The sequence below is a fragment of the Peromyscus maniculatus genome, chromosome 12 (assembly GCF_049852395.1).
Source record: "Peromyscus maniculatus bairdii isolate BWxNUB_F1_BW_parent chromosome 12, HU_Pman_BW_mat_3.1, whole genome shotgun sequence".
Taxonomy (NCBI): Eukaryota; Metazoa; Chordata; class Mammalia; order Rodentia; family Cricetidae; genus Peromyscus; species Peromyscus maniculatus.
The window spans coordinates 2,774,906-2,919,084 of record NC_134863.1 but is presented as its reverse complement, the minus strand read 5'-3'; the positions used below and the strand labels follow the sequence as shown (position 1 = coordinate 2,919,084).

Genomic DNA, 144,179 nt, shown 5'->3' with positions numbered 1-144,179 from the left:
GAATGGATCATGCAGAGAACACATCATGGCTTAAAGACAAGGAAAAGGATTGGATCACTCAGTCAAGACCCATAATAATTTAAAAAACAACAACAGCAAATTAATAGAACATGGGAGAACTTTGGGACACTATGAAAGATTAAAAAAAAAATCTATGAAGTATGGTCAGAGAAGTATATGCCTGAAACAGAAAAGATCCCAATAAAATCATAAAGAAAAGGCAACTCTTGAGAAGAGAAACTAGTACAGATGCAAGAGACATAGAAAACACCAACAGGAGCAGATCAGAGATACCCACATCCTATTACAGTCATATGACCGAAAGATACTCCCACATCCTATTACAGTCAGATGACCAAAGATACTCCCACATCCTATTACAGTCAGATGACCAAAGATACTCCCACATCCTATTACAGTCAGATGACCGAAAGATACTCCCACATCCTATTACAGTCAGATGACCAAAGATACTCCCACATCCTATTATAGTCAGATGACCAAAGATACTCCCACATCATAGTCAAATGACCAGAGATACTCCACATCCTATTACAGTCAGACGACCAAAGATACTCCCACATCCTATTACAGTCAGGTGACCAAAGATACTCCCACATCATAGTCAAATGACCAAAAGATACCTATCAGTAGCTTGAGGGATCAGCCTCCAGCTACCACCAGGGTATGCAAAAAGAAAAAAAAAATCCATGAAGGCAGTGAGGGCTTAGGAAAAATTCTTATCTGAGAGCTAGACTTTTTCCTATCTGAGGGGGGAAAATAAGGAAACACACACAATTTCTGCTAGTAACCTAAGAAAAAAGGAACAAGCACATGCTTTCCTGATGGTGACCTTCTCTTTTGCTTCAACTTAATCTCTCTTTCTTGGCAATCTCTATTTTCACACAGCTACATTCTTTATGTACATACATCTTTTCACATGGCTGTGCATACATTGCTCTTCTACATCTCTTTTCTACACAGCTTCATCTTCCTTGTCTCCACACAGTTAGAAATCTCCACACAGCCACAGCTAAACATCTCATTTACACAGCTCCCTCACTATAGAGCACTTTACACAGATCCTAGGCACAGCTCCTCTGTGTAGCAGCAGCACTTTCACACAATGCTCTCACACTCACTCACACACACTTACTTCTTCTAGATTATTCACTCACTCTTTCACCCACTCACTCCCTCACACTTCTCACGCTTCTTCATCTCTCACTCAGCACACACACACACACACACACACTTCTCTCATGCTTCTTCATCTCTCACTCAGCACACACACATACTTCTCTCACATAGCTCTACACAGATCACAACCAAACTCTGGACAATTATAAGTTACATTTTCAGGGCCCTACCAATTCTCATAACACAAGATAAGTCACATAGTTTCTCTTAGGCTAGTGATGTCACATTGACCCATACACATAGCTCTAAGTTGATGAGGGATCTCAGACAGTCAACAATTGGCTGAACCTTGAGCCTGAGACTGTGACTACATGCAAAAAGTCAATTACCAATAAAGTTATGTCTAATAAAGTTGCTTCTATCCTGACCTTGAAACAGCAACAAACAACACCTGGGAAATTGACCTCATGTATTTGTCTCCAGGGCAACCAGCCTGCTTTGAATCTGCTCTAAAGTCCAAAATGAGCTGTCTGTGTAAAAAGCTGTCTTTGTGACTGAGAATCCTATGTCAGTCTAAGTAATGTAAAATATAGGCAGAAATCATCTTCCTGACCATTCATGGCTATATGTATACCCAACAAGTATAAAGCACACCATCAAAGGGCTATGGAAAGAACCCCACCGCTGTTCTTATTGGGGAGGCATAGCAGTGGCACCTGAAAAAGTTATGGACAGAAAACAACCAATCATCCACAGTCAATAACCCCACAGCATTGCCCCCGCCCCAGCAGGGAATCATGCATCTGGTGAGTCGACTTGTTAAACACTAGTTGTCCCTGTTGTACAACTAGTACATTCCCACAGATCCCTGCGTACTCCCTCTTTTCTGTTTGATTTAAGAAAAGAAGCACGTAAATCTCTCTTAGGGCAGTAAGTAGTATGAATAATTAAAAGTCTGAAGATGATTGGAAGACTGACAAGCAATTATTGTAATTATTTTGAAATTAATAAGAATCAATAACCTATATTGATATTTAATCAATATTTATAACCAATAATCTATAATCAATAGTCTATAATTATAATCAATAATCAATATTTGTAATTTGTAATCTATATTGATGGCAAACTGGGGACCAGTTAGTATGACATCATGTTGTGAGTGTGTCTAAATATTTTGAATTTGAATATCATAGAAGAATAGTTTTTTCTAGAACATTAACTTTATCTGTTAATCCCGGATCAGTTTCTTTTTGAGTGTCTAAAGGCAATGAAATATTTTTAGATAAAGAGTTTACCAGAATAATGGTGTGTATTTGCTGAATCTAGCCTGTGGCTGAAGCTGACAAGTATCTTAAAACTTTTAATCAAAGCAATTAATAAACCAGTTTGGCTATGAGGGGGCAGTACCAATCTCTCTCAGTACATATATGGTAATATTTCCATAACAGAACAGTTGTTAGAAGTACATATCAAGACTGTATGTCAAAGTATACATGTCAGGATCGTGGACAGAATTTACACAATCAATCATAGAACGTGTTTTAAGGGCAGTCCAGACCCTAGGCTGGAGAGTTCAGTGTAGAAAGGGGTAAGTGACAAAGGGGTGTAGAGATCACTCATGGTTGCTTCCTGCTGACGTGGAGGGAAGCTGGAGTTCCTGAAGGCTGGAATGCAGTGGAAACCTGGAAAGAGCGGGCTGTTTCATTTGTTGTCCAGGCTCTGTGGGGCAATCTGGGGCCTGGAGCATGTAGGCAACTTTGGTCAGTCTGTAATCTTTAATTGATTAGGAATCTGCTGGAACAAATATATATTAATGGCAGAACATGAAGCTAAGGAATTTTAGAGAGGAAACTTTTTTCTTAGGTGTACATTTTGATTTTTAAGTGCAGGGTCCTGGTAGATGAGAAAAGAGAGTTCCAATAAATTCAGAGAGAGAGAGAGAGAGAGAGAGAGAGAGAGAGAGAGAGAGAGAGAGAGAGAGAGAGAGAGAGAGAGAGAGGAGAAGAGAGAGAAGAGAGAGAAGAGAGAGGAGAGAGAGAAGAGAGAGAGAGGAGAGAGAGAGGAGAGAATGTTCCTTTAAGAAATAGGCTGGTAAGGAAACAAACCGTAGCTTGATAGTACTTTTCTCAAGTTTATCTCAGGCTGTAGGTATCCGTGGGTTTAGAGCTCCTGAAGTTTATAAGAACTTTCTGGAAGAAACAAAAATTCCAGACAAATTAGCATTATTATTGTTTGTGGTTATTATAATAGTGGTGGTATTTGTCAGAGCCAGATTGGTAGTTTATAAGGATTTTATTAATTAATGTTAAAACTATCAACCTTTGGAGTCTCAATGTAACAGCAGAATAGCCTGTTCATCCTCAGACCATCATAACTTGATTTTACACATCCCAGTAACTTGCATTTCATGTATTTTAAGTTACTTTCTTTCTTCCTAAAACTTTCTTTTTCTATCCCTAAACCTAAAACCTTTACATCTTAGACCTCACTTTGCCCATACTCAAACCCTCACAACTTAGTTAAACTTTAAACTTCCACATTTTTATATCTCAGACTACTTCCTCAGACCCAAAATAGCTCTTAACCCTCATGACTTACTTAAGCCTTCAAATTTTTACACCTTAAAATCACATCTCAAACCTTCACAACTTACTTAAACCTTCATATTTTTATGTCTTCCTTGTCTTTCTTTTCTAATTCCTCAGGAACTAGTGTCAAGTGTTGAGATAAAAGTGAAAATGCGGGAAGCTTCTTTTTGAATTTCCAGTTGGCATACCGAGGTTTGCTAGTGTGCAGGCAGATAGCCAAGCTGCTTGTTCTCTCTTGCTACTGCAAGCTGAATTCCAAGCAGCAAGCAGTTTTCAAGTTAACTCTTTTCTTTCTGGAAATGTTGTAAGAGACATGTTTTCTCTTCCTGTTTCTGTATACCAGCACTGTTTTAAACTCTGTTTGACTCATTCTGAGGGGAAGAACATAAGGAAACTAAAAAACTATGACTAGAGGATTGTCTCTTCTTATGTACAATCCCCAGGGAAATTGTCATATTCTAGACAACTCTCTCTAAAAAAAAAACTACCTCTCTAAAAAAACTATGATTACTCACCCTTATTTCTCTGACAATCACTAGTTGGACTGCAGCTCCAGATGAGTGAGAGCCTCTTTATGGCGACCATTACAGGATTGTCTCTTATGTACAATCCCCAGGGAAATTGCCGCACTCTGGACAACTCCAGAGAAACCTGCCTCTCTTCCCCCTAGACAGGTTCCTTGATTATTTTCTACAAAAACCTGTATCAGGCACCAGATATAACTGACTTGTACATTCCCATGGCCCCACATCATATTCAGTCAGATGACCAAAAGCCACCCCCCACATCATATTCAGTCAGATGACCAAACAAACATGCAGGACAAAGAAAGGAATACAAAAGCTGCAAGAGAAAGAAGAGGAGTCACGTGTACAGAAAGGCCAATAGCTGATTATTCAGAAATTTTTAAAAGGAAAAAGGCTTAAAAATATGTATTTCAAGTTCTGAAAGACAACAGCTGCTAAGCCTGACTCTATCTGATGTATTGAAGGAAAAAGAAAAAAGTTTCCATGTTAAAAGGAGGCAAATAGAAAAAAACAGAATCTATTTCCAATAAAATGAAATAAGTTCTACATTTTTAAAAAAGGCAAATATAATTTATGACCTTAACCCAATGCACTAAAAGTAACACCTGGGACTGAAGAGGATGAACACCTCTAAAATGCCACTGGAGAAAAATAAACAATTCTAGAAGAGTTATGCAAATAAAACATAAAGCACAAAATAACCAGAACTAATATGTACTATAATAACTGAATATTAATGTTCTATTTCCCCCTATAAAATGTACAGACTAGCAGAATAGATTAGAAAACTCTAGATGCAACTTTTTGCTGCCACTAAGAAACATATCTCACATCAAAGATAGACACCACCTTAAGAAGGGATGGGAAGGGGTGTTCCCAGCAGTGGAGGCAGGAGACAAGCAGCATAGCTGTTCTCATTTCAGACAAAATAGACTTCCAACAAACGCTAGTCAGACATGTGATGGTCACTTCAAGTGAATTAAACATTAAAATCAAAATCTCTGTTTACAATGGAGATGCGAAGTCAGAGTTTTTATACTAATGAAAACTGGCTCAAAATATTTGTAAATAAGAAGGATGCTTGCACACTGAAGGTACAGTAAATGAGCTTGATTGTAGTAAAATATCCTACCAATCTAGGAAGTGGAAAGTACAGACTTAGTGAGATGGATTTTCAAATGAACTAGTTTCTGGAATTAATTGACTTTACTGAGCCAAAGTGAGCATGCATTCTTCATCTATTAATTTAACGCTTTATAATATCTTGTAGCTATAAACAAACAAAAAGGATAAAAAGTATTGTTTTGTATAGTTTTTAGGCAGTTTCTATTTCATTTGGTTTTTAGACAGTGATTTTTGGTTGCTAAATAGAAAATTTAAATATAGTAACAAATTAAGCAAAAGAGTAAATAAATCTTTCCTGACTTTAAAAACAAAACACTAAAGTCTTTGTCTGCATTTTAAAGACTGATAAATAATTTTACTTCCAGAACAGTAGAATTGGGAAACCAGCAAGGCTGACTGAAGCCTCCCTTTGGGAGATAATGTGGAGCCTGCCATGTTGGTCGGCAGAGGTTCCACCAGAATTTTCTGCAATATCGTACTGCTCAAAAAAATAAATGCTGGAAAGATGGCTACCAGCTCTGAGAAGACAGGGCCACAGGGCCGTACTGTCACTCTCAATGGCCTAAGGAATCCTCCTAATGTTGGAGGGACCTCAGCTCATACCAAACTGGGACTCATGGCTTCAACCAGAAGAGATTCAAGACGAACCAGAACAAAGCACAGTTGGGTTTTATTAAAAAGTAATGGAGATAAAATAATGGAGACACACTCAGGAGCATGGGCATGGGTTTCTCAAAAAAGTCACAGAAAGTAAAATATAACCAAATGTAAGTGTGGGCTTCCCAAGCAAGACTTCCAACCAAGTGTCATACATTAACTCTCTATGCCATTTGAAAGTGGTAAGAAGCCTTTTTATTCTTTTCTGTCTTTGTTTTCTAATAAGTGACATATAGGGTGGCTTCAAATATACCTTGAAAGGAATTATAATCTGATAAAGTAAAGTCACAGGCACCCAGTCTACACAAGGGATTTCCCTATAACTGGGTTTTTTAATGTGATTCTTAGAATATTGTAGGTTTACAGGTAGTAAGAGAAAAGGATCTTCACCAGCTGATGTTGCTGGAGTCCTTGCTTCTCTGCTGGCAAAACATTTCAACCAGTCTCTGGAGTCAGAAGCTTGCTTTCCTGCCATGTGACTTTAACGTTCCCTGTCTTTGTGTCCTGCCAGTATCGTGTGTACATGTTGGAATGAGGACTTGGCCCCCGCTTACCAAAGGTGCAAAGAAACACTTTGACATCCTTCAAAATCCCTCAATTTAAAGTTCTGACTTAATTCAGAGTCCACTCAAAAAGATTTTCCAAATTTGATATAAGCTTTCTACAAGGGAGAGGAAATGCAGTTTTTCCTTAGTATGCAAAAAGGAAGTTGAGGTAAACTTACCCCCCAAGGAAAATTGTTAGACTCTGTAGCCCCTGAGTCTGGGAAACCCCTTCCTGCGTGATTGACAGTGTTTGATGCTCTCCTTCATTTGGTTAGGTATGGCATTGCATGAGCCTTTAAGGAAGAGGCAAACAGAATTGTTTAGCAAAGGAAATGCTAAGTGGTTCCCCCAAGACCTTACAAAGATCTTTTGCTTTTCTTTTATTTTTTTTAATTTAATCATAAATAACAAAAGATTTTGGGGTTTTATTTTGTATAACTTCATACATGAGCACTGTATCTACATCACTCCCACTGTTCCTTCCACTATCAAACTATTCCCATGTCCCATACTCTGAAATTCACCATGGGCTCTTCTTTGATACATATGTATATGTAAATATGTGAATATATTAGTGTGTGCAAGCACAAGTGTGCATGAACAAATATACAAACAACCTGAGTCCATTTAGCATTACTCTGTGACACAGGTAAGTATTGTTATTCTCTAGTGTGTATGTTTACCTTGGACATGACACAGGTATTTATTGTCATCCTCTTAGAGTTCAAAGGAGTGTCTTCTTCACATTCTATGTCCAGGGACTCATCTAGGTAGTTCTCATTAGAGAACACTTCCATGGAACTAGTGATTTGGTAGGAGACATGTTGCCTTGGCCATTCATATTTTTTGTTTGTTTGTTTCTGCAATTTGATCTGGACATGTGGACTCCTTTCTTCGGTTACATGCCTGATGTGAGAATCTGCCCTTCCTTAGATTATGCCAGTGCATGAGCTATATGACAAGAGCTAGCCCAGATAAAGGTGGTGGGTAAGCTGTTTACTTGAACCAGGCAAAGATGGCTCCCAAACCATGGGTCTGAGGCTGGGCAATGGTGTAATGATGGCAGCAGGTTGATGGCAAGATGGGAGAGAAAAGCAGCGTCTCACCAGTCAAAGGACACAATGGGCTCCATAGATATGCAATGAGGCTATGGGTGGATATGGCGACTGGTGTGGTGAAGGATGATGGGACAGGAAGAAGAAACTTACTAGGCAAAGTGAACAGACCTGGTTCTCTGCTAGAGCTAAGCTTGTAGGTATGCACGCCTGTCTCATCCCTGCACTGTGGAGTTTTTTTCCACTTAAGATGTGGGCTGTGGGTTTGTAGTGTTATATTGTACTGAGATATGTTCCCTCCAGTCCTAGTCTCTCTAGGACTTTTATCATGAAGACATGTTAAATTTTGTCAAAGGTTTTTTCTGTATCTATTGAACATATGATTTTTGTCTTTAAGTCCATTTACATGATTTACTACATTATTGACCATGTATATTGATCTAAACCTAAATCTCTGGGATGAAGCCACCTAGATCAGGATGGGCAGTCTTTTTGATATATAACTGTATTTTATTTACAAGAGAGAATTTTTACATCTGTATTCATGGAGAATATTGGCCTCTAGTTTTCTCTTTTTTGTGTGTTTATTTACCTGATTTTGATATTGTTTTGCTTTAATAATTTAACAAATTTTGCTCGTAGTTCTTCTTTGAAAGTCTGGTAGAATTCTGCTGTGAATCCATCTGGATCTAGATTCAGGTCATTTTTAGGATTATAACAATAATCATAATGTTTCCTGAGATGTTAGTGGTTTTTAGTTGTCATATGTTCTTAAAATTATAATATTATCTTTGATTTTCTAGTATGTCAAGCATACAGAATCATCTGGTAGGTCCAACTAGACATGATTGTTAATGCCATGGCTTGCTTTCAAAGTGAGTGGGTACCAAAGGTAGACTGCAGTCTGGTCCTGTATTAAGAAGAACTAGAGTCTCTTTAATTATTTCAAAAACATTCCTGTGTGGAATCCAGAGTGACATTAAAACATGCTTTCATTTACAAGTTGTAATTCTTAATGTTCTCTTCACTCTTTTTTTTCTTTGTTTCTCTTTTAGTTCTGAACAAGACAAAGAAGAATGGATCAAGGTAACTCTTTTACTCTCATTTTCATTTTTTGGACCTCTCTGCATAAAAAATGTACACATCAGGGCCTGGAGAAATATCTTGTGGTTAAGGTCATTTGTTACTCTTGCAGAAAATGGATTTAGTTCCCAGGACTTATATGGTGGTTCACAACCATCCCCAACTCCAGTTCCAAAGATGCAATGTGTCTCCTCACCTCCATGGACACCAAGCATACATGTGGCACAAAATACATACATCAGGCAAAACACTCATAGAATAAATTTTAAAAAAGAAAAATACACAGTTAGGATTTTTTTGTTTTTGTTTTTGTTTTTGTTTTGGGGGGGTGGTTTGAGACAGGCTTTCTCTGTGTAGCTTTGCGCCTTTGCTGGAACTCGTAGACCAGGCTGGCCTTGAACTCACAGAGATCTGCCTGACTCTGCATCCCAAGTGCTGGGATTAAAGGCATGCGCAACCACCACCCAGCCATAGTTAGGTTTTTTTTTTTTTTTTTTTTTTTTTTTTAGTTTTTCGAGACAGGGTTTCTCTGTGTAGCTTTGTGCCTTTTCCTGGAACTCACTTGGTAGCCCAGGCTGGCCTCGAACTCACAGAGATCCGCCTGGCTCTGCCTCCCGAGTGCTGGGATTAAAGGCGTGCGCCACCACCGCCCGGCTCATAGTTAGGTTTTTTATTACATACTATAAGCACAAGTTCATTTAACTTTAAAGATGATTCTCATTATAGTTATTTATGTGACAAAGCATATTTATTAATGTGTATACGATATTGTAATGTATGTTTTGATTTAATTTACCTTTTAGGCCCTTCAAGAGACTATTGATGCTTTTCAACAAAGGCATGAAACCTTCAGAAATGCAATTGCAAAGGATAATGACATGCACCTAGAAGTGTCTGTAAGTTCTTAACTTTAAGATCCTCTATCTCTGTATTCTCAAAAACACTGTCTAGTCATTCTGTTAACAAACCCTCTCCCTTGCAATACCAGAATTGGTGATTTAGAGATAATATCATTCTCTCTTAGCTGGATATAGTGGTAAGTGCCTTGAAGTGCTTTGAAAGTTTCACTTCCTTTCCTAGATCTTGAGTATCAGAACATGGTTTGAACAGCATTGGTAACGTGCTATTTAAAAGGTATAGTATTTTTTTCTATTAGAAGTGAACCTGTCTTTCTCATATAGACTGCTGAGCTAGGAAAGAGAGCCCCGAGATGGATACGTGATAATGAAGTGACAATGTGCATGAAGTGCAAGGAGTCCTTCAATGCACTGACAAGAAGACGACATCACTGCCGGGCGTGTGGACATGTGAGTGTGGTACTTGGTCCTTACAGCTGCTGGTGACTATATAGCTGAAATAAAATCATCAGCGTGAAACAAAGAAAGCATTAGCAATCATTCAGTAAGCCTGTTTTGGAGCTATTTATGAGCAAAGTACTGTGCTGTCCCATGAAGAAAAAGAATATGGTGAGCAAAAAATTTCTGGCTTCATGGAGATTACATTGTGAAGAAGAAAATAGATAAGAATTCAAATTAGTATGAGTGGAATAAGAAAGCAACCAGAAAGCTGAATTGGAAAGTATTAGTAATGGAAGATTTCAAACCAGATCTAATTAGACAAAAGAGGGCCTAGCTGAGAGACTGATATTTGCTTAGATGCCTAAAAGGGGAGAACGTCTTCACCCTAGAGGGGAAGCAAGAGGTGCTTTGCACACAAGGAGCTGTACCTACATCTCTGCAGTAGGACAGCCCTGAAGTTGCTAAGGAAAGCCTGTAGCTGGGTACAGGTGCAAGTTCGGGGGAGCGAACTGGGTGGGTTCACCGCTTGGGGCCTGTTAGAATGAGAGATGAGGGCATCTGAGGTCCGTGTTACATTTTTATGACTTGGACAGAATCATCAACTGAAAGTAAAGAGACATGCCCTCTTCCTCACTCACCTACTGCGACTCCTCTTGCCCCTGATGAAAACCTGTAAGAGCAGGACACACAGTTTTGTTCTTTGGGATTGGAGACTCTCTCTTCAGACCCCTGTTGTGCTATACATGGTATTAGAGCTCTCCCTGTGCTCTCCCACTTCAGTCTCTCATGGCTGCCTGTGGCCATGATGTTTTAATTCTTCTAATCAAGCTCTTTGGAAGGGCATCTTCATCTTGGCTTCTTTTCTATGAATCTGCCCTTTCCTATAAGTTATAACACATTGGCAACAAATTTACAAATGACTGAGCTAGATAGATCATGAGATAACAGCTGGGTGTGAGAGATGCGTAGAGCCAATGGCAAGCCTCAAAGGTGCTATGGGCTTTAGAAAACAAGAAAAAAGATTGAAAGGTCCAGGTCTCAATGCTGAAGTCCACAGAAGTGATTGGTGAGCTAACAGGAAATCACCCTCTACTTGAAGGTAAAGAAGAGTTTGATCCTAGAATGATGGTTTCACACTTTAAGAAGCAGAGAGAAAATAAGAGACTTTCTTAGTATATTCTATAAACAGAGCAGTATTCACAGAGGTGAGGCTGAGAAAATAAGCAGACACTGAGGCACGATGGAGTTAATTCTGTTTGTCTCTGAGATGAGAATGGGTAAGCAAACCTAGTACTGTGGTACCAGCTACTTCCTTTGGTGGCATGGCTGCCTGTCAGTCAGCATACTGAGTGTGACAGGTTGCTTGCTGAGGTGGACATGAATTACTTGGCCTTGGAGTAAACACTAGAAGGGAGACTAACAAGGGCTGGAGCTAGAGCTGGAGACCAGGCCAAGAGCAAACCTAAGTGACGTGTATGAAGTATAGGGAAAACATTGGTTTCAGTAGTGGGGAAGGTAAGGAGTACCCAAGGGTAGCTCTCAACGTGAGGCTCTGGTGACCGGATGTGTAAGGAACCATAAGTGACACACGTGACAGGAAAACAGAGGTGTGTCTCACTGCTCTTCCTTCATTCTCCTCAGCTGTGGCTTGTTTGCTCTTATTTATTCTTTGAATAATTTTCATTTCTAAATTGTGTTTTCTTCTCAGTCTACCCGGTAGTTTTTGTTAGTTAACAGTTTACTTTGCTCAAACATTTCTTGTTTTGGAATATGTATTTTAGAACGTGTATTCAGTAATGCCAGTGTCTGAAGAAGCATTGACTAGGAGAAATCACTTGCCAGTGGTTTCCAGTTGTGCTTTCTGGTGTTGTTGTTGGTTTGTTTGCTTTGGGTGCTTCATTTTGGTGTAGCTCTCCTGTGACTGCATGCCAGCATTTGGTTGGTGCTTCATTATGCTTCTTTTGCACATTCTAGAATAATGACTAAGTCTCAGATTCCCCTCTCCTATGTCAGTCAGGCTCCAAGGACTTTCTCCACCTATTAAATGTGCTTTTTCCTTATTAGCATAACATTACAGTTTCAATTCACCGTTTTTTCTCTAATGTATTTATTTACTGAATAGCTCTGTTTCATTTTTTGTACCTTGAAGAGCCATTTTTAATTCAAAAAAACTGAACCATTAAAATTGCATTTGCTTCGTATCCATAATCTAGTTCTACTATGGCAGAAAGCTTCTCAGAGAACTAGCTATGAAGTCTGTCTGGTAGAGAGAAGCAAGAATCAAAGCATGCTTAGTAATGGCATTTATTCCATTTATGACTTTTATATGGTCTATCAGTAGTAGCAGTATAAATGTAACTTTTTTCTGAGTAAGGCATTTATCCAAGAGGTATTTCTGATTGTAACTTAATAATTACATTGTTAACATATAAAAACAAATATGTATTTGTATATATGTAATTATGTAATGCTACATAATTAGAGCATGATTTGGCCAACCACTGAACTGAATTTCATTTGGAATATGTGTGAAATGAAGTTAACAGGGTAGGGGAGAGTAGTGGCTTTGGAGGGGCCCTTAAAAACCAAGTTGAGCATTGCACTCTTTTTCTTAAGATTGAGTAAACGTGTTATGATCTAATGTTATTTGTATGTTAAACACAACAATTTAGATAGATAACTCTTAGTTTATTCTCTTTTATGCTTAAAATTTCTTGCATCTCTTTTCCTGACACTTATATTAAATATATTGAGGCAGATTGTAATCAAAACTACATCAGTGGCAAACATCTATCTCAGAATAAACTATTGATCTTCAAGTTTGCTTAAAATGATTTCCGGTACTGGCATACTTGAACTTTGGTCAACAGATAAAAAGAACTTGCATGTAGATTATCAAATATGATGATATGAGTTGAATATAAAATAGTTGAATTGAGTTTACAGATACATGTATGTCTAGCACAAAACATCCTAAGTAAGTTTGTTATAATTATGAAAAAAAAACTGTGGTATTTATCAAGGTTGAGTAGAAATTGAACCTGAGACTTTGAACACTAAGTCTTTATTCTACCATTGAGCCACACCCTTAGCCCTTGACCATTTTGGGGTATATTTCAACTGCTATGAATCTATTCCATATTTTTTACTTATAAGCTCATGCATTTTTAAATAGATTTTTATCTACTATAAATATGAGGGAAATGTAATTTCCTAAACAAAAAAACAAATTGCTTAAACCTAGAAAACTTCTAGACAATTAAAATAATTTGAAAAGCAGCATTGATTCACTCACATGCATTTGCATTATTGTAATCGACTTATTGACATTCTGCAACTGTTGTGTGTGGTGAGCAAAGTATCCCATAACAATCTCCTGTAGAGTTTATAGGAAATGGACAAGTAGTCATACAAATCTATAGTTAAAAACTATTCAGTGCTGTAAATGAAAGGGAACTTCAGTGGCAGTAACAAGTCAGGCTCTGTTCTAAACACTGAAGGAACTGTCTTCCAGAAGGAGGAAGAAGGGAAACTGAGACTTCCAGGACTGGAGGAGATGGAAGACAAAGGGGCATGGTGCTCTGGGCTGTAGGAGAAGGAAGAGGAAGGGAGCATGTGGTACTCTGGGGATATGAGAGCCAGTGTCGTCAAAGACAGACTGATCACACAGGACACCATAGATTATAATAATGTTTTCTTTAACCAGAAACAAAGGAAAAACTGAAGGGTTTTTGTTTTGTTGTTGTTGTTTTTAAGACAAAGTCTAGCCCTCACTGTCCTAGAATGCTCCTCTATGTAGACAAGGCTGGTCTTGAACTCACAGAGATCCTCCTGCCTCTACCTCTATCTCTTGTGTGCTGGCACTTAAAGCATGCACCACCATACATGGTTTTAGACTGAAGGATTTTTTCAATGTAAGAGGAATGTATCAAACTCTACCTAAAGAGAGCCTTCTAGCCACTATTTGGAAAATAGATTTTCGTAGACTGTTAGGGTGAAGCCTAAGTATGTGGTAAGGACCAGTCAGGCTATAAGAGTCCGAATGTGAGTGTTAGTAACTTGTATCGAAAACAGACTGAAGAAATACCTTTAGAAGTTAAAGTCAGTGGGACACAATATGATGCATCTGTGAAGGTAGGTGAGTAGTCATTGGAAATATTCTAAAGGCTGTTAGATGGCTGTGCTGTTTCCTGTGAGAAGTGGGACTATGAGAGGAGATGGATGGATGGTACATTCATGACAAGGGACCTTTACAGGTCAAAGTGATGTTCAGATTCTGCCACACACATTATTAAAATATGTCATGAGAAAAGGAAGAAACAAAGTGCTAGAGAGACCCACAGAAATCCACAAAGATACCCCCACAATAGACTGCTGGCAATGGTCGAGAGACAGCCGGAACTGACCTACTCTGGTGATGGGATGGCCAAACACCCTAATAGTCATGCCAGAAACCCCATCCAAAGACTGAGGGATCTGGATGCAGAGATCCACGGCTAGGCCCCGGCTGGAGCTCCGGGAGTCTAATTAGCGAGAAAGAGGAGGGTTTATATGAGCAAGAATTGTTGATAAAGCACAGGGACAAATAGCCAAACGAATGGAAACACATGAACTATGAACCAAAGGCTGAGGGGCCCCCATCTGGATCAGGCCCTCTGAATAGGTGAGACAGTTGATTGGCTTGATCTGTTTGGGAGGCATCCAGGCAGTGGTACTGGGTCCTGTGCTCATTGCATGAGTTGGCTGTTTGAAACCTGGAGCTTATGCAGGGATGCTTGGCTTAGTCTGGGAGGAGGGGACTGGACCTGCCTGGACTGAGTCTACCAGGTTGATCTCAGTCCTCAGGGGAGGCTTTGCCCTGGAGGAGGTGGGAATGGAGGGTGGGCTGGGGGGAAGAGGAGGGGGGCAGGAGGCGGGAGAACAAGGGAATCTGTGGCTGATATGTAGAACTGAATGGTATTGTAAAATAAAATAAAAGGAAAAAAAATAACATCAATATTTTAACATATTTTGAAATGTTCTTAGGCTAATAAAATGTAACTTTTATATTTAACTTTATCATGTATGTATGAATATTTCTTAATTGTTTTAAGTATAATTATTCATTTTGAATATTTTTTTATAATTAAAGGTGGTTTGTTGGAAATGTTCTGACTACAAAGCTCAGCTTGAGTATGATGGTGGAAGATTGAACAAAGTCTGTAAAGACTGTTACCAAATAATAAGTGGATTCACAGACAGTGAAGAGAAGAAAAGAAAAGGAATTTTGGAGGTAAACTTAGTCAGTTCTTTGTATTTTTAGATAACACTCTCCTGGTCATAAGGAACACAGACAATGTGCTTATTTATTTTTGTTGCATTAGCACCCAGGCTAACAGTGGGCAAGAGTCATGATTTACTTAGTTTGTTGGCCTTGGACTCCTGCCTAACTATAGAAAGTAAGATGGACAGATGTGTGCATGTCTTCTTAGTGGGAAGCTTTCAGTTTCATCATATATTAATGTTGAAAACCACTGCATGAAAATTTTCAAATTTGGATAAATTACTGTTTTATTACCTAAAACACTACTTCAGCTTGCTGTGTTAAAAGACAAGTTCTTTGTGGTGATTTAATAGCCAGGGGCAACAGTTTCACTGTCAAAGCCCATCTCCAGTAAATGTGACTCATATTTTAGAGTTAATTCAGACTAAAAGTAGCCTGTATCTGAAGTGAGTTTACCATGGAAAGATGTGTTGGCAAAATAAGGATAATTTGTATAATAAGGCCTTGCAGTGGAAGGTCAGGATCACCTAGAGGTAGGATTAAACTTTTTTTCATCCAAAGCCATAAATATACTTAGTTTCTTAATAATGTTGAAAAGTAAGTAATTATGTACTGAGCATTTACAAGAAAATATACAAAAGTCGTTTGTTAGCTGAGAAAGGATCTTAAACTTCATTGTCCATTTGAGGTTAAATTGTAAGCCCACAAGCTACAATTGTAGTTCTAAATTCTCTTAGGATATAGATATTACTGGTATTGCATAAAGATGAGGCTTTCATGGGCAGGAGGAATGGGGAGGTTATTCTTCATTGGATCACAGGACCACAACCTCAAGGCTTTAATAGGAATAACTGACTAGTGTGACAAAGTACAGTGAGCCTGAGACTGTGTTTTTAGAGAAAAGATTTAGGTTGCTTCTATAAAATAAAAAAATCTTTGGCTTTTTAGAAAATCTTATGCTTGGGGAGAAATCATTAATTGGATTAATTCATGTAATCAAACAAAAAATGTCTGGAAGAAGAAAATAAGCATGCCCATGTACACATAGAGCATGTCTGAGCCCTTACCCTACACCAGCTAATATACTATATACTCTAGACCAGTAGTCAAGCTTTTTGTAAGCAGTTCGGAGGAAACATTTTTTATAGGCCAAGAGGCCAAAACAGGGATTTACAGAGGTATTTTAAGGGAGAAAACAAATTTTTATTGACAAAACTTAAGATATTTAACTCCGTATATTTGTAAATTTTTTCCATTTTTTGTATGTTTCTTTTGTGTTTGTGTGTCTGTATGTTCTTGCACGTGTGTAGACACATGTTTTGAGGTATATGTGCACATGTGTGTTCGTGCATATTGTAGGCCCAAGGCTGACATCAGGAATTATCCTCAATTGCTCTTCCACCTTACTCATTGGGGACAGGGCCTCTCAAACAAACCCAGAGCTCACAAGTATGATGTGGCTAGTCTTGCTAACCAGCCTGCTCCTGGGAGTCCCCTGTCTCTGCCTTCCAAGGCTGGAAGCACAGGCAGGTCACCATGTCACCTGCATTTGTGTGGGCCTGGGGCCAGGACTCCTGTCCTCACATTTGCAAGGCAAGCATCACCTGCTGAGCCATCTCCCCAACCCTGTAAGCTTCTTTCTGTGCTTTCAAACTGCTACCCCATTGTTCAGATTTTTTTTAGGAAAGAAAGAAACATTCCAAAATATATTATTTAGTATATGAATTTTTAGAATCTGAATTTACAACCTTTTTGAGGTTGGATGGTATTTCCATCAAGTTGATTATAAACATTCATCTGTTAAATTATTGACTTATCGGACATACAAAGCACAGTGGTAGACTGGAGCTGACTTGCAGATTGTCATTTGGTTGATGCTTCTTAAAATACCTAGGGCCACACCTTGAGTATATCCCAAATCATCACTTATCCATGAAAATCAATAATCATGCACTCTCAGAGTTCTCTATTGCAGCGGTTCTCAGCCTTCCTAATGCTGTGACCCTTTAATACAGTTCCACATGTTGTGATGACCTCCAACCATAAAGTTATTTTTGTTGCTACTTCATAACTGTAATTTTGCTACTGTTATGAATCATAATGAAAATATCTGTGTTTTCCAATGGTCTTAGGTGACCCCTAGGAAAGGGTTCTTCAACCCCCAAGGGCATTAGAACCCACAAATTGAGAACCACTGCTCTAGAGGAACAGAACTAGTAGAATGAATGTCTGTGACACAATATGGAAGAGGCTGAGAGAACCCGATAGCTATACAGTTCACGACCTTGACAGTTCCGGTTTGGCATTGAAGGCCTGGGCAGTTCTTAGAAAGTTGCTGACTTGAGCTCAGGTTGGAAATGAAGAAGATAGATTCCGAAGTCAGCAAAAACGACAACTGCAACCATGGGAGACATGCCTTCACCCACAGGAAGGAGGCAGCGGCACAGCACTCCTTTCCTCTGGTCTCGCAGTGTCTGAGCTGCTTCCCATCTGAGAAGAAGGGTCTTCTCTGTCTGGTCATTCCTGGAAGTGCCCAAGCAGACCTGCCCCGAGGCCTGTGTCTTAGTTAATTAATGCCAGGTCCGCGTGGGTTGACAGTCAAGATTAACTACCACAAGTACCCTCAAAAAGCCAATAGCTTTTCCTTTGTTGTTTTGTTGCTGTTTTGAGACAGTGTCTCACAAAGCCTAAGCTGGCCTTCATTTTAGCTAAGAGTGACCTTGAACCTCTGATCCTTTTCCCTCCACCTCCCAAGTACTGGGATATAAGCATGCAGCACCATGCCTGGTTTGTGTGTTGTAGTTTGAAGAGCTTGAGAAGAAAATGTTACATTTCCCCAATGACTTACTTTTTGTTTTGTTTTGTTTTTTGATGACTTACACTTTTATTGCTAGACCCATATTATATAAGAGGCTACATATGAAAAACTATTTTTAATTTTATAAATAAAACAGTGGGGATTTGTTTGCTTTCTTTTTGGTGGGGCTTAGGGGGCAGCTGTTTGGTTGGTTTTTTTGTTTGTTTGCTTTCTTTGTGCAAGTACCTATGTTATAGTCCTGATTTGAACTCTGACCTTTTATAGAAAGGTTTACTGACTACTATTCTGAGCACGTATTAGATGGCACAAGTAAGGCTCCACAGTACATTTACCTGTATCTGTGCACGCAGTACATTTACCTGTATCTGTGCATGCAGTACATTTACCTGTATATGTGCACGCAGTACATTTACCTGTATATGTGCACGCCCTTATCCCTCTTACATCATTGTGGTCTGTGGACAAAATTGAGTAGCACTACCCTAAGGTTTTTGCATAGGAATAGAAGCAAAACAGTTTACTTCTAATAAAGCATTTTAGTTAAATATTTCTGTTTCCCATTTATCTAGTATTTAATCTATTAGTAAGCAAAGCAGAAAGCTAAGTTGCTTTTCACAGGTTTGTTCTTGTGAGATGCTTCTAGTGAGGACAGAGGATTATCAGTCATAGCTTTTAATTACAACCCTGTAAGGACAGAGGGTTGTTGGTCATATCTTGCCTTTTTACTTTATATTCTTGCCTTATTGGAACATTAGGGCCATAGGTTCAATGTCTTGATTCAGGCTGACTGAGCTCAAATTCGAGCACACCAAATTCTAAATTTGTAATTCTTGGGGAATCTGATAAAAAAAAAAAAAAAACAACTTTGAGCTTTAGAAACAGTGAAAGCACTTAACTTCTCAGTGTTGGTGTGAATAATACACATCTCAAGCAAAAAGAAAGTCTATAGTAAATGATCAGTAAATGTTGAATATTTAAGTACAAAGTCTACTAAGTTATACAGAGAGTTAAAGATGACCTCAATAGGTTTTCATCTTACAATAGAGAAAAACTAGTAAATGCAAATATATCTTTTTGGAAGGCAACTCAAGATGAGATATATAAATATACTGTGCTTTATAAATATTTCCTTAAGGCATGTTTCATCCCTATCTGATTTATTATGTTTATTCTTTCCATTGTGTTTTCTAGATTGAATCTGCAGAAGTATCAGGAAATAGTGAAGTGTGCAGTTTTCTCCAGTACATGGAGAAGTCAAAACCTTGGCAGAAAATATGGTGTGTGATCCCCAAGCAAGACCCCCTTGTGCTGTACATGTATGGCGCTCCTCAGGTAACTATGCCATGCATGTTTGAACGGCATGGCCAGGACAGAGGGAGGCATGTGGACACTGATCCTAGGAAAACAAAAGAGCTCAGCATATCACTGTGTCCCATCAATTTTAAAAATAATGAAAAGTAAAATCAATTTTATTGATTTAAACTGACAGTTCTTTTCATAGTTGCATATTATTCACTTGATAAATCATTAGTCACTTTTCCTCTCTTATTTAGTAGGTGTGAGAAAAGGTAAACTGATTAAGGGACATGGGAGTGAGTAAGCAGGAAATGAAGCAAAGGGAAATAAAGACAGGGAGGAAGCTGTTTGTAATGACAGGAAACGGGAGACGTCCTGTGGTTGGTTTTATTTGTTGATAGTGATAGAGACCTAAGGATGAAGTAGTTTGAAAGGAAGAGGGAGTTTATATAAATTGTGTGCTAATATTAAATTAATACTAAACTCAGTAACAAGTTTTTTGTGAATCGTGTACAGCTAAGCTGGACACCTAGGGTCAACTCAAATGCCAGGTTAGCTTCCAGCACAAGCCAGAGCCTGGTAGATAGATTATTTTCCTTTGAAAGTGAACAACACATAAAGCAATTATATATTCATTCACTTTAGAAACATAAAAAATTAAATTTGTTAGATTTTAGCTTCATCCTACAGCAAGAACTAGTAAATTTCTCTTTTTAGAAAGTCCCTAAAAATGCCAAGGTTTAGATTTTATTCTCCTTTTCTGTTTCTCCTGCCTATAGATAACTTGAATGAATCATTAAAGATAATATCACTATTAATTCTTAGTAATGTGTGCTGGCTTTAAACATTAAGATGCTGTAATTTACCTCCATCTTCCCTCTTCACTAAGTGGAGAAGTGCACAGGCTCTGAATGAGCTCCCCAGGGGAGCTGCTTTCCTAGCTCCCCAGGCTGTCAGCTCTACTGGATTCATTTTATCTCGTCAACTTTATCATTGACCCCATAGACACTAAAATCCACTCTCTGTCCAAAGAGAGTTCCTAGAGTGAGGATCCGGGGACAGTGGTCAGGAGAGAGTTGTGCAGGCAAGGACCACATGTAACTCTGTAGCAGTAGGTCTTATACTCATATGCACAATGTCCTTTGCTTAGGATGTCAAAGCCCAGGCGACCATACCACTCCTGGGCTACATTGTGGATGACATGCCCAAGAGTGCAGATCTGCCACACAGTTTCAAACTGACCCAGTCCAAGTCTGTGCACAGCTTTGCTGCAGACAACGAGGAACTGAAACAGAAATGGCTGAAAATCATCCTTCTAGCTGTCACAGGTGAGACACCAGATGGACCGAGTGAGCATCTAGCCAGCTTGAACAATCTCCCTGGACCCAAGAGAAAGTCAGAATGCTAAACTGCAGCAGCTGCCAGTGTGGAGTCTCAAGTAAGACCAATAGCTCAAGACATCCCCAACTCTCCTTCCTCATCTCTTAGCACTTTATATTGAGAAATATGGTTTCATAAATACATCTTTTGGGGACTTTTTAAATATGTTTGTATACTCTTAGTAAAATCAATGTGCAGAGCTATTCTTCTGTTGAAGTTCTGAAATAATGTGGGAAGTGAAACATTTTTGATAAGCTATTCCTTAACTATGTGTGTTGGCCTTGACGGGGTGGGTAACCATGTCAGTTGATTGTATCACTACCTGGTTATAATGGGCCTTTCATTTAAGAAATCCTTCAATGTCTTGTTCACTTGTAACAGTGTGAAAGATATACCTCCATGTAACCAAAATAGATCTATGATTTTAAAAAAAAAAGTACAGGGACAGTTTAGAGAGTACTGTATGAACTTGTCTAGTCTCATACTACATTCATGGTTTCTGTTCTTGTACAACACAAAGAAATATAGGTTGTTGATGTTCATACTTTTTGACTTAAGATAATACTGGGTTTTGTAGAATTACTCCTAATAATAAAATATCTAAAATATAAATCAATGTACTTGTATATAGTATCGAAATAAGTATGAACATGTGAGCTTCTCTCTTCAGCTTTAGTTTTGTTTTTACTCTGGTTCATTTTTTAAATATAAAACCTATTTTATCTCTGAACTCAGCACTGTTCTAAAGTTAATAAAAATTTTGGGTAATTTATGTTGAACTGATTGGAATCTAAATGTATTCATATTTTTATAGTAAAAAAGCAGTAATTATGTGATGTAGGATATAGTTTGAATTCCAACAGTATTTTTAGAGTGCTATTTTTTTTTGTTCTATACCTATTTAAAACAGTGCCTCTCTTAGAAGGTGCTATTAATACTTATTTAGATAAAAGATGAGGGTTTAGTTAATGTTAACTAAACATTATTATTTTACCTATTCTGATTATTCTCAACTTAAGTGCACTTTGGTCACTGAGATAAAAAATTGTATGGATGATTTTACATTTTACAATAACATAATTGTCTTAGTAATTTAATGTCAGTATATACAAAAACTTTCACTAAAACTTGAACTATATAAGACATTTAACCTTATACAGACCTGGGATATGTGGGAAACATTTGTTTAATGTTTAATGTTTTCCTTTCCATAAGACTATTGTGAATGGTAATAATGAACACTTAAGATAACTGTGTGAGCTTTCCTTTTATCAGCTACAAAAGCTTATACATGTGCCAACTTACTTGGGAAAAGGAGTTATTAGATAGATAGTAGAGGAAATTTATGTTTAATCATGCACTAGAAAAGAGAGCTGAAATCAGTATTGCAGAATCAATGGCAGGTTTCCAGGAGATGCAAAGCATTGAAGAAAGTACAGAATTATTCTCCCTTTTTTATCCCACATGGAATCTCAGATGAACTATGGCTGTCTATTATAAATATAAAGTCTGCTCTTCATTAGTTTGTAACTAAAATGTCATTTTGAATTGACTATTTAACTTTTAATACTTTTCTCAGAGGGTTTTTTCTCACTTTCCCATACTCCAAGCATTACCACTCTTACAGTACTGTTTACTAGGAATCGATAAGAATGTCTCCACTACACACAGTCTTTAAGGGCTACACTTGAGATGTAAGTATGGTTACTCAGAATTTGAGACCACCACATGTTTGTTTATACAGCTCATGCTGCATGAGTAATGTCTCTTGTTTTTCCTACTTCAAAGGAGCAAGGGAACCAACCAGGTTCCCTTCGTCCATGAAATCCCAGACATGATCACTAACATTAAATCATCTACTCAGAGCCGCCAGTGGGAGAAACAAAAAGCCAACTTCTTATTCCCTACTAAATGAGGGCCGGAAAAAAAAGAAAAAAGAAAGAAATTGTACATTGTTTTTCTTTTCTAGTTGTCTGCATTGATGCTGCGTTTGGGTGGGAGAAAGAGACAGGTGTGCAGGGTACCTGTTGACAAAATTAAACAGCAGCTAGACTTGTTACTTTACTTTTCATATCTCAAGAAAAGAGAAGCAGTAAAAATGTAGAATGACTATCAAAATAAAGATAAATATTTTGTAAATATAAATAGAATAATGAATGAGATATTCCACTTAGAAGATTTATGTCAGATTATTTAAAAAAATATATTTGATGAGCAAGAAGACTCATGTTTGCCTACCAGCAAATTCTTGAATAGAAGTAATGTGGATAGATATTCAGTGTTGTTTAACTTAGCTTATTGAAAGAATACTCATACGAAGGATGTTAGCATGCTCTTATTGTTCATTAAATTAGGATGTTAGTGCCAGAAGAGGATCTGTGGCCATCGGGTGCCACCTTTACCGCCCTCCCCACACTCTTAGCCAAGCACAACGAGCATCTGTCCCCATCTCACTCTCAAAAGAATCACTGATGTTTTCAGTAGGGGGATTAAGAAAAGTAATAGAGTAGTAATATTAGTTACTTGCTAAAAACTCAGCTCTGGGGCTAAGGATGAGAAACGGAGTTCAGTCAGATCTCCAGAACCCACACAAAGGCCAGGTGAGCACGGCCCAGCACAGCAGAGGCAGGGACAGGAGACCCTGGTGCAGGTTCGCTAGCAGACAAGCCAAAGCAGTGAGTACAGGTGCAGCAAGTCACCTTGCCTCAGTGAGGTAGAGAGGTACCAAGGGAGTCACCTGACATGAAACTCAGATCTCCACACATATGCATGGATAACGTGCACTTATACACATATTCAAAAATTTAAATAAACTCTAATCCAAGAGGTAATTAGAATAGTTAACCTTTCTGAGATAACTGAGGTTTCACGATAAATTGAACCTGAAAAATATAAGTTACTTTCTTATTCAAATAAATGTTCTATATGGTTCTTAATTTGTTGTTTCCTCTAATTCAATGCTTTCAAAAGTCATCTTCAAGAGAAGTGTCCTTGCAAACTTAAGAAAGTATTTATTTGATAAAACCATTATTCATTTAAAGCATTCCACTTTTGTTGAAAGTCTACCATTTAGTAAAAGTGAGATGTAGTGCATACTTTTATCTTGAGTTTTTTAAAATGGAGTTCAATAATGAAAAATACCACTAGCCACTTTTGTAATAATGGCAAGCAATAAAACTCTCCAGGTATGAGTTTATGCTAAAAGTTGAAGGCCCTAAGCCACAGCATATAGAGAATCAGCTTCCTAGGAGTGACATGGTAATTGAAATTGCTGAGCATGGGGAAAGAAAGGAACAGAAGCCATTGTTCCATGGTTTCAGATACTATCAACTGTGTTTTAGTTTTACCAAGAATATGTACTATCTTCATTGGGTAAACTACACCAATTATTTTTAATTATAAAAATTAACCTTGTAAATGTTTCCTGTGGAATTTTCTAAACAGAGTATTTGTTGCAGTCACAACTGTTTAAAGAAAAAAAAAAAAAAAAAAACACCTGTAAATTCTGCGGTACTTCAGGGTTATTGAAGAGTCATTGATCCTTCTAAAAGCCTTTTCCCAAAAATACTTCTGGGGTTCATGATTCTGTTTTTCCTTCTCCTCCTTGTTGAGATAGAAATGGTTTCTCTCCTTCAATTATTTTCAATTATCATTTGTTTATCTCCAAAGCCTTAAGTTATTCAGAGCTTTTTGTCTGCAATGCATTGTTAATCATGAGCTCTCTGCAGGTGTTGTGATAGCAAATGAGCAGAAATAAGAGCAAATAACTGTCTAGGAAGCACAGGTCTTGTTCCGGCAGTTATCTCTGGTGTTATACAGAGTAGAAAGTAACTTTACTTTCCTACATCACATGATGTTCCTGTTAATAGATCAAAGATAAGCACATGGTATTTATAATCTAAAATCTGAAAAACAAGAAAATCTTTGTATTTTCTTTCTTTAATGTTGTGTTCTTTGAGTATATGAATATATGAACTATGGCTAAAGAGTTCCTCTTGTTAGAATTATGTTGATATCTATAGTGGATCCTATAACTTCTTCATTCTTAGTTTCATTAGAATCAAATTACTTTTTATTTTAATATAACTACTGAGCTATAGGTTCCCTAGATTTTAAAAAAATGAGTATTAGACCACTTGCTCTATCTAAAAGCCCCATCTGTGACTTTATATGTATAAATGTAAAAAATATTACTCTTCAATTCTCACCAAAGGAACAAAATGTTATGTAAATTTTAATTTAAGTGTTTTAACAAAAATTATTCACAGGTATTCAATGTTATAATTCTTCTTTACACATGCCCCTCAATCTTCCCAGGTTACAGGAAGAGACAATGTTGCTTTTGTTGCAGGTGTAGAGAGAGGAATATGGTTAGCAGCAGAAGCAACAGAAATGAATAGATGTGGGTAAGTGGACTGCTGGTCTCCAGGGAAGAGCAACATAGCAAAACACTGAGCTGCGCACGGAAAATCAAGTAGAAGATATCCATGTACTTGTTTGTTGATGGAATCCTTGTACCCAGGCTTTGGCCTTAGCCTCTAAATTATAGATGACACTATCTTATTATTGCTTTCTTTTTTCTTTAAGCTTTTAAAAAATTTTCTGCTGGTTTTGACTCTAAATTCAACTCTCTAAGCTAAGGGCATGGCCAAATGCTGTGTCTTTTATGTACTTCAAGATAAAATAAAGCATGGCTTCTACAAGACAGTTAATTTGTTGGGGGAGCATCCCTGGAAGTTGCAAGAAGGTTTTCCTTTGTCCTGAAATTCATTTTGGTCAATTTAATAAAATATCAAGTCATATTTTAATATATTTTAATAAGCGAATGCTAAATACAAAGTAAAGACATGTTTGGGGACAAGCAGGCCATGGAGCCCATTGCGACACAGAATTGCATTGTGTGTTATGGTTTATGAGAACTCAAATGTATCATAGGTACCATTAGCATATAATCATTCACATATAAAACCAAACTGGTATTTCATCTTTTAAGAGACAATTAACTGTTATTTAAAAATAAGTATTATCTTGATTTTTCTTTTGACATGATGACTGAGTTTGAAAGGGCATATCAGAATATTATAGTTGACGCTAATGTGAAAAAATAAACACCCAATTTTCCAGTGGTATGAATGTAAAATACTTGGACATAGTGTATATATAGTGTAACATCTGTATATTTGATCATAAAGTCAGGTAATTGAAAACATTGTAAAATTAAACCCTTCAATTCTTGTTAAATATGAAACATTTGTATCTTGTAAATAAAGATCCTTAAATTGGTTCTGGAGCCTTGACTGTTATTTCCACTAGGACTATGTGTATTCAGTATTCATGATTTTGATTTTCTGATCAGATAAAAGGTTATTCCAACAGGATATTGATACTTCTAGATTCTACTCATCAAAAATCCTAAGAAACTTTCAAATGTGATGTCACAAGTAAAACTTTTCCAGAGATCACATTTTTTTATAAGTTTATCAGCTTTTTTAGGCCATAAATAATTCACAATTTATTAAACACTATATAAAAGCAATTGGCCTCAGCTAAAGGATTGCTTACAATGAACACAGCCTTGGCTCTTCAGCATTGCTTGTTTGGATTCATGGTTTTTCTGGGTGGAATATGTAGAGAGCACCAGTGTGTGATAATTAAGGGCTTCTCAAACTTTGTTCAAGGCATAGTGTTAAAATGAAGACTGTGACTTAGCAGACCCACAGCACAGTGTTAACTGTCCTCGATCGGCTGCTGCTCCTCAGAAGAATATCAAGAGTAAGAAAGGCTTTGTCAGGGAGAGCTGACTGGAAACCTCTGGTTGTGTCTTTTACTATTGTGACTTCAGAGATCAACTCAACTCTTTCTTTCTTTTTGTTTTTTTTTTTTTTTGTGGTTTTTTGGTTTTTTGAGACAGGGTTTCTCTGGGTAGTTTTGCTCCTTTCCTGGAACCCACTCTGTAGACCAGGCTGGCCTCAAACTCACAGAGATCTACCTGCCTCTGCCTCCGGAGTGCTGGGATTAAAGGCATGCGCCACTACCGCCCAGCATAAACTCTTTCTTGAAGAACAGTGTGCCATAGATGACACAAATGTATTACCTGCTCCATATGAGGCATTGGCTCCTCATTGTTAACATTAGAAATCATTTAGTTAAGGCAAGGCCACAGCGGCCACCTCCGGGCCCCGCGCCGCCTCCGGAGCCCATGGCCTGGACTGCGGCTGCAACTGCAGCAGCTGCCGGGCGCACCGGCGCCGCCTGCTGCTGCTCCTCGGGGCCGCCGCGGCCGCCGCCTCCCAGACGCGCGGCCTGCAGCTCGGGCCTGCGCCCGCGGGGAGACTAGCGGGTCCCGTCCCTGCCCGGCCCTCCGCCGCCGCGGCCGCCGCCGCGTCCTACTTGGCCCTGCGCGCCCCGCTGCTCCCGCGATGCGCTGGGTTACAGCCAGGAGTCCAAAACTACCCACCTGGAAGACCTCCCACCACTGCCCGAATATGAGTTGAGCCCGTCCAAGTTAGGACAGGAGGTGGATGATGTTTATCGCGTTCGCGCTCAGGGACTGCCTTGGTCCTGCACTGTGGAAGATGTTCTTAACTTTTTCTCAGACTGCAGGATCCGCAACAGTGAGAATGGATCCATTTCCTCTTAAATAGTGATGGGAAACGGAGGGGCAATGCCTTAATTGAGATGGAGTTGGAACAGGACGTGCAGAAGGCCTTAGAAAAGCACCGGTCCTGGATCTGATTGAGCAAGTCTGGTTTCTGTAACTTAGTTTTCTGTTGTAGAAGATATATTACAGTTGTGAGATGATGTTCCCATTCAGTGCCGCTCTTCAGAACCTTACTCCCGCTTGTTTTTGCCTATGATTGAGAGCTCTGATATAAAACTTCTCATGGAATAAAATAATGGTGTATTTTTACCAAACACCTGGCTTTTCAATAGAGATTTTTAAAGCCAGAAGGGCCTAGTGGATGTTTTACAATCTCTGAAAGACCACAGATGCCAGCCCAAAACATATACAAAGCAAAACTGTCTATCAGAATCAACAAAGAAGGAAAACCATTTCATAATAAAAAAAACAAATGTAAATTTCTGTCCATCAATCCATCTCTACAGAAGGCACTAATAGGAAGACCTCACTCTGAAGAGAAAGTTAGTTACACTCAAGATGACACAAGGAATATATATATATATATATTCCTCTTGGAATAACTCAACCCAAACAAGTGCAAGATTATATAATTATATTATATTATATATTAAGACACTAAAGAAAATATTAGAAGATGGAAAGATCTCCCATGCTTAGGAGTCAGTAGGATTAATATGGTGAAAATGGTCATCCTACCAAAAGCAATTTACAGATTCAATGCAACCCTCATCAAAATTACAACACAATTCTTTACATAAATTGAAAAAATCTTAATATGAAAACACACATACACAAAAAGTCAGGATAGCTAAAACTATAAAATAACAGCTAGATATATTACTATCCCAGATTTCAAGTTATATTACAGACCAATAATAATTTTTAAAAAAATCATTGTTTTGGCAAAAAGAAAAAAAAGACAAGTTAATTAATGGAAAAGAATTGAAGACCTTCTCCCTCCCCTGCCCCCTCACCAAGAAAACAACTCCCTGAGACACCAATGAAAACTGGAGTCATAAGCCCAGCCTGCACCAATTTGAAACAAGTAAGGCCCCATCTCCGGACTGGGCAGACCAGGTCCCTAGCCTCTAGGCCCAGGGGCACATTCTGTGCCCCTCCACCAAGCCATTGGAGCCCCCAGGAACCAGCAAGCTGCCTCTTACCTTACTCCTTTGCCAAGAAAACAGGTCCCACCCTACACGGATTAGGAATAGCTGCTCCCTGAGACAGAGCCCACTAGTGCCCATTGGACTAAAATCTGCTCTCTGAGACACAGAATCCACCAGCACCAATTGGGCCAACAGCCTGGATTAGACCAAGAGCTCCCATTAGACCAAGAATATCAATTGGACCAAAAGAGGCTCCCTCAGACAAAGACACCACTTGCATGGAGTGAAGGAAGAGATGTGTAGACACCATTGCAAAAATTACAGTCAACAACATAAAGACCAATATGGCACCATAAGAACCTAGTGGTGCTACATCAGCGAAACCTGAACATCCCAGAAGAAACAGAAGAAATTGACCTTTAAAATGACTTAAAGAAGATGATACAGGCCTTTAAAGAGGAAATGAAAATTTCTCTTAAAAAATTCACAGAAAAGACAAAAAACTGGAAGAAATCAATAAATCCTTTAAAGAAAGCCAAGAAAAAGCAATTAAACAGGTAAATGAAATAGTCCAAGATTTGAACAGTGAAATAGAGGCAATAAAGAAAAACAAACTGAGGGGATGCTGGAAATAGAAAATCTGAACAGGAACTGCAGATGCAAACATAACCAACAGAATGCAAGAGATGGAAGAGAGGATCTCTGGTGTTGAAGATACAATAGGGGAAATAGATTCATCTGTCAAAGAAAACACTAAAGCCAAAAAAGTCAACACAAAACGTCCAGGAAATTTGGGACACCATGAAAAGACCAAGAATAATAGGGATAGAAGAAGAATACCAACTCAAAGGCACAGAAAATATATTCAACAAAGTCATAGAAGAAAACTTTCACAACTTAAAGAAGGAAATGCCTATGAAGGTACAAGAAGTTTACAAAACACCAAATAGACTGGATCCAAAAAAATGTCCCCTCTCCACATAATAATCAAACTACTAAACATACAGAATAAACAAATATTAAGAGCTTCAAAGGAAAAAGGCCAAGTAACATATAAAGGCAAAACCATCAGAATAGCACCTGACTTCTCAATGGAGACTCTGAAAATCAGAAGGTCCTGGACAGACCATGGATGACAACCCAGACTATTATATCCAGCAAAACTCTGAACTGTCCTGATGGAGTAAACAGAATATTCCATGATAAAACCAGGTTTAAACAATATCTTTCCACAAATCCAGCCCTACAGAAAGCACTAGAAGGAAAATTCCAACCTAAGGAAGTTAGATACACCCACAAAACACAGGCAATAGATAATCCCACACCAACAAATACCAAAGAAGGGAAACACACAACACTACCAACAAAAAGTAACAGGAATTAACAATCACTGGTCATTAATATCCATTAATATCCATGGTCTCAATTCACCTATAAAAAGACACAGGCTGACATAATGGATACAAAAACAGGATCCATCCTTGTGCTGCATACAAGAAACACACCTCAACTTTAAAGACAGACACTAACTCAGAGTAAAAGGCAGGGGAAAGACTTTGGAATCAAATGGACTTAAGAAGCAGGCTGGTGTAGCTATCCTAGTATCTAATAAAACAGATTTCAAACTAAAATCAATCAAAAGAGATTAGAAAGGACATTACATAATTATCACAGGGAAAATCCACCAAGATGTAATCTCAATTCTGAACATTTATGCTCCAAATACAAGGGCACCCACATTTGTAAAAGAAACATTACTAAAGCTTAAATCACACATCAAACCCCACACACTAGTAGTGGGAGATTTCAACACCCCACTCTCAGCACTGGATAAATCTGCCAGATTGAAAGTTAAGAGAGAAATAAGGGACCGTGCAGAAGTTATGAATCAAATGGACTTAATAGATATCTACAGAATATTTTACCGTAACAAAAAGAATGTACCTTCTTCTCTGCACCCCATGGAACCTTCTCTAAAATTGACCACATGCTCACTCATAAAGCAAATCTCAATAGATACAAAAAAATTAGAATAACCTCCTGTATTCTACCAGACCACCATGGCTTAAAGTTACATTTCAACACCAACAAAAATTACAGAAAACCTACAATCTCATGGAAACTGATAATGCCCAAATGAATCACCAATGGGTCAAGGAAGAAATAAATTAAAGATTTCCTAGAATTCAATGAAAATGAAAGTACATCATATCCAAACTTATGGGACACTATTAAATCAGTGCTAACAGGAAAATTCCTAGCACTAAATGCCCACATAAAGAAGATGAAGAAATCTCACACTAGTGACTTAACAGCACACCTGAAAGCTCTAGAACAAGAAGAAGCAAATTCACCCAGGACAAATCGACACCAGAAAATAACCAAATTGAAGGCTGAAATCAATGAAATAGAAACAAAGAGAACAATACAAAGAATCAATTAAACAAAGAGTTGGTTCTTTGAAAAAATCAACAAGATAGACAAGCCTTTATCCAAATTAACCAAAAAGCAGAGAGAGAGAGCATCCAAATCAACAAAATCAGAAATGAAAAGGGAGGCATAACAACAGACAATGAGGAAATCCAGAGAATCATCACACAAAATATACTCCACAAAATTGGAAAATATTAAAGAAATGGACAATTTTCTAAATAGGTACCACGTACCAAAGTTAAATAAAGATGAGATAAACTATTTAAGTAGACCAATAACCCTTGAAGAAATAGAAACAGACATTAAAAGTCTCCCAACCAAAAAAAGCCCAGGTCCAGATGGTTTCAGTGCAGAATTCTACCAGATTTTCAAAGAATACCTAATTTCAATACTCTTCAAGTTGTTCCACACAATAGAAACAGAAGGAACATTACCAAACTTCTTTTATGAAGCTACAGTTACCCTGATACCCAAACCATACAAAGATGCAACAAAGAAAGAGAACTACAAACCAATCTCCCCCATGAACATTGATGCAAAAATACTCAATAAAATATTGGCAAACCGAATCTAAGCACATATCAAAAAAATTATCCACCATGATCATGTAGGCTTCATCCCAGGGATGCAAGGATGGTTCAACATATGAAAATCTGTCAATGTAATACACCATATAAACAAACTGAAAGAAAAAAAAACACATGATCATCTCATTAGATGCTGAAAAGCCTTTGACAAAATTCAACCCCCCTTCATGATAAAGGTCCTAGAGAGATCAAGAATACAGGGAACATTTCTAAACATAATAAAGGCAATTTATAGCAAGCCAACAGCAAACATCAAAGTAAATGGAGAGAAACTCAAAACAATTCCACTGAAATCAGGAACAAGACAAAGCTGTCCACTCTCCCAATACTTTTTCAATATACTACTTGACATTCTAGATAGAGCAAGACAACAAAAGGATATCAAAGCAATGGAAATTGGAAAGGAAGAAGTTAAACTTTCACTATTTGCAGACAATATGATAGTATACATGAGTGACCCCCAAAATTCTACCAGAGAACTTCTTCAGAAAGGTGGAAGGATACAAGATTAACTCAAAAAAATTAGTAGCCCTTCTATATACAAATGATAAAAGGGCTGAGAAAGAAATCAGAGAAACATCACCCTTTACAATAGCCACAAATAATATAAAATACCTTGGGGTAACTCTAATTAAGCAAGTTAAGGACCTGTATGACAAGAACTTTAAGTCTCTGAAGAAAGAAATTGAAGAAGGTGTCAGAAAATGGAAAGATCTCCCATACTCATGCATAGGTAGGATTAACACACCAAAAATGGCAATCTTACCAAAAGCAATCTATAAATTCAATGCAATACCCATCAAAATCCCAACACAATTTTTCACAGACCTGGAAAGAACAATGTTCAACTTCATATGGAAAAACAGAAAAAACTAGGATAGCTAAAAGAAATCTGTACAACAAAGCCACCTCTGGAGGCATCACCATCACTGACTTCAAGCTCTGCTATAGAGCTACAGTAATATAAACAGCTTGGTACTGACATAAAAACTGACATGTGGACCAATGGAATCGAACTTAAGACCCTGACATTAATCCACACACCTATGAACACCTGATTTTTTTGACAAAGAAGCCAAAAATGTACCATGGAAAAAAGAAAGCATCTTCAACAAATGGTGCTGGCATAACTGGATGTCAACATGTAGAAGGCTACAAATAGATCCATGTCTGTCACCATGGACAAAACAAGTGCAAGTGGATCAAAGACCTCAATATAAATCCAGTTACACTGAACCTGATAGAAAAGAAAGTAGGAAGTAGTCTTGAACGCATTGGCACTGGAGATTATTTCCTAAATATAACACCAATAGCACAGACACTGAGAGCAACAATAAATCAATAGGACTTCTTGAAACTGAGAAGTTTTTGTAGGGCAAAGGACACAGAGAGTAAGACAAAATGACAGCCTACAGAATGAGAAAAGATCTTTACCAACCCCACATCTGACAGAGGACTGATAGCCCGAATATATAAAGAACTCAAGAAACTAGACATCAAATACCTAACATCCCAATTAAGAAATGGGCTATAGAACTAAACAGAGAATTCTCAACAGAAGAATCTCAAAGGGCTGAAAGACATTTAAGAAATTGCTCAACATCCTTAATCATCAGGGAAATGCAAATCAAAACAACTCTGACCATCTTACAACTGTCAGAATGGCTAAGCTCAAAAACACTGAAGACAGCTTATGTTGGACAGGATGTGGAGCAAGGGGAACACTCCTCCACTGTTGGTGGGAGTGCAAACTTGTACAACCACTGTGGAAATCAATATGGCAGTTTCTCAGAAAACTGGGAATCAATCTTCCTCAAGACCTAGCTATACCACTCTTGGGCATACACCCAAGCAATGCTCAATCATACCACAAGGACACATGCTCAACTATGTTCATAGCAGCATTATTCATAATAGCCAGAACCTGGAAACAACCTAGATGCCCCTCAACTGAAGAATGGATTAAGAAAATGTGATACATACATACAGTGGAGTACTACTCAGCTGAGAAAAAACAATGAAAGCATGAAATTTGCAGGCAAATGGTTAGAACTAGAAAATATCATCCTGAGTGAGGTAACCCAGACTCGGGACAAACATAGTATATACTCACTCACAAGTGGATACTAGATATAAAGCAAAGGATAACCAGACTGCAACCCACAGCTCCAGGGAGGCTGGCTAGCAGGGAGAACCTTAGGAAGGATGCATGGATTGCCCAGTGAAGGAGAAATAGATGAGATCTACATGAGCAAACTGGGAGTGAAGTGGGTAATGGAGGGCCAGGGATGGGGGGATGAGAACACTGGGGAACAGGAGGTTTGAGCTGGAACAGGGACAGAGTGGGAGAGCAAGGAAAGAGATACCATGATAAATTGAGACATCATGGGAATAAGGAGAAACAGAGTGCTAGGGAAGTTCCCCAGAATCCCCAAGGATGACCCCATCTTGGACTACTAGCAATAGTCAAGAGGGTGCCTGAACTGGCCTACTCTGGTGATCAGATGGCTGAATACCCTGTCATCATAATGTACTCATCCAGTGACTGATGGAAGCAGATGCAGAGATCCACGGTCCGGTGCCAGGCCGAGCTCCAGGAGTCCAATCGACAAGAGAGAGGAGGTATACTATGAGCAAGGGACATTGAAACCATAATGGGAAAAAGTACAGAGACAACCAGCCAAACTAGTGGAAACGCATGTACTATGGACCAATAGCTGGGGAGCCCCCATGGTACTGGACTAGGCCCTCTGGATAGGCGAGACAGTTGTTTAGCTTAAACTGTTTAGGGGGTCTCCAGGCAGAGGGATCGGAACCCGTCCCTAGTGCATGAGCTGGCTTTTTGGAACCTAGTGCCTATAGTGGGACACTTTACGAAGCTTTGGTGTAGGGAGGAGGGGCTTGGACCTGCCTCAACTGAATGTGCTCGGCTCTGCTGACTCCCCATGGGAGACCTTGCCTTGGAGGAGGTGGGAATGGGGGTGGGTGGGGAGGAAGGGTGGGGGCAGGAGGAGGGAGGACAGGGAAATCTGTGGTTGGTATGTAAAATGAATAGAAAATCTCTTAATAATAATATAAAAAAAGAAAAAGAGAGAGCTCATTTTGACTTTGGTTTGAGTATATCAAACGTACTCCACGCTCAGGAGTCTGTAGCTGAACGAATTCCTAATTTTGTGTGTTTATGTTTTAAACCATTTATACTATGATTAAATGTTTTTATTTGTTTTTGCTTGTTCTATTCTGCCATTTTAGTTTGTTTATTTCAATTTGGGGGCTTTTGGGGGGAGAGAAAAGAACGTAAAATGGGTAAGAAGGAGAGGAGGATCTTGGAGCATCTGGAATGAGGAAATATGTTCAAAATACATTGCATGAAAATTTATTAAGCCAATAAAAATGTACAAAAAGAAAATATGCACAAAGAAATTTTTGTAACACTGTCTATAATGAAAAAAACAGTTATATATCTTATACTAAGAACTGTTTGATTAGTATTACTGTTACAAAAGAATACTGTGAAACTTTAGCATTTGGGGCTTTTGTTTATTGGTATGGAAGATACCTAGTAATAAAAAGGAGTTTCATTAAAGTAAAAAAAAAATAGAAAAATACATATAGTATGGTTCCATGTTTGTGTGAACAAAGAAAAGTGACATATAGACAGTGGCCCCCACCCATTTGGAAAATATAATTAGAGCTGAAGAGCTTTTCATTATATTATTCATTTAAAGATGTTATAGATCTTAGCCAGGCAGTGGTGGTGGCGGCGCGTTTAATCCCAGCACTCGGGAGGCAGAGGCAGGCAGATCTCAGTGAGTTCAAGGCCAGCCTGGTCTACAGAGCGAGATCCAGGAAAGGCACCAAAACTACACAGAGAAACCCTGTCCAAAAAAAAATTGACTCTAAAATTGATTGCTTTCTTAAGGGAGTAACTATGATTAAATGAACTTATGAGTGTGGATGTTACCATTCAGGCACTATGCTGACCTGCACAGGGTCCTCACTTGCAGCCCCTAAGAGCACCCCCTGCATGCATGTGCTTTGCTAACATCTAGGCAGGTACACTGGCCAGCCCAGGGTCTTACAACCGCTAGGTTGCTACGTAGTCCTTGGGTGCATTCGCTATGTCGCTAAGTGGTCTCTGTGTGCATGCCCCTCCCATCCCAACTCAGCCACAGTTCTCTATTTGCAAGAGGTTGCCAGGGTGGACGGACTGGTTAAGGTACATGTTCCCTTCCCATTAAGTGAACTCTCTCAAATAGAAAAAAAAAAAAAAAAAAACAGGGTATGATACGTCTAACTCTACCTCTTTCATTAAAGAATTTCAATATATCACCCAATCCTATAGTCTCACCTTCCATTATATATATATGTATATGTATATGTATATGTACATACATATATACATATATGTATGTGTGTGTGCGTGTGTATATATATGATTCTAACAGCCTACTTCCTGAGGAATGCAGGTGAGTTTGGGGGCAGGCTAGAGCACATGGAAAAGAAATCCACCAGACTAACACAGCACACCTGGGCAGGGCTGAGGTGGTTCCGGACCAGGATTATTGATGGGATTATAATATCCCAGTGGGCATTCTAGCTAGGGATCAGTTTACAACCTGACTCCTGGCTGGTCTCCATGAGGCTGCCCTTAAACCAGTTAACTATGAAAAACTCCAGGAAATCACCCAGGACAAACAGGAAAGTCCGTCTCAGTTCCTAGAACACCTCACAAAGGCCTTCTTACAGTAGACTAATAGACCTAAAAAACCCAGAGGACAGACAACCCCTTATGACCTATTTCTTTTCCCAGATCTTCCCCAACATTAGGAACAAGCTTAAGCGTCTGCAGAGAGGGCCCCTAACCCCACGGGCAGAAGTCTTAGCGTTGGCCTTTAAGGTGCAGCACAGGACAGATGAAGAAGCCAGTAAACAGAAATGTAAATGCTGGTCAAGGCCATCCGACCGGCTTCGGCGACTGCCCAGGCTCCCTTGCCCCCGGGGCTTGAGCACCACTGGGTCCCTGCTTCACACGTGCTCAGGAGGGTCACTGGACCCAGGCTTCACCTCATCCCTGCAAGCCAGCCAGGTGATGTCCAAAGTGCCACCAAAAGGGGCATTGGGCTGTTGACTGCCACCACGCCCCCCGTGGCATGGTGACATCAGACGCAGACCACCTTCCAGGAAATCTTTTAGGCTTGGCTATGGACAACTGAAGGGACCTGGGCTCCCTTGACCTGACCACTGTCATCTCTGACAGGGAGCCCTGGTAGTCATCACGGTATCACAGCAGTCCATCTCCTTCCTCTTGGACACTGGGGAGTTTTAGGGACACACCTCTCCTCTTCTCCCACCTCACCAGACCCCACCACTCAGCTGCATTTTCAGGAGCATTCCTATCACTCATTCATTCATTCATTTTTGGTTGTGCCAACTTGTCCTGCACCATAACTGGCAAGGGATCTTTTAGTCAAAGTGGGAGCTTCTATTTCTTTTGCTCCCCCCATTTGCCTGACACCATAGTCTCCAGCAGCCCCTCTCCTCCTAGGCACCCATCCTACTGGTTCCCACATATCATTTCCTCTCCTAGCCTCCCAGGTGGACCCCCAAGTCTGCGACACCCAGAACTCCCCGTTAACTAGACACCATTCCCCCATCATCATCCAATTACAGGACCCAACCCAGCACATTACCCAAGCCCAGTATCCATTCTCACTCCATAGCCTCAGGAGACTTAAGCCTGTCATCTCTGACCTTCTAGAAAAAGAACTCTTTCACCCCACATCTTCTCCTTTTGACACCCCCATACTTGCAATTTAAAAGTCCAGTGGGAACTACTGCCTGGTTCAAGACCTCTGGCTCATTAACGGTGGCCACCCTCTACCCTGTGGTGTCTCACCCTTACACACTTCTCTCCACTGTCCCCTCAGGAACCTCCCATTTCTCAGTTCTGGATCTTAAGAATGCTTTCTTCTCTATCCCTCAATCAGTCTCAAAATATCTTTGCTTTCACCTGGACTGACCCTGACACCCACCTCTCTACACAGCTCACTTGGACCATCCTACCCCAGAGGTTCCAGGACGGCCCACACTTGTGTGGTCAGGCCCTGGCTTCTGATCTACTCTCTTTGTCTCTCCCCCAAATCTAAACCCATACTCTATGTAGATGACCTTCTCCTCTGCAGTCCATCCCTACAAATTAGCCAAACTAACACCTCTGCTCTTCTAAATTTCTTGTTCAGTTGGGTCCAAAGAGTCTCACCTTCCAAGGTCCAACTGTCCACTCCTCAGGTCACCTATTTGAGACTAATCATTACCCCAACCCACAAAGCCCTTACCTAATCAAGTCTCTTGCAGTCCCCTCTACTTAAGAGGAGATTTTATCATTTCTAGGAATAGCTGGCTTCTGTTCCTGGATCCCCGCTTCTTTCCTCTTTGCCACCCCTTATATGAGGCAGCCCTTGGCCGCCACACTGACCCCTCTTCACTGCCATTACTAAGCCCTTTCAGGAGCTCCAGCAGGCTCTCCTCCAGGCACCAGTGCTTCATCTCCCAGACCTAAGCCATCCCTTCTCCCTCTATGTAACATAAAAAGAGAGATAGGCCCTTGGGGTCCTAGGCCAACAACTTGGGACCTTTCTTTGAACCCATAGCATGTCTGTCAAAAAAACTAGACCTTTCCACCCAGGGATGGGCACCCTGCATACGCACTTTAGCAGATGCTAAGCTCCTCATTCATGAATCAAAAAAACTAAACTTTGGGTCACCCACCACTATCTTCTCCTCCCATAACCTGTCCTGTCTCTTAACTTATAAAGGCTCACAAACTGCACCTCTTTCCCGGGTTCTTTCTCTCCAGGTGGCACTTCTAGAAGATGCCACACTTACTTTCCAATCTTGCCAACCCTCAGTATCTCAAATCTTCCTCAACCAAACACTGACCACTCCCCATCTCAATTCCTGCACTGAAACCCTAGAGGAACTACTGCCCCACCCCTCACACATACAGGAGGGCACATTGCCTCAGGCCGTCTATACCTGGTACACAGATGGCAGTTCCTTTTTACATGAGGGGACCCAAAATGCAGGCTATGGGGTGGTTGAGGCACAGGTACCCCCTGCCCACAACACTAACCAACAGGCTGAACTAACAGTTCTCACCTGTGCCTTCCAGTTGGCACAAGGACAACCCCTAAACGTTTAAACAGACTCCAAATATGCTTTTCATATCCTCCTGTCCCACATTGCCATCTGGAGGGAGCATGGGCTTCTTGCAACAAAAGGAGGATCCATAACTAACTCAGGTCAAATTGTGGCCATGCTGAAAGCCTCCCATCTCCCCAAAGCTATAAGGATTATTCACTGCTGGTCTCATCAAACTGAAAACTCCATCAGCTCTAAGGAAATAACAGAGCGGATGAGGCAGCTAGAGCTGCAGCCCTCCAAGGCCCAGACTCACCTCACTCACCTCAGGGAGTCATTGCACTACAACCCACAACCCCACTGTCACCTCTGACACAAATTCTGTCCTATCTACACCAGCTCTTTCATCCTAATAGCCAAACTCTGTTTCACTTTGTCAAGGACCACCTGCAGCCCACCCCTGAGGACTTACACTTCTTAAGAACTATTCCTTTTGTAAAATCTGTCAAATGTCAGGCCCCAACTCCAAATACCACAGACCTCCTTTTTCTATCCACCAGGCCAGAGGCTCCCTTCCAGGGACTGACTAGCAATTTGACTTTACCGACATGCCCACAGTCAGACAAGTTAAGTACCTCCTGGTCCTAGTGTACACATTCTCAGGCTGGGTGGAGGCATTCCCAACCACTAACAAAAGCGTTCAGACAGTCTCTGAACTCCTTCTGCAGGAGATCATTTCCCAATTTGGAATCCCCACCTCCCTCCAGTCAGACAATGGTCCTGAATTCACTTCCCAGGTTTCCCAAGCCCTATGTAAAACCCTCAGCATTCCTTGGCACTTTCATATCCCATATCACCCCCAGTCCTCAGGAAAGACAGAATGAACTAACCACTCCTTAAAAAAACACTCTTGTTAAAATGTCACAGGAATTTCACCTCAACTGGGTAAAGCTCTTGCTTCTGGCTCTTTCCAGGCTCCAGGCAATCCCCAAGTGACCCCTTTCAATCTCACCATTTGAACTCGTATGAGAGGCCAGTTTTAATCCCTGGCCTCCCATCCAAACCCTCACCTCTCCCTGATCACCTACTCACTCCTTTACTCTATTATCTCTGCTCTCCTCTATGGAACTTTACAGACCACTTCCTACCCCAACCATGTGACAACCCCTGTCCATCCCCAATCAACACCAAGGATCAAGTTCTTCTCTCTCCTCTAAACCAACACCCGTCACCCGTTTCCCCTAAATGGCAGGGTCCCTTCAAGGTAATTCTTGTAACCTCCACAGCCACTAAGCTTGAGGGCCTCCCTCATTGGATTCATTTATCCCACCACAAAACCTTTACTCTTCCACCTCAAGGTAATTTTTCTTCATACACATCAACTCCAAGAGGACCCTGCTCCCTTAAGTTTCACAGGACATTGAGATCAACTGCCTTGTCCCCAGTTCCAGAAGAATGAGGAAACCCAGCAGCCATGCTCCACTCTACTGGATTGGGAGCCCCATATGGAAGTAGATGCGTTCCTCTCTGACCCCTGTCCTCATTCTCCTGTCTACTAATTGCACCCTGCTTCATCAATTTCTTCTCTATATATCTTCAATGATACATTCAAAAGTCCCAAATCAAACAATTAATTAGCTGCTGGTACAGGACTACCAACTGTTAGCCACAGAGCAAGAGGCATAGAGGTTATTAAAAATAGTATAACAGATGTTATGACTTAAATGGACTTAATAGATATCTACAGAACATTCCATCCTAACACAAAAGAATATACCTTCTTCTCAGCACCCCATGGAACCTTCCCAAAAATTGACCACATGCTTGGCCACAAAACAAATCTCAACAGATACAAAAAGATTGGAATAACCTCCTGTATCTTATCAGACCACCATGATTTAAAGGTAGACTTCAACAACAACAAAAATTATAGAAAGCCTACAAACTCATGGAAACTGAATAATGCCCACCTGAAATATCAATGGGTCAAGAAAGAAATAAAGAAAGAAATTAAAGATTTCCAAGCATTCAATGAAAAAGAAAGAACAATATACCCAAACTTATGGGACACTATGAAAGCAGTACTAAGAGGAAAATTCATAGCTCTAAATGCATACATAAAGAAGATGGAGCAATCCCATACCAATGAATTAACAGCACAACTGAAAGCTCTAGAACAAAAAGAAACAAACTCACCCAGGAGAAATAGATGCCAGGAAATAATCAAATTGGGGGCTGAAATCAATGAAATAGAAAACAAGAGAACAATACAAAAAAATCAATGAAACAAAGAGTTGGTTCTTTGAGAAAATCAACAAGATAGACAAACCCCTAACAAAATTAACCAAAAGGCAAAGAGAGAGCACCCAAATTAACAAAATCAGAAATGAAAAGGGAGACATAACAACGGACAATGAGGAAATCCAGAGAATCATCAGATCATAATTCAAAAACCTGTACTCCACAAAAATGGAAAACCAGGAAGAAATGGATAATTTTCTGGACAAATACCACATACCAAAATTAAATCAAGACCAGATAAACCATCTAAATAGACCAATAACCCCTAAAGAAATAGAAACAGTCATCAAAAGTTTCCCAACCAAAAAAAGCCCAGGACCAGATAGTTTCAGTGCAGAATTCTACCAGACTTTCAAAGAACTAACACCAATACTCTTCAAATTGTTCCACACAATAGAAACAGAAGGAACACTACCAAACTCTTTTTATGAGGCTACAATCACCCTGATAACCAAACCACACAAAGATGCAACGAAGAAAGAGAACTACAGACCAATCTCCCTCATGAACATTGATGCAAAAATACTCAATAAAATAATGGCAAACCGAATCCAAGAATACATCAAAACAATCATCCATCACGACCAAGTAGGATTCATCCCAGGGATGCAAGGATGGTTCAACATACGAAAATCTGTCAGTGTAATACACCATATAAACAAACTCAAAGAAAAAAACCACGTGATCATATCATTAGATGCTGAAAAAGCCTTTGACAAAATCCAACACCCCTTCATGATAAAGGTCTTAGAAAGATCAGGAATACAAGGAACATTTCTAAACATAATAAAGGCGATTTATAGCAAGCCAACAGCAAACATCAAATTAAATGGAGAGAAACTCAAAGCGATACCACTAAATTCAGGAATAAGACAAGGCTGTCCACTCTCCCCATATTTATTCAATATAGTACTAGAAGTTCTAGCTAGAGCAATAAGACAACAAAAGGAGATCAAAGGGATACAAATTGGCAAGGAAGAAGCCAAACTTTCACTATTTGCAGATGATATGATAGTATACATAAGTGACCCCAAAAACTCTACCAGGGAACTCCTACAGCTGATAAACTCCTTCAGTAAAGTGGCAGGATAAAGATCAACTCAAAAAATCAGTAGCCCTCCTATACACAAATGATAAAAGGGCTGAGAAAGAAGTCAGAGAAACATCACCCTTTATAATAGCCACAAATAATATAAAATACCTTGGCATAACACTAACTAAACAAGTGAAGGACCTTTTTGATAAGAACTTTAAATCTCTAAAGAAAGAAATTGAAGAAGATATCAGAAAATGGAAGGATCTCCCATGCTCATGGATAGGTAGGATTAACATAGTAAAAATGGCAATCTTACCAAAATCAATCTACAGATTCAATGCAATCCCCATCAAAATCCCAACACAGTTCTTCGCAGACTTGGAAAGGAAAATAGTCAACTTCATATGGAAAAACAAAAGACCCAGGATAGCTAAAAAGAATCCTATACGATAAAACAACCTTAGGAGGCACCATCATCCCTGACCTCAAACTCTACTATAGAGCTATAGTAATAAAAACAGCTTGGTACTGGTATAAAAACCGACATACGGACCAATGGAATTGAATTGAAGACCCTGACATGAATCCACACACATATGAACACCTGGTTTTTGACAAAGCCAAAACTATACAATGGAAAAAAGAAAGTATCTTCAACAAATGGTGCTGGCATAACTGGATCTCAATATGTAAAAGATTACAAATAGATCCATATCTGTCACCATGCACAAAACTCAAGTCCAAGTGGATCAAAGACCTGAACATAAATCCAGTTACACTAAACTTAATAGAAAAGAAAGTAGGAAGCACTCTTGAACGCATTGGCACCGGAGACCATTTCCTGAATATAACACCAACAGCACAGATCCTGAGCACAACAATTAATAAATGGAACCTCTCAAAATTGAGAAGCTTTTGCAGGGCGAAAGACATTGTCAATAAGACAAAAAGACAGCCAACAGAATGGGAAAAGATCTTCACCAACCCCACATCTGACAGAGGATTATCTCCACAGTATATAAAGAACTCAAGAAACTAGACATCAAAATACTGAACAGTCCAATTAAATAATGGGCTAAAGAGCTAAACAGAGAATTCACAAAACAAGAATCACAAATGGCTGAAAGACATTTAAAGAAATGGTCAACATCCTTAATCATCAGAGAAATGCAAATCAAAACGACTCTGAGATACCACCTTACACCTGTCAGAATTGCTACAATCAAAAACACCAATGACAGTCAATCTTGGAGAGGATGTGGAGCAAAGGGAACACTCCTCCACTGTTGGTGGGAATGTAAGCTTGTACAACCACTGTGGAAATCAATATGGCAGTTTCTCAGAAAATTAGGAATCGAACTACCTCAAGACCCAGCCATCCCACTCTTGGGCATATACCCAAGGAATGCTGATTCATACCATAAAGATACATGCTCAACTATGTTCATAGCAGCACTATTTGTGATAGCCAGAACCTGGAAACAACCTAGATGCCCCTCAACTGAAGAATGGATGAAGAAAATGTGGTACATATACACAATGGAGTACTACTCAGCAGAGAAAAGCAATGAAAGCATGAAATTTGCAGGCAAATGGATGGAACTAGAAAAAATCACCCTGAGTGAGGTAACCCAAACCCAGAAAGACAAACATGGTATGTACTCACTCATAAGTGCATTCTAGATATAAAATAAAGAACAGACTACAACCCACAGAACCATGGAGGCTATATATATTGCATGGAGGTCCCTAGGATGACTGTGGCTTATAATAAATTTTAGTTTTACTCAATTACTGAGCAAGCCTCAATGAAACATCTCACTATTAAGATAAGAATACATACTGTATTAAGCTGATAATAGAAAAATAAATTAATTAATTAATTTTAAACAATAAATAAATAAAAATAAAAGAAAAATTTGAAATATTAAACAAACAAACATTTTACTAAAGTGAAAAAAAGGAAGAACTAGGACTCATCATTCCTCTCCACATTCTATGCTTTCCCTTGTTTTATATATTTTAAATTTTTTTATTGGTGGATTCTGCTGGAGTATCCGATGCAGATAAGCACTGGAGGGGTCCTGTTGCAAATCACCCTCTGGAGCAATGGAAGGATCTTTCTACTAGCACGTGGAGGAGACCCGATCTAGTGTTGGTGTGGCCCCGGGGTTTGGTTTATGTCTTTCCTCAGGACAATGAGGCTCCTCTTTGGATTCCTGAGCACTGAATGCGCCCTGTGACTGCTGCTGAAGCCCAACATTACAGAGATCTAATGGGTCTTCATGAACAAATCTACCCTTCTGATGCCAATGGAGATTGAGAGCCCAATAATGCCAGCTTTGGCAAGAATTAATGTAAGCCTAGGAACTGTAGCCATGAGATTGGATTCTCCAGAAGAGCTGCCAGCTAAAGTCATGCTGGGATCAAGAAAAACAGGCCTTGGCAGTTTGTGTTCCTGGAGTTGTATCCATTGCAAGTGGATGTCCACACAATCCAGAAGAGAATTTGACATTGCTGCTGCCGCTGTTGCTGTTATAGCAATGGCGGCCACTGCTGCTACTGTTTCTGGGATTACCATTTCATAATTGCTTACTGCAACTAGCACAGTGGAGACCCTGGCAACAAAAGTAGTTACCACAGTTAGTTAATCTTTCATTCTATTGGGCATGATAAATTTAATTCAGTAGTTATATACATCTCAATTGGCTTTGAAAATTATAAATTTATAAACTCAAGTTCTAGTTGCTTTTGTGATACTATCTTACAAGGACTCCAACGTACAGTACAGCTTGTTAAGGAAGGGAATGGCTCAGTTGCCTTTAGCCTACTGGCTATAGGTTGGTCTTTTCTGTATCAAACACACAGATTGCAAGCCCAGTGCCACTTTGAGATCCTTGGCAGCAATTAACTATGCAGCTCACACACGATTGAGCCTGTATGATAATGAGTATTCAGAGACAGATAATGCCTGGGGGCACTCACCAACCTAAGACAGAGCACCTGTGTGGCCTGGGCAGGTGTCTCCATGACGGGTAAGGTGACCTGCTGATGTCCCATGCAACCCAAGTCAGAAGCTCATTTTTTAATAAAAGGGGAACCTGTAGGTCCCTGGCCCCCGATTTGGGTAACTGTTGCCTTGCTTGCGGACCTTGACCTTGATATCCTCCCTATGCTAATTCCCTGCCAAGTTCCACCCTCCTGAATGCTTAAGGGAAGTTCCATGTCTGTGTAGCCTGCATAATGGGTGTTAACAGCTTAGATGCAAGATTGTAAAACATCAGTAGCGAACTTCTGCCCTCCGGGGTTCTCCCATTGTGCTGTAAGCCTGTATTTAAGACCTCCTCCCTTCTTCAATAAATGACATTCGGCATTATATATATATATATATATATATATATATATATATATATATATATATATATATATATATATATATAATGAATGAATACTGAGAATCTAATCTATGAATACCACAAATGTGATTAATACCATGAGTGTAATTAATGAATATCATGAGTGTAATTTAAAAAATAAAAATTAAAAAACTTGGGTGGTAAGAAACAACAACAGAAATATCTACACTCCCCAGACTCAAAAGAGGACACCCACAGAACAGATTTCAATGTAACATTTTACTATTGCCCTCAGCAATCAACCTGTGTCTCCTGGGTTTCAAGGTGATGCTGTGGTGATGGGAAAGGACCAGGTGCTTTAAGGTTTGTTTATGTTAAGATAGGAAAGCCTAAATGGTGATTAGGAGAAATTGATTTGAGTTTTATAAAAAAGAATGAAGCATGTCCTAGATTCCTCTCCCTCGCTAAGTTACTATTCACAACTTTAACATTAACTGGTGGAATTCTGATAAGCTATTAATCTAGCTTTGGCAGAGTACTAAACACTATACCACAGTCACAAGCTCAGGATTTTAAATTCCCTTTGGTTGCTTTTGAATGTGTCTAAAACTTATCTCTTTTTATAAACTTAAAAATTCTTGTAAGCTCTAGAAGTCGACTTGGATTCACCCTGAACAAGTCAGGTGCACTCCAGGTAAGCACTATCCCACTTTTTCCTGGCCTGGGGACTCCCCTCCACCAACCACTAAGACCTAAAAGAAAAAAATCTTTTTTCCCTAAGCTTAACTTTATCTTCTGCCCTGCCAGCATCTTGCCAGGTCCAAATGGTGCTGGACAATTCCACAGAGCTGGACAGAAGTGAAACAACTAGCTACCCCAGGACATGGCCAGCACTCTAGCTTTCTCCGGTCCCCCAAAGATGACCAATGCCCCCCAGGTCAGCAGGAAGCAGTCTCAAGAACTCAGCACCCTCATTCCACCTCACCTGCTACCACTAACTCCTCACCATTTTATAATAAACAAAAGGGAAGATTGTTAGCATTTAGGCACTATGCTGGCCTGCATAGGGTCCTCACCTGCAGCCACTAAAAGCACCCCCTGCATGAATCCATTCGCTAACATTCAGGCAGATATGCCGGCCAGCCCAGGATCCTATTACTGCTACATCACTACGTAGTATCTATGCACATGTGCTATGTTGCTATGTGTTCTCTGTGTACATACACTAAGTCCCCTTTAAAAGCAAGCTACAACTGTTCCTCTCTCTCTTCCACCACTTCTCCCCAGAAGAGAGAAGGTTCTCTGCACCTTTCTCCTTCCCTTTTCCCAATAAACCTCCCACATGAGTTTGTTGTTTGGTGTAATTTCTTGCCACACAAAATTACAACAGTGGAACCCTAGATAGAATTTATTCTTAAAAATAGGAAGTAACATCAATAGTCACTTGCTATCCTTGTGCACTCAAAGGAATGCATGTCAAGGTGCCATCTGTGGACTAGGAAGTGGCCTCTCCAGCAATCAAGACTTCTGGCAACTTGATCTTGGACTATATGTCTGTAGACCTGGGGAAAAAATAATATATGTTATTAAAGACACCTAGTATGGGCCATCGTGCAATATGAACCAACTAACAGATGTATAGAAAGTTTTGTATTCTTAATCTTTAATATTTGTGGAACCAGGTATACTTTTGAGAATATTTTTATTAGTCATTGACAATTTCATACATGTATATAATGTATCTTGATCATATCCAACTCAACTTTCCACTCCCAAATTAGCTTGACTGCCTTCCCTAAAAATTCTTCCTCCTACCTCAATTTCCTCTTCTTTTAAAATTATTATTATAATTAATTTATTGTTAGTATTTATTTAATATTAAAATAATTTAACAATATTGTTAGAAATAATAATAATAAATAACTCACTTGGGCTGGAAAGACAGATCTGTGGTTAAAAGCACTGGCTGCACTTCCAGAGGACCTAGGTTAATTTTTAGCACTCAAATGGCAGCTCAACCATCTATAACTACAAGCTCAAGGTGTTCAAAACCTTCAAATGGCCTCTGCAGACATCAGGTATGCATGTACTACACAGACATAAATGCAGACAAAACACCCATGTATGTAAATAAAAATTAATAAAATGAAATAATCCACAATGTTGTTAGTGCTACTTACATATATATAGGTGTAACACCTTCCACCAGAATATATGAAACCAACTAGTGTCCAAACCCCTGAAAAAAAAAATCACTCTCCTTTCCCCAGTAGCCATTAATTGCTAGTAGTTCCTCAACTAAGGAAGGAGCCTCGTGAGTTCCTCCCAAGTCCATAGAAGAATGTTGATTGTCTTTATCATGTGCCCTTCACAATTAGGTAACCAAAATTTAATCTCATGAGCATAACAGACATGCCATGCCCAGAAGGCAGCATTTCACAGCATTCCACCCCATCTTCCAGCTCTGATATTCTTCCAACCCCTCCTCCTGGGATATTCTCTGAGCCTTAAAGACAGAGATATAAATGTCACATTTATCTGACAGAGCACACAACATCACTTCTCATCACATTGGCAAGTTATGAGGATCTGCATTACCAGCTGGCCACTGCAATAAGATGTTTCCTTGACCAAGGTTGAGAGCAACACATATCTATGGATATAAACAAATATTTTGGAGACAATTTTAACAAGACTATTTAACAAAACTGTCATAGGTTTTCCCCCCCAGACCCTGTGACCAGCCAACCATGGAATTTTGACCAAATTTATAGTACCTTAAGTCACGAATTCCCACCTGTAGAGCAAGCAGGTTTCCATTGTATTTCTTGATTTCATTCCTTTATTATCCTATGATTTCAAGCATTACTTTGAATAAGAGTGGGAAAGTGGACATTTTTGTCTTGTTCCTGACTTTATTGGAAAACCATTGAGTTTTTCCCCATTTAATATAATGTTGAGGTATAGGTTTGTCATATGTAGCCTTTATCATGTTTGGATATATACATTTTAGCCTGTGTTACTTTAGGACTTTTAGCATGAAGGGATTTCTTTTTGTCAAAAATCCTTTCCTAAGTCAATGAAGATGACTATGTGTTTTCTGTCCTATAATCTATATGATGTATTACATTTCTTCATTTATATACACTAAACCATTCCTGCATCTTTGGAATAAAGCGAGCTTAACAATAGTGGGTGTTGTCATATGATCTTGATTTGGTTTGCAAATATTTTGTTTAGATGATTTTATGGTCATCAGGGAGATTAACCCACACTTTTATTTTTTGTTGCATCTTTGCATGCTTTGATTATCATAGAAAAAAGCTTAGATATGTTCCTTCCCTTTGCTATTTTATATAATACCTTGGAAACATTGGTGTTAGTTATTTTTCTGAAGTCTGGTAAAATCCATCATGAATCCATTTTAGTCTAGACTTTACATTTTAGCTGGAGATATTTTTTTACTGTCTCAATCTAATTTATTGAAATAAATGTTTTAAGGGAAGACATCATTGGTATTGGTGTCCTTCACAATGACTTTCTTTTCTATACTAATTTTGTTCATTTGAGCCCTCTCTGCTTTTTCTGAGATTGGTTAATGCTTTATCATTCTCAGTTTTGATAGATATAGTAGTCTAGGCTGCATCTGTGATCTCTTAAGAGTCTGCAAGACATCTGTCCTTCTGGCTTTTAGAGTCTCCGTAGAGAATTTGGGTATAATTCTAATAAGTCTGCCTTTATACTTGACCTTTTTCCTTTGCAGGTTTTAATATTATTTCTTTATTGCCCCGGCCAGCAGGGCTTCAGCATGGTTCTAGACCACCCTAAGGACGGAATGATAGAGACAGGAGATACAAAGGAAATATACCAAGTCAAGATTCTGATCAAGGTGCAACTTTATTTTTCTCCAGGATGGTTTATATAGTTCCTGCAGGGTGGGGGGAGCAAGAAGCTGTCATCTGCATAAGGTGGGGCAAGCTAACAAGATGTTTGTATAGGATGTTTACATGGTGAAAGGGTCAAGGGCTCTGACTCAATGTCCTGTTGCTAGGCAACCTGACTGTAAAATAATCTAGTTCCCTGTCTTATCAGGGGTCTGTATTTTTCCACCAACTAGAGATTCTATCCTTGTCCCTGACAATTTATGCTGTGTGTTTAGTGTTTTTATTATTATACTGCATGGGAACTTTTTTTTTGGTAGGGGTCCAGTCTACTTGGTGTTCTGTACCTTTATAGACTTGTCTTTCTTTAGGTTGGAGAGTTTTCTTCTGTGATTTTTGTTGAATATATTTTCTGTGCCTTTGACCTGCAATTCTCCTCTTTCTTCTATTCTATTATTCTTAGGTTTGGTCTTCTTTCCATGGTGTCCCAGATTTCTTGGATGTTTTGTGTTAAGAATTCTTTTAGATTTAACATTTTAAATCTTTGACCAATGAATCTATTTCCTTGATCACATCTTCAACAACTAAGATTATGTCTTCCAGCTCTTGTATTCTATTGATAATACTTGCATTTGTATTTTTGTTCTCTTACCTAGATTTTCCATCTCCAGGATTTCCTCGGTTTGTGTTTTTTGTTATTGCTTCTTTTTAAATTTTAAGGTCTTAAAACATTTCCTTCATCTGTGTGGTTTTTTTTGTGTGGGTTTTGTTTTTTTTGTTTTGTTTTGTTTTGTTTTTTTTTTTTGGCTTTCTTGGAATTCTTTAAGGGTTTATTGATTTCTTCCAATTTTTTTGGTTTTTTTCCAAATTTCTTTAATGACGTTTTTCATTTCCTCTTTAAGAGCCTCTATCATATTCATAAAATTATGTTTAAGATTGTTTTCTTGTGCTTCTACTGCATTGGAATGTTCAGTTCTTGCAGTAGTAGGATCACTAGGTTCTGGTGATGTGTTTTTTATTACTGAATGTGTTATTACACTGGGATTCAGGCATCTGGATTTGGGATAGCTATAGATCTAGGTGCTGATTCTTGCATTTGCCTTTGTTGGAAGTGGTTTTTTTTCCCCTTTGTTTCTGTTTCCTCTCTTGTCTTCTGGACTAAGTGGTCAAGGGTTCTAGTGCCTGGCAAGTGTTCAAGTCCAGTAGGGTGACTCCACTGATGTTTGTGGGGCCTCGGGTGCCTAGAATCAGCCTAGCCTCCTATAAAGCTAAAATATTCTGAAGCTGTAGACCAGAATATGGAGCCCAGTGGAGCGAGTGCTATTCTGATTGATGTGGTCTGTACCTGGGCCCATAGAGACTCCTGGAATTGTAGGGAAGGTCTGGCCATGGGAAGGAGGATGAAGTGGGTGACATTAGGTGGCAGAGTGGATCTTAGGGGAACAGAATCCAGTGGGCCGTGGCAATCCAGCTTGCAGGTAGGGCACTCAACTGCTCACTGGCTAGTGGGCACTCAGTAGACTTTTTATATACAAAAGATTGGTGGACTTAGAAATAAACAATACTATGGTGATATTTTGTTTGTGCTTTAACAAATAAATCTTGACTGAATATCAGAGTGCAGAGCTGTCCACTAGAGGCCAGGCAGTGGTGGTACATGTCTTTTATCCCAGAACTTGGGAGGAGGAAACATGAAGTGATATGGCTAGGTGGAGAAAGAAAGTGATAAGGCAGGATGGAGAAAGGAGCTTTGTCCTTTCAGAATGAGGATTCAGTAGAGGTGAGAAGTCTCTTTAGTGGCCAGCTCTTTTACTCATTCAGCATTTACCCAAATATCTGGCTCTGAGTTTTTATTATTGAGACTAATTAGGATTTGTGCTACATCTGGCACCCAACTTTGGGGGCACAAATTCACACACACACACACACACACACACACACACACACACACACACACACACACACAGAGCCACTTGCCTGTGGCTTTGCAGCCAGAAGCACAGGCCAGAGCTACATGTGACCAGAGTCACTACCCCTCAAGTGGGTTGTGGGCTTTCCCTGTGCCCCCTCCTTGGACTACTGCCAAACTAGGTAGCTGCCTTGAACACCAGCTTGGGCTTCTACTGTTCTTCACAGAAACAGTCAGCCTCACATCTTCACCATCATCTGATTCATCATCATCGGCAGATTTGGTGAGACAATTGGGAGTTCTTAAAGGAAAGAATTAGTTAAAAGAGAGTTTTTTTCCCACATTAAAAAATGGGAAACACTATTACAATAAAGATAGTTAGGTCTCTGTATGATAATATGCTGGACAGTTTGAAAATAGAGCAATTAAATGAGAGGATAATTTAGATGGGATTTACATAATGTCAATTATAAATATTATCTGTTTGATCATTTTTGTTTTATCATTTAAAAAGTTGGTTAATATGAATGCCAAGATAAAAGTTTTTAAAAAACTTATTAAAACAGATCATAGAGATATTCAGACCCAGACAGAGGAATTTAAAGGAGAGCCAATCTCAGCAGAAGGTTACAGAGGGACAGCCTAAGGTTTTTAAACAGCCAACCTCAATTTATCTGGTAACCTTACAGGAACTGCCAAGTGACACATATACCCCAGACTATGTAAGAGCTGAATGGACTTCTGTGAAAATGTTAGATTGGAGGAGATTCAAGGAAGCAATAGTCTCATATGGCATGCATTCACCTTTTGTGAAGCAGATGTTAAACTTGTGGTCAACTTGTAATAGAATTATCCCTCAAGACTCGAGAGACTTGGTTACAGGAGTCTTGGAGGCTGGTTCTCAATTATAATGGAGGATCTGGTGCAGAGATGAGGCTAAGATCATTGAACAACTAAGTAGGGCTAGAGGTATGGAAATCTCCCAAGACCAACATCTTGAAGAAGGAGATTATGCTAATGTACAAAGGCAATCACTATATGATGACTACACCATGGCTTTAAGCCTTGCAATAGCTTTGAATATTGGGACAGAATTGAAGAAGTAGGAAAGAACATTGAGTCAATTGCTAAAGTTATGCAGGGCCCCCAAAAAACCTTCACTGACTTTATTACAAAGACTGACTTTAGCAGTAAATAAAATGATACCAAATTCAGAAGCTAGACAAATAATAATTGAATCTTTGGCTTTTGAAAATGCTAATACAAAATGAAAATTGTAACTAGGCTGTTAAAGGCAAAATCAGCACCCTTAGAGGAATGGATCTGAGATACAATCAATATTGAATCTCATAACCATGATGATGCTTGGATAGAAAGCAACTACTAGTTTTAAATATTTTACATTGGATTGGATTTTTGTATATTGTATACAAATTTTGTATATTGATAGTAATTTGAGATTATTTTTGCTAGAACATTATACATACATTTCTAATCTTGTTCAAGGTATTGTACCTATACAGCTCATTTAACAATGTAATGCAAATTGCTAGTCCTTAAAAATTATTATTACCAACTAATTATGACATGAAAGAAATGAAAGTTAGTAGTTATTACAATTAAACTTATAGTCAGATTAGGTATGTTTTCAAGGTCAAACTTTTTTTTAGATAGGTCATTGTCAAACATTTCAGAGATCTATAGAATATGGCATTTAAGATGTTTTAATAACATAGATTTTCTTTTTTATGATGAGACATGTCTGCTTCTGGCAGCACCAATATACTTCAGAGAAGATGATGGGCATCGAAGAAACCCCATATGAACTTTATTTTTTTTGTGGCAAGTTACCCACTAGGCAAGAAAAGGACTTTACCTCAACTGCTGACAGTATGTTGTCCAAAATGGACAAGCAGAACACAAAAGAAAGGACTGTTGAACCTTGCCAAGACAAGGTAGGAAGGTCATTTAGAAAATCCTGCTTCACAGATGAGTCTGTCAGATATGCTAAGCCTGTAGGCTGAGGATGGATGCCCCAACATTGCAAAGAAATCTTGGGTGACTATCCAGGCAGCCAGCTGTTTCTGTCATTTCTCACATTTTTTGGAAGTCACTTATTTGCACTTCCTGCTTACATAGGTATTATTATTTCCTTCTCAGGTCTCTGAGGGAGTTGAAGATTAGATAGTTATAGTTATAGTTTTCCTTGTTAACAAATTCAGAAAAGAAACTCACTACAGAGGTATAAAGTGTATAAGTTTGAAAGACATCAAAAGATAGTTTTCAGTTTGTCATAGAAGGTAGGAAGAAAGTGAATTAGGTACAACATTTTTGACTCACCAAAATAGGATAAATAATGGAGTATTTACTCTGAATCTGTCAAATGTTAATGGACTGGACATTATCAATGTAGTTCTTGACTATATACACAGTATATACTTATTGTATATAATTTTTCTTATATTAGTTATAGCCTTCTTTTATTATTTCAGACAAAAAAGGGTAAATGTGATATATTGTGTACCCTAATAAACTTGCCTGAGGATCAGAGGACAGAGCTAAGCACTAAATTAGACATAGAGGTCAGGCAGTGGTGGCACACACCTTTAATCCTAGCACTTGAGATCTCATACCTTTGCTTGGGAAGCACACAAGCCTTTAATCCCAGGAAGAAAGATGTCAGGGCAGAGAAAAGTATATAAGGCATGAAGAAACAGGAAGTCACTCTCTCTTGAGGCTAAAGATTTCATACAGGTAAGAACTAGTGGCTGGCTGTTTTGCTTCTCTGATATTTCAGCTTTTACCCTGATATCTGGCTCTGGCTTTTTTTTTTTTTTTTATTAAAACACCATCTAAGATTCGAACAACATGGGTGTAGCTGGAGTTTTCCTGCCTTGCCCACAGTCAGGACAAATCTTTGTCACCCGCCAATCCCACAGCCACTCAGACCTAACCAAGTAAACACAGAGACTTATATTGCTTACAAACTGTATGGCCAGGGCAGGCTTCTTGCTAACTGTTCTTATATCTTAAATTAATCCATTTCCATAAATCTATACCTTGCCACGTGGCTCATGGCTTACCGCCATCTTCACATTCTTCTTGTCATGGCGGCGGCTGGCAGTGACTCCTTCTTCCTTCCTGTTCTTTCTTTTCTCCTCTCTGTTAGTCTCGCCTATACTTCCTGCCTGGCCATGGTCAATCAGTGTTTTATTTATTGACCAATCAGAGCAACACATTTGCCATACAGAACATCCCACAGCACATGGGCCCTTTTTTCTTTCCTGGTTTCTGTAGTTACTACAAGAAATCTAGCAACGTATGAAGATTTGAAGCTAGGAGCCTCTGTTGAAAAAGAATATGCAAAATTTGTCTTTCTGGGTCTGAGTTAACTCACTCAATATGATTTTCCCTAGTTTCATCAATTTACCAGAAAATTCATGATTTCATTTTTCTTTACAGCTGAATAGTATTCCATAGTGTACATGTTAGGGTCCTGGAGAAGTCCCACAAAAGACTGTCACCCACACATGTAATAAGCAAGGGTGTTTATTATCTCAGGAAAGCTTCCAGTGTGCAGGGGCTGACCATCCCACATAAAGGCAAAATGGTGATGACCCTGAGAGGAACTTGCAGGCTCCTTTTAAGCACAGCCAAGGGGAGGTCCTAGAACAGTTAAGTCATTTTAGATATGATTGGCCCAAGCAAGTGGCAATCATATTAGTACATTCTAATTGGCCAGGACTAGCAGGGGTTGGCTATGGCTACAGTTTTTCCATTTTGAGGCAGACCTGGACAAATCCCCCTATTTGGTTATCACCTTGAGCTTTCTGACTGTGGCTCAGGCCTGGCCTGGCCTGGTACTCCATGTACCAGACCCCCTTATCCTTCCTGTCAGGGGTGTTGGAGACTGATTGTCCTTTGTTCGTGGGGCTCTTTCAGAAACTGCTTGTTCCGCCTTAGGAAACTGAAATTGAGGCCGAACTCTGACAGAAGACTGAGCAGCCTGTTACGATATCTGCCTGGCCCTCTCGTATGTATCACATTTTCATTACTATTCATTGGTTAAAAGACATTTAGGTTGTTTCCATTTATGAGTTATTGTGAATACAGGAGCAATGAACTTGGCTGACCAAGTATTTGTGAAGTAGAATATCAGATCTTTTAGGTATATGCCATGGAGTTGTACAGCTGGATCATATGGTAGATTTATTTTTAGCTTTTAGAGAGCTCTCCACTCTGATTTCAATAGTGGCTGTACAAGTTGGTAATTCCAACAGTAAAGGGTTCTCCTTTCCCCATGTCCCCTCCAAGGTTTGCTGTCAGTTGTGTTAATCCTTGCTATTCTGACTGGGTAAGTTATTTTAATTAATAATTCCATAATTGTTTGAGCCAATGAACCTTTTTTTTTTTTTTTTTTTTTTTTTTTTTTTTTTTTTTTTTTTTGGTTTTTCGAGACAGGGTTTCTCTGTATAGCTTTGCGCCTTTCCTGGAACTCACTTGGTAGCCCAGGCTGGCCTCGAACTCACAGAGATCCGCCTGCCTCTGCCTCCCGAGTGCTGGGATTAAAGGCGTGCGCCACCACCGCCCGGCGCCAATGAACCTTTTTAAAAGCTATTTCTTAGCCATTTATTTTTTTTTAAATATATTCATTATTTTCAAGTGAGTCATTTTTTTATTCTTTGTTTCTTGAGTTCTTTATATATTCTGAATATTAATCCTCTGTCAGATGTAGAGCTAGCAAAGATTGTTTCCATTCTGTGGGCTTTCTCTTCACGCACTTGACTGTTTCTTTAGCTGTACAGAGCCTTTTAGTTTCATGAAACCCCACTTGTCAGTTGTTGGCCTTAATTCTTGGGCAAATGGAGGCCTATTCAGAAAGCCTTTTCTACATCTATAGCATGTAAGGTACTGCCTATATTTTCCTTAAGCACCTTCAATGTTTCAGGTTTTCTTTTATTTAACATAATTTCTTTATTGATTCTTTGGGAATTTCATATCATGCACCCTAATTTCATTTACTTCTCAGTCCCCCATCCTCCCCTCCCCCTGCAGCACCCATAAAAGAAAATAAAAACAAAACAAGCAAGCAAACAAACAAACAAAAATCTCTTCTCTCCGTCTTTCCTGCCTCTCTAACACCTCTTCGTTTATCCTGGTGGCATTGGGAGCTGCAGTGTGCCACACAGTAGACCCTGAGCTGCAGTGTGCCACACAGTAGACCCTGAGCTGCGGTGTGCTACACAGTACACCCTGAGCTGCGGTGTGCCACACAGTAGACCCTGAGCTGCAGTGTGCCACACAGTACACCCTGAGCTGCAGTGCCACACAGTGCACCCTGAGCTGCGGTGTGCCACACAGTGCACCCTGAGCTGCGGTGTGCCACACAGTGCACCCTGAGCTGCGGTGTGTCACACAGTGCACCCTGAGCTGCAGTTCCACACAGTACACCCTGAGCTGCAGTGTGTCACACAGTAGACCCTGAGCTGCAGTGTGCCACACAGTGCACCCTGAGCTGCAGTGTGTCACACAGTGCACCCTGAGCTGCAGTGTGCCACACAGTAGACCCTGAGCTGCAGTGTGCCATACAGTACACCCTGAGCTGCAGTGTGCCACACAGTAGACCCTGAGCTGCAGTGCGCCACCACAGTGCACCCTGAGCTGCAGTGTGCCACAGAGTGCACCCTGAGCTGCAGTGTCACACAGTAGACCCTGAGCTGCAGTGTGCCACACAGTACACCCTGAGCTGCGGTGTGCCACATAGTGCACCCTGAGCTGCGGTGTGTCACACAGTGCACCCTGAGCTGCAGTTCCACACAGTACACCCTGAGCTGCAGTGTGTCACACAGTAGACCCTGAGCTGCAGTGTGCCACCACAGTGCACCCTGAGCTGCAGTGTGCCACACAGTGCACCCTGAGCTGCAGTGTGTCACACAGTGCACCCTGAGCTGCAGTGTGCCACACAGTAGACCCTGAGCTGCAGTGTGCCACACAGTACACCCTGAGCTGCAGTGTGCCACACAGTAGACCCTGAGCTGCAGTGCGCCACCACAGTGCACCCTGAGCTGCAGTGTGCCACACAGTGCACCCTGAGCTGCAGTGTGCCACACAGTGTACCCTGAGCTGCAGTGTCACACAGTAGACCCTGAGCTGCAGTGTGCCACACAGTACACCCTGAGCTGCGGTGTGCCACACAGTGCACCCTGAGCTGCGGTGTGCCACACAGTGCACCCTGAGCTGTGGTGTGCCACACAGTGCACCCTGAGCTGCGGTGTGTCACACAGTGCACCCTGAGCTGCAGTTCCACACAGTACACCCTGAGCTGCAGTGTGTCACACAGTAGACCCTGAGCTGCAGTGTGCCACCACAGTGCACCCTGAGCTGCAGTGTGCCACACAGTGTACCCTGAGCTGCAGTGTGTCACACAGTGCACCCTGAGCTGCAGTGTGCCACACAGTAGACCCTGAGCTGCAGTGTGCCACACAGTAGACCCTGAGCTACAGTGCGCCACCACAGTGCACCCTGAGCTGCAGTGTGCCACACAGTGCACCCTGGGCTGCAGTGTGCCACACAGTACACCCTGGGCTGCAGTGTGCCACACAGTGCACCCTGAGCTGCAGTGTGTCACACAGTGCACCCTGAGCTGCAGTGTCACACAGTAGACCCTGAGCTGCAGTGCGCCACACAGTGCACCCTGAGCTGCAGTGTGCCACACAGTGTACCCTGAGCTGCAGTGTGCCACACAGTGCACCCTGAGCTGCAGTGTGCCACACAGTGCACCCTGAGCTGCAGTGCCACACAGTACACCCTGAGCTGCAGTGTGCCACACAGTGCACCCTGAGCTGCAGTGCGCCACACAGTACACCCTGAGCTGCAGTGTGCCACACAGTAGACCCTGAGCTGCAGTGCCACACAGTGCACCCTGAGCTGCAGTGCCACACAATGCACCCTGAGCTGCAGTGCCACACAGTGCACCCTGAGCTGCAGTGTGCCACACAGTGCACCCTGAGCTGCAGTGTGCCACACAGTGCACCCTGAGCTGCAGTGCCACACAGTACACCCTGAGCTGCAGTGTGCCACACAGTGCACCCTGAGCTGCAGTGCGCCACACAGTACACCCTGAGCTGCAGTGTGCCACACAGTAGACCCTGAGCTGCAGTGCCACACAGTGCACCCTGAGCTGCAGTGCCACACAGTGCACCCTGAGCTGCGGTGTGCCACACAGTGCACCCTGAGCTGCGGTGTGCCACACAGTACACCCTGAGCTGCGGTGTGCCACACAGTGCACCCTGAGCTGCAGTGTGTCACACAGTGCACCCTGAGCTGCAGTGTGCCACCACAGTGCACCCTGAGCTGCAGTGCGCCACACAGTGCACCCTGAGCTGCAGTGTGTCACACAGTGCACCCTGAGCTGCAGTGTGCCACCACAGTGCACCCTGAGCTGCAGTGTGCCACACAGTGCACCCTGAGCTGCAGTGCCACACAGTAGACCCTGAGCTGCAGTGTCACACAGTACACCCTGAGCTGCAGTGTGTCACACAGTGCACCCTGAGCTGCAGTGTGTCACACAGTAGACCCTGAGCTGCAGTGCCACACAGTGCACCCTGAGCTGCAGTGCCACATAGTAGACCCTGAGCTGCAGTGCGCCACACAGTGCACCCTGAGCTGCGGTGTGTCACACAGTACACCCTGAGCTACGGTGTGTCACACAGTGCACCCTGAGCTGCAGTGCCACACAGTACACCCTGAGCTGCAGTGTGTCACACAGTACACCCTGAGCTGCAGTGTCACACAGTAGACCCTGAGCTGCAGTGCGCCACCACAGTGCACCCTGAGCTGCAGTGTGTCACACAGTGCACCCTGAGCTGCAGTGTGCCACACAGTAGACCCTGAGCTGCAGTGTGCCACACAGTGCTCCCTGAGCTGCAGTGTGCCACACAGTGCACCCTTTTGTCCAATCAGCTTTACTTGCAGATGGTCATTGCAAGGAGTCATTGGTCTGGTTCAAGGCCTCTGGTTTCTGGGACACCATCATCACTGGATCGTCACTGAAAATTCTCTTGGATATTCCACAGTTAACCTGAGTCAGGTCCTCCATGGGGGTGGATGTTAGGGTGAGTGCACCCAAGACCCAGCTGTGGGCCAGGGTGGTGGCTGAGCTGGTCGGCCAGTGTTGTTACCAGTTTTCATCATCTACAGTGGCCGCCCCTTAAGCAACTGCTTTGCTGCAAAGGTTGCAGCCTGAGGGGATTTTGTTCACTCAGGCACTGACTTTCAAAGCTACTGAGGGAACTTACCAAAATCTAAAGAACTCAGGATTCAGTGGTTTAGGTGGAATTCTACTCACTCAGAGAGGCTGAATAGCAAGCAGCTCACCTCCCTTTGCTGGTGTCTTCCAAAAAACTCAGCGTCCTTCTCTCAGCCCCCCACTTAATAAACCCTGGCTTCACGTGGTTCCTCCTTACCACGTCCTGTCAGCTACTTGCTGACTCAGCCTCCTGCTCACAGGTTAATGTTGTTTAATCAAACACATCTTTGAATTGTTAAAAAAGCAGTAGGAAAAAATGCGATACACTTTAAAATAATATTCCCCAGCAGTCCGGGCCACTGAGCTAGCACCCCTATGCCCATGCCATCAGGGTCAGTTCTCCCTTACCCATGGTGAAGGGTGGGGCCATCTCTCCAGAGTGTTGAGGGGGGGGCTCTCCCATGAAGATGATGAAGGCCAGGGCCAGCTCTCTTGCTGTAGTATCCAGTGAGGAGCAGGGCCAGCTTTTCCAGGACCAGTGAAGGGCAGGGCTGGCCAGCATGGACCTCTGACTTTATCATCACACATGTCGCAACTCTGTGGGTTTGGTCCCAGGTTTCAGCACCAAAACATGAGTTTTGCAACTCTAGGAAAAGGTATCCTGACTACTTGGGAGTCAGGCGATGGCTGGAGCTTTGATGAGACAGCAAGCAGCCCTGGAGGGTGAGGCAGCTGACAGCTGGAGGGCAAGGTATCCTGGATGCCACGGGACAGCACTGAAAGCTGGAGGATGGGGTATCTCAGATTCAGAGAGCCACAGAGGACAGCTCTGATGATTGGAGGGCGAGGTATCCCAGACACCTCGAGCAGCTTAGGGCAGCTCTGCCCAGGAGGGGAAGTTTTTCTGACTGCTCAGGAGAGTCAGGCCTGGAACTGCTTCAGCAGGGAAGGGTATCCTGACTGTTCGGGAGAGTCAGGCTATACCTGCTCCTCTCCTGCAGAGTCACTACAGCTGAGCTTTGCTGAGCCCCCACTTAAGGGGGCTTCCTAGCAGAGCTCTGCTTCTCTGGCCTAAGATGCTGCTTCCTTTGCTTCACTCTGCAAAAGGGAAACCCCTGCAGAAATGTAGCAATCTCCTCTGGCTCTGGAACAAATTGTTACTTTTTTAGCTCTCCCTTGCTCTGTCCACTGAGGGACATCTCAGCAAGGATGTTCTGTTCAGCTCCTCCTTGTACTGTCCACTACGGGAAGTCACAGAAAGGATGTTCTGTTCGCCAGTGAATGAAGATCTTCATACCCAAAACTCTTGGGAAGGAGGGGGTCCAGGAGAGTAGCTGCCTCTACCAGGGTGGAGAGAACGGCCCACAACTGAACAGGCAGGGTGATTTATATAGGATGTCTTGGGGACAGAGTCAACCAGTGACTGGTTAGTTTTTTTTCTGCCAGGGGATTGGTCAGTTTTGTGGGCTAGGGCCAGACATGGCCCTGATTTCAGAGCCAAACTGTGGTTCTTTCACTGGCCTTTCTTGGCTTTTTGACACTACTTCTAAGGCCAGGGCACATTTCTTTCACTGACTCTGATTCTAGGGACCAAGAGTGCTACTTGGTACTGGTTTCAGAGTCAGGGCATGTTTCCTTGGTTCTGGGTTTGGGGATAAAGTGTTCATTTCTCTGGCTCAGGTCCCAAACCCAGGCTGTGTTTCTTTCCCTGATTCTGGGCCCCAGGGCCAGGGTGCTACCTTCCTGCTCTGTGATTGGTTGGCTTCACAAGTCACCAGGGGCAGAGATGGCTCTGATCTCACTGAGCCCAGGGGCAGGGTGCTAGTCTGTGTTTGGTTGGTTTCACAAGTCAGTTGGCTAGGGCCAGAGATGACTCTGATTTGAGCCAAACTGTGTTTCTTTCTGTCCTGATCTGAGCCATCTTTCCCTCATTCTGGGCTCCAGGGTCAGAGTGGGTTTCTTTAGCCAGCCCCTTTTCCCTACAACACATGCACCTGCGAGGTGGCACAAGCCACAGACATCAACACAGACCCCAGCTGATGCAGGGCCATGGACCCAGACACGGCCCTCTGCAGCAGCTCAGGCCCTGTCAACATCTTGGCTCTGGGTGGCAACACAGGCCACTCAGATCAGGATATCTCTGGTGGCAGCATGGTCCCTGGACACCATCAAGGCCACAGGTTGTGGCCATGACCCCAGGCTTCCATGTGACCTTTAGTAACAACACAGGCCTCAGACTTCAACACAGACCCTGACTGTGGTAGGGCCACAGACAAAGACATAGTCCATGGCAGCAGCCAGGTCTGGATGTCACCATTGCCCCAGGTGGCAGAGTAGGCCACTCAGATCAGATGGCTCCAGCAGTACCGTGGACCTCAGACACTAATGTAGCCCCGGATCTTGGGCATTCATGTGGCCTTAAATGATAACAGGAGTCTTGGACATTAACACAGACCATGGCTGCAGTAAGGCCACAAACCCAGACATGACCCTCAGTTGCAACTCTGGCCCAGACATCACCATGGAATCAGATAGAGCGCAGGCCTCTCAGATCTATATGGCCCCAGCTGCAGCGTGGCCCTCAGACACCAACATAGATTCATGTGGCTGACGTGACCCTGGAATCCCCATGGCCCTTGACAGTAACAGGAGCCATGAATATCAACCCAGACCCTAGCTGCTATAAGGCTACGGACCCAGACATGGCCCTCAGCAGCAGCCCAGGCCCGGACAACACCATGACCTTGGGAGGCAGCACAGGCCACCCAGACCAGCATGGCTACAGCAGTGGCACAGTCCTCGGATACCAACAAGGCATAATTCAGGTATAACACACACATAAAATAAAAAAAATTAAAAAAATACTCTGACCTGATGTTAAAAAAGATGGATCTCATTTGTTAAAAGACAAGAAAGGAGAGAAGGAAGAAAGGAGGGAAATGAGAGAAGGAAGGAAAGAAATCCAAAACCAAGTAACAGTAAATGCTAACAAGGATTTTGAAAAGGGGGCTGCTGGGAGGGGTGCCTGCTGGTGTAGCAGAAATCAATCAATGTGGAGGTCCCTCAAACAGCTAGAAATAAATACGATCCAGTTATACCTATCTTGGCCATGTACCCAAATGATTCTAACTACAGAGACACCTGTTAATCCACATTCATTGTTACTTTATAGCCAGGAAATGGATACATCTTAGATGTCCACCAACTGATGGATGGAAAAATGAAACATTTACATAATGGAATATTATTGGGTGGGGGATAAGAAGGTAGGATAGAGGAGGAAATGTGAGGCATAAAGGCAAGTTGAAAAAGCCATATGGAAACCTAGTACTGTAGAATCTTTATAAAAGATATACACATAGCCGGGCGGTGGTGGCGCACGCCTTTAGTCCCAGCACTCGGGAGGCAGAGGCAGGCGGATCTTTGTGAGTTCGAGGCCAGCCTGGGCTACCAAGTGAGTTCCAAGAAAGGCGCAAAGCTACACAGAGAAACCCTGTCTAGAAAAAGAAAAAAAAAAAGATATACACATATAAAGGTAGTTTAAATGGAGTGACCCTCTAAGTGGCAGACAATACCCCAATTAGACACTGTATGCTGTCACATAAAATCTCCAATACCAGGCAGGAATGAGTTAGCTTTTTGATCTATTGGCTCATAGGGTCTCAGAGACTGTCAGGGACAAGGACAGAATCTCTAGTTAGTGGAAAAATACAGACCCCTGATAAGACAGGGAACTAGAACATCTTACGGTCAGGTTGCCTAGCAACAGGACATTGAGTCAGAGCCCTTGATCTTTCACCCTGTAAACATCCTACATAAACATCCTGTTAGCTTGCCCCACCCTATACAGATAGCAGCTTCCTGCTCCCCCTACCCTGCAGGAACTATATAAACCCTCCTGGAGAAAAATAAAGTTGCACCTTGATCAGAATCTTGTCTTGGTGTATTTCTTTTGTGTCTCCTGTCCCTATCATTCCATCTTTAGGGTGGTCGAGAACCCGTTGAAGCCCTGCTGGCTGGGGCAACTGGCGCCCAACGTGGATGAAACTACCTCTTGAGGATTCAGAACGTCTCTCCCGGAGGAAAGACCAAGGCCTTGGTGAAGTTGTTGGATCCCCCTGAAATCACCCAGTTCAGGACGTGATCCCAGAGGAGAGCAGAGGCAACACAGGTAAGAAAGTGACGAGCCATGGGACAGGCAAAGTCATCACAGGATTATTCATTTCTGGCCTAAAAGAGCCCCTCAAGACACAAGGAACTAGGGTAAAGAAAAAAGACCTTAAAGCCTTTTTTTGATTATTAATGACATTCTTAGGGTCTATAATCATTCCCCTTATGTACAAGAGATTATTAATATAGGAGAAAAAAAATCTTCAAAGAATATGTCAGACTCTGTTCAGGTGTTGGCATCGCCCATGCCATGGGATTAGCAATTGGTGCCGCCCTGAGGGCTTCACAACAGCCTGTAGCTCGCACCTGTTATTTCTGTAAACAACCCGGACATTTTGTCAGGGAATGCCCCCAGAAAGGTAACAGCCTCACGCCCTTAGTCCAGCTGGCCCAGGAGGATACCTCACCTGGTCCTTATGTGGGGACGAGGTTCAGCCTGCATTCTTGACCAGATACACTCTGCTCCCAGATGGTTACCAAAATGCCTGGTTAGAGCTGTAAATATACCTGATCTGCCCAGGAGAGATAGACCCTCTCCTGAGGACACTTCTTCTGTTTCAAATGCTGTCCCTCCAGCAAGTCCTCCAGGCTATTGTCCTCGCCCACAGCAACCCCCACCAGCCCTTTAGCTCTGTTATCTGCTCCATTCTTTTATGAAAAGAATGGCTGTTGATTTAGCTTATGTAGTATGTGGGTCACCAACTTCTGTTCCCTTTCCTTGGAGTTCCATTGGCTGAGCTCTAGCAAGCATGTCAGTTAGAATGGCATGTGAAAAAAAAAAGATGGGGAAATGATCTTTATTACTGATTAATAATGCTATGTTGGATTTTAGAGTTCCTGTGGGGGGACAGTGGGAACTTCACAGCAAACTGTGTTTGAGACCTTTCACACAGCACACAAGTCCCATAGTCAATCACATTCTGGGCTGAGCAGGGACACTGCTTGTCACAAATCCAGTCTGACTGCAGGGGCCATGTTTCCAAGGGCAGTGCTGAATTTTCATCCAAAGTGTTAGAAATGCTTGTCTGACTTATTGGCCTTGGTGTCACAGGCAGTCATGGCTGTGTTGGGCCAGCTTGACACGGCCTGTGGCTGGCAGGTAGCACAGCAAACAGGGCAGCACCAGAGAGAGGGCACCCATGAAGGACCGGCGGGTACAGCAGTGGGAGCGGGAGCAGGGAAGGTCAGCGCAGGAGCCCTCATCATCCTCATTGGTGCAATGGTAGAAGATGCCTTGTACTAGGCACATGCGTGTGCCATAGACCCAAATCTTCCTCTCTCACTTGATTCTAACCTTCTGCTTATAAAGATACTCTTTAAAAAATCCTGTAACACTGATGGCAGAGGAAGCCTACCGATCGCATCATAAGTAGTGCACCTGCAGATCACTGGGTCGGGTCACAGTGTTGCCACTCAGGGCACTCAGGTTCCTTCCACCTAGACTAACCTATTATTCCTCAGATCAATTCCTAGATCTCTAGGAAGAAAAGCCGCGCTGAGACAACTGCCTTGACGGGAACCTGTTACTGCCATCACCTTAGCAGTCCTTTTGGGGGTTGGAGCAATGGGAACAGGCACAGAAATTGCCTCTCTGGTCCTGTCCAACCAACATTACTCTGAACTTTGACTGTCCATAGATGAGGATATTGCCCAATTTGAACAGGGAATTTCTGCCCTCGAGTCATCCCTTTCCTCCCTAGCTGAGGTATTTTTACAGAACAGGAGAGGCCTGGATCTCCTCTTTCTACAACAGGGTGGCCTTTGTACTGTGCTCAAAGAGGAATGTTGCTTCTTTACAGACCACACTGGGGTAGTCAGGGACAGTATGGTTAAGGTTGGAAAAGGACTAGAAAAAGAGAAAAGAAAAGGAGAACAAGAGCTTGGGTGGTTCTAGAATTGGTTTTCCAAACTCCCCTTGGCTAATGACCCTTCTTTCCTCCCTCATAGGACCTGTTGTAGGCCTGCTCCTGGTCCTTGCCTTTGGGCGATGGGCACTTTCCCGGCTCACTCGGTTCATCCGAAGCCAAATAACAGACCTGGGGCCAGGCAGATCCAGGTTCATTACCACCATCTTGATATGCAGGACTCCAGGGTTGAAATTTCCCCTGACTAGAGATGCCCCACACAGACCCCTTCACTCAGGGGAGGCTATACCTGTGTGTGGGGAAAAGGCTCACTCAAGGCATGATTGGAGTGCAGCTGGGCCTGCACAGGCTGGGGACCATGGTACCCCAAAATCCCGAGAGCCTGGATTATATGCCCTGTTGCATAGCGGTTGTGCAGTAGCAGCCTTGCGCTTACGCATTTCTGCTCCCTCAAAAAACTTCATGGTCCATTGATTCCCGCACTATGGGGATGCCTGTGGTGCTTGAGTCTGGAGAGACATTCCCTCTCGGACCTTTTTTCACAACCTTTAGAGGGATAGGGCCTCTGTAATCCTCCATGCAAAGCCTCTTTCAGAGCCCTCCTTTTAGACCATTTGAACCTGGTTTATGTTGGCCCTTAGATTTATTACTAAGAAGGGGGAGATGTCAGTGACAAGGACAGAATCTCTAGTTAGTGAAAAATACAGACCCCCAATAAGACAGGGAACTAGAACATCTTATGGTCAGGTTGCCTAGCAACAGGACATTGATTCAGAGCCCTTGATCTTTCACCCTGTAAACATCCTACATAAACATCCTGTTAGCTTGCCCCACCCTATGCAGATAACAGCTTCCTGCTCCCCCTACCCTGCAGGAATCCTTGCATCAACTGCAAGAAGGACACTGATGAAGGCTGACCAACCTGAGGATATAACAATGTCTTATTATTAGCAGGATAATAACAGTAGGTTTTCCTGAAAGGGTCCAAAACCTAACTAACCACAAGTTCTTGGCCTAATTGACAGTACCAGGTATGGATTCCATCTCCTGGAGTGGTTGGTTATTCCCACGTTTGTGACATTATAACATCAATGAGTACTTCTTGCCAAGTAGGTCATTATTATAACTCACAAGGTTCACAGCTGGGTGGCAGTAATGATTGCTTTTCTCCTTCAATGGCAAGGATAGCATCTCCTAGTACTAGAAACACTGGCCAATAGGAACCAAGCTTCTAAATGTTTTATGTCTCAAGTATGTGGTATCTTAGTAATAGGGTCTTACTGTCATGTTCTGGAAGGTGAGCATTGGCAATAGACTGTAATGTTTTGGGGTCTCTTGCCCCGGCCAGCAGGGCTTCAACGGGTTTTCGACTACCCTAAGGATGGAATGATAGGGACAGGAGACACAAAGGAAATATACCAAGACAAGATTCTGATCAAGGTGCAACTTTATTTTACTCCAGGAGGGTTTCTATTAACATGCAACACCCAGTTTGTCAACATGCAGAGAATAGGAGTGCCCATCTCTAAATGGGACATCTGTATCACAACCATCCCTGCAAGGGGGCTCAAGGATCTGCGTGAAAGATTGCATGAGCCAGAGGTAGTGGGTGACTTTGAGAAAGTAGTGTTTTCCAGACATAGCTCATCAGATGAACACATGAACTAACAGAGATTGTGACAGTGTGTACAAGACCTGCACATGCTCAAGCCAGACAAAAATTGAACATAGAGGAAGGAAGATAGCACAGTCTCTTCTGTGGATATGTTCTGTATGCTGTGAATGTGTTGCTCTGATTGACTGATAAATAAAATGCTGATTGGCCAGTAGTCAGGCAGGAAGTATAGTACAGACAGGATAAGCAGAGAGGAGAATGCTGGGACACGGAAGGCTTAGTCACAGGACACTGCCAGCTGCCGCCACCATGAAAAGCATGATGTAAAGTACTGGTAAGCCACAAGCCACGTGGCAACTTATTGATTGATAGAAATGGGTTCATTTAAGATATAAGAACTGGATAGCAAGGAGCCTGCCACAGCCATACAGTTTGTAAATAATATAAGTCTCTGTGTGTTTACTTGGGTCTGAACAGCTGCGGGCCTGAGCGGGACTGGAGAAACTCCAGCTACAAGTCTCACCCCTAGCTGAGGAACGTATGGTTGCTGTGGGGAGAGGAAGAGTTAGGCAACTTCAATGATGTGATACCTAATATATTGATGATACTCTGGGGAGGGGTGTTAATATCAGTATTAGACTGAGGATTAGTTGGCCAACACTTTTTTTAGTTGCATACCTATTTAAAAGTATTTTTATTTGCTTCCTATCCTCCATTATGATCTCTCCAGACTTACTCTTAGCTCTAAAGCAGTGTCCTTGTAGGAGTGGAGCCCCTGCTCCCACCATCTGGGGATTCTGCCTCTTGGTGAGGACCCAGGATCCCCCTAGGCCTTTTATTCCTGTCTCTCCAGACTTACTCTTCACCCTATTACAGCCTGCCTACAGGAGCCCTTCCTCCCACCCTACCTCCATTTCCTGGGATCTTCACCTCTGGGTACAGACCCATCTTAGCTCTTCCCAACAAGCCCTCTCAGCCACCTCTTTTCAGCCATATCCATTCCTTTGTGTCAGCTCTCAATTCACAGAATCACATTCTATCAGGGACCCCCAGTTGCCACACTAGACTAGAACTAAGTTAAGTAAAGTTCACTGCTCTTCTGGTCTTCTGTTTCGATCTCTCCAAATTTACTTTCAGTTCTATTGCAGCCTGCTTGGAGGAGACCCTCCTATACCTCATCTCCATTCCCTGAGGATTTTGCTTCTTAGTGTGGACACTGATTCCCCTAGATCATTCCCAAGGCCCCTTCCTTCCCTACTAGTCGAGCACCATTTCTTTCTATCAGTGGCCAGCCTGAAGAAGCACTTTCTACAAGGGACTCCAAAGTCACCTCACTTGTCTAGCATTCTAGGGAAGACAATGGCAACCAAAGAACAGAAAACCCACATGACAAAGGCAATATCAGATATGCACCAAGAAACATCTTAAACACCATGACTCCGGATGCCTACATTCCAGCACAAAAACACAAAAATCAGCAACCAAGACAATATAGCTGAAACAGTAGACAAGGACTTCAAAACAGCGATTAGGAACATATTCAAGAACCTTAAAGAGGGCAAAAATAGATCATTTAATGACTCCCATGAGAATAAAACAGTTGAATGAAATAATAAAAAGAATTATGACAGGAAAGTAAAATTTGACAAAGAAATAGAATCATCCAAACTAAGTAGAAAACCCATATTGAATTAAGACTTGAAATGAAATATTTAGGATGTCAAGCAAAGAAAAAAACCTCAGTGGTAAGCATTACCAACTAGACATGAGGGCAAGAATCTCAGGTGTTGAAGGCAATGTAGAAAAAATGGATGTCAGTCAAAGGAAATGTTAAATCTTAAAAAAAATCCAGCAAATCTGTGAAACTACAAAAAGACCAACTCTACAAAGACTAGGGACAGAGGAAGGAGAAACCAAGGTCAAAACACAGAAAATATTTTTAACAGAATCATAGAAGAAAATTTCCTTAACCTAAAGAAGAAGGTGGCTATTAAGGTACAAGAAGCATACAGAATACCAAATAGACAGGACCAGGAAAGAAATTACCCATGACACAGAATAACCAAAACACTAAATGTACAGCAACAAAGGGGAAAAGAATGAGTGACATATAAAGAAGACTTAGAATAACATCTGACTTCTCACTGAAGACCCTGGAGAATGTTCTACAAACACTGAGAGATGCCAGCCCAGACTACTATATCCAGCAAAACTATCAACTAAAATTGATGGGTAAAGAAAACCATTAAATGATAAAATCAAATTTAAGCAATTTCTATCTACCAACCCAGCTTGACAGAAAGCAACAGAAGAAAAATGTCACTCTGAAGAGGTTAACCACAGCCAAGAAAACACAAGAAATAAATTATCCAAGAGCAATAAATCAAAGTGTGTATGGTGGGGGGACCCACACTATAACAACAGAATACCAGGAATAAATAAACACTGTTTATCAATAGCTCAATGTTAATGGTCTCAATTACTCAACAGGAAGAAAGTACACACTATCAAGAATGGATTAGAAAAGAGGATCCATCTTCCTGAGGTATCCAAAGCACACACCTCCACCAAGGACAGAAGTATGGAAAAAGGCATTCAAAGCAAATGGACTCAAGAAGTAAGAAGGTGTAGCCATTTTAGTATTTGACAAAATAAATTTCAAGCCAGAAGTATTTAGAGGATATCGGGAGGGACACAGCATACTCATCAAAGGGAAAATTCTCTGTAGTTGGAATTTTCCTTGGGCCACAAACCAGCTCCCAAATAAAGACACAGAGACTTATTATTAATTGTGAATGCTTGACTTTAGCTTAGGTTTGTCCCACTAGCTCTTTTAATTAAATGTAACCTGTTTCTATTCATCTATGTTTTGCCTCAGGGCTTTTTACCTTTCTTTCATTCTGTATATCCTACTTTCCTGCTTCTTCCTTGGCTGGCTGAACCCCCACACCCCCACACCCATACCCCCACATCATGTCTCCCTGGTGTCTTCTTTTCTATTTTCCTCAAGACTAAATTCCTCTTCCTACTTACTCTCCCTGCCTGGAAGTCCCACCCATACCTCCTCCTGTGCTATTGGCCATTCAACTTTTTTATTAGACCAATCAGGTGCCTTAGGCAGGCAAAGTAAAACAGCAACACATCTTTACATACATGATTGAATGAATGCAACACATCTTTACATAGTTAAACAAATGCAACACATCTTTGCTTAGTTAAACAAATATTCCACAACAACCTTCCAAGAAGATAGTGCAGTTCTAAACATTTGTGCACCATACAAGAGCACTCATGTTCATAAAAGCAACATTACTACAGCTAAATCCCATATTGATAGTTACACAGTGATAGTGGGTGACTGCAATACCCCTCTCTTGCCAATGATAGGTCATCCAGACAAAAGCTAAACAGGGAAGTGCTGGACTTAAATAACAAATGTCATATATCAAATGGACCTAACAGACATCTACAGAGCATTACAACCAAACACAAAAGAATATACTTTCTTCCCAGTACCTCACAGACTTTCCACAAAATTGACCACATACTTAGACACAAAGCAAATCTCAGCAGATGCAAGAAAATTGAAATAACACCCAGTATTTTATCTGACAACTATAGATTAAAACTGGGTATCAACAACAACAGAAAGTTTAAGAACTCATGGAAACTAAGCAATTTACTACTGAATAAAAATTGGGTTCAAACCAAAAAAGAACCAATTTGAAATTAAGAACCAAAAAGGAAATGAAAAACTTTTTAGAAAGGAATGGAAATGAAAACACAAGATACTCAAATCTACAAAACACAAGACAGGTCTAAGAGGCAAGTTCATAGAATTAAATGACTATATTAAAAAAATTGGAGAGATCTCATATTAGAAATTTAGAGACACACTTAAAAGCTCTAGCATAACAATAAGATATAATACCCAAAAAGAAAAGATGGCAAGAAATAAACTCAGGACTGAAATCAATGAAATGGAAACAAACAAAAAACAATACAACTAATCAGTGAAATGGTTCTTTGAAAAGATTAACAAGACCGACAAACTGATCAAACACGATTGGCAAAGCCAAAGTAACGATAAGACAGAGAAGGTTAAAAATTAAAAATTAGAAGTGAAGAGGAGTCATTACAACAGATATGGAGGAAAGTCAGAGAAGCATTAAGGACATAATTTAAAAATCTGTACTCTACCATACTGGAAAACCTGAAGAAACATGAATTTCTTGATATATACAACATGCCAAAGTTAAATCAAAATCAAATAAACAATGTAAACAAACCCATAAGCCCCAGTGAAATAGAAAAAATAAATAAAAGTTTCCTAACCGAAAAACCCCAGGCCCAGATATATTCAGGACAGAATTCTACCAGACTTTCAAAAAATTAATGACAATACTCCTCAAATTATTCCACAAAATAGAAACTTAAGGAACATTGCCTAATTCTTTATATAAGACATGATTATCATGATACCAAAAATCCACAAAGACCCAACAAATAAAATTATAGATAAATGTTCCTTATGAACATAGATGCACAATTTATCAAAAAAAAAAATAAAAACACTTGTAAACAGAATCTAAAAACATATCAAAAAGATTATTCAACATGATCAAGTTGGCATCATCCCAGAGATACAGAATGGTTCAACATATGTAAACAAATAGAGCTAATTTACTGTGTAAACAAATTGAAAAAAGAAAACACATGATCTCATTAGATATAGAAATATCTAATTATTTTTTTATTTTTATTTTTATTTTTTTTTTTTTTTGGTTTTTCGAGACAGGGTTTCTCTGTGTAGCTTTGTGCCTTTCCTGGGACTCACTTGGTAGCCCAGGCTGGCCTCGAACTCGCAGAGATCCGCCTGGCTCTGCCTCCCAAGTGCTGGGATTAAAGGCATGCGCCACCACCACCCGGCATCTAATTATTTTTAACAAAATCCAACATGATAAAATCTGTTCACAGTAAAAGTTCTAGATAGGCTAAGGATTCAAAGGACATACCTTAACATAATAAAGGTGTTATACAGCAAACCTACATCCAGACATCAACTGAAACAGAAAGAAACTCAAAACATTTCCACTAAAACCATGAAAAACACAATGTTTAAAATTGCAAAATTTAGGAAAATATCCTGGACTTTTTTGGTTGAGAGACTTTTAATTATTGTTTCTATTCCACTAGGGCTTATGGCTTATGGATTAAATTGTTTGTTTGATCTTGATTTAACTTTGGTAGGTTAGATATATCAACAAATACATCCATTTCTTTCAGGTTTTCCAGTATGGTAGAGTCCAATCTCTACATACCTATCTATATAGTACTTAAAGTTTTATCTAGAGCAATAAGAAAACTAAAAGTGATCAAGGGTATATGTAGCCTGATGGTTTCTCCAGTGCCACCTGGCCCTGCGGCCCACAGCCACTTATGAAATAATCATTCAGAGGCTTATATTAATTACCAATTGTATGACCTCAGGCAAGCTTCTTGCTAGCTAGCTCTTATATCTTAAGATATTAACCCATTTCTATTAATCTATAACTTGCCACATTGTAGCTAGAGTTTTCCTGCCTTGCCCACAGTCAGGACAAATCTTTGTCACCCGCCAGTCCCACAGCTGCTCAGACCCAACCAAGTAAACACAGAGACTTATATTGCTTACAAACTGTATGGCCGTGGCAGGCTTCTTGCTAACTGTTCTTATAGCTTAAATTAACCCATTTCTATAAATCTATACTTGCCACGTGGCTCTTGGCTTACCAGCGTCTTCACATGCTTCTTGTCCTGGCGGCGGCTGGCAGTGACTCCTTCTGGCTTCCTGTTCTTTCTTTTCTCCTCTCTGTTAGTCCCGCCTATACTTTCTGCCTAGCCACAGGCCAATCAGTGTTTTATTTATTGACCAATCAGAGCAACACATTTGCCATACAGAACACCCCACAGCACCACATGGCTGTGGCTTACCTGTATTTTCACATCTTGCTTCTCCTCATAGAGCTGGCGTCTCCCCCATCTGCCTTTCTTCTTCCTGTCTCTCTCTTCAATTTCCCGCCTAGCTATAAGCTGACTTGTCATAGGTCAAATTGATTTATTTATCAACCAATCAGAGCAACACATATTCATAGCATATAGAAAGACATCCCACAGCACTTCCCCTTTTCTGTCTAATCAAAAAGAAAGGTTTTAACTTTAACATAGCAAAATTATATATAATAGAACAGTTATCAAGCAAGAATTACAGTTATAATATCTAGTCTATTTTTATTTGGCAAAATTAAAGAAAATATTTTATCTATGTTATATTTATGAGTCTAAAGTTTTATATATAATTTATCTTTTGTCATGACTAAGGAAAACTATAATTATAACTATCTAGTCTTCAACTACATCAAAGACCCCAGAAGGATATAATATTACCTGAGTAAACAGGAAGTGCATTGTAAACAATGTCCATAATTCTGGAAATGACAGAGACAACTGCCTGCCTGAACAGTCACCCAAAGTTCTTCTGTAACATTGGGGCATCCAAACTCCTATTGCCTGGAGTTTTTTTTTAGTTGTTTCTCCCTGTGTCCTATAGACTATTTGGTAATCTCCTCTGCAAAACTGGAACCTGAAGAACCATTTCACCCCATTTTGGCAAATTCAGTAGTCATTTTCCTATGGGTCTTCCATATCCAGTTTATACAACATATTATCAGCAGTTCAGGCAAGAGAAGTTTCTTGCCCAAATGGCTATTTTTGCCAAGAAGAAGATAAACTCCATATGGAATGTCTTTGATGCCCATCCTCCTCTCTGAAGTAAATTGGTGCTGCCAGGAGCAGATGTGTCTCATTGTCCAGAAAATCTGTTTTTGAGACATTTTAAACTCCATATTCTGTACGTCTTTGAAGTGTTTGAAGATTATCTACCTAATTGAAATATATCTATGTATACCCAGAAAACTTAACTAACATGACTGTAAGTTTGATTATCATGGAGACTATTAATTTGTATTTCTTAATTATACAATGAGATGCACAAACATATCTTTAAAAAGAGTAGACATATACATACAGTATAACAAAAGTTAACTTCAAATTTGTATCAATAAAATAAAATCCAAAGCATTGTAAAACATTTCAAACAAGTTGTTAGTTTTTAAAAGTAGATTTAATAATCTACCCTTTCATCCTATTATTATCTATAATACCACCCTTTTCTTCTTTAGAAAGAGATTGTATTAAAAATCAACCTGCTTTAAATAAAAGTAAATATTCATAAACAATATTTTGGGAATTTGGGCATAGCTTTTTATACTATTTCCTGCTGTTTGGGGGTGCTGTAATCTTATGGGGATCCTGAGAAAATTAAGTATTATGGTCAAGTTCACATCTTGCTTCTCCTGGCAGTGCTGGTATCTCCACCCTTTGCCTTTCTTCTTCCTGTCTCTCTCTCTTCAATTTCCTGCCCAGCTATAACCTGAGTTGCCATAGGCCAAATGGCTTTATTTATCAACCAATCAGAGCAACACATATTCATAGCATATAGAAAGACATCCTAGGCCGGGCGGTGGTGGCGCACGCCTTTAATCCCAGCACTTGGGAGGCAGAGCCAGGCGGATCTCTGTGAGTTCGAGGCCAGCCTGGGCTACCAAGTGAGTCCCAGGAAAGGCGCAAAGCTACACAGAGAAACCCTGTCTCGAAAAAAAAAAAAAAAAAAAAAAGAAAGAAAGAAAGACATCCTAGAGCAAGGATAAAAATAGAAAAGAAAGAAGTCAAAGTATCTTTATTTGCAGATGATATGATTTTATACACAAATGATCCTAAAAACTTAACCAGGGAACTTCTATAACCAGTGGTTCTCAACCTTAATAATACTGTGACCTTTTAATACAATTCCTCATGTTGTGGTGATGCCCCTCAACCATAAAATTATTTTCATTGATATTTCATAACTATAATTTTGCTGCTGTTATGAACCATTATTGGTAAAATTATTAAGGCCACTCCACGTAGTTAAAAGGAGATTTATTTAATGGCATAACTTACAAATGAAGGAATAGGTAGGTTGAGGATTCTGGGAAAGATGCAGCAATAGTCTGGCGATGTTCTCTGGAGAACTCTCCTTCGTCCACCTCTAGTGCCTGGGCTCCCAGCAGCAAGAGAGCACATCCCGATCTCGGGTCTTCAGGCCCTCCCTTAGCCCCGCCTTGTGGGCATGATAGTTACCAAAACCTCAATGGGGGTTGGAACTTCCAGACCAAAGCTGGAATGGCTATCCACTACAAACCATAATGTGAATGTCTGTGTTTTCTAATGGTCTTAAGCAACTTCTGTGGAGGATCATTCAAGCCCAAAGAGTTCACAAGCCACAGGTTGAGAACCACTGCAATAAACAGAGTAGTAAGATACAAAATTAATACACAAAAAATAAGTAGCCTTCTTACATACAAATGGCAAATTGACTGAGAAAGAAATCAGGGAAACATTACCTTTCACAATATCCTCCAAAAAAAATCTTGTGATAACTCTAACCAGCAAAAGAAAGGAATTGAAGAAGAAACCAGAAAATGGAAAGATCTTCCATGTTCATGGATCAGTAGGATTAATGTTGTGAAAATGATCATCCCACCAAAAGCAATCAACAGATTCAATGCAATCCCCATCAAAATTCCAATACAATTCTTTACAGAAATTGGAAAAAAAGAACAATTTTCAACTTCTCATGGAAACACAAAAACCCAGGATAGCTAAAACAATACTCAACAATAAATTAACTACTGGAGGTATCCTTATCCCTGATTTCAAGTTCTACTATAGAGCTATAATAATAAAAACAGCATGGTATTGGCATAAATACAAACAAGTTTATCAGTGAAATCAACCAAATTGAAGACCCAGACATAAGAGAATATTAATCCAATTTTAAAAATGGCATACAAACTATGCAAAGAGCTCTCAAAAGATGAAACACAAATGACTGAGAAACACCGGACTGTTCAGCGTTCTTAGCCATCAAGCAAATGCAAATTAGAACTACTTTAAGATTTCATCTTACCCTAGTCACATTGGCCAAGATCAATAAAGCAAATGACAATATGTGCTGGTGGGGATGCAAGGAGACACTTATTCATTGCCTTTTTGGGTCTGGGTTACCTCACTTAAGATTATTTTTCTAGCTCTGTCCATTCACCTGTGAATTTCATAATTTCATTTTTCTTAACAGTTGAATAATATTCCATTGTGTAAATGTACACATTTTCATTATCAATTCATCAGTTTATGGACATCTAGGATTTTCTTAAATTCCGGTTAGTAGGAATAGAGCAGCTTCCTGAAGATGGCGACACTCTATCTCCCTCAAGATCCAGCTATGCCACTCTTGAGCATGAACCCAAAGGACTCTACATTTACTGCAGAGATACTTGCTCATCCATGTTTATTGCTGCTCCATTAACCAGAAATTCACAGGTGAATGGAAGGAGCTAGAAGAATATCTTGAGTAAGGTAACCCAGACCCCCAAAGGCAAATATTGTATGTTTTATCTTACGTGCATGTTAGTTTTTAAGCCTTTGATGTGTGTGCTATAATCCAATTAACACAGAAGTTAAGAACCTAGTGAGGAACTAGGAGGGAAGGAAGGAATCTCCCCAAGGAAGGGAAAATAGAACACCTTGTTATGGAGAGACAAAGGGGAACTAGGACGACTAAATGGGGAGTGGAGTGGAAGAGTAAATGAGGGCACACGGGGAGCGAGAACTAACGCTGAAGGCCATTTGAAAAACATATGGGAACCTACTACTATAGAGGCTTCCTGAAGTGAATACATATATGAAAGAACCCTAAATCAAGTCATCAAATAACAGGAGTTTCCAACTAGACTTATGCCATCAAGTAAACCTCCAGTGCCAGGAGTGGGTTACATCTAATTGAGTCATTGGCCAGAGGCCCCCACAGAAACTCTCAAACATCACAGGTTGCCAAGACCACTGGTTCCTCTCCTCAACCTTTGTGAGCAGTTATCAATTGGAGCTAGCTTCTGGGTTGGAAATGGTGACTCTCTCTCTCTCTCTCTCTCTCTCTCTCTCTCTCTCTCTCTCTCTCTTTCTCTCTCTCTGTCTGTGTGTGTGTGTGTGTGTGTGTGTGTTGTCGTCTAATTAGAGCCTTCTGTTTTAGGCCTCATCCCTTCCTGTTGCTTTCCTCTTGTATCCAATTAACTAAATGATCTGGGCGATCCCGGTGGTAGTGTATTGGTAGACTTTCCCAAACACTGTTCATGGGATCATTCTACTTTCTCTTAACAAAAGTTACGTGTTCATATATAAGTCTGTATATGTTCCTTTACCAGAGAAAACATAATTTAAATAGGGATATACTACACAATCCATGATATGTTGTTGCCTTTGGTAATATGTATGCATACCTGTTTTTCCAATTTAGCTTTTAGCACAAAGGAAAAGACAAAAAGGAAAGCCAAGTGTAGATGAAGCAAAGTGCCCAGGGTACTTTGATCTTTTCAAGAGTTAATTATGAACCTATTCTTTCCCTGTCTCTATTTTTTTGTTGGAAAGATTAGGGCCTGTAGATGTAATTCTAAACAGTCTTATTAAATAAGAAACACAGAGCCAAATAAAGAGTTAAAAGCCCAGAGATCGAGCAATAGCCAAGAGCTAAGACCACTTTATCTTACCACTCGCTGCTGTCCTTCCCCTGAGAGAGAGACCTTCTGTCCTTTTTATTGCCTTTCTGTTCTGCCTTCTCATTGGCTGTAAACCCAACCACATGACTTCCTCATCACTGCCTGTCTATACAGACCTCCAGGTCTCTATGGTTGGTACTGAGATTAAAGGTTTGGGTCACCGCTTGGCTGTGTCCTTGAACACACGGAGACTCTGCCTGACATGTGATCGGATTAAGGGTGTGTGCTACCACTACCAGGCTTCTGCTTAAGGGCTTGCTCTAGCTCTGATCCCCAGGCAACTTTATTAACATACAAATAAAATCACATTTCAGCACAAATAAAATATCACCATAAGGACCTGCTCTGATTTTTTTCTTTCTTGTAGAAAATAAAAAACACCGTCTCAGATACCACAAGAACATGGCCCACAGAATCAACTGATAGGGACTCCTGGGGCTTGCAGAAACCAGGAAGCCTGTAGTGGTCTGACCTAGGTATTCTGCATTTATGTTAGGGCTAAGTAACTTGGTGTTCTTGTGCGATTCCTAACAGTGGGACCAGGGGCTATCTCTGACTCTTTTTCCTGCTTATAGGACCCTTTTCCTCCTAAGGGTTTGCCTTTTCCAGCTTTGAGGTGATTGATGGTCTGTGCCTGGTAGCCTGTGATGCTGAGTTTGGTTGATGTCCCTGGGAGGGCTTGCTCTTTTCTGAGTGGAGGTAGGGGGATAGTAATGGATCTTGGGTAGAGGGGAGGTGGGGTGAAATACTGGGGGAGGAAAGGGAACTGCAGTCAGGATGTAATGTATGAGAGAATTTTTAAAAAAATACTGTCTCAACAGAGGGCTGTGAAGTCAAATGGATAGTGTTTTATTGATATGTAAATATTGTATTTGGTAGAAAATAAAATAACTTGGAATAAAAAGATTTGCTTTTTTTTTTTTTTTCCTTTTGAAATAAAGTATACAGAGCTCTGGCTGGCCTGGAGCTCACTATGGAGACAGAACTGATTCTTATCTTTGCCCTCCCCCCCACCTTTTTTTTTATTATTATTTTGTTTTTCAAGACAGGGTTTCTCTGTAGCTTTGGAGCCTGTCCTGAAATTCGCGCTGTAGACCAGGCTGGCCTCAAACTCACAGAGATCCACCTGCCTCTGCCTCCTGAGTGCTGGAATTAAAGGCATGCCTTCTCATTCTGAGGTTAAAGGTTTATGCTGTCATACCTAGCTTTGGATTCTGAAATCTTCGTTTTTTAAAAGAGAAAAGGATAGTCACAACATCTGCCACGATGTCCAAAAACCACATTTGGATCTTCAGATTCTTTCATTTATTTGTTTTTCAAAAGTTATTAAGCAGCCACCATTTGTCTGCTGAACAAGTCAAGCATGTCTCCTATAGCTATGGTGACCAAGAGTGGTCACTGTCATTGTGGATGGAAATCTAGGAACTTCCAGCAAGTTTTCCTTGACTTTTCATTCCTCTCAGACCAGTGAGTTTATCGCTCTGAGCCACCTTTTTCTTTATGTTTGACAATCTCATACATAAATCCAGTATATGTGACTGACTATACTGATACCCCTCCCAACCCTCTGATATTCCCCCCTTTCTTTCTGGGGCCCCCCTTTCTTCCTACTTATTGGCCCCAGTGGATACACTATTGGAGAAAATAAACCCCTATCCCAGCAAACATGAACAGTCACTGCTCTTTAATAAAGGATAGGGCTTCATGGGCACCTCCTTTATCCATGATAGCTGTGCAGGAATCTACAGGGGCTATGTATTAATGGCTGCAGTAGCAGCTTCAGAAATAGATGGCAGCGTTTCACGACTCTTCCCATCCTTGGTCTCTTAAATTCTTTCTGCCTTCATTTCTGCGATATATCTTGAGCCTTGGGTGATGTGTGTGGTACGGATGTATGCTGTGGGATGTTCTGTATAGCAAATGTGTTGCTCTGATTGGTCAATAAATAAATAAAACCTGATTGGCCAGTGGCTAGGCAGGAAGTATAGGTGGGACTAACAGAGAAGAGAAAAGAAAGAACAGGAAGGTGGAGAGAGTCACTGCCAGCCGCCACCAGGACAAGCAGCATGTGAAGATGTTGGTAAGCCACGAGCCACGTGGCAAGGTATAGATTTATAGAAATGGGTTAATTTAAGCTATAAGAACAGTTAGCAAGAAGCCTGCCACGGCCATACAGTTTGTAAGCAAAATAAGTCTCTGTGTGTTTACTTGGTTGGGTCTGAGCAGCTGTGGGACTGGCGGGTGACTGTGGGCAAGGCAGGAAAACTCTAGCTACAGATATATGGTGTGTGTGTGTGTGTGTGTGTGTGTGTGTGTGTGTGTGTGTTGATTTTTTTGAGACACGGGTTCTCTGTGTAACAGTCCTGACTCGCTTTGTAGACCAGGCTGGCCTGGAACTCACTGAGATCCGCCTGCCTCTGCCTCCCCTGCCTCTGCCTCCCGAGCACTGGGAATTAAAGGCGTGTGCCACCACTGCCCAGCTGGTATGTGTGGTTTAAGGCTGAAGACTCATCATTCACTCTCAGAACTTTGACGAGATTCATAACTCTGCAAAACCAGCACCCTCTGCAAAAAGGAACTTGTCTGCCACAAGCTGAGAGCCATGCTAGTCATCCAGTTGGAGGGTAGACCGGGGCAGTGGAAATGTCCAGAGACATTCCTTAAATTTTACTGAAGTGTCCTTGATTGCCCCTCATAAAGTGTTCTCATAAGGAAATGACATCCGTTATGAATAGACTCCATGTTTTTCTTTTAAAAACAGGATTTCGACGGGCGGTGGTGGCGCACGCCTTTAACCCCAGCACTCAGGAGGCAGAGGCAGGTGGATCTCCGTGAGTTCGAGGCCAGCCTGGTCTCCAAAGCGAGTTCCAGGAAAAGCGCAAAGCTACACAGATAAACCCTGTCTCGAAAAACCGAAACAAAACAAAACAAAACAACAAAACAGGATTTCACTACGCGATCCTCTTGCCTACGTCTCCCAGGGCTGAGTTACAGGTGTGTGCCCCGACTCCCGGAGGCACACTCATACCAAACACTTTAACAGTCATTATGCACCTAGCTGTTCCCTAGCGTTTTGACTAGAGAAGATTCAACTTCGTTGTGGCAGCCTGCTTATCCTCCAGGCTCCGGAAGCTCGAAATCTTCTGGACTAGGCCTCCGCGTTCCCCTCGGCCTGAACTACATCTCCCGGCAGCCTTTGCGTCCCCACCTCCGGCGTGGCGCATGGCCTGCCGGGAGCGGGCTGGGAGGTGGCGGCCTGGCCCAATGGGTGCGGGCTCCCGAGGAGAGGGCGGAGGAGAAGAGGAAGCCAGCGGGCTGTGGGCCCCGTCCCCATTCATTGCAGTGGCCTGCTGGGTCGGGGTCCCGTGTTTCCCGAGTCATGGAGGCGCTAATCCCGGTCATCAATAAGCTGCAGGACGTCTTCAATACGGTGGGCGCCGACATCATCCAGCTGCCTCAGATCGTCGTGGTGGGAACGCAGGTGAGGGGAGGCCGCGATGCCGAGGCCCGGCCCGCCCGAAGGCCTGCGGATGTCCGCGGGAGGGAGGCCGGCCGCCCCGGTGCTCCGCTCCGATCGCGGGCGCTCAGCGGGCCGAGCGGCCCTGCAGCCTGCGGCCGGGCGCGGCTTGGCCCAAGGGCACTCGGGGGACGCGCGGGAGGGCGTGGGAGCGGCGGTCGCTTCCTTCCGGCGGCCGAGGACGCGATAGGCTCGGGAATCGCCGTGGGGCCAAGGGGCAGCGCGCTGGTGAGTCGGGGCCCCGAGCCCTGCAGCGTGGAGAGATTAGTTGGAGTTCTGAGGTTGGGAAGGAGCGCCGGGCTTTTCGTGTGCTGCTCCGTGACTTTGGTGTTTATAGTTTTGTGGCTGTGACCCGAAGTTGGCATAAGGTTCTCCGGCCTTTTCATGTGGATGAGTCAGTTTTTTTGCTTTTACGTGGAAAGAATATTGAAGTAATAACTCTCTAGAATGACAGAGAAGTGTGAGTTTCCTTCTTGCTTTCTTTTTAACGCTTGCTTCGGACTGAGAAGGAATAACAGAACTTTGGGGCTGGAGGAGTTGAGACAGGTCCTGCTCTGTATTTCAGGGTGGCTAAGAATTCACCACGCATCCTGAACTGGCTGGAACTGCAGCTCAGCTGCCTCAGCTCCTTTGGCCGACAAGCCACCACTCCCAGATTTTTATTTTATTTGTTAATTTTATGTATGTGAATGTTTTGCCTGGTGCTGGAACTGGAGTTATAGACGGTTGTAAAGCTGCCATGTGATGCTGGGATTGAACCCGAGTCCTCTGGAAGAGCAGCCTTTGCTCTTAACCTCTGAGCCATCTCCCCAGCCCCATTATAATACAGATTTTTAAGTGCTTCCATGTAATATTTAATAGTGTTTTCTTCTGAGATGATGATTTTTCCTTATTCCATGGATTGCATCACTACATCTTACTACAAAAAGTGTATCAATATTACGAGAAGAAATAGATCAGAAGATATCTATATACTTCAAACCCTTCTGTAGTTTATTATTTTTTATTTGGGCTTTAAATGGTTAAAGCAGTAGAGATAATTTTCAGACCATTTGCTTGTTCTCTTAACAGGGTTAGTATAGATTCTGTTCTGTCAATCGTGTCTGCATATTCCAGCACTTGAGGTTGGCCTTGACTGGAGGTTGAGTCATCAAGTATACCATAAACAGTATTTTCTTTTTTTATTCACTGGGACCATTTAGGAGGCCTCCATAAAGATTTTCAATAATACATATTACTCATTGTAATGAGATATATTTATTTGTTTATTTATTTATTTATTTTATATCCTGGCCACAGTTTCCCCTCCCTCTGAGATATTTCTTTTTTAAGATATTTTTATGTTATGTGTATGAGTGTTTGTTTGCATGTATGTATCATCTCATACTTGCTAATTCCTGTGGAAGCTAGAAGGGGGCAATGGATCCCTTGGAACTGACAATACAAATGGTTGTGAGCTGCCATGTGCATGCTAGGAACTGAACTTGGGTCAGGTCCTCTGCAAGAGCAACAAGTGCTCTCAACCTCTAAGGCATCTCTAAAGCCCCTGAGATAGTATTTTGAAACACTGGGACTCTTATAATAAAAACTAGTTTTTGTAAATAAAATTGGAAAAGATGACATAGTTAAATATTTTTTCGTAACAATTGAGAATTGTTTTGTAACTTCAGAGCAGAAGCTTTACATATACTTTAAAGAGATTTTCTAGTGCATTTTAACTATGATTCAGTAAAAGAATCAAGGACAAAATGAATTGGTGTAAAGACTAAAATCAAGATGTTTTTTCTCTCTTCAGTAGATGGGTAGTGAGGGAAGAAGGAAGGCCTTTGAAATTCATTCCAGTGGTGACACTTACATGCCACTTCTCTATGTTAATGTTAGAAATTTTCAAAGGATCGGTTTTTGACTTGACAGTTTCTTTTCCTCTGTCCAGTTCCTTAGTATCTAAATTTTAGTTCTTTTTTTTTTTTAATTCAGGTACAAAAGAAGTAGAATCTAGAACATTTAGTTCCCCATGTCTAACACTAAATCTTTGCCATTTTATTCTGATGATGTAGAACAAAAATACAGCACATAGTTACATTCTTATTTAATGGAGTAGTGGACAGTGAATGAATTCCAAACATGCACATACATATCAATACTTTACTTGTATTTTCTGTTTTTGTAAAACAGGAAGTTTCTCTGTCTTCCCTATTAAATTACTGTCAAGGGCTGGAGAGATGGCTCAGAGGTTAAGAGCACTGGCTTCTCTTCTAGAGGTCCTGAGTTCAATTCCCAGCAACCACCTGGTGGTTCACAACCATCTGTAATGAGATCTGGTGCCCTCTTCTGGTGTGTGGGCATACAGACAGGCAGGATTCTGTATACATAATAAATTTGTTTTGTTTTGTTTTTTGAGACAAGGTTTCTTTGTGTAGCTTTGGAGCCTGTCCTGAAACTTGCTCTGTAGACCAGGCTGGCCTGGAACTCACAGAGATCCGCCTGTCTCTGCCTCCCGAGTGCTGGTATTAAAGGTGTACGCCGCACACATACCCAGCAATATGTTTTAAAAAAAGAAAAAAATTGCTGTCGGTTCTTTTCTTTTGAGTGATTTGCAAATAGCAGTATGTGAAAATCACTTTGAAAACAAATTTCCTGAATCCTCTCCCTACATGTTGGGGTTTTCTAAACTTAACAGCACACTCCCATTCAGTAAGACTGATTTGAGTGACATTCATTTTATTTTCCTTCTTTTCTTTTTTTTTTTCTTTTTGTTTTGAGATAATGTCTTACTATTTATCTGTGGCTGGCCTAGAACTCACCATGTAGACCAGGCTGGCCTTCTACTCACAGAGATCTGCCTGCCTCTGATTCCTGAGTATTGGGATGAAAGGCCTGTGCCACCATGTGTGGCACCTGGGTGGCATTCTTGGCAGCCTGTGTCAACTCATAAGCACACTTCCCTGTGGTCAGGAGTTAAAAGAGTTGGGGAGAGGGAACTGTTTTTAGAAGTACCAGCCATTCATTCTTTATTTCTCAGCTAATACTTTCTGATTTCTAAGATAGTCTGCATGGAAAGAAAAGCAAATGGGAAGAGAGAATATTGATACTTTTTGGACCGTGTTGTATTTTGCAGGTGGAGAAGGCGGCAAAAATTAAAAACAACTTTCGTGCCTCAACTTGAGAAATTTAATCACTATTTTTTAAGCTGAGAATCAGAAAAGGCAGGCCTGTAGATGTATAATTCAAACCTCTCCCATTCAGTGCTGGCATCACAGTGCAGATGACATCAAACTGAGGCTGTGGCTTAGTGTAGTGTGTGGTAAATTTTTCTTTGCCTTTTAGTTCAGTAATTTCAGCATTCCTTCAATGATTAGGACAAATCTAAAAGGATTTTCACAATCAGTTTGTAAACTAACTTAAAGTTTAACATTTAGAAAATTGAGATATTTATACACCATAAAGTCATAGTGAAGTACAAATTTGGTGACTTGTATAGACATGGAGTTGTGAAGTTATCACTAGTATTTGATTCCTAACTTAGCTGTGCTGGCTAGTTTTCTTGACATGAGCTAGAGTCATTCAGGAAGAGGGAACCACAATTGAGGAAATGCTGCTATCAGATTGGACTGTCAGTGAGCCTTTGGAGCATTTCTTGATTAAACGATGCATGTGGGAAGTCCCAGCCCACTGTAGGTCGTACCACTCCTGGGCAGGTGCTCCTGTGTTCTGTGAGAAAGCAAGCTGCGTGAGCTATGGTGAGCGCCCAGGAAGCAGTTTTTGTCCATGGTTTCTGCTTCACTTCCTGTCTCTGGGATCCTCTTTGCGTTCCTTCCCTGACTTCTCTTCATGACGGACTATAACCTATAAGATAAAATAAGCCCTTTCCTTCCCAAGTTGCTTTTGGTCATTATGTTTTTATCACAGCAGAATAAAACAAACTAGAACCTTTGTATTGCCCCTAAAGAAAGCCTTTACCCATTAAGGATCCACTCTTTCATTTTACCTTCCCCTAAATCCTGATAAGCACTAATGTACTTTTTGTCTATAGATGTTGCCCGGTATAGACATTTCATATAAATAGAGTCCTATGATATGGTCTTTTGTATTTAGTTTCATTTACCCAGAATGCCTATTGTGGTATGTACTAGTGTAAGTTGAATATCTTTACTGCAAAACAGTCTCAGGTGCTCCAGTATCCAAAAATTGTAGTGCTGGCATGATGCCACAAGTATAAAATTCCATATTTAACCATATGACAAATAGATTGTGGTTAAAATATAGGCACAAGTTACAAGAGATGGCTAAGTGGTTAAGAGTGCTTGCTGTTCTTGCACAACAGGTATCTCACAGCAGCCTGTAACTCTAATTCTAGAGGATCCAGCACCCTCTTCTGGCTTCATTGGATGAAGACATCACTCTTACACATATGCAATATACATATAAATAAACATAGATCTTTAAAAGAAAACCACAGGCACATTAATTTATTGATAAACATGAAGCATAAATGAACTTTGTCTGGATTTGTATCTCATCTCTTAAGATACCTCGTTATACACATGCAAATATTCTAAAATTCTAAGACTCCCAAATTTGAAATGCTTCATTTTTTACCCAAGCTTTTCAGATTAAAGATATTCAGTCTGTTTCCTCCCTCCCTCCCTCTTTCTCCCTCTCTCCCTCCTCCCTTTTTGGTTGAATAATATTCTTCTGTAGATTTACTATACCTTGTTTATCCACTCAGCATGCCTTTTAGGATTATATATTTTTGTGGTGTGTATTAGTATAGGTTGAATATCCTTGATAGATACTGGTTGTTACTATATTTTTTCTAGTATAAATAATTTTGCTTGCTGTAAATATTTATTTGCCAATTTTTGTGGGAACAGTGCTTTCAGTTCCCTTGATACTAGAATGGATTTGTTGGGTCATTGTAGCTGGAGATTTCTCCAGTCCCACCGGGGCACGCAGCCACTCAGACCCAAGTAAACACACAGAGACTTATATTACTTACAAACTGTATGGCCGTGGCAGGCTTCTTGCTATCTAGTTCTTATATCTTAAATTAACCCATTTCTATCAATCTATAAGTTGCCATGTGGCTTGTGGCTTACCGGTACTTTACATCTTACTTCTCATGGTGGTAGCAGCTGGCAGTGTCTCCTGACTCAGCCTTCTACTTCCCAGCATTCTCCTCTCTGCTTATCCCGCCTGTACTAGACTTCCTGCCTGGCTACTGGCCAATCAGCATTTTATTTATCAATCAGAGCAACACATTCACAGCATACAGAAAAACATCTCCATCAGATCATATAGTAACAATTATATTTAAGTTATTTTCTTCATTTTGTTTCGTGTTTCTGAGACAAGGTCTTGCTATTTAGTTCAGGTTGGCCTGGAACTTTATGGTAGTGCATCTGCCTCTGACTCCTGAGTTTGGGATTACTGGAGTGTTTCACCTTACTGTGTTCAAATTAATCATTTTAAAGAGACAATTCAGTGGCAGTTAGCACATTCTTAATGTAAATATGCCACTTCTGTCTCCAAAACATTGTACTGCAAAAGAAAACTAGTTCTTAAGTAGTTGCTCCCCATTTCTCTTTACACAAATGTTGTTCTACTTTATTCTCTAGATTTACTTATTCTGGATATTGTATGGAAATAGAATACAGAATATGATCATTTATGTCTGGCTTCTTTCACTTAGCATAGTTTTTTTTCATGTTGTAGTATGTATCAGTATTTCATTCCTTTTAAAGGTTAAATAATATTTCAATACATGGATAAATGACAGTTTGTTATTTATTCACCCCGATGGGCACTTGGGGTGTTTCTGCTACTCTAAATAGTGTTGCTCTAACCGTTTATGTACAGGCCAGTTCTCAGTTCTTTGTATATAGCTAGGATTGAAATTATAGGCCATAAAACTTCCACAGTGGCTGCACCATTTAAAAATTGCCACTAGCAGTAGGAGGGCTACAGTTTTTCTGTCCTCAGTATTTATCTGTCTTTGAGCCATCCTAATAATGTGTGTGCACTGTGCCATACTTTACCTTTCCTTAGTAACTAATCTTAAATATGTTTATGTGCTTGTTGGAGTTGTCCTTTTATTGTTGAATTGTTAGAGTTCTTTATAAATTGAATACTAGAACCTTAACAATATGCTTATAAATACTCTCTTCTTCCCAGGAGATTGCCATTTCACACTGATTAATGTCCTTCAATGCACAAAAGTTTTTGATCTTGAAAAAATTGATCTTTTTCTTTGTTGGTTAGACTTCTAACATGTTGCTAAATTCCAGGATGTAGAGGTTTATTATGTTTTCTTTTAATGTTTCAGCTTGCATATTTGGGTTTTTAATCTATTTTCAGAAAATTTTTGTCTGTGATGGGGCCCAGCTTGTCTTTTTCATATGCCTATTTACTTGACTGAGTTCCATTTGCTTAAAGAGTTAATCTTCTGTTCATTGCATAGTATTGGCATTTTTCAAAATCAATTAACCATAGATGTATTGGTCTATTTCATATTTCTACTCTTAGGTCCTTACCACACTTCTGATTACTTTGCTCTTATTTCTAGATTGTTTTGTTATATGGGGTCCATTGACAATCCATATGAGTGTTAGTATTAGCTTTTCCATTTCTGTAACTAAAATTGTTTGGATTTGACAGACAGGGTCTGGAGTTTGCTTTGGGGAATATTGCATACACACTCTCTCTTTTGAGTCAAATCTAATTCTGTAGCTCAGTTTGGTTTTGAATTGTCAATACTGAATCAACTGCATGAGTGCTGGGATGATAGGTAGCACCACCTCTGGTTGATAGTTTTTCTTTTAGCACCTTGAACCATCCTATTGCTTAGCTTTTGATGGAAAGTCTGTTATATCCATTATTAATCCTACTGAGGAAACTTGTAGGTGATGAGTGAGTCATTTCTCTCATTTGTTGTTGTTGTTGGTCTGCTTTTTGACAGTTTGATTCTAATTTATCACAATGGGTTTTTTGTTTCCTACTTGTATGAAGTTCGTTAGACAGCTTGTTTGTATATTTATGGCTGTATTATGCTTTTCTGGAAAAGTAGGGTGGGGCTGTATTCTTGTAGTGAGACCTTGAGGCTTGAACCCAGGACTTGAAACATGCCAAATGCAGAGTTTAAATGTGAGTTATGCCTCTAGCTCTATGGAGGGGGGCAGGTTTGTAGATATAAATTTGGCCTTATCAGATATCTGAATTTCTTATGATCCAGAATTCCATAGTCAATAAAAATTATTTAATAACTGTTAGGAGTATAACATCATAGAAAGCCTGGACTATGGGAGTTGACGTGTTTAATATTTTGAGCTATGTGTGCATTAGTTATTCAGTGTAAAAAGAGTATGTTAATGCCACGGGTTATATTTTGTTCTTAGGTAGAGTGGTATAGCTGTAAGGAAAAAAGCATGTCAGTTTAACTGGTAAATTGATAAGAATATTTCTAAGAAGTCTATGAGAAATATTTAAGCAAAGTAAATATTAAGGAAAGTACTTCTAAAGTACCTCTAAGTAAAATGAAAAATTAAAGAAATGGATTGTTATCAGTTACATTAAAAGCAGGAGTTTAAGAGTCTGTTGTATGTAATGAAAAATATAAACTTGTGAATTAAAAAGTTGAATGAATTGGCATGGTGGCACATGCCTTTGATCCCAACACTCGGGAGGCAGCAGCAGGAGAATCAATGAGTTCAGGGCTAGCCAGGACTACATAGTGAGACTCATCTCCATTAAAAAGTGACTGACTCGGCCTTGGTTAATGTGTCATGGATGAACTGGTGTTAGTTATTGGTGAAAAGAACTGAAACTGTTATCACATTTTCAGTGAAAGAGCATATCTAAGAATTGAATTGAAGGCACAGTAAATTTCATTACAGTATAATTTTAAAGAAGCTACAGAATGACTGTGAGATCTGGCACACAGGTAATAACCTAAATGCAAAATCAGCTTTGGAGGTGGAAATGGAAGAGTTTCAGTAAGTTCTATTTTCAGAGCATAACAGCTGTAACTTGGTTGTTTTAGAACTTCTCTATGATAGCTATCCTACAGACTTTCCGGAAAAGGTATGAGCATAGTTTTAAGTCACTAGCAGAAAACAATGTGGCCAGTTCTTGAAGAAGCTGATTTTATTTACAATTTCAAGTGTAGAGAAGAAAAGAAGGAACAGAAACTCGTAGGCATGTTTTGTTTGATTTGCATGTGTTGACATATACATTAACAAGAAATGAGTTAATTGTGCTTAAAAATTGGTGGATAGTTGACTGGACTCCTTCAAAAGAAACAATCAATAAATCAAATAATCAATAAAACAAAAGAAAAAGAAAAAGGAAAAGAAAACCAAAAACTCCATGGATGTAAAATAATGCCTGCCTTAATGGGTCTAGAGTACTACTGCTCCCTTTGTTACTAGTTGTAATGCACAGCGTTCATAACCATTTATGTGTTTCCTCTTTTTTTATAGTGTAATTAGGGCAGTGAAATATTTTGTTTCTGCATCTGTATAAAAAAGCAGAAAAGATGAACACTTTGGTTATGATTCAGTTGTGTTTTGTTATCTAAATATGTTCATAATTTTTATTTAATTTTGGGGGAGATGGGAGTGGTAATCTCACTTTGGGACCTATCCTAGCTTAGAACTTTCAATCCTTTTGCCTTGGCCACCTAAGTACTGAGATCACAAGTGTGTACCCTTTGTTTGGCTGCTGTTTTAAAAAATTTAGTTGACAAAATGAGACCTAATAGCAGTTTTATAAATGTACTCAAATCAGATGATGTTAGTCATGTAAAATGGTAATTGTTATGTGCTATGTTCAATAAATGTTATCAGTTACTACTGATTAAAATGGCTATACATTTTGAGGGAAATGAGGACATTTTGGGGGGACTTATAAAACACAGGTGTTTTTGCATTCTAGGTAAGTACCCCTGAGATACACTGTTTCTTTGTTTTGTTTTGTTTAGGGACAAAGTTTCTCTGTATAGCCCTAGCTGTCAGCTGTCTTGGAACTCACTCTGTAGACCACGCTGGCCTCAAACTCAAAGAGCTCCACCTGCCTCTGCCTTCCAAGTGCTGAGATTAAAGGCGTGTGCCACCACCACCTGGCTTTTATTTTTTTGAAGTTAAAATATAATTGTCATTTTCTCCCTTTCCTTTACCCCCTCCAACCTCTCCCATTTCTCCCACCTTTCAAATTTATGGCCTCTTTCTAAATTGTTATTGTTCACACACACACACACACACACACACACACACACACACACACACACACACACGTAAATACAATGTGCTTAGTCCATCTAGTGTTGCTTGTATGTATATAATTTCAGAAGATAACCAGTTAGGGGCTCAGTCCTGAGGAAGACCGTCCCACTCTCAGCAGTCCTTGGTTGCTTGTGTAGTTCTTTATCTAGGGGTGGGACCCTGTGAGATTTCCCCCATTCATTGTGGAGGTCCCTGAACCTATGTCCCTGTTAAGGGCACCATCTGTGGGAGGCCTTCGGGAGCGCCTGGATCAAAATCCACTGGCCCCTTCTGTTTCTTCAAAGGGGCTTTTTATAACAGTGCCAAGGGGCGGGGCAAAAGACCTTCCCCTTGCTAGATCAAAGCATGCCACACAGCCAAGTGCAGACCCTTCCAAATACCTGGCAACCACACCTGTGGTCCAATCATTCCCCTATACAGCCCTGCCAGGTAAAGCAAGCTCAGATCTCACTAGAAAACCTCTGTGGGTCTCCACATTCCATGTTAGCATGTCTGTTGGTGTTGTACTTGTTCAGGTCTTATTTAGGCATTCATAATGTGGACCTATCATGGGTTTAGCTCTCCTGTCATTTCTTAGAGACAGAATCTCATAGCAGATGTTCTGGTTATCTGCCTTTTACAGTCTTTCTACCCCCCTCTTCTGTGGTGCTTCCTGAGGCTTAGGTTTAGGAGTTGTGTTGTAGATGTGTCCCTTGGGGGTGGGCACCCCACAATCAATTGTTCTGCATTTTGTGGTTTTCTGTAATGTCTTGGTATGTTGCAAAGAGAAGTTTCTTTGATGAGGGATGAAGATTTACACTTATCTGTGGGCACAAGAATAAATATTTTTTTTAATGAAGTTAGGAATTATGCTAGTTGAGTCAAGTAGTGATAATAGGTTCTCCTATAAGATCCATGACCTTGGTAGCCCCAAGTAATTGGGCAGGTCTCCAGTACCAGGCATGATTTCCTTCTTGTTGAGTGGTTCTTCAGTAAAATTAGCTTTTGGTAACTGCCAAGGTATGTGTGCCACTAACTCACCCTCAGGGATATCTTGCCTCTCGTCATTGTAGTTCATAGCATCATGTATGGGTAGGACTTTTGGATGCTTCCTTCCCTGGGAAACTTGAATAGCACCTTCCTGTTCTACGCAAGTTAGTCCTCTGGGAGTCCACCAAGGGCAACAAAAATAGTTTATATTGTTTTAGAAGTCTCTTGGATTCCCCTGACTGGCAACTAAAAAGGGGGTTCCTCATGGCTGGTACTGGGCTGTTTATTAGGTAGTCTGTGGCTCTTGGGGTGGCATTGTCAACCCAAGTAGCATAATTTTATGTATATATGTACACTTATATGTATTTTAGGTAAATAAATAATAATATGATTCTTTATGGCTTTTCCAGACATCCTTAATGTTGTTTGTCCCTCCTCCTTCCTCGGTATTGACCTCCTACCTTTCTCTCCAATTAACACCTCCCACGTTTTTCTCATTCCCCCTTCATATCACTTGTACCCTGCTATTCTCCTCTGTACCCTCCCCCACCTCAAACCATGTTACCTTTTTTACTTTCTTGGTTTCTATGGTTACTCCAGATTACATACTCAAATCTGAAGAGCTGGAGCTAGGAAACCATAAATGAGAGAGAACATAGTGTGTTTTTCTTTTTGGGTATGGTTTACCTCAGTATAGTATATTCTAGATCTACCCATTTACCTTCAAACCGTAAATCAAAGTGACTAAGAAATATTTCAAAAAAATGTTCATCATCCTTAAGATTAGGAAAATGTGAATTAAGTTAATTTTGAGGTTTCATCTGACCCCAGTCAGAATACCTAAAATCAACAAAACAACAAAGGCTGGAGAGGATGTGGGGAAATGGGAACCCTCATTCACTGTTGGTGGGATTGCAGACTGGTGAAACTCAGTTTGGAGAACTTACAAAGAGCTAAAAGCAAATCTTCTATATGTCCCACCCAGCTGTAACACTCCTTGGCATTTACTGCATATTCGATCTCTTGTCCTTGTTTTGGGGGGTTTTGTTCGTTTTTGTTTTGTTTTGGTTTGTCTTTTTTTTGCTTTATTTGAGAAAGGGTTTCTCTGTGTGCCCTGGCTGTCTTGGAACTCACTTTGAAGACCAGACTGGCCACGAACTCAGAGATCCACCTGCCTCTGCCTCCTGAGTGCTGGGACCAAAGGCATGTGCCACCACTGCCCGGCTTTGTTGTCCAATTTTTAATGAGGCTTTTTTTTTTTTACTATTTATTTAGTTATTTATATTTTGTGGATATTAAGCCTCCTTCAGATGTATACCTACCAAGATTCTCTCCCATTCTGTGGGTTTTCTCTTCACACAATTGTTTCTTTTGCTGTAGAGAAGCTTTTCAGTTTTATGAGGTCTCATTTGTCAATTTCTGGTCTTAATTCTTGGGCAAATGGAGTCTTATTCAGAAACTCTTTTTTTAATGCCTAGGTCTTGTAGGGCACTGCTCATATTTTCTTCTAGCAGTTTCAGCGTTTCAGATTTCAGATTTAGGTCTTCGATCCATTTCAAATTAGTTTTTGTGCAAGGTGATGATAGATTTGAACCTCAAATCATTTTTCTACATGTGAACACCAGTTTTCTCAGCACCATTTCTTGAAGATGCTGTCTTTTCTGCAGTGTATGTTTTTGGCATCTTTGTCAAATATCAGAAGATAGCTATAGTTACATGTCCTCATGTCTGTTTTTTTTTTTGTTGGTCTACATGTCTGTTTTGTGCCATTACCATACTGTTTGTATTACTCTAGCTCTATAATATATCTTGTAATCTAGAATGATCATCTCTCTAGAAATTTTGCTCAGGATTGCTTTGGCTATCTAGGGTATTGTGTTGTTCCATATATATTTTACAATTTTTTTCTTTCTATTTCTATGAAAATGAAGATGAGGATTTTGATTGGGATTGCATTGAATCTCTATTTTTGCATAATGATCTTTTTTACAATATTCTTTGTGAATTATCTAGTATGAGCATGGGATGTGTCTTCAGTTTCTTTAGAGGTTTAAAGTTTTCATTGTATAGGTCTTTTTTACTTGGTTATTGCTTAGATATTTTTTCTTTGAGGCTATTGTGAATGGGGATATGTCTATGTTTTCATAGGGTATTTGTTGGTGGTGTGTAGACAAGTGATTGATTTTTGTAAGTTGATTCTGTATCCTGTCACTTTCTAAAATTTCTGGAGGAATTTTTGTCTCTCGTGTATAGTATATCATCTGCAGATAGGGATAATTTTTAATTTCTTTCCCTTGCCTTATTGCACCAGTTGGTGTTTTAAGAAGTGTATTGAAAAGGAGTGGGAATAGTGGATAACACTGTCTTATTACTGATTTTTTTCCCCCCATTTAGGATAAATGTTGGCTATGGGTTTGTCATCTCTAGCCTTTATTATGCTAAGTATGACCAGTCTTTCTCTAGGACTTTGGTCATGAGGGCATATTAGATTTTGTCAAAGCCCTTTCTGCATCTATTGAGATGATCATGTGATTTTTGTCTTTAGGTTCATTTATTAAATTATTATTGACTTGGATGTGTTGAACTTTCTCTGCATCTCCTGGATAAAAGCCATCTTGGTCATATTGGACGGTTTTTTGATGTATGCTTGTATTTGACTTGCCAGTATTGTATTCAAAATTTCTGAATTGATGTTCATCAGGAATATTGACCTGTAGTTTTTTTTTTTCTTTGTTGTGTCTTTACCAGGTTTTGGTATTAGAGTGATACTGGCTTCATTATGGAGTCTTTTTTTCTTTAATAATTTTTAATATTTTAATAAATATTTAATATTTTTTAATTTAACATTTTTAATAATTTTTTTTCAGGACAGAGTTTCTCAGTGTAGCTTTGGTTCCTGTCCTGGAACTTGCTCTGTAGACCAGGCTGGCCTCGAACACACAGAGATCCACCTGCTTCTGCCTCCCAAATGCTGGGATTAAAGGTGTGTGCCACTGCTGCCGCCGCCGCCGCCGCCGCCACCACCACCACCGCCACCTGGCTATAAATCTTTAAAAGTCTGGTAGAATTCATCTAGGCGTAGATGTTTGGTTTTTGTTGTTTGTTTGTTTTACCATTTTGTCTCATTTGTTATGGGTCTGTTTAGGTAGTTGATCTCTGTTTTACTTTGGTGGTTTGGACCAATCTAGAAATTCCTCCATTTCTTTCAGGCTATCTAGGTCAGAGACCATACTGGATACTTGGCCTTTAAGCTATAGAACCTGTCTTCATGGTCACATGTACTTTGCAAAGGAGTTTCTGTAGCTGGAGAGTTTTCTCCCCAGGTGCCGCCAAGCCCTGGCAGTCTAACAGCCCACTTATAAAATAAATACACAGACGCTTATATTATTTAAACTATTTGGCCTAATGGCTCAGGCTTCTAGCTATCTAGTTCTTACATCTTAAATTAACCCATTTCTATAAATCTATACCTTGCCACGTGGCTTGTGGCTTACCGGCATCTTCACATGCTGCTTGTTATGGCGGCGGCTGGCAGTGTCTCCTTCTAGTTCTCTCAATTCTCCTCTCTGTTAGTCCCGCCTGTACTTCCTGCCTGGCTACTGGCCAATCAATGTTTTATTTATTGACCAATCAGAGCAACACATTTGACATACAGACCATCCTACAGCAAGTTTCTTTTAAATCATGCCTTACATTTTATTGTGCACCTGCAATTGGAATGATTGTTGCCTGGAAACTTTTTTCCAACATGTACTGTATTTAAATATGTTGACAATAAAACCATCTGGCATCAGACTTTTCAAATTTGATCCAGACCAACTAAATAGGGCTGAACCAAGTTTTTATTCTCACTCTTTGCTGATTGTTTTTCTGCCTGCCATATGCTTGTTGGGTCATCTGCAATGCCATGATACCTGTGATTAACTCACATAGGACAGCTAGAGGAAAATGTGTGTACAGTGCAAATGTCAAAATGTAATGAATACTGAATCTGTGTTAAAGTATGTGAAGAATATTCGTAGAGCTTTTTTGTAGCATTGTAAATTTCAAAGTAAAAATTTGGAGCCTAGTCAAACAAAAAAAGTGAAACATTGATATGAATAAAGAGTTTTATTATAAACCAATAAGCATAAAACATTCACATTTGAAAAATTCAGAAACCCCTTGAGCCAGAAGGCATGAAAATTTAAGCTAACTTATTAGTGTCCCTGTATTGAAGTAGCAAAGTTCATAACAAACTGTAAGTTTGCTCCATCTTATTTATACAGCCAGATAGTACTCAAAATCTGTATACTCTATAAATGTAACATTTTAAGTGAAGTAGGTCTAGTAAGCTAATAAGTTATTGAAGTCTGTGTACACCCATACAAATTGCATCAACTTAAATAATAATGTGCTGGGGTCTTGGGGTTTTTTTTTTGTTGTTGTTGTTTTGTTTTGTTTTGTTTTTTGTCAACTTAACATAAACCTAGGGGAAGAGGGATTGAGAAAATACCTCCCTAAGATTGGCCTCTGGAAAAGTCTGTAGGACATTTTCTTAATTAATGTTTGATGTAGGAGGGCCCAACTCATTGGCACTGGTGACATCCCTGGGCAGGTGATCCTGGGTGGTATAAGAAAGCTGGCTGAGTAAACCATGGAGGCAAGCCAGTAAGCAGTGTTTCTACATGGCCTCGGCTTCAGTTCCTCCCTGAACTTCCCTTCATGCTGTACTGTAACTATATGCTAAAATAAAACAAGAGACTTTAAACTAGAACTAATCCGAAGAGATAAAGAGGGACACCTCATTCTAACCAAGGGAACAGTTAACCAAGAAGACATTATTATTTTAAAGATATATGCATCAAACGCAGGGATGCCCGGTTTTATTAGAAATCTACTATTGGACCAGGCGGTGATGGGCACGCACCTTTAATCCCAGCTTTCAGAAGACAGAGGCAGGTGGATCTCCATGAGTTAAAGGCCAAACTGGTCTACTTAAGCAAGTTCCAGGACAGCCACAGAGAAGCACGGAGAAACACTTTCTTGAGAAACTAAAAAAATTAAAATAAAAATCTATTACTGGACTTAAAGACATAGATTAACATCAATCCATTTATAGTAGATGACTTCAGGACCCCACTTTCTCCTGTAGACAGATCATCTGGATAAAAAATAGGCAGAAATATGAGCATTAATTGACATCATACATCAAATGGACTTTACAGACATCTACATAATATTCTATCCAAACACCAAAGAGTATACATTCTACTCAGAAGCACATAGAAACTTTTGTAAAATAGACTACTCTATTTTAGACCAAAACAAATAAATATAAATTTTAAAAGTTTGAAAGCACTCTTTGTGTCCTATCTCAACACAGTGCAGTAAAACTTAAAGTTGCCGGGTGATGGTGACTCACGCCTTTAACCCCCCCCCAGCACTTGGGAGGCAGAGCCAGGAGGATTTCTGTGAGTTCGAGGCCAGCCTGGTCTACAGCGTGAGATCCAGGACAGACACCAAAACTACATAGAGAAACTCTGTCTCAAAAAAACAACAACAACAAAAACAAACAAATAAACAAACAAACCTTAAAGTTTACAGGGGAAAAAAAAACTCTAGTAAATATTCAGATTCATAGAGATTCATTCAGATTCTGATACCTAAATGATGATTGAGTCAAAGATAAAAATCAAGAAAGAAATAAAATTCTTCCTAGAACTAAATGAAAATGAAAACAACACAACAATAACCCTGTGACAAACTGAAAGCAGCTCTATTCGGAAAGTATATAGCTCTAAGTGCCTCATTAAAAAGAACCAGAAGGAGCACTTTTTTTTAAGCTCTTTTGGCTCTTTGCTCTTTGTTTCTAGGGAGCCCACTACCCAGCTTTCAAATAAATACACACAAGGAAGTTTATTCTTTTTTATGAATGCCCGGCCTTAGCTTGGCTTATTTCTAGCCAGCTTTTCTTAAATTATCTTGTCTATCTTTTGCCTCTGGGCTTTTAACTTTCTCTATTTCTGTATACCTTTCTTTACTTCTTAGTCCATGTCTTGTTTGTGTAGGTGGGTGGCTGGCCCCTGATTTCCTTCTCCTGTTTTGCTCCTCAATCTTTTCTTGTCATATTTCTCCTCCTTTTTATTCTGTCTGCCAACCCCACCTATCCTTTCTCTTGCCTGGCTGTTGGCCATTCAGCTTTTTATTAGACCAGTCAGATGTCTTAGGCAAAGTAACATAGCTTCACAGAGTTAAACAAATGCAACATAAAAGAATGCAACACATCTTTGCTTCATTAAAACAAATGTTCCACAGCGTAAACAAATGTAACACATCTTAAATTAATATTCCACAACAGGAGCACAAATAAATGGCTTAACGATACAACTCAATAAATTAGAAAAACAAGAACAAACTAAACCCATTCAAAAGCAAGAAATAATGAAAAAAATTCAGAGCTGAAGTCAATGACATTGAAACAAATAAAGCTGTACAAAGACTCAATGAAACTAAGAGCTGGTTCTTTGTGAAGATGAACAAAATTGACTAACCCTTAGCCCAACTAACCAAAAGAAAGAAAGAAAGAAATGACTCAAATTTGTTGAGTTAGAAATGTACAGGAAAACATTATAACAGACACCAAAGAAACTCAGAATTTTCTATGGAAATATTTTAAAAACCTGTACTCCATGAAGCTGGGAAATCTAAATGAAAGGGTTGATTTTTCTAGATTCATTGAATCCACCAAAATTAAACTAAGAAGTCAACAGCCCATAACAAATGAAGAGATTGAAATAGTAATGAAAAGCTTCCCAGCTTTTTTTTCCCCCAGGGCCAGATGGATTCATAGTAGAATTCTACTAGACTTTCAAAAATGATCTACAGCCAATAGTTTATTTCTTAAACTATTCAAAACAAAGAAACAGAAGAACTCCCAAATTCCTTCTACAAAGCTGGTATCACTCTAATACCCAAACCACATAAAGATTCAACAATAAAAGAAAACTGCAGGCCAAAATTCCTGAGGAACATATACTAGAAATACATAATAAAATAATTTGAAATGGGATACAGATAAAAAAGACTATGCACCTGACCAAATTAGCTTTATCCCTGAAATGCAGGGGTAGTGAACCTTTACAAGTCAAGAAAGGTAATAAATCATATACATGGACTAATAGACAAAAATCATATGATCACCTTCAAAAGATGCAGAAATAGCTTTTGAGAAAATCAACATGCCTTCATAATAAAAGCCCTAGAGAATGTAAGGCTAGAGGGAGCACAATAGAAGCTACACATAAAAAACCTACAGCCAACATCTTCCTAAATGGAGAATAGTTTGGAGCAATCCCACAAAGTCAGGAACAAAACAAGGATATCTACTATGTCCACTCCTTTTCAATACTGTGCCCCAAATACTAGCTGAACAATAAAGCAAGAGAAAGAAATTAAAGGGATACAGGTAGGGAAAGGAAAAAGTCAAAGTATCCCTATTTGCAGATGACTTGATACTATAGATTAGAGATCTCAAAAATTCTGCCAGAAAACTTCTAGTTTGCCATAAACAAATTCAGCAACATGGCAGGATACAAAATCAACATTAATAGCTTTTCTGTATACCAACAACAAACATACCAAGAAAGAGATCATGAACACAATAGCCTCAAAGAATAAATCCAACCAAGAAGGTAAAGGGCCTCTATAATGAAAACATTAAACCACTGAAGAAATAAAGACACTAGAAAATGGAAAGATACCCTATACTCAATGGGTTAGTAGAATTAACATTGTAAAAGTGACCATTCTACCAAAAGCTATTTACAGATTCAGTGTAATCCCAGTCAAAATATTCATCACATTCTTAGCAGAAATAGATAAAACTATCTTAAAATTCATATGGAACCACCAAAGATCCAAGATAGCTAAAGCAATCCTGAGCAAACAAAACAAAAAAACCAAACAAACAACAAAACACCACAATGTTGGAGGGATTCCAGATCTTAACATATATTACAGAGCCATAGTAGTAAAAACAATGTGGTATTGGCACAAAACTAGACATGTACACCAGTGGAACAAAATTTAAAGACCCACACATGAGCCTACATAACTTCAGCCACTTAATATTTGACAGAGACGCCAACAACATATGCTGGAAAGATGAAAACATCTTCAAAATATGGTGCTGGGAAAACTGTAGTCCACATGCAAAAAAATGAAATTAGACCCATATCTAATTAACCAAAATTAACTTCACATGGACCAAAGACCTAAACTTGGAACCTAAAACACTGAAACTGGTAGAAGAAAACATAGGCAGCACCCTACATAATATAGGTACAGGAAAGGACTTCCTGAATGGGACTCCATGTGCCCAGGAATTAAGGCCAACAATTGACAAGTGGGAACTCATGAAACTAAAAAGCTGCTGCACAGCTAAAGAAACAGTCAAGTGGGTGAAGAGAAAGCCCACAGAATCAAGAGAATTTTTGCCAGCTGTATAATCTGACAGGATTAATATCCAGACTATATAAATAACTCAAGAAAAAAAAGTCAATAAAATCCAAGAAATGAGACAAACAAACAAAAGACATATGGTGATATTTTATTTGTACTGAAATGTGATTTTAATTTTATGTTAATAAATAAAGTTGCCCTGGGGTCAGAGCTATTAGAGCCATAGCAAGAGCGTGGTGGTTAGAAGAGCTTGGTAGATTTCTGTGTGTTCAGGGATACAGCCAGTATTGGAGACATACGCCTTTAAGACCTGGAGGGCGGTACTTACAGGCAGTGACAAGGCAGTCATGTGGTTGGGTTTACAACCAATGAGAAGGCAGAACAGAAAGACTATTTAAAGACAGACAAACAGGAAGAAGCTCTCTCTCGGGGAAGTTAGGAGCACTGCAGGAGGTAAGATTTTATCTCTGAGCTCTGACCTCTCGGCTTTCTCTTTTACATTGGCTCTGTGTTTCTTCTTTTAATAAGACGATTGGTTACATCTACAAAAGTCAAATTACCCATTCAAAAACTGAGCCTGGGACCTGAATAGAGAGTTCTCAAAAGAAGGAAAAAGAATGGCTAAGAAATATTTCAAAAAAAGTTCATTGTCCCTAGTTATTAGAGAAATGAAAATCAAAACAACTTTTAGATATCATCTTACCCTAATGAGAACGGCTAAGATCACTGGAACAACCAAGAACAGTTACTGAAGTGGGTACAAGGATTGAGGGGCCCTCATTCACTGTTGGTGCGATTGCAAACTGGTATTGCCACGGTGGAAATCAGTTTGGAGAATTCTCAAAATCTAAAACCTACCATATGATCCAGCTATACCACTCCTTGGCATGTGCCCAGTAGACTTGACATTGTACTCCACAGATACTGGTTCAGCCATGTTTATTGCCTCTTTATTCACAGTAGCTAGGAAATGAAAACAATCTAAATATTGTACAACTGAGGGATGGATAATGAAAATGTGGTACATATACACTATGGAAAGAAAAATGACATCATAAACTTGGCAGGTAAATGGATCAAGTGTGTGTGTGTGTGTGTGTGTGTGTGTGTGTGTGTGTGTGTGTACGTACACTTTTTTTTATTGAGGTAAATTTTTTTTATTGGTTATTCCCCAGACCAAGAAATACAAATGCTACACGTTCTCTCTCTTCAGAGGCTAGCGTGAAATCTTCAGATATTAGTAACATAGCTTGTAGTTACTACAGAAACTAGGAAAGTAAAACAGTACCATTGCTGCAGTAGTGGGATTGGAGAACAATAGAGAGGGGACTATCAGGGTACAAGTATTCTGATCATGGAAATGGGAAAAGGGGGAGGTAGGAGGAGGGAGGTAAATACAGAAGATGGTAGGAAGAAGGTAAAATAACAATAAGGATGTCTCATAAAGCATACAAGTGATCTGATAGGGATATGGGAAAGGGAGGGAGAAGTACATAAATGTAGAAGAAAGTGGGAGGAAGGTAAAAAGGGAATAATGGTATATAAGTGATCTGATGGTGGAGATGGGAAAATAGGGAATGGAGGGAAGTTATTAATACAGGAGGAGCAAGGTAAAATAACAATATGGATATCTGAAAAAGCCACAAGGAATCATGCTATTCACTATTTATCTAAGAATAAAAATTTAAAACCCTATAACAAATCAGTGTATAACTATATACACATTTTTAATGAACTTCTTCTCATCTGTGCTGATGACACTCCCTCCAAGAACCAGAGACCACCTAACAACCCCCCCCACACACACACACACACTAACTCCAATACCAGATATGAGAAATCCTCTTTTCAGTTGTTGGCTAGGGCTTTCTGAGTCTCCAAAAACATACAGCCTATTGCTGTTGTCTTTGGTTACCCACTCATAGAGGTGGAAAGTAAATCTCTATTGCTGAAGAGACCATGTACTTCAGGAACAGGGCCCCAGAACTGCTGACCTGAAACTGATTTGAATACTGTCTCCCTAAGGCATAGTTTTCATGGTACCAGAAGGCTCCAATACAATTTTTCAGAGGAGAGGGGCAACTAACAGTTCTACCTAGTTGTGATGCCTGTGAACCATATCAATGACCAGCATAACAAGATAACTCTATAGGTTCAGTAGCGACACACATATCTTGGTGGTAACCAATGGCTCTGTAATTGAACTTAAGACCCACTCAACAAGTGGGGATACTGTAGGGAAAAGGGGCTGGCTAAAGAAACCCACCCTGACCCTGGAGCCCAGAACTAGGGAAAGATGGCTTAGATCAGGGCAGAAAGAAACACAGTTTGGCTCAGTCAGATCAGAGCCATCTCTGCCCCTGGCCAACTGACTTGTGAAACCAACCAATCACAGAGCAGGACAGTAGAACCCTAGGCCCCAAGTCAACCTCTGGTTGACTCTACCCCCAAGACATCCTATGTAAACCACCCTGCTTGGTCAGTTACAAAAAGGCTGCTCTCTCCACCCTGGTACAGGCAGCTACTCTCCTGGACTCCTCCTTCCCAAATAAATCTCTTTCTCAAAAGAGTTTTGGGTGTGAAGATCTTCATTCACTGGCGTAGAGAAGATCCTTGCTGAGACGTCCCTCAGTGGACATGACAAGGGAGAGCTGAAAGAGCAGAACAAGGAGGAGATGAACAGAAGATCTTTGCTGAGATGTCCCTCAGTGGACAGAGCAAGAGAGAGCTGAAAAAGTAACACTTTTCTCCAGAGCTGGAGAAGATTGCTACCTTTCTGCAAGGGTTTCCCCTTTTGCAGAGTTAAGCAAAAGAAGCAGCATCTTAGGCCGGAGAAGCAGAGCTCTGCAAGGAAGCCCCCTTAAAGTGGAGGCTGAGCTCAGCTGTAGCAGCTCTCCAGGAGAGGAGCAGGATTGCTATATCCTACAGGGAGACCATCCCCCATCACACCAAGTATACCCTGACTTTCCTGAAGAGTCAGGATACCCTTCCCTGCTGAAGCAGTTCCAGGTCTGACTTTCCCGAGAAGTCAGAAAAATTTCCCTTCCAGGGTTGGGCTGCTTCTTTGCAGTTCTAGCCATCAGAGCTATACTGAACAGCTTGAGGTGTCCCGGATACCTTGCCCTCCAGGGCTGAACTGTCTCCTTGCAGTTCCAGTCATCAGATCTGCCTTAAACAGCTCAAGGTGTTACCTGACTCCCCAGGTAGTCAGGACACCTTTCCCCAGAGTTGTTGCAACAAATTTACTTACATTGTTGGTGCCGAAACCTGGGACCACCTGCCTATAGGTGACACTGTTCCCGGGGAGATTTACCCTCCCCATCAATAATTAATCAAGAAAATGCCCTACAGACTCACCTATAGCCAATCAGATTGAAGTATTTTCTCCTTTAAAGTTCCTCTTCCCAGACAACTCTGGACTTATGACAAATTGACAAAAACAAACCAGAGAATTTAATTCCTGTTCACTACATTAAAAATATAGTTTAAATTGCCTCATTTAAAGTGAAATAACTATTATTGGTACCTACAGCATATAGGCTTTAAGATTTGGTCCAGCGCCTTTAATCCCAGCACTCGGGAGGCAGAGCCAGGCGAATCTCTGAGAGTTCGAGGCCAGCCTGGTCTACAGAGAGCCAGGACAGGCAAAAAGGAAAAAAAAAAAAAGATTTAGTTAAGAAGGTGTTAAAAGTAGAATAATTTGGAGCAAGGGACTTTTTATGTATTTTAATTTTAAGTGTGGGCTTTTATTTTCTGTGACTTTGAATTGTTTGACTTGTGTGTGTGTTGCATTGTTAGTGGAGTCTGTTTAGAGCGGTCATTTATTTTACTCTTGTGTGTTCTGTTCTCAGAGCAGTGGAAAGAGCTCGGTACTGGAAAGCCTTGTGGGGAGGGACCTTCTTCCCAGAGGGACTGGTGTGGTCACCCGGAGACCTCTCATTCTGCAGCTGGTCCATGTGTCACCAGAGGATAAACGAAAAACAACAGGAGAAGAAAATGGTAAATTTCAGAACTGGAATAAGGATTATTTTAAAATGTCATTCCTCTTTTGTACATTTTTAAGATATGAGTTTCAAAGTAAAAAGCTGATTAGTGAATTGGGAAATAGTGGCTATAGCAAAATCAGAAATCCTATGGAGTAGTATTAAATCAACATAAAACAATTTTTATTGATTTGAAATGCTGAATAAAGTTGTTGGGGATAGTCCATTTTGAAAATTCTGACAGTTTTGTCATTAAATAGAAATCAATTACTTAAAGTTAAAAAAACAGTTCCTCTTTTGCTTGCCCTTTTCTAGGCTTATGTGCTCACTAATTTTGATTATACTTTCTTTAGTCTAAGAGAAAAGCTATTACTTATAGAGAGATTTTTTGGTTTTGTGAGACAGGGTAGTCCAAATTGATTTCAGAATCACCATATATCTAAGAATGACCTCAAACTTGTGATCCTCCTTCATCTGCATCTTAAATTCCTAGATTACAAATATGTGCTGCCATGTCCAGCTGTAGGAAGAGATTACTAATTTTTATTCTTCTTATATTAAAGTTCACCTCTATAATATATACTATTTGTACTTTGCCATATTCTGTTTATATTACCTAAACTAAGGGGTTTGTTGGGGTTTTTGTTTGCTTTGTTTTGTTTTTCGAGACAGGGTTTCTTTGTGTAGCCCTGGCTGCACTGGAACTCCCTCTGTAGACTAGGCTGGCCTCGAACTCAGATTCACATGTCTCTGCCTCCCAAGTTCTGGCATGAAAGGCGTGTGCCACCACCGCCTGGCTCTGACTTTTTTTTTTAATAGAGTATATGAATAGTAAGACCAGAATATGATTATATTCGTGGTTGTATATAGCTGGATCTTAAAAAATTAAGGTTATTTTAAGAAATGCTCTCTATTAAGAGATTTTAAGTTGTCATACATACATACATCCTATATTAATCATATTAGTGAGATTTGAAATGTTTGACAGTAGTGATCCTATTCAGTTCAGGGTCTGACTTAGACTTGAGTTCTAGCATTTTATAGACTTGCTCTTCCTTTCAGATAGTGTTTGTACAGAGTGCTATTTTGGAGAGATTTGTTCTCATTGTAGTTTCATTGTTTATCTTCTGCCCTGAGGTGGGGTGGTAGTTATATCTGATTTTCTCCCCTTCATTTATCATAGAAGATATTGGTGGTGATGACTCTAATTTTATTTTAAAGTAGGGGGAAAAACCTGTCATGAGCATCTGCTATGACTTTAAAACAGGGACTCCAAAATAACTGGAGAAAGTTAATGAGCTTGTAGATATTAGTAAGTGTATTTTACAATTGACTGTCAGCTAAATAGGAAACTTGTAGTTGCTAGGCATCTTCTTGATATACTAGTAATTATTTTATATTTTAATGTTTATTATTGAAGTTCTTTTTGTTTTATTTTGAGACAAAGTTTTGCTACATAACCCTTATTGTTAGTGATCTTCTTACCTCTGCCTCCCAGTTTCTTGGATGACAGACCATGCATGACTATGCCCAGATTATTTAAAGTTTGAACCCTGAATTTAATCATTCTTGACAAACCTGTGTTTTAGCTTCAAATATCTAGAATAAAATTTTTGGAATTTCATCCTCACCAGTTCCATCAAGCACATTACTTAATACCTTGAACCAAGACTCAGAAATTATATGGCTTTAAGCCGGGCGGTGGTGGCGCACGCCTTTAATCCCAGCACTCGGGAGGCAGAGCCAGGCGGATCTCTGTGAGTTCGAGGCCAGCCTGGGCTACCAAGTGAGCTGCAGGAAAGGCGCAAAGCTATGCAGAGAAACCCTGTCTCGAAAAACCAAAAAAAAAAAAAACAAAAAACAAAAAAAAAAAAAACAGAAATTATATGGCTTTAGATTGTCTTTTTTTTCCCCCTCCTCGGCTATTTTGAAAGGGCAGTTTCTCTATCAGAGACTATTTGCAGATGTGATATTTCCTTAAGTAAGTTTTGCCTGTTAAGAAAGGAATTAGACATGTCAGTTCCTTGGTATCACCTTGCTCATATACCCAGCATGTTTTGTTGATGTGGGGGCAGGCCAATAAAACTGCACATTTTTATCTGCACATATATTACTCTGGAGCTTAGTCCCTGTTACATATATGTGTTTCCTTACATGTAAAGAAAAATATATACTATGTTCCCACTTCCTTGAAGTGATAGCTCAGCTACTTCTGAGTACAAAAGAAATACAAATTTGAGTATTCAATTTATTCTTATCCTACCATAATTCTTTGGTTTCCTTTTTAAAAAGTTCTTCTTAACCATTTATTTCTATTTATGTGTGAATATGTGTGTGGATGTGGTATGTGTGTGATATTGCAAGTGTGCCCCAGTCAGAGGACAACTTGGGGAATTGCTTATCTCCTTCCACTATGTGGGTCCTGGGGATCGAACTCCGGAAATTAGGCTTGGCAGCAGGCGCCTTTATCTCCTGAGCCACCTTGCTGGCTATCCTTACCTTCTTATCAAAACCACTTTCTCCTTTGGATAAGCCATTTAGGCTTACCAAATCATTCTGACCTTGTAGAAATTAAGAGCTAATGAAGCAGATTAACACACAGTTTGGATTTAAAAAACATGAACAGTGAGAAAAAATGGATTTGAAAAAAGCATCACAAAAAAGCCACCAAAAAGTTAAAAACAAACCCAAAACCTTTTTGTATATGGTTCTTTTTATTTTATTTATTTATTTATTGTTTTTTTCAAGACAGAGTTTCTCAGTGTAGTTTTGGTACTCTGTAGACCAGGCTGGCCTCGAACTCACAGAGATCCTCCTGGCACTGCCTCCCAAGTGCTGGGATTAAAGGCGTACACCACCACTGACTGGCTAATTTTATTTTAAGTTTATCTTACAAATTCACTTTTATTTATTTCCTTTTTATTAGTTTAGATCCATGAATGGTACAGTGCCACTGTTCCCACCAGCCCAAGTTACACGCTTACTGTTTTTCTGTTCAGGTTGCCTCCAGGAGTCAGTGTTATTTTTTCCGTTTAGACACAGAAACAAATTCCTTGCATAAAAAAAAAGTCATTTTCATATTGGGCATAAAAGCTATAAAAGCTCCTTGAGGTTTTACACATAAGAGAGTCCCAGTTATTGATGTGTTAAGAGCATTGCATTGTAAAATGAAACAGTAATTTTAACCTGAGGTCTGTGAAAACTGGCTAAAATACTTTGTGTGTAATGAATGTAATTAACAGAAGTGAAAGGATTGTGGCAGTAGATTCCTGTTGGATTGAGTTCATGAATTTGAAGACTTAATGTTTGTGGTATTTTGCTAAATGCAAAGAAAATACTCTTATAAATGGTCATTTTTAGCAAATAAGCTAATTGCATTTGCTTACTAATTCTGAAGGTTTCAAAGGATGTGCTTATCATATTTCCTGGGCTCTTTTAAACCAGACACTTTATCTTTTCCCACAGTAGGCTTTCAAATAGCTCAGGCAAACTTTTTGAGAGTAAAATAATTTTAATACATTTAGAATTAGCAACAGTAGTAAAAGAATTATAATGAAAATTTGTTTACTAAAATCCTTAAAAGGTCAAGGCATTACACACAATATGCTTTACTTATAGTACATAGAAATATATTTGTTCCTACAATTCTAATAAGTTTTAAATAATTAAATGCTTATGTGCATTTGAAATATAATCATGTTTCTACACATTTAAGGGTTTTTTTTTTTAAAGTTTAAAGTTTTAGGGATAAGCATTAAAATTACTTTGTGCTATTTCTCTTTAACTACAGACCCTGCTACATGGAAAAACTCAAGACACCTTTCTAAAGGTTTCCTGTATCCATTTGTTTTTAGCTCTTCTTTTCTAGAATGCCTGCATGTGTGCTTATGTACCCTTACAGGCTGTGTGCATCTGTTTTCCTTCTATTTTTATTTGCCTGTCCACATTGACTGCAGGTGTTAGAGGTTCTCGTTAGTGTTTTGGCATTGCATTACCATGCAAGCTTTTTTGGTGGAGAATTTACTTTAATTTTTACAAAAACATAATTGTAAAAATAGTGAAAGCTTTATATGGCCAATTAAATTAAAAATACCCCTGTGGTATGTGGTACTGCCTCAGTGAGTTGTGTCACCTCGATTAATCTGGTCCTTCAGAGATGCTGCTTGCAAGAAGGTCCTAAGCTTCAAGTAGGATCTGGTTTTATGTACCTTTATTCCAACAAAGAACGATAGACTTTGTACTAAATAAATGTTCATGAGACTATCTTATTTTTATTTCAGGTGACTCTTATGCATTAAAAAGTTTAAATTGCTAAGATATTTTAAGCTTCTGAATTTGATGAAAACAATAGCTGTGCTTGGGTAAGATGTCAAGAGGAGCAGATTATAACTAGAAACTAGCAGGATGTCAGGTCCTTACAGTACATACATTATTTCTATTTTTATTCATTTCATTCATTTCTGTTCTACAATTCCATGAGAAAACATCAACTTGGCCTTGGGAGAAATCACTTTGGCGGTGTGCACTGCAAGTACCCTGTCACTGAGAGCTTAATGTGTAGCCAACAGAAAACCAGTTAAAAGACAATGAGTTTTTTCAAATGGGAAAATTAGCTGTTTCATTCACATATTGCATGCATATTTTAAATTTGAATGTTATGTACACATTTGTTATATATAATTTGTTTTTGCATTATTCAGTGGAATTCTTAATTTTTCTTCCTATGGTTCTTTAAAAGTTTTTGTTGGTTAAATTGCTTTCATATATGAGATGTTTAAAGAAATTATCAGTTATCGTAATCCCAAACAAATAGGGAATGAACAATTTATTTGTCATAACTAGATTTCAAATGCTGGTAGGACTTGAAGGCAGCTCTACTTGAAGTTAGTTCTGCCTTTGTAGTCTATGCTGTACTTTAAAAACGTGAATGTGTATTTAGCAGTCTTAAAGTTGAGACACTTGTTAATTTTAGTCAGTCAAAAGCAGTTCACTGTGTTATTGTTTTAATTCCTAACTTTCTAGTCTCTAAGAAATGAGTTTTTCTTTCTCTAGGAGTTGAAGCAGAAGAATGGGGTAAATTTCTTCACACCAAAAACAAGGTAATTATTCAAGAATATAAAGAAATAACATTATGTAAGGATAGTAGGGAATATAGTTTCTTACTGGCATTGTTTTTCTTGTTTGCTGTAAAATAAAACTTGTCTCTAACATTTCTAGCCTCAGTGGTTTAATACGACTTGATCCATTCTGATTTGGAGATTTTTGAGTGTTGTGAGATCAGGCAACTTTGAAACAAACCTTAGAAAAATGTATGTATAGATGGGAAGTTGTGAACTAATCTTCTGTAGTAAATCCATATATATTCTTTAAATGTTGCCTCCACTCCTTAAGAATTCTGATCTTACTTAGAATATGGTTCTTTTTGTTTCAACAATTTTTAGCTTTACACAGATTTTGATGAAATTCGACAAGAAATTGAAAATGAAACTGAAAGAATTTCAGGAAATAATAAGGTAGGCACTGTTTAAAACCTAGAAGACTTAAACAAAAGTAAATATATTGCTGAACATTTTCTGTATATAATAATATACGAGCACATTGCAAAGTCATAATCTTCCCTCTCTCCAGTACTGATGGTCATGCTAGGTAAGTGCTCTACCACTGAGCTATTATCTTAAAGACAGTGTCTGATTAAATTACCCAGGCTAGTCTTGAGCTTGGGATCCACCTGTTTCACTTCCTGAGTAGCTGGGAATTACAGTCCTGTGTGTTGCCGGGCTTGGTTTATAAATTCATAATCTTAATCTTTTTTTTAAAAACGGAGTACTCCACAAATATAAAAACTTAGCTAAATAATTGTCTTTTGGTGTAAGTTGTAGTTTATTTCTGAATTCCCAGGATTGGGGAGGTAGAGGCAGAAGGATATGAGTTCGGGGAAATAGTTTTCTAAACACCATGAGCTAGGGACATAGCTCAGTGATAGACGGTTTGTTTGGTGGGAGTCCTGGGTTAGATCTCCAGCAGCACACACTGTTGTAGTTTCTCTTCTGTTGCTGTGATAAATACCCCAACAAAGGCAACTGAAGGGACAGGGTTACAGTCCACCGTGACAGGGAAGTCACACAGCAAACACTTGCTTTTTGAAGCAGCTGGCCACATGATGTTCAGAGTCAGAAGAGATCATTGAGTGCATGAATACATACTAATTTTTAATTGTCTTTTTCCGCTTATATAGCTGAGGTACCACTCACAATTCAGATGAGTCTTTCCAATTCAAGAGTGATAAAGACAATCTCCTACAGGCATGCCCTTTTCCCAGGTGATTCTAGTTTCTGACAAGTTGACAGTTAACACAGATTATCAGACACAAACCTGCGTGTGCACATGTGTGCATACACATACACACCTAAAAACTTTTATACATAGAAGACATTTCACTTATATTTTGTGGTCTTAATTACATAGTACTTGATTACAGGAAAATATTTACTCTCTAAGTGTGAGCATTTAAATCAAGTAGTCTAAGATACTTTTAACGTCAAAATCAGTCTCATTTAAATCCTTTTTGTGCCCTTTTTTAAATTACTTTTGTTTAAATTGCTATTCTGTGTTATCTGGAGGAACTTTAAACCTCACAAGTGATCCTGAGCCAGCATTAATATTCAGTATATATTTGTTGCCAGGTCCTGTGATATAGAAATTATTTCCTGACAGAAAGGCATTTTTGCAGCTTTTTTGTTTTTTGTTTTTGTTACTGTTTGTTTTGTTGTTGTTTTTGGATTTTTTGGGGGGGTTGTTGATTTTGGTTTTTTGGGTTTTTTTTTTTTTTTTTTTTTCAAGACATGGTTTCTCTGTGTAGTTTTGGTGCCTGTCTTGGAACTCACTCTGTAGACCAGACTGGCCTGGAACTCACAGAGATCCGCCTGGCTCTGCCTCCCGAGTGCTGGGATTAAAGGCGTGTGCTATCACCACCCGGCCTTTGCAGCTGTTTTATGTGCCTGTTGAAAATATTTGCCTCTTTGAGTAACAGTTTTGCTCATTGTCAAACTCTAAGCTGGTACCGTGGAATTAGTACTGTTGCCACATTTCTTAAATTCCCTACACCAGGTTGAACCTGAATTACGACAGGAATATAACTAGAGAGGATTAGATTATGTCAGGAGTAGCTTTTTGTCTCAGAGGTCTGAAAATTGAGGTGCATTGCCTGAGCAAACTCTTACTCTGTGTGTACACTTTTGCCACTTGCTGTTCAAATATCTGGGACCAAATTCTTACCTGTTACTCTCTCAGCTCAGGAACATCATCATTTTGGGTAAATGAAAAATGCATTGTTCTTTTATTAAGTACATAATTTGTTAAGCCCTTTTTTTTAAAATGGCACATGCATATGGAAAAGAAAGTGAAATCATATAGGGAGAAGAAATTTTATATATTAATGGTATGTGGTTGAATAGGGTTATAATCCTTATTTACATGATTGACTGCCTTTCTCATTTATGTGTTTCATTAAGCTTTATTACTGAAAAATTTTAGGAACCATAATTTAATAAGTATTTTAAAGCATCTAAAGTCTATGTAATTGAATGTAGTTTACTCTAGCATTTCATTCTTGAAATTCAATGTTGATTGTAATATATTTGAAACTTGTTTTTAGGGAGTAAGCCCTGAACCAATCCATCTTAAGGTTTTCTCACCCAATGTTGTCAATCTGACACTTGTGGATTTACCAGGAATGACCAAGGTAAGGAATATCTATTGCTCACATTTTCATTTAAAGAGATGTGTTTTGTTTTCTTTTTAATATTAATTTAATATGAAAATAATGAGTTGATTTTGCAATTACTGTTATTATCAGAACATTTTATATAGTTGAACCCTCTTTTCTCCTTAAAATGCTTTATTTACCTTGGCTCCCAGGATATCATAGTCTAGAATTTCATCTGTAATCTCACTGGCTTTTTTTTTTTTTTTTTTGATCTCTTGACCTCTTTAGGTACACAAAACGCAGTCTGATTAGATTGATAGTATTATCAGATCTTACAGCTTTAAGTGCATGAGTTTGAATATGTTGACATTCAAATGTTTTAATTAGCATTAAAGCTTTGCTATGTCTAATACCAAATTTCTGATCTGTCCTTTAGCTATATTTGATCCTTCTATTATCTTCCCTATCTTAATAATTAACGATTACACTGTACTAATTGATCAGCCAAAACCATACCGTAATCTTTTTGATATTTCTTTACTTTCTGTCTCCCCTCCTTTCGGTGACTCTCTGGGCTTTCCTTATTTTTATAATGTATCCAGAATTCTATCACCTCTTTGTATATCCATGGCAAAGGTAGCAATTGTTATTTCACTTGGATTAGTATAAATTAAAGGTATATAATAGGTCTCACTTGTTTATTTTTATGTGCATTGGTGTTTTGACTGTATATATATCTGTGTGAGGGTGTCAAATCCTCTGGAGCTGGAGTTACAGATAGTTATGAGCTGCCGTGTAGGTGCTGGGAATTGCACCTGGTTCCTCTGGAAGAGCACAGACTCTTAACCACTGAGCCATCTGTCCAGCCCCCTGTTTTTTACTTTTAAGTAATCACAGTGTTCTATTAAAGTGAAAACTAGATTTTATCATTTCTTGGCTTGAAATCTCTTCAGTGACTTCCTAGTTCTCTCTACTGAGAGTAGTGATAGTTACAAGCTTAAGTTCTTGGAAATCTCTATTCCTGTATTATTCTTTCACTTTGTTAGTCTGTTTTTTTATTTCTCCATCTCAGGGTGGCCTTTAACTATCTATGTAACTGAGGATGACCTTGAACTTCTTATCCTCGTAGTCTTCCACATCCTGGGATTACAGGCCACCGTACTTGGTTTATGTATTATTCTCTAGTTTCTTTTGTTCTGGGCTTTTTCCCTTATTGCTCACTCAATATGGAATGTTCTTTCCCCACATATCTATATATACTTCTTTTTGCCTTTAATTTCTGCTTGATCACCTAAATTTCATTATCTAATTGAGGTAGATCCTGTTTATTCTGTTTTAAAACATCATGAAAAGCAAGAATTTAAAAGCATCATCGCCCAGCCTGTTCTGCTCTGTGTTCTTGATAGCCCTGCCTGCCACTTGGATGGCACACTTGTGTCTGTTTATTGTTTGCCTGTTGTTACTAAGACAGATGCTCTAGGATGGCAGGAATTGAATCTCTTGATTTTATTTCTAGACTTAACCCACCATGTAGAAGAGTGCCAGATGCTCTCACCAGACATTAAATGAATGAATGAATTCATCTGGCAAATAATGAATGAATGGTCATCTGTATGCAGTTGATACTCAGCAGTCCTTGACATGATTTATGCAATAGTGAATTTTTGATATTTGGTAGAGTTACATTTTGAGGCTTTGTACATTACCAGATTGACAAATGCCTTTGTAGCACATTATTAATTTACTTTAGCTATTTGAAAATACAGAAACACTTGTATTCTATAAACTAAATCTGTGGTGAAAGCCGAGTTGGTTTTGATTATTGGTCATCTTTGTTTGGTTTAGGTACCTGTAGGTGATCAGCCAAAGGATATTGAGCTTCAAATCAGAGAACTCATCCTTCGGTTCATCAGTAATCCCAACTCCATTATCCTTGCAGTCACTGCTGCCAATACAGATATGGCGACATCAGAGGCACTCAAGATTTCCAGAGAGGTGGATCCAGATGGTAAGGACTGATGTTCTTTTTAATGAAGTGTGACTTACCATAGTAAATCTGTCCTCAAGAAAAGAATATTATTGAGAGGAATATCTCCAGTTAATACAGATCTTGAAGTGCTTTCCTACTTTTCTCATAATTTTAAACAGAAATTAGGATGAAAAATAGTTACTTGATTGCTGTAAAGTGTAGGCAAAAATACTTTCCATAAGGTCTATATTTGCTGTACCTACCTAATAATTTTAACATCAAATTACTTTGTAAAATGTTTATTTGTGTAAATGAAATTTCAGTGTTTGAATAATCAACATTTAAGAATAAATAACTCATAATCGTATAGATCATTATGAGACAGGAAATAATTACAGAATCTACTTGCTGCAGATAAAAAGCACGTAGACACTCAGTCTAGAGGGAGTCTTGGAAGGTATCTCTTTAATAAGGCATTCTTTACCCAGATTATGACGGTGATACTAAGGCTATCAGAGGCTTCTCTCAGTCTGTATCCAGTGCTAGCAAGTATTAATCAAATTTCCATAATTAGTGGGAGGTAAGGGCAGGAAAGGGTCATTTTCACCTACAATGAGTTTGGGGCTGGCTTGATCTACATGAGGCCCTGTCCCTAAATAAATTAATAAATACATAAATAAAATAAGCAATAATAAGATGGGCATATATTTGATCTAGTAATTTTTTTTTTTTTTTTTTTAAGACAATGTCTCACTATGTAGTCCTGACTGACCTGGAATTTGATGTGTAGATGATCTAAACTGGCAATACATTACAAGGAAATAATCCAATATTAAAATATATATTAGTATCCAAAATTAGTATATATTACTATCAAATACATTTATTAGTATCAAAAAATATATAGTATAAAATTTTAGAAGTGGGGCTGGAGAAATGGCTCAGTTGGAAAAGTGCTTGCAGTGTAAGAACAAAGACACAAGTTTAAATCCCTCGAAGTCAGCATGACAGAACCCCTTAGTTACCTCAGTGCTGGGGCAAAGGGAGGAGGGAAGACCCCCTGGAGTTCCAGTTTCGTTGAGAGACCCTGTCGCGAATAATAGGATAGAAAGCAATTGAGGAAGACGTCTCATGTATGGATTCCACATAAATACACATGCACATACACACAAAAGCAATTAGGTGTAATTTAGAAGCAACTTCTTTTTTTTTTCTTTTAAAGTGTGTGTATGTATATATATATATATATATACACACACACACACACAAAGATTTATTTGTGTATTATGTAGACAATGTTCTGTCTGCATATATCCCTGTCCAGCAGAAGAGGACCTCAGATCCTGTTATAGATGGTTGTGAGCCACCATGTGGTTGCTGGGAATTGAACTCAGGACCTCTGGAAGAGCAGTCAGTGCTCTTAACCTCTGAGCCATCTCTCCAGCCCTAGAAGCAACTTCTTAATGGGGATAACACAATGTAAGAAGACTGTAAGTGGTGGTTTTGTAGGTTTGGAACAAAAGGAAAATGTTTATAGCTGAAAAATGCCTATTTAAAGTTGTACCTGCAGAGCAGCTGGAATTGTTGAATATATTAGTGTAGAGTGCTGCATTTACTGTGGGAAAGGAGAACAACTTTATTTTTCTTTCTTTTGCCTTTGTTTTTTCAAGACAGGGTTTCTTTGTGTAGCTTGGCTGTCCTGGAACTCGTTAAGTAGACCAGGCTGACCTCTGCCTCCCAAGTGCTGGGATTAAAGGCATGTGCCACCACTGCCTGACTATGAGGAACAACTTTTAATCAACAATCCCATGTTAAATTTTCATATGAAAACCTCTAGAGCCTGACATGCTAGCTCACTGTAACCCCAGCATCCAGGAGGCTATGGTTAGCCTGGGTTGGTGTCCACTTAGAGAGACCCCGTTTCAGAAATCTGGGGCTTAGCGGGTGATGGTTTAGAAGGTGATAGTTAGCAGGCAATGGTTAGCAGGCGATGGTTTAGAAGGTGATAGTTAGCAGGCGATGGTTAGCGGGTGATGGTTTAGAAGGTGATAGTTAGCAGGCAATGGTTAGCAGGCGATGGTTGAGCCCATGAAGGCTCTTGCTGCCAGATCTGATGATCTGAGTTGGAAGCCTTCACTCCCACCTGGTGAAAGAAGAAACAAACTCATGAAAGTTGTCCTCTGACCTCTGTACTTGTGGTTGTACTCACATGCCTCTTCCACTCCTTCCACCCCCCATGAGTAAATGAATTAAAAAACCCTTTGTATACAAACATCTATGTCAAGTTTATTCATGGTTCTCCCAAACTAGAAACAACTCAAATATTTCTCAAATCAAGAATGAACAGCCAGATTAGTACACCTATATAATAAACAGCACTGTTGAACAGTGACCGGCTGATGTCCACTAGAGTGTGGACAGCACTCAGATGTGTCATGGTGAATCAAAGACTACAGAAGTAGGACTGAGGACAGGTTTGGTTGTTTAGCAAAAGAGTAATGTGGGGTGGTGGAGCTGTCATGCCTTGAGGTGCTGTGTACTAACTAGTCAGAAGAATAGAATTAGAATCTGGGAGTATGGCTCACTAATACAGTGATTGCTTAGCATATCCAAAGCCCTAGGTTTCTTCCTCAGCGCTGCCAGAGGTTGGGCGGGGGCAAGATTGTACACCAACAGATTTAGTAAATATTAAACAAAATGAAAAATGCTTAAAGATGTTGCCCTAAGAACTAATAAGAAATTGCTTAAGGAGCTAGAGAGTTGACTCAGTGGTTAAGAGTACTTGCTAATCTTGCAGAGGACCAGAGTTTGGTTCCCAGTACCCACATCAGTCAGCTCACAACTGCCTATTACTCTACTGTAATAGATCCAACACACTCTTACAGCCCCCATTGCATGCACATACATAGAAACCCACATACACATAATTTTAAAGTTATTTTTAAAAATTACTCGTGAAAACAAATTTTAAAATTGTATGCCATATTTAAACTTATTTCATATAAAATAACTAGAAGCAAATATTAGAAAAATATTTCCAAAATGATGAAAGTGGCAGTGTGTTAGGTAGAAATATAGATGAAGAGTTTCCTTTATTGAATGTAATGCTTTTTTTAAATGAATCTCTCTTCCCCCTCCTTTTTATATTTACCAGGGCGCAGAACTCTAGCTGTAATCACCAAACTTGATCTCATGGATGCGGGTACTGATGCCATGGATGTATTGATGGGAAGGGTTATTCCAGTCAAGCTTGGAATAATTGGAGTAGTTAACAGGTTAGCGATTAAATGGAGTAAGGATGCTGAAGAGTTGATTCAGTGGTTAAGAACACTTGTTAGTTATTCTTACAGATGACCCAAGTTCAATTCCCAGCACCCACATTGAGTGACTCAACCATTTGTAATTAGAGCTCCAAGGGATCCAACACCCTCTTCTGTCCTCTGAGGATACCACCAGCATACATGTGCATATATAAACATGTATGCACACATTTTCACATAAATAAAAAGAAATGTTTTAAAGAATGGGATAAGAGTCACAGCATTCCCATTTCAAAGCAAGTCTGAATTTTTGAAAATGAGTCTGAAATGTGTTGCTGCCCTGTGTTCCCTCTTGTTCTGATGCTGGTATTGCTGCAAGGTCACTACATTGTAAAGAGACAAGAGCCTCTGAGCATTTTGGAGTTTTGGTGGTGGTGGTGGTGGTGGTGGTGTTTTTTAAGAATTTATTAGCATGTATGTGGAGGTCAGAGGACAGCTTGGCAGGAACCAGCTCTCCCCTCCCCCCGTTTGGGTTTTGGTGTTGAAACTCAGGTGTCAGGTTTAGCAGCAGGCGCTCTTACTCAGAGTCGCGTCAGTGGCGCTTTGGAAAAAATGTCCTTCCTCTTTCTTTTTTCTCATGGAAAATGTTTCTAAGATAATCAGTGCCACAAAACGGAAGATGATTTAATAATTACAAATTCTTTCCTGCTACTTATGTATGGGAGTGGTATTGGTAAAGAGAAAAAATATTATCTAATTTGTACCCACTCAAGAAAATTTAAAGGTGGTTGGATTTTAATGATTGTTTTAATACCATATCATTAGTAATGTTGTGTAATTGCCAGGATGTGACTTGGAAACTTTAAAGATATATCCAAAAAGTTGCTGATATTAAAAATTATAGGAGCTTGGCGGTGGTGGCGCACGCCTTTAATCCCAGCACTCGGGAGGCAGAGCCAGGCGGATCTCTGTGAGTTCGAGGCCAGCCTGGACTACCAAGTGAGTCCCAGGAAAGGCGCAAAGCTACACAGAGAAACCCTGTCTCGAAAAACTAAAAAAAAAAAAAAAAAAAAAAAAAAAAAATATATAGGAAAAAAACCAACTACTGTTGAGTGCCCATGTTTTATACATTCTACAGTGAGCGGTTTGCAGTGGCATCCTTGGAATTCTCACCGAGAAGTGCTGCTAGCGGGAGGCAGTGCTGTGCTCAGGGGACAGTCTCTTAGGTCTCAGTTTCTACACAGTAAGGAAACCAGTTATCGGGAGACCCAGTGCTAACTCCAGTTTCTACGTAGTCTGGATATAATAAGGTTTAAGTCACTTGTAATAAACCTCAGGTCATTTAAAAATGAAAATAGTTTATTAAGTGATACCTAAGGTCCATTCCAATTGTCTCTGTATACATTCCTTTCTCACCTAAGGACAATGTCCAGCTAGTCTCTTTTCAGGCAAGTATGTGCTATATATACTACTGAATCCTGTATTTGTAGATGATTACACTTCAAGTTAACTTCTTTATCTTGGTAGAATTTAGTCACCTGCCGATTAGTAAAATATAGCTGATTAAGGTATGCTTACATTTCTATATCAGTCTACAACTTACTTAAGGATCCTGCTTTTGTGTATAGGTTAACAGTAACCATGAAGCTGATACTGTTCAGCTTAAGGCAAACAGTTCCAATCTTGGCTGTCTGCCTTCCTTGATGAGTTCATTGAGACATCAGTGCCCTGAGGTGTAAGGATGATGCCTGTTGTAGAGAATCACTCGAGATCTAAGTAAACAATCCGTATTAGAAGTCAGGAAACACTGCCTGGTGCTAACACTCATCCAGAGTGAGAGAGGACAGTAGTGGCTTCAGTTGAACGAGTTTGTTATTTTTCCACCATAGGAGCCAGCTAGATATTAACAATAAGAAGAGTGTGACTGATTCAATCCGTGATGAATATGCTTTTCTTCAAAAGAAATACCCGTCTCTGGCCAACAGAAATGGAACGAAATATCTTGCTAGGACCCTGAATAGGTAACATTTTCACCTTTTGAAGCTGAAATGTTTTCATTTTGCCCACAGGTGTCATAGAATGTTCCTGTTTAATTTCATATATATTTTCATACTGTTCTTTATAACTTCACCTCTGAGTTCTTGTAAAGCAAATGTCTCTATTTTTATTGGGATGTTTGGTATTAAATCATGTTGTCTAGAATGAGTATTCAAATAATTTTCTTAATGAGGAAATGTTCTGGTTTTTTTGTTTGTTTGTTTTTAATTTTCAGTTCAAACTCATTTCCCAAATTACTGTTATGGTTAAATACTCAAAATTTACTCAAACATTTTCAATAGTGTTTACAATCAAGTAGCAATAGCAACAAATCTTTGGAAAGTCCACCAAAGGGAGTTTACACTTTGTTGAGGCCCAGATCCTCTGGAGTGAAGATTCCCAGTTCATTTAAAGTTGATCTGGGTAGGGTCTTCCTTTATCCTTAACCTCCAGGATGAAAACAGCACTCTCAAAATCATTTAACTGACCACATGTTCACAAAGCAGCATCAGTGATTTGGGTCTTGGAATTGGATCATAGCCAAGGAGTATGCTCATCCCTTTATGCAATTTATAGCCATCTATGCCTGACTTTTTGAAGTGTCACCCAATAAATATCAAAATACTGATCTGTTTTATGTGGCCCATGAGAACAGCAGCAAGCATCTGGACAGAGGCAGTGGCCATTGTGGAGTACAGGAAGCTTTGGGGACTGATGCCAAGAGGGCAGTAGCAGCCACAGTACCCTGACTGAGCAGTTGGGAAGATTTTGGCAGTGAATTGGGTTTTGAACTTGACTAAGATATCAGGTGACTTCCTGACACTTTAGATTTCATGAATTTAATTAAATTTTTCAGTTATCACATGATATGCTTTTTAATTCAGAATTTCTTTTACTATTTATGATAGAAATAACAAGCGTTCATACCTCCTATTCTGAACACCTACTGGTTTATAGGAACTAAAAAGGCCTTCCTTTTATAAAAGTGACTGGAGAGAAAACCATGTTCTCTTACCCTATACATTGAAGGCAGATGAACTTGTATCTTAGGAAGACAGATTTAGGGCTGGAGAGATGGCTCAGACGTTAAAGAGCACTGGCTGCTCTTCCAGAGGTCCTGAGATCAATTCTCAGCAACCACATGGTGGCTCACAACCATCTGTAATGAGATCTGGTGCCTTCTACTGGCATGCAGGCATACATGCAAGCAAAACACTATATACATAATAAATAAATAAATCTTTGAAAAATGGATTTACTTAAAAAAAAAGAAGACCGATTTATTATACTATGTTGGGTACTTGTTGTAAAAGATAGGTTATTAAACTAAAATTATAGGTAGAATGGACTGAGTGGCTTACTTTAGATTACAGTGACATGAAAATAATGTGCATTGTTTTAGTTTTATTTGTGGCCTAACAACCACTACAGAGTAAAGGCATATGTCAAAAGTATTGACCAAAAGAGCTACCTTTGTGATTTTTTTTTTTTGTCTCTGTCTCTTTTTTAGTCTAAGATTGCTTCATTTCCTGTTCTTGTGATGGGGGCGGGTGTTAAAAATTTGTTTTCTTAAATGAAAAGAGAGTACTTCTGGCAGCAGCGGAGTTATAGAAGGTTTTCCCCATATACCATGTGTGTGGTTCTGTAGCAGATTGTAACTAGCTGTCCTATAACTCACTTCTGACACTATTTATGTAGAGACAGCATCACATCTTCTAGGTTAAGGCCTCAGATTTTTATAGGATTTCCCTTCTACTTCAGATGTCAATTGCCAGCAGAGGTTATTATGGCTTGTGCTTCTTAATAGCTGTAATCCCTGGAATAGGCAATAGGCCTTAATGAACATTTTATTTATATATAATAGAAGATTACTATAAAGGATACAAGTGAAGCAGTTAGAAGATAGATAAGGTAAGGTATTGGATATTGAAAACTGAACCAGAGCTTTATACCCTCTCTGAGCATGCCATGCTCCAGAACCTTTTGTTAGTTTCATGAACTCTGTGTTTGAGTTTTCATGGCCACTTCATTATATGGATATGATTGATTACCTCACTGGCCATTAGTGATCAGTTCACCTGGGATGTTCACTAGTCTTTACGGAAGCAGACACCAGTCCTCAGACACTTTGAAGAGGCTTTAAGACCTAAGTACTAGGAAGTTTTCCCCTTTATACATATTTTTCATTGACTTGTTTGAAGTATCAGAATCCGTAATTTTATGCTAAACCCCGCTTTTCTGATCTTTTAGGTTACTTATGCATCATATCAGAGATTGTTTACCAGAGCTGAAAACAAGGATAAATGTCCTAGCTGCCCAGTACCAGTCTCTCCTGAATAGCTATGGTGAACCCGTGGATGATAAGAGTGCTACTTTACTGCAGCTTATCACCAAATTCGCCACCGAGTACTGTAACACTATTGAAGGAACCGCAAAGTACATTGAAACTTCGGAGCTGTGAGTAAGACATTTTTGTGAAGATTTGGTTACTTGGATTGAGAGGTCACTTTACCTATAAAGTGACTTAGATCATCTGACTGTAGTTTATTATTTGTAAAACAGGAATATAAATTTGTAGAAATGATAGGAGGAGGATTATTGTATCATATTTGTAAACTGTATAAACATGGTAAAAGTTACAGGTTTTTTTAAAAAGCAACTTTTTCTTTTCTTTCTTTCTTTTTTTTTTTTTTTGAAGAGATACCACACTGTGTTGCTCAGGCTGGCCTCAAACTCATGATCCTCCTGCCTCAGCCTCCAACATAGCTAGAGCTGTAAGACCATTCCATAATATCAGGCTTTGAACTTTTTTTTTTCAATTTTTAAAATTAAATGTGTGTGCTGTCTCTCTCTCACACACACAAGAGACAGAGAGAGACAGAGAGAGAGAGCGAGCAGACATGTGAAGGTCAAAAGACAAACTATCAAAAATTGGTTCTCTCCTGCCACCTGTGGGATTGAGGGATTGAGCTTGGCTTGTCAGGCTATTGTTGAAGCATCACTACTCACTATTGTGTTAGCTTTGCCCAGGGAGGCACAAATGAGCTTCTAATCACCCCAGCTGTACATCAGTGACTGACTTCACCACAGTTCAACTTGATGGGACTAATGAGTATGTCAGGCTTGTTTACAGAACACATGGAAAGAGTTAGTTAGAGAAGTGTGGGTAACCTCAAAATAGCTGCATCCATAGCATGTTCTACCCTATGCTGGTTGGCAACCTCATGGATTCTGCATCATGTGTCCCACTTTCAATCACCTTTTCACTTCCCTTTTCTAGTCTCACATCTCCCAACATGGCTTGCAGCTAGGGGAAGGAATAATTGCTGGAATCCCTGGTGAGACTCTCCTGAGCATCTATAGCAGTGGTTCTCAACCTGTGGGTTGAGACCCCTTTGGGGGTTGAACAACCCTTTTCACAGGGGCCACCTAAGACCATCAGAAAACACAGATATTTATATTACGATCATAATTGTAGTAAAATTACAGTTATGAAGTATCAGTGAAAATAGTTCTATGGTTGGGGGTCACCACACGAGTCATTAGGAAGGTTGAGAACCACTGCTCTATAGGGAGTATCAATAGCTTCACTGGTGCTGCCGTAGACCTGGCTACTCTGACCTACACATTTCTCTACATATCTCTGTTTGTAAGACAGATAAATAAATGCCTGTATTTTATCAGGTGCTATCCATGGTACCTTAGCATCATTTCTTCAAATCAATATGTCATAAACTATTACTAGCAGAATGTAAAAATACCTGACTCTAAACGTTCTCCCTCTTTCCCTCCCTTTCTCCTGCCCCATTCATATACTTATTAAAAAAGAAAAAACATGATTTAAGGATAATTCTAGGCACACAGGAGATTGCCAACAAATGTACAGAGGCCCCATGCATCCTTCTCTCTCTCTCTCCCCCAATGTACACAACAGAATGAGAAAATGCACCATCCAAGTGGTATTGTTTTACAGGTGTGAGAGATGCAAGGGTGAGGACAGTCACAGGGGCTTATGCTAATGTACTAGAAGGACTCTGAGGTCGAACTGTGATGGGATTGGTTCTCTGCAAGGAGCCCTGAGTAGTTCATAAGCGAGGCTGTGAAGGTAAAGCCCAAGTTTTAGTGGAGCCTCTAAATGTTTGAGATGCTGAGACCATTTGGCCATCTGACAAGCTGCAGGCCCAAGAAAGTCTTTGTATACTGTGGGGTCACCCAAGCCCTTTGGAATCCAGATGATTCCATTCATGAGCCCAGATGCTGGATATGGAGCCACAGGATTTGATACTTACTCTGCTAGGTTTCAGTCCTGCTTTGATCTCATCTTTCCCTGCTGTTTTATTCCCCCCTCTATAAGTAGGCAGACTAAAAATGATGTTTACATATCTAAATATAAAATTTTTAAATGAAAAATTCAGTGTTTCATGACATTTGGAAATTATATAAAATTTAAATGTCAGGTATGTGTTTTATTGCAACACAGCTATACTCAAGTAAATTTTTACAGATTGTCTGTTTTTGTACTTACTGGCAGATTTGGGTAGTTGCAATAAATACTGAAAGGCATGCATATTTATTATCTAGCTTTTTAAGGGAAAAAATTGTCTCACTTCTAGATTTTGTGAATCAGCAGAAACAAATACGGTATTCTTAGAAACTGATAAGATAGCTGAAGAAAAGTAGGGTAGGATAAGCTATTAATTTTTTGTTGCCTGAAGCCTTATATCAAAGTCTACTAAAAAAACTAATAACCTATTGAACACAATATGCACAACATAAAATCAATATTTTAAAAAATCCTTCATATATCTTAACAGTGTACTCTCAGAGAAAGAAATTAGGAAAAATACTCCACTCAGATAACTCAAAAAAAAAGTTAAGTATTTAAGAAAATATGTAGCCAAAGAGAAAGACCTCTACAAAGAGAACTTAAAGACTCTGAAAGGGGAAACCACAGAAGATACTAAGTGATAGAAAGAACTTACATGCTCCTGAATTGACAAAGTTATTTTGAAAATGGCCATGAAACCAAAATTAATTTACAGACTTAATGAAATACCTATCAAAGTTCCGTCATATTTCATGGCTTTAGAAAGTACTATATAAGCATTTGTATGAACCACAAAGGCCCACATGCCAACCTCAAATTATACTGTAGAGCTATGGTGATAAAAGACAGTCTGGTACTGATATAAAAAGCAGACAGATGCACCGATGGAATAGAATAGAGGACCCAGAATTAAAATGAGAAAGCTACGCCTGTTTAATTTTTGACAATGGCAAAAACATTCATTTGATAAAAGATAGCCTGTTCAACAAGTAGTACTGGCAGAGCTGGATGTCCACATGCAGAATTAATTTGGATTCTTTCACCTTATAAAAAGTAAATTCAAAGTGGACCAAAGACCACTGGAGCTCTAGGGAAAACAGGGAGTACACTTCAAGACTTTGTGGTAGGCAAGAACTTTGTAATAGAGCAAAACACAGAAACTAGTCTCGAGTATCACCATATGGGGACAACATGAGAATAAACATTTCTGCACAGCAAAGAAACTATTAGCAGAGCAAATAGCCCATAGAATGGGGGGAAAAGTCTTTTCTAGCTACACTTCAGACAAGAGACTAATACCTAGAATTTAAAACCAATTGCAGAAATTAAACACCAAGGAAATAAAAATTCTAATCAGCAAGTGGGCAAATAAATGGGATAGTTTTAACAAAATCACATAGATGGGCAATAATTGTTTTAAAAAGTGTTCAGTATTTTGCAGTGTGACCTCACCCTAGTCAGTGGCCTTCATCAACAAATTCAACAAAATGTTAGAGAGCAATCCTTATTCACTGCTGGTAGGGGTGTGAATTAATATATCTCTTGTGAAAATGAGTTTGGGTATTTTTCAAAAAATTAAAAATAGTACTACCATATAACCCAGCTATTTCCCTCCAGGGCATAGCCCAGAGAACTCCATGACCTCCCATAACGATAACTGCACCTTGTGTTTGTTGTTGCTCTATTCACTATAGCAAAGAGTTGGAATCAACCTGCTTACCCATCAACAAATGAATGTATAATGAAAATTTGGGGCAAATGTAAATGGAATACTATTCAACTCTAAAGAAAAAAATCACAAAATTTGAAAGAAAATTAACGGACAGATGGACTTAAAAAAAGAAGCCCTTATTCACTGTTGGTGGGGTATCAATTAATACAGCTATTGGATTTATGATGAAGTTTTCTCAGAAAATGAAACAACCCCAAAGCTTAAAGAAAAATATAACTTGTAGTTTATTTTCTTTATAGCAATGCGTAATCATATAATTTATTGCTTTTCAGATGCGGTGGTGCTAGGATTTGTTATATTTTCCATGAGACTTTTGGGCGAACCTTAGAATCTGTTGACCCACTAGGTGGCCTTAACACTATTGACATTTTGACTGCCATTAGAAATGCTACTGTGAGTATGCTTAACGAAAACGAAAGAGGGTAAAGCTTGATTTGTATGCATGTCTTAAGTTGATGTACAGTTCATTTTGCTCTTCAGAAAAAAAGGAACAAAAATGGGATTATTTTTTATTCTTTGAAAGACCTGATTATCATAGCTACAGTAAGAGAGTTAAGTTCTGTCTTTTCAGGGTCCCCGTCCTGCCTTATTTGTGCCTGAGGTTTCATTTGAGTTACTGGTCAAACGGCAAATCAAGCGTCTAGAAGAGCCCAGTCTCCGGTGTGTGGAACTGGTCCATGAGGAAATGCAGAGGATCATTCAGCATTGTAGTAATTACAGTACACAGGTACCTGTGAGATGGGATAGAGCCCATCAGATCAGCCCGGCTTTTCAGAGCGGGAGGAAATGGGCTGCAAGTAAACTCACGAGTTCCCTTACCTAGGAGTGACTTTTAAATGGTGTTCGTAAATGTAACTTCCAAATATAATTCAGTACTTCAGTGATTATTTACTTTTCTTTTTTTTTTTTTAATTTTCAATTAAACAAACTAACATTTTTGTTTCTCTGTTATATATAGGAATTGTTACGGTTCCCTAAACTTCATGATGCCATAGTTGAAGTAGTGACTTGTCTTCTTCGTAAAAGGTTGCCTGTTACAAATGAAATGGTGAGCTACTGCCTTGTTTGAATCACCATTAGCAAAGGTTTAAAGTTTCATTTGTGTTTTTTCCAGTATAACAACATTTTGATTACTTCAAGCATGTTTCCTAGTGTGCTGTGCGAATCATAAGTATTTAAGTCTTATTTCCAAAGAAAGTTTTTTAGTAATTCTAGTGCACAGTATTTTTTGATATTTTAATCATTACTAGCCGGAATTCCAAGTTTCATGAGGACAGAATATTGTTGAAGGTCTCGGGTAGCTGCTTCTGTTCTGTGCTGCCATTGATCATCGTGGGAAATTAGTCTGTCTCTGGACTCAGTACCAGACCTTTACAGCAAGCTCACAGAAGCACATGAAACAAGCAGCCCACATTCGGCAAGCCAGTCCTATACAGCAAGCTCACTTTTGTTCTGAAGCACAAGGGACAACCCACATTCTGCTTGTTCTATGACCTGATGGTAGGAGTTAGTAGTTACTATAGTGAGATGTACTTGTCCACCCTATCCCCATAAAAAAAGCTAATATTGCGAGAAATATAAGCTTCAGCATTTGAAATTACTGTTATGTCCCTAATTGGCTAGCAGTTTTTTGTTTTCCTTCTGGCCACTAAAAATGCAGTCAAGTCTTGGCTCAGATTACTGAGCCTCACTTGAAGTTTATAAATAGTATTCTTGGAACTGTTGGTGAGTGGCTGCTGAGTGGTTGCTTACTTAGCGGGATTACTGTCAGTCAGGTGCCTAAACCTGATGTCATACTCTGCCCATCAGTGTCCTAGAACTACTGAAATGTCACGTCACCAGCTCTGCACCATTGAGTGATATTCTGGAACTTGAAACGGTACAGGGCAGTCATAAGAGCCTCAGTTCCTTTTGTACTAGCTGCAAAAGAAATCTTTTGTTTTTTTTCTCAGCATATTTTTATCTGTATCCTGTGATTTAACTAGAAGCATTATAACCTTGGCCAGCAAACAACTAATGGGTTAACGAGTAGCTCACCTTGTGCAGTAGTTCATTTGGTACTTGATAAATAATGTTTTAATAATTTTTCTTTTGTTCATAATTGGCAGTAGGGGAGTCAGTTTCGGAGAAAAGCTGCAACCAGAAACATTTAGAATAGAAGATAAAAACGCTCTCGCTGGGTGGTGGTGGCGCACGCCTTTAATCCCAGCACTTGGGAGGCAGAGGCAGGCGGAACTCTGTGAGTTCAAGGCCAGCCTGGTCTCCAAAGCGAGTTCTAGGAAAGGCGCAAAGCTACACAGAGAAACCCTGTCTCGAAAAACAAAAAAACAAACAAACAAAAAAAAAACTCTAAAGGTGACCATGGTCCTGTATACAATCCCTTACCCTCACCAGTATTTCTGTAAGCAACCCTGCTGAAACTCAGTGCATCATTAAAGACAAGTGAAAGAAAAGGACTGTGAAGTGGGAAGAGAGATAAGCAAGAGGCGGAGGGGACAGGAAGAGTAGTGGTGAATGTGATTAAAGTACATTATAAACATGTATGAAAACATCACAAGTAAAACCAGTTATGGATAACTAATACGTATTAATTTTTTAAAGATTAAAAAATGATGTAAGCTTATTCTCCGTAAGCTTTAGGAATTCAGTAGAAGAATGAAAACATTAATTTTCACTTTTCCTTTTGATTGCTGTCTCATTAGACTTGTAGCCCTTTTGATTTTAACTGTGTGCTTCATGGTTCATTATTGGAGTAAAATTAGCATCTTTCACTTATCCCTAATTATGAACTGTTTCTTGTTAAAAGTTGGAACTTAAAATTGCATCAGGTAAATAACTTTTCCCAGAAATAGGAAATGACTTTGAAGCTCTCTTAATGTCATTTTTCCTTTCTAGAAGTGCAATTTTAAATCTGAAGGTAAATAATTTAGAGTTAATTATCATTGGGCATAGAGTATTATTTGGAGTATAGTCATCAAGTATTAAAAATGTTTCTTATACATATTCAGTATTGTCTGTATAATAAGTTTTTTTATATTTAGACTTCTCAAAGTTAGTTTAGACTGGCATATTTTTGTACATTAGCCTTATTTTGTTTTTTGTAGGTCCATAACTTAGTGGCAATTGAGCTAGCTTATATCAACACAAAACATCCCGACTTTGCTGATGCCTGTGGGCTAATGAACAATAATATAGAGGTGAGTATAGTGATCATTTTTCAGAGGTTGGAAATCACCTCCAAGTAATTTCATACAAGAGATGTGACATATTACTGCTAGTTGTATGCCCAGGAAATATGTAAAGTCCTTACATTGCTTTCTTAATTCTAGCCCTCAAAATCACCAGGGACAATGATTTTTTTCTTTATAGTTAGGAAAAAAAAAGATTTATTGATTAGTGTTGAAAGATGGTCTTGCTCCTTTTCAGTAACTATAAGTGTGTAAAACCAAGTGAATGTTTATAATTGAGGGGCTTTTGGCTCTGCAAACTTTGAAAGAAACATTCTAAGAATTAACTAAATTCATAATTTGGAAAAGTAGTAGATTGTGCACAGTAAAGCCCCCTACCCCCTTTTTTTAAACACTCAGAAAGTGTTTTTTAACACCCAGAAATTGTAGGCACATATGGGCTGCACTAGAGAGATAGCTCAGTGGTTGACAGTACTAGCTGTTCTTCCAGGGACCTGAGTTTAATTTCCAGCACTCAAATGGCAGCTCACAACCATCTGTAACTCCAGTTCCAGGAGATCTGACACCTTCTGGCCTCCATAGGCACCAGCATGTATGTGGTACAGACATACATGCAGGCAAAACACCCATACACATAAAATAAAAAATACTTTTAAAAGTAGGCACACTATAGAACTTAAAGGATGATTATAAATATTATACATACATACATACATATATGTGTGTGTATGTGTTTATATATGTATAGTATATCTATAAAGGGGACTTATCAGAAGGACTTACAAGCTATGGTCCAGCTAATCCAACAACGGCTGCCTATGAACAGAAAGTCCAAGAATCCAGTAGTTGTTTAGTCCATGAGGCTGCATGTTTCAGCTGGTCTTTGGTATATACAGGAATCACAAAGAAGTAGGCTCTAATGCCAGTGAAGGAATGGACCTGATAGCAAGATGAGAGCAAGCAGGCAAAAAGAACAAAAGCTCCCTTCTTCCATGTTCTTATATAGGCTTCCAGCAGAAGTTGTATCCCAGATTAGAGGTAGGTCTTCTCACATCAAAAAATCTGGATTAAAGATGTGGCTTCCCAGGTTAGAAGTGGATCTTCCCACTTCAAATGAAGCAAAAATCCCTGACTGGTATGCCCCTCTTTTTGGGGGGTTTTAATTAATTCCAGATATAGTCAAGTTGATAACCACCATAACAGGATTTCAGATTAACACTGGAAATATAATCTCTGCTTCTTACGACTGTACCAAAGAATTCTGTGTATGTTACCATTTAATCTTTAACCCTCTGAAATTAGATATTGTTGCCAGAGGAAATGGTGGATTAGAAAGAATCAAGCCACATCTGCTGGAATCTAGCTGGTGGTTTTCTTGGTAGGATTAGAATTGTCATTTTCCAGATTGCTCTGCGTCACTCTCAAAATGAACGTTTTTTAGTGTGTTTTCTTCTGAAGATTAAAATCCACATAGTTCTATCATTTTATATATTTATTATTTATCATTTTATCACTTGATAACCCATGAAAAAATAGAAATGGTTTACATTTTTGCTATAAAAAGTTTTATAGCCGGGCGGTGGTGGCGCACGCCTTTAATCCCAGCACTTGGGAGGCAGAGGCAGGCGGATCTTTGTGAGTTCGAGGCCAGCCTGGGCTACCAAGTGAGTTCCAGGAAAGGCGCAAAGCTACACAGAGAAACCCTGTCTCGAAAAACCAAAAAAAAAAAAAAAAGCCGGGCGGTGGTGGCGCACGCCTTTAATCCCAGCACTCGGGAGGCAGAGGCAGGCGGATCTCTGTGAGTTCGAGGCCAGCCTGGGCTACCAAGTGAGCTCCAGGAAAGGCGCAAAGCTACGCAGAGAAACCCTGTCTCGAAAAACCAAAAAAAAAAAAAAAAAAAAAAAAAGTTTTATATTTAAGAAATCATTTTGAAACTTTGTGAACTTACAGGTCTTTGCAAGCTTGAGGGTGTTGATAAAATGTTTTCATTTGAGGGGCAATTTTGACATGAATTTAACTTATATCAATTTTCCAAATGCCTATAAGAGACTTATTACCCTTGTCTTTATTTGTCTATATCTACTTGTCTTGGTGCTTGGATATTGCAAGTGCTCAGTACATGATGACTTGAATCTAACATTGTGTCTACAGTTTTGTAACATTTTGATAATATAACAATGAGTAATTGATCAGTCTGATGAAAATTAGATAGGTGGCAGTATTTCCAGGAGTTGGTATTTTTTAAAAGGATAACCCTTTTTTAAAAACAGACCTTTAAGTTAGGGGGTTTTTGTTTTGTTTTGTTGTTTTTTTGTAGTCTGAATGACCTTTAGGGTTTTACATTTTCTATGCTGTATATACTTCAAATTCTTCATAGTATGCTGAAAGCCTATATCTCACATTCATGTTGGGACAGTTTCAGTCAATGTTTCTTAACTTCCTGAAGGATATTTATCTGCTACCCTTCATTTGGGAGTCCCTGGTAAAGGGAGCTGCTGTTGGTGATGCTGTGTTGGATCCCTCAGCAGATGTGTTTGGACAGAAAACAAACAAGCATAGGGAAGCGTTAGGGTTGGGGATTTGTTGGTTTTTTTGTTTTTGTTTTTGTTTTTGTTTTTTAATATAATCAATTATGGCATAAGTCCCAAGAGGAATATGATAAATCTGTTTCTCCACACTTTTCAACTAAAATGAACATGTTGTAATAGGCCTATCTCTCAATATTCTGATAATCACAAAAACTTGGTTACATTTTATAGGAACAAAGAAGAAACAGGCTAGCAAGAGAACTTCCTTCAGCTGTATCACGAGACAAGGTAAATAAAGAAAATTGTTTTTATAGTATATTCCCCACACCCAGAGGTCAGCCTCAGCCAGGTTTATTTCTATGTGAGAATGTGTTTTCTTCCTCTATCTCTAATACTTTAAGGGTGTTAGAGTAAGAATGTAAAAGTTTTAAAAAGCTTTGAATGATTCAAAAAGAAAGATGGCTTTGAAGTGTCAAGGACTCTTTAAGATTCAGATTTGCTCAACAGTGATTTTATTGTAAGGGAGACAACTTTGTATGCAGCAGGTGTTACTTCTTGGCAGTGACTTTGAGCAGTTGTTGTACCTCTTATCCTGATCCTTGTCAGAAAGGCTCTCAGTAAGTGATCGCTCAACCACAACCACCAAAAGGAGCAGCAGCTTTAGATTTAGGTTTTCTTACTTGTTCATCTGTAGGAAAACTTTAATAAGTGGCAGTGCTGTAGGAAATAAAGCAGAGTACAGACTCTTATCTCCGTGGGTACTTTTGTTTTCATACTTTACTATTTTGTTATAGGGGGGAAATTTTGTCTATAAAATGTTTCCAAATGCATTTTTGGCATCCTTGATTTTTCCCCCCCTGCATTTTTGCCTTTAGTCTTCTAAAGTTCCAAGTGCTTTGGCACCTGCCTCCCAGGAGCCCTCCCCTGCCGCTTCTGCTGAGGCTGATGGCAAGGTCTGTTCTCATTCCTAATCTAAGCCTGCATGCCGAGTTTGGAGACAGTATGCTGAATAAAATGATATTAATTTGGGGTATTGTGTTAGACTATCTTAAATCCGAATTTTTTAATTGTGTAGCAAAGTATATATCCAAGTATTGTTGACTTGCTTTCCTTTGCTTGCTATATAGAAGCTATACATAGAAAAATAATTCTAAAAGGAAATTATCTTCTACTTTTAAATTTTCAAGCTATTGCTATTTAAATCTTGCTTGTTAAATTGCATGTTTTAACATATCTTTTAACAGTTAATTCAGGACAGCAGAAGAGAAACTAAAAATGTGAGTCTCTTGCTTTAGAATGGAAATGTTGGTGCCTTTGGTTCTCACTAAAATACTCTTCAAATTCATCAAAAACTTGTTTGTACAGTAACCTCCATGTCTTGTTGTCTGTGTTATGGTCTTAATGTTCCTTTTATCTAACCCATGTAAGGTGCCATTAGTCTAGCTTTAACGCTGTTTTCTACTAAAAATAGCCTTTCCTACCTCTGTTACCTCCAAGATTAGCTTCCAGTGTCTTCTTTTGGAAGAGATTAGGATGTTGGAGCTGGAAATGGACTCTGGGACATTTCCTCTGTAAAGATCTGAGCTCTAGCCGCCTCAGTGCTTTCCTGTTTCCCATCAAGTTCTATGTTAATGTTAACTCTAAATACAGAATTTCATGTGGGCTTTCAAAGCTTAAGCAAATTCAAAACATGGAAACTGGGAGAGTCTTATTGATTCTTGATAATATTTTTCATAGAAAACCTGGGTAGAATATTCAGGCCTATTCCTTTCCCCCTTTTTTCCATTACTTACTTTCTAGGTTTGTTTCTCACCCTCTGAGCCTTACAGACATCATCTCTCAGCCATGGTCTTCAGAGAACCATGCAAATCACCACATAAGTTTCATTTCATTTGTGGTTCACTTTCCTTATGATTTCATTTAGTTTATCATAATTCATGTATGTTTAATAAACACTAAAAATGTTATTTACTCAGTAACACCTACATATAAACATCACTTGTATATTTTTGACACCGTGACAATTTTTCAAATTTGAATGATTCCCCAAACTGCTGTTTTTCTTACAAGTACCATAACAGTCTTCCACTACATTTATATGACTCAGTTCTATGTTTAGATGATCTTAAAGCTCTAAAAATGTCTCTTAAATGTTGATATATTTTGTTTTTCCCACTGTAGCAAATAGTCACTTTTTTTCTTTTAGTAGTCAAGAGTCAGAACCCCGAAAATAGGGTTGCAGAAACAATTGTGGTGAAGGGGAGCAATGGATTCTCTCACTGGATCCTTTCTCAGGAGTGCAGACTATGAGGGAGCTTTTATGTTGCTTATGGTACATTTCACATTCTAGGTAGCTTGTTAATGTGATAGTTGGGTCTAAGGATGTAGTCTTCTTTTATTAAAGAGGTCTACTTTTTATTTTGACTTCAGGGATATAAACTACTTTTAGAAATATGTAGAGACATGAGCTCACAGCTCTGTAAGCTTAGTTCAGTGGTTAGTATTGAAGATTACTTTGATGAGATGGAACCAAGTAGCAGTTCTGTTTTCTTGTTTGTGATTTTAGTCTAGTATTCGAAGAGTGAAGAAAGATGCAACATTTTGAAAAGTCAATAAATGATAAATAAAAAATAAAAATTAGTTAAATGGGACCTGAATTGGCTATTGGCTTGCAGACAGCTTCAAACAGAATCTCTCAAGTTTCTAGAGATGTATGCCATCATCTGTGACTTCATTATCTATTTGAATAAATTCCAGATAGGTACTACCTGTATGTTCTTGATTACCATCCAAGAAAATGAACTTCATCTGTTGTCAAATATACAGAGTATAGGTTTGGAACGTGTGTTTTCAGGTTGCATCTGCAGGTGGTGGGATTGGAGATGGTGGTCAAGAACCAGCAACAGGCAACTGGCGAGGAATGCTGAAAACTTCAAAAGCTGAAGAATTACTTGCTGAAGAAAAATCAAAACCAATTCCAATTATGCCAGCAAGTCCACAGAAAGGCCATGCTGTCAATTTGCTGGATGTGGTAAGCCATAACAGTTTGATTTAAATCTACTGACAAACCAAGTTAGTAGCAGACAGTTTCTAATCAGAAGAAATTAAGGTGTCAAAAATTTTTCTTTTAAATATTAAATGTTGCCACTTCAAAATAGCACAGAAGTAATGTTTTTCTTTTATCCTTTTAGCCAGTTCCAGTTGCACGAAAACTGTCTGCCCGTGAACAGCGTGATTGTGAGGTTATTGAAAGACTCATCAAATCATATTTTCTAATTGTCAGAAAGAATATTCAAGACAGGTCAGTATTAATATATAAATACTGCTGGATGAGTTCATGATCTGTTTTTAAAAATTATACATTTAAAATTTTAGATTAGCTTTGATTCTAAATCTTAACTGTGATAGCAAGACTTATTAGTCTATTGACATGGAATGATTAGGATATTATATATCAGCTGGAAAAAAATAAGAGGATCTAGGAATATTGATGCATGTCTGCAATCACAGATATTGAATATATATTCAGCCTCAAGAAGAATGATCACAAATAGAAGGCCACCGTGAAATGCCCCCCACCCCTACCCCAAGTCTCAAAACAAACTAATTAGAAAAGGGTAGCAGTGTGGTTTCCATGCTACAGTATAGAATTAGTTTAGTACAGTATTTATGAAGCCCTGGATTCAATCCCCCTTGGTGCTCTGAAAAAATTGAGAAATATTCTTGTGAAAAAATTCTGAAAAAATTGAAATAAAATATGGTTGACAGTTTAAATTTATTCAATATAAAGCACACCCTTTGTTAATAATAGCTTATCTTCCTCACTTCTAATACACCATATTTATGAATTAGCCTATTAGACGTTTCATGTTAAATGGGAACACAATAGTTATTATGTGTCCTTTTCTCTGGCTTCCTTCACTTGTGGGTGTCCCTCTCTTTTTTAAAAATATTTAAGAATTTCTTGTGTTATGATCATTTTTCCACTCTCCGTCCCCCAACTCTTCCCAGACCTATCTCCCTCAACCCTTTCTCACCCAAACGTTTGTTTTCCCTTTCTCAATCAAGGCCAGTTTGTGCTGCCTAATGTTGTTGGATGTATGGAGTTTGGTTGACTTAAAAGAGGCTACCCTCTAACCCTCTCCCAGCAGCTGAGAATTTCCAGTAGCTCCTCTGCTGGGGATGAGGCTCTGTACCTTACACCCTAATCATGCTGAATTTTGGTCTGGTTTAGGCTAGCACTAGTCTTGTACATGCTCTCACAACTGAGTTTGTATTTGCAGCTGCCCTGCTGTGTCCAGAAAAGTTTCCTTGTCATCCAACACGCCTTCCATAGTGATCCTTGACCCTTGGGAAGAGATATAGGTGCACTATTTAGGGCTGAACATTGTGTAATGTCTTATTCTCTGCATCTTGGCCACTTGTGGGTCTCTATGTTAACCACCATCGACAGCAAACAAGATGGGTATAATGATAGGTCATTATGAACTGGTTTAATACTGTATCCATTTAGTATCATAGTGGTAGGTCCTCTTCTAAGGTCGTTGACCTGTCTAGCCATAGGTTCTTGGCCCAGTAATGGTGCCAGGTGTGGGATTTATCTTGTAGAGTGGGCCTTAAATTTAGTCTACTTGACAGTGTGTTTTAAAGCTTGTTCATACTATAGTATGGATCAGCACTTCCTTTTTTTATAGTTGACTATAATACTGGATTATATGCTATACCAGATTTTGTATGTCTCCTCATCACATTATGGATATTTGACTTTCAGTTTTGGCTGTTAAGAATAGTAGTCAATGTTGTGTTTATAGATGGGATAAAGATTAAGTGAAATTAATGAAGCTAAAATATCAAGGACTGTGGCTTTGCTTAATGTTACTTGAAGGTATCTCTTTTACTAAGTATATTAAATATTCATTTATTCATATTTACTATTTTACGAAGCAATACTCTTTAAAGTCTAAAGCAGTGGTTGTCAACCTTCCTAATGCTTCCTAATACTGTGACCCTTTAATACAGTTCCTCATGTTGTGGTGACCTCCAACCATAAAGTTATTTTCCCTGCTACTTCATAACTGTAATTTTGCCAGTGTTATGAATCAGAATGTAAATATGATATGCAGGTTATCTGATATGTGACCCCTGTGAAAAAGTCATTTGACACCCCCCACCCAAGGGTGGTGACCCACATGTTGAGAACCACTGGTCTAAATTTTTTTCAATAGAATTATTACCAAAATGTCACAATTTTACTTTGCTTTGCAGTGTCCCAAAGGCAGTGATGCATTTTTTGGTTAATCATGTGAAAGATACTCTTCAGAGTGAATTAGTAGGACAACTGTATAAATCTTCCTTATTAGATGATCTTCTGACTGAATCTGAGGACATGGCACAGCGTAGAAAAGAAGCAGCTGATATGTTAAAGGTAACTATTAAGTTTTTTTTCAATTTTTCTCCCTGGAATATACACATACAAAATTTTTAAAATGCATTCTGATCTTGTTCCCCACCCCCACTCATTGGTGCCTGATTAGATTCAAATTTCAAAGAAGATACTGCCTTTCTTTTTTTAAGCATTGAAATGGAGACATTTCTTTACAAAATTCAGATTAACACCGTAACTGAATTTTTTTATTTCTTTTAAATGCAGGCATTACAAGGAGCCAGTCAAATTATTGCTGAAATCCGAGAGACTCATCTCTGGTGAACAGAACTGTTTAACACCCAGACTTTGTTGACTTGAACCTGCTAGCTACTGCCTACCTGAGTAGAAGTTTATTTATGAACTCTTATGTATTGCAGTGTATGAATTTGCTCGTGTGAAGACTGGCTATATACAAGCTGAAAAGTATACTCTGCATTACAAAACAAATCACATTTAATTCACATTTTTAAAGTTTCCTGTGATACATGTATATCAAGTCTATGTCTGTTTCAGTCAAACTTACAAGAACAATTGATATTCTAGTTGTACAAAGCAGTTTGCGTGTGGATATGATGACCCATGTAACTTTTTTTTAGTCTTAAAGCTGCAACCGTAGTCCAGAAAGCTCCAGGACATTTCATGACTATAATGCATGCACTATTATATAGACTGATTGGGCTCTAAAAGATGGAGCTTGGCAAGTTCCTCACATAATCAATGTATCCACTTATCCTTCATTTTCATAGTCTTAAAAAACAAAATTCTATAACCTTTGCTGTTTTAAGAAATGTGTAAGAGCTGAAAGACTCAAAGATGTAGGAACAGGCTGTGTAGTTAATGGTTTATCCACTTCTGACTCTACACTGCCCTCATGTATTAAAAATTAAAATATACTTTGATTCATAATTAAGCCTGAAGACATAAATTGACTTCCTGCATTAAAAACTATTGGGAATTTACTTGGTAACAGTGGCCGGTCATTTTATTTCTAAAAGATCCAATGATGACCTAAATTTCCCTTAGTTTACAAGTAAGAGTAACAGCAATTCAGATACACCCTTAAAGCATTGGGCTCCAAGACTCAAGTAAGGTAGGACCTAAAATTCTACTCTGTACACATTAATAATGGCCACTTTAGTTCTATACCAAGAGAAAACATTCAAATAATGGTATGAAACCACTAGTGGAACTTGGTGACTTAAAGAGAAACACTTGGACATACACATATACCTAAAAGCTTATAGACTATTAAACTGTATTCAGAGGTTGAGGGTCATGTTTACAAACTGGAAATTGCCTGGGCAACTCATGGTATAAACAGCATTAAAATTTTTTCAGTCCTAAGTGAAAATCTTTGGTGTATCTAGTTCTGTCTCTAACCAAATAATACATTAGTGTCAAAAATATTAAAATTTCTTTTCAGGTTATACCCGGGCATTTTATGAAGTATTATTAGCAAGGAAAACAAGAACATGTTATCTTTAGTTTAAGATACCCACGTAATAATCTCAAACACAAAAAGGTCCACTTCAGTCTGATGATAATGTGTTAATAGTACCAGCTTGACAGTGAGTGCACACTGCCTAAGTATGTTAGCACTTAAAAAAGTACCCTGCCATCCAACTATTAGGTATCTATGATTTATTTCTTAAGAGAGATGACTACCACTGTAGCCTTCTGAATTTGTAAGGGGGAAATGCACCTTTACCCAACATTTCAAATAGATTTTAAATGGAAGACATTAGCTTTAAAAATGTGCTACCATAGTGTACTTGTTAGCACTACACACTTTGTACAAAGAAAACAGAAGCTGCTTTTGTGTGCTTTTACACCGAGCTGTGTTCTGAAACAGGAGATAATCTCTGGCATATTTATAAGACCACTGTATGTTCTTTCTGTGTAAATAAAGCTGCTGGTATGAAATGACATTAAAGTTTGCCAGTAAATGACTTTTTCCAGACTTGCCTCAGGAAAAGGTTTAAATAGCTGTATCTTTTAGACAGCTGGATCTACTTCCTAACCTAACAAGTCAACTTGTATTGCACCAGAAGTTTTATGGCATATAGCATGAATCTTAAAGGTACTTATTAATAAAATCAAACCTGGGCCAGGTATTGGGGTGAATGCTGGAAGATCAGAGAGACAGAACAAGCCACAGCTACCTCACCTCACCAGTTCCTCAGCTGATCCTGTTTCCTCAGACTGGATACCTCTGAGTCCTCATCCAGAATAAATCTCAGCTGAACTGCTGCTCGAAAGCCTGAAAGCTTAACCAGCCAAATGCTTCTAGTTTCTGGTCTTCATGCCTTATATATCTTTCCTTTCTACCATCACTCCCTGGGCTGTATCCTTGAACAGATGGATTTCTGCCTCTGAAATGCTAGGATTAAAGACGTGTGCTACCACTGCCTATCTATGTATAATATTGTGGCTGTTCTGTCTCTGACCCCAGGTAAGTTTATTAGGGTGCACAATATTTTGGGGAACACAGTACCACCACAATGGCATTTTCCTGTTACATTGTCACCAACAAGGCCTTGTTAATCTCCACGTCTACAGATTGAAGAGAGAAACTTGCTCCAAGTAACCCAGTGGTGAGTGCTCAGAACGTGAACACTGCACTTTGCTGCAGACTTCCAGAAGCTGTTCAACACTTTCTGCTTCACTTGCTCCCTGTGCACAACCCCATGACACTCTCTTGACTTACAGTCTGGAGAATTCACTTGCCTGGTGTATACAAACCTAAACTAGTCTGACCTCCAGATTTCCTTCATCTTTGTTCTCCTGACTACATACTTGGTGAGACACTTTTGTTCTTTGGTTCCTTAAAATGCCTGCCAAGGAACCCACTGACAAAAATAGGCAATTAGGAGTAAATAGAATGATACTGAAACACAGGCACAGAAATGGAAAACTAAACTACAAATGAAATCTAGTACTGATTTGTGTTTTGAGAAAAAACCATTATTACAGTTTCTATTAAGAACCATTGCCACGTCTAACTTCTTTTTAAGATTTTTTTTTTTTTTTTGCTTTTGAGACAGGGTTTCTCTGTTCTGTTTACTTCTTAGCATCACTCAAAAATTTGTTTCCAACAGATTTTTCACTTCAAAACAAACTAGAACCTTGCCTAGTTTATAGAACTGTTTCTATAACACTACTGAAATCAGTAAGTGCTCTGCACCTTACATAATGTATAATTCCATAGACTTCATTTCCATCGTACTTCTTCATCAGTCCAAGAAGCAAGATGGACAGATCTTTCATAAGAATACACCATAGGGCGGAGCCCAGCAGCCGTGACAGGCTGCGCAACAGGTTCGCGGCAGACAGCCAGACTGACACCTGACCCGCCCGGCGGCAGCGGCCCGTGCACGGGTATGCGGAGAAGGAGGAGGAGCAGCAGCGCGCCAGGTGCCAGATGGCTGAGAGCTGCAAGAAAAAGTCAGAACCATGATGGCTCAGTTTCCCACAGCTATGAATGGTGCAGAATACCAAATAGTTAAGATTCTGTTAGTGCTACATTCCAAGTAAGAAAACTAGAATTGTATCAATTATTTAAAAATTGGATACAGGCCCGGCAGCAGAGACAAGCAGACACAGGTAGGCCCGCGGAGGCGGCCCGCAGAGGTAGACGGGCCCGGCGGTAGCCGGCAGACACATTCAGGCCCAGCAGCGGCCCACAGAGGTAGACAGGCCGCGTGGAGACAAGCAGACGCAGGTAGGTCCCGCAGCGGCAGTCCGCAGAGGTAGACTGGCCTGGCGGTGGCGGCCGGCAGAGACATACAGGCCCGGTGGCAGCCCGCAGAGGTAGACTGGCCCGGCAGCAGTGACAAGCAGAGGTAGGTAGGCCCGCGGCGGCAGCCGGCAGAGACATACAGGCCTAGCAGCAGCTGTCAGGGACATACAGGCCCGGCGGCGGCCTGCAGAGGCAGACAGACCCAGCGGCAGCTGACAGGGACATACAGGCCTGGCGGTAGACCGCAGAGGTAGACAGGCCCAGGGACGGAGACAAGCAGACACAGCTTGGAACAGGGACACCTCTAACCCCAACACCTGGGGAAGAAGCTATCTCCGTGGGTCGGAACCAGAACAAATCTGAACACTCCGTCTGAGGACAACCCAGGGCCCAGCTGCTGATCCTGTTAAATCCAACAACTTGGAGGTGTTGGTGAGACTACCCCACTCAGCTGAAACCCATCTGGGAGAGGATTCAGATCCCTACAGTTTGAAGTCTGAAGAAACAAGATCAGCTGAGGAGTTGACAAATGAACAAAACGTGACCTGGGAACACAGAAGAAGGCGCTACCCAGCCACCAAACCAGATCACCAGAATCATAAGTATATACTTCACCGACTGAAATCAGCTGCCCCTGAAGAAATAGTCCAATAGCACCAATTTAACCAAGAACCCCTACTAAACCAAGACTAAAAATTAGAACAAGAGAGGCACTCTCAGACACAGACACCACCTGCACCGCACAGAGGAAGATATATGTAGAAGTCCGTGCAAAAATACAGGCAAAAACATAAAGACCTATATGGCAACATCAGAACCTAGTGATTCTACACCTGCAAGACCTGAACATACCAAGACAGAAGAAACAGAAGAAATCAACCCTAAAAATGACTTTAAGAAGATGATAGAGGCCCTTAAAGAAGAAATAAAACATTCCCTCAAAGAGGAAATAAAAACTCCCCTTAAAGAGGAAATGAAAAACTCCATTAAAGAGGAAATAAAAAACTCCCTTAAAGAAAGGGAAGAAAAAACGAACAAGAAAAAGCAATTAAACAGATGAAAGAAACATTCCAAGATCTGAAAAATGAATTTGAGACAATAAAGAAAACACAAGCTGAGGGAATGCTGGAAATAGAAATCCTGACTAAACGAACAGGAACTACAGAAACAAGCATAACCAACCGATTGCAAGAGATGGAATAGAGAATCTCTGACACTGAAGACACAATAGAGAAAATAGATTCGTCAGTCAAAGAAAACACTGAAGACAGAAAAGTCGTAACAAAATGTCCAGGAAATTTGGGACACCATGAAAAGACCAGACCTAAGAATAATAGGGATAGAAGAAGGAGGAGAATACCAACTCAAAGGCACAGAAAATATACTCAACAAAATCATAGAAGAAAACTTTCCTAACCTAAAGAAAGAAATACCTATGAAGATACAAGAAGCTTACAGAACACCGAATAGGCTGGATCCAAAAAAAAAAGTCCCCTCGCCACATAATAATCAAAACACTAAACACAGAGAACAAAGAAAAAATATTAAGAGCCACAAAGGAAAAAGACCAAGTAACATATAAAGGCAAATCCATCAGAATAACACCAGACTACTCAATAGAGACTATGAAAGCTAGAAGATCATGGACAAATCTCATGCAGACACTAAGAGACCACGGATGCCAACCCAGACTATTATACCCAGCAAAACTCTCAATCACCATAGGCAGAGTAAACAAAATATTCCAGGATAAAACCAGAGTTAATCAATACCTGTCCACAAACCCAGCCCTACAGAAAGCACTAGAAGGGAAAATCCAACCCAAAGAAGCTAAACACATCCATGAAAAATCAAGCAATAGATAATCCCACACCAACATACAACACAGAAGGACAACACAACCACAAAAAATAACAGGAATTAACAATCACTGGTCATTAATATCCATCAATATCAATGGTCTCAACTCACCTATAAAAAGACACAGGCTAACAGAATGGATAAGAAAACAGGACCCATCCATCTGCTGCATACAAGAAACACACCTTAACTTCAAAGACACACTACCTCCGAGTAAAGGGCTGGGAAAAGGCTTTCCAAGCAAATGGACCTAAGAAACAAGCTGGTGTAGCTATCCTAATATCTAATAAAATAGACTTCAAACTAAAATCAATCAAAAGAGATCAGGATGGACATTACATATTTATCACGGGAAAAATCCACCAAGATGAAGTCTCGATTCTAAACATTTATGCTCCAAATACAAAAGCACCCACATTCATAAAAGAAACACTACTAAAGTTTAAAACGCACATCAAACCTCACACTTTAGTAGTGGGAGATTTTAACACACCACTCTCACCAAAACATAGATCTACCAGACTGAAACTTAACAAAGAAATAAAGGACCTAACAGATGTTATGACTCAAATGAACTTAATAGATATCTACAGAACATTCCATCCTAACACAAAAGAATAGACTTTCTTCTCAGCACCCCATGGAACCTTCTCAAAAATTGACAACATGCTTGGACACAAAACAAATCTCAACAGATACAAAAAAATTGGAATAAGCTCCTGTATCTTATCAGACCATCATGCCTTAAAGTTAGACCTCAACAACAACAAAAATTATAGAAAACCCACAAACTCATGGAAACTGAATAATGACCACCTGAAACATCAATGGGTCAAGGAAGAAATAAAGAAAGAAAGATTTCCAAGAATTCAATGAAAATGAAAGTACAACATACCCAAACTTATGGGACACTATGAAAGCAGTGCTAAAAGGAAAATTCATAGCTCTAAATGCACACATAAAGAAGATGGAGCAATCCCATACCAATGAATTAACAGCACAACTGAAAGCTCTAGAACAAAAAGAAACAAACTCACCCAGGAGAAATAGACGCCAGGAAATAATCAAATTGAGAACTGAAATCAACGAAATAGAAAACAAGAGAACAATACAAAAAAAAATTAATGAAACAAAGAGTTGGTTCTTTGAAAAAAATCAACGAGATAGACAAACCCCTAGCCAAATTAACCAAAAGGCAAAGAGAGAGCACCCAAATTCACAAAATCAGAAATGAAAAGGGAGACATAACAACAGACAATGAGGAAATCCAGAGAATCATCAGATCATACTTCAAAAACCTGTACTCCACAAAAATGGAAAACCAGGAAGAAATGGTCAATTTTTCTGGATAAATACCACATACCAAAATTAAATCAAGACCAGATAAACCATTTAAATAGACCAATAACCCCTAAAGAAATAGAAACAGTCATCAAAAGTCTCTCAACCAAAAAAAGCCCAGGACCAGATAGTTTCAGTGCAGAATTCTACCAGACTTTCAAAGAAGAACTAATACCAATACTCTTCAAAGTGTTCCACACAATAGAAACAGAAGGAACACTACCAAACTCTTTTTATGAGGCTACAATTACCCTGATACCCAAACCACACAAAGCTGCAACAAAGAAAGAGAACTACAGACCAATCTCCCTCATGAACATTGATGCAAAAATACTCAACAAAATATTGGCAAACCGAATCCAAGAATACATCAAAACAATCATCCATCACGACCAAGTAGGATTCATCCCAGGGATGCAAGGATGGTTCAACATACGAAAATCAGTCAATGTAATACATCATATAAACAAACTGAAAGAAAAAAACCACATGATCATCTCCTTAGATGCTGAAAAAGCCTTTGACAAAATCCAACACCCCTTCATGATAAAGGTCTTAGAAAGATCAGGAACAGAAAGAACATTTCTAAACATAATAAAAGCAATTTATAGCAACCCAACAGCAAACATCAAATTAAATGGAGAGAAACTCAAAGTGATACCACTAAATTCAGGAACAAGACAAGGCTGTCCACTCTCCCCATATTTATTCAATATAGTACTAAAAGTTCTAGCTAGAGCAATAAGACAACAAAAGGAGATCAAAGGGATACAAATTGGCAAGGAAGAAGTCAAACTTTCACTATTTGCAGATGATATGATAGTATACATAAGTGACCACAAAAACTCTACCAGGGAACTCCTACAGCTGATAAACTCCTTCAGTAAAGTGGCAGGATACAAGATCAACTCAAAAAAATCAGTAGCCCTCCTATACACAAATGATAAAAGGGCTGAGAAAGAAGTCAGAGAAACATCACCCTTTACAATAGCCACAAATAATATAAAATACCTTGGGATAACACTAACTAAACAAGTGAAGGACCTTTTTGATAAGAACTTTAAATCTCTAAAGAAAGAAATTGAAGATATCAGAAAATGGAAGGATCTCCCAT

The 144,179-nt window shown here is 39.5% G+C and overlaps 2 protein-coding genes across 32 annotated transcripts in view; both read left to right on the top strand.

Annotated features, from left to right (window-relative positions):
- Positions 1-26,068, top strand: part of Fgd4 (FYVE, RhoGEF and PH domain containing 4) — a 197,719-nt gene extending 171,651 nt beyond the window's left edge. For 9 of the 17 annotated variants that reach the window (XM_076548391.1, XM_076548380.1, XM_076548385.1 and 6 more), the window contains exons 12-17: positions 8,696-8,726; positions 9,527-9,619; positions 9,905-10,030; positions 15,153-15,293; positions 19,294-19,434; positions 20,549-23,582. In XM_076548391.1, coding sequence (XP_076404506.1) covers positions 8,696-8,726; positions 9,527-9,619; positions 9,905-10,030; positions 15,153-15,293; positions 19,294-19,434; positions 20,549-20,806 — 790 coding nt within the window. In that variant the 3' untranslated portion in view covers positions 20,807-23,582. Of the gene's footprint in view, positions 1-8,695; positions 8,727-9,526; positions 9,620-9,904; positions 10,031-15,152; positions 15,294-19,293; positions 19,435-20,548; positions 23,583-25,129 lie in introns of those variants that run through there. The other 8 variants (XM_076548382.1, XM_076548390.1, XM_076548389.1 and 5 more) reach the window with 2 other exon arrangements.
- A 54,909-nt stretch (positions 26,069-80,977) lies between these two features.
- On the top strand, positions 80,978-138,058 carry Dnm1l (dynamin 1 like). 15 transcript variants are annotated; one of them, XM_006993023.4, is made up of 21 exons: positions 80,984-81,246; positions 103,823-103,970; positions 107,745-107,783; positions 109,007-109,053; positions 109,396-109,467; positions 111,609-111,695; positions 113,505-113,667; positions 116,783-116,903; positions 118,778-118,909; positions 121,176-121,382; positions 125,257-125,377; positions 125,556-125,711; positions 125,943-126,032; positions 128,089-128,181; positions 130,932-130,988; positions 131,576-131,653; positions 131,945-131,977; positions 133,555-133,731; positions 133,892-134,001; positions 135,966-136,125; positions 136,351-138,058. In XM_006993023.4, the coding sequence occupies exons 1-21, from the start codon at positions 81,145-81,147 to the stop codon at positions 136,405-136,407; spliced, it is 2,250 nt and encodes a 749-aa protein (XP_006993085.1). In that variant the 5' UTR covers positions 80,984-81,144; the 3' UTR covers positions 136,408-138,058. The 15 variants fall into 15 exon arrangements, with proteins under 15 accessions (XP_006993081.1, XP_015842026.1, XP_006993082.1 ...); XM_076548377.1 differs by lacking the exon at positions 80,984-81,246 and adding an exon at positions 81,487-81,510; XM_006993019.4 differs by lacking the exon at positions 107,745-107,783 and having other exon boundaries at positions 80,978-81,246.
- The last annotated feature ends 6,121 nt before the right edge of the window (positions 138,059-144,179 follow it).

Excerpts from the sequence above, each read along its gene's own strand:
- Dnm1l (XM_006993023.4), top strand. The coding sequence starts at position 81,145 with ATGGAGGCGCTAATCCCGGTCATCAATAAGCTGCAGGACGTCTTCAAT. Across the intron at positions 103,971-107,744 it reads AACAACAGGAGAAGAAAATG|ACCCTGCTACATGGAAAAAC; the intron begins GTAAATTTCAGA and ends CTTTAACTACAG. Across the intron at positions 133,732-133,891 it reads CTGTCAATTTGCTGGATGTG|CCAGTTCCAGTTGCACGAAA; the intron begins GTAAGCCATAAC and ends TTATCCTTTTAG.